Source organism: Mobula birostris, chromosome 8, assembly GCF_030028105.1.
Source record: "Mobula birostris isolate sMobBir1 chromosome 8, sMobBir1.hap1, whole genome shotgun sequence".
NCBI classification, from domain to species: domain Eukaryota; kingdom Metazoa; phylum Chordata; class Chondrichthyes; order Myliobatiformes; family Myliobatidae; genus Mobula; species Mobula birostris.
Window position 1 is genome coordinate 127,070,773 of NC_092377.1, and position 144,179 is coordinate 127,214,951.

The window sequence follows — 144,179 nt, forward strand, 5'->3', positions numbered from 1 at the left end:
ACGTTTTCAATCAGAGAAAACATACACCAATTCTTCTTGCAGTTGCACAAATATTTAGTCATGCTGAAATCGTTTTGTGGGTAGTCTGATATCTTTGAGGCTAATTGTGGAGCAGTAAAGATGCAAGCTGAAAGCAAAATAGCACAGGCCCTAAAAAGATGAAATTAAAAATGAAAACTGAGCAATGTACTTGGTGATCTTAGTTAAAATACTTGCTTCAGCTAAAATTTTAGGTGTGTACAACAGTGCAAAGTTGAAAAATCCTTCCTAGTCTCTTAACAGTTTTAATGCAGAAAACACTTTGCTGTACAGGCTGAAGGTGAGTTTCAATGCAAAATGAGCCTGCGAGCAAACAGAAGCAAAGCGGGCTTCCAGTAAAAATAGCCTGGGATTATTGTATGGCACAGAACCAAGCCAGAACAAAAGCTTGTTTAAAATCTCTGCTGCGGATTATCATCACCATTTTATGTTCACTGTGAAGGATCGTGTGTGCCTCTCGAAGAATGGAGTGGGAAAAAAACAGTTTGAGGCTAAGTAAACAGTGACATCAAAGCTATGAACATGTCGCTGTACCACAACAGCTGGAGAATAAGCTTTGTGGGGAATTAGATGTTTTCTGTAACTGAATATTATTACATATGTTGGAGAAAGGAGGCTGCAGATGTTGGAATCTAGACCAAAAATACATACTGCTAAAGGAAATCAGTGATCGAGCAGCTGTGTCGATTTTGAACTGAAACATCAACAATTTTTTTCCTTTCTCAGATGCTGCTTGATTCTATAAATTTTTCCAGCATTTCAGTTTGTTGTTTTTTCCTGTTTCTCAAGCTGATTAAGGGTAGATCTATGTTGCCTTTTGTATTCAATGAGGTAATAAATCTCCTGGATAAAAATAACACTGCAATGGTTTTTTTAAATATATCTTCACGGCCCTGTCAATTAGCCTGAACAGGACTAGTAGGCTTAATATTTGCATATTTACAGTCAGTATGTCCAACGTTGCCTCTGATATAGTTCACATTCAGTAACTGTTGATGTTGGATTTTGTCCAAAAGGGTGTCACCAACCAGACTCTAGTAGTTTCGATAAGCAGATTAGATATACTAGGATGTAAAATCTGCACCTTTATATGTGCTGAATCAAAGATACCTTTAATATAAAGGCTAAATCCCAAGCCTATTCCCACAGTAACATTAAAGAAAATGGATAACAAGTCAGAAGTAATTAACTGAGTAACTTCAAATTTCAAGAGGGAGTGAGAAAGTTTATGTTGAATCCTAAAGCATGTGGAACACCTGGATATGAATTTTGAATGAAAAAAATATTTGCTTTAAAAAGAGGAAAACTAAAATATGCATTGTTCATGAGGGAAAGGCCGCAAGTAATTGATAAACAGAATATTTTATATTTAAATCACAGAACATGATGTATTATTTTAGTAACAAAATAACTTCAGGATTCTCCTGTTGTTGAAATATCCCATCATGTAAGTGAATCTATATTTCATATTCCTTTCACGAATGGCAGTCAATCCCCTTGTTTAGAAAAGAGCCTCCAAAGAGATGAGAAAGATGACATTTCACTGTTTGATATAGTGTCATTGCTGAATGGTAACTTCATTTAATATTGCCACACATGAACAGACAAGACAGCGGCTACATTTCATGAGAAGTTTGAAGAGATTTGGTAAGTCAACAAATACACTCAAAAGCTTCAAAAGATGTACCGTGGAGAGCATTCTGACAGGCTGCATCACTGTCTGGTATGGAGGGACTACTGCACAGGACCAAAAGAAGCTGCAGAAGGTTGTAAATCTAGTCAGCTCCATCTTGGGCACTAGCCTACAAAGTACCCAGGACATCTTCAGGGAGCAGTGTCCCAGAAAGACAGTGTCCATTATCAAGGACCTCCAGCACCCAGGGCATGCCCTTTTCTCACTGTTACCAATAGGCAGGAGATACAGAAGTCTGAAGGCACAGACTCAGCGATTCAGGAACAGCTTCTTCACTTCTGCCATCAGATTCCTAAATGGACATTGAACCCCTGGACAATACCTCACTTTTTTTAATATATAGTATTTCTGTTTTTAGCATGAGTTTTAATCTATTCAGTATTTGTATATTGTAATTAATTTAGTTATTTATTAGTATTATTATTTTGTTTTTTTCTTCTATATTATGTATTGCATTGTACTGTTGCTGCTGCTAAGTTAACAAGTTTCAGGTCACATGCTGATGATAATAAACCTGATTCTGATTCTGACTTACCATCCGTTCATTATAGCAGATCAGTTCATTGTAACAGTGCATTGAGGTAATACAAGGGAATGTAATAAGAGACCAGAAAAAATGAGTTACAGTTGGAAAGAAGCTGCAGTACAGGTAGACGATAAAACATAAGGTCATAACGAGGTAGGTTGTGAGGTCAAGTGTCCATTTGATTGTACGAGGGAACTCTTCAGTGATGTTGTAACAGTGTGATATAAGACTCTCAAATGTAAAACGAAGCCAACACTGCGGCTGAAAAGAAACATTAAATGAATGCCACTGGTCTTCAGAGTCAGTTGACTCAGCAGTCCAATTTCTCAGGGAAGGATGAATGCAAACAGGCAGCGAAGCATTGCTGTGCTCTATCCAAGTCTCCACAAGCACTACAACGACAAGTATGGGGTTAAATATTATCACGATTAAATAATAATTAGCTGACACTTGCAAATTCACAAGCGCAACTGCTGTATCTACTGCACTGCCGAATCCGTGGTTGTGACAGGGCCCCCCTCTCTAGGCGCAGCCCTTGAGGCTCCACAGACCTGTGTCCGCTGGAAGTCCCTGATCAGTGACTTGTCCAAGATGTCCTTCACCGGGATCCAAGTACGTTCTTCTGGGCCATACCTTTCCAAGTCCACAAGAGACTAGACCTTACCACGTACCCAGCGAGATGCCAGGAGGTGCCGCACAGTATAGACAAGGGAACCATTTACCAGGCGGGGAGGAGGGGGAGTTGGGGTCAGGGGAGAGGTAGTAACTGGCTTGAGCTGGGAAACATGGAATACTGGGTGGATCTTCAGTGATGCTGGTGAACGCAATCTGCCGATGGAGTTGATCAGCCTGCCAGGAATGCTGTTTCTGGGTGCGCAGCAGAGAAGCCCTGGCTCATCTCCAGGCGCGCTTGTAGCGCTGGATTAGCTGTTCAGTAGCAGGAACTCCTATGTTGATCTCCTGATTAAGGAAGAGCGGGGGCTGGAATCTCTTCTGGCATTCAAAGGGAGACATACAGGTGGAGGACGACTGGAGGTTATTGTGGGTGATCTCTGCCCAAACTAATTGGGAACCCCAGGACGTGGGGTTGGAAGAGGCAAGACAGCACAGTGTTTTCTCCAACTCCTGGTTCACTCTCTCAGTCTGGCCATTAGATTGGGGGTGGAAGGCAGACAGGAGGCTGGCCGCGGCTCCTACGGTTCCTACAAGAGAGCAGAAAGCCTTCCAAAAGCGGGAGTGAACTGTGGTCCACGTTTGGACACTATGTCTTGAGGAAAACCATGGAGCCTGAACACATGTTGAACCATGAGTGTGGCAGTCTCACGAGCTTCTTCTTCTTCTCCGTCTTGTTTTACGGTGGTTGGTACCCAGCTTAATGGTGCATTACCACCACTTTCTGGTCTGGAGTGTGCGATAGACTTACATTCTAAATCCCTTCACCCAATCACTCACACACACACATACCCTAACCTACACTTTATCCTCCCATCTTTGGCCATCCTAGTACCCTATTTCTGCTTGTCCATCATATCCGATTAAAAAAAAACCCTGTATCCCTTAAGAAAGCCTGTGCTCTCTCACCCATGCCCAGCAACCCTTTTAATGTGAATTCCTGAACCCCCAGTTCCCTTAGATTGATTCTCATCATCTCTCTCTGTATCTCATACTTCCTGCAACTCAGAACTACACGTTCTACTGACTCCTCTTCCTGAAGTTCCTCACACAATCCTGTCTGGTGTTTCCCTATCATTTTCAATGTTTTGTTTAATGCACAGTGCCCCAGCCTTAACCTAGTCCACACAGTTTCCTCTCTTCTATATCCACTATCTACCCTAATATCTGCAACTCTCTTGTATTTGATGTAAATGCCTCCCTTTCCCCTCCCTGTCCCATCTTTGTTGCCACATTCAGTTGACTTTTTCCCAGATTACACACTTAACCTCTGCTTTACTGATACTAATGTGCATTTCAACATTTTCTTTCTTTAACGCCCTCTTTGCCAACTCATCCACCCTCTCATTCCCCTTCACCCCTATATGTGCTGGAACCCATAGAAATTTTACCTGACCTACCCTGATTTGCTATTCTTGTGACTGACTGAAGGACTTCATAAAGTACATCTTGCCGACTGTTTGAGTGAAAAGACCCTAAACTTGCTAGAACTGAGGATGAATCTGAGCATATCAACACTTTGACTTGTCTAGCTTTCTCCACCCATCGCAACGCAACCAACACCGCCAGCATCTCCACTGCATACACCTCTAACTTATTAGATGTTCTTCTGCTGATTCCAATTTCTTTTGTTGGTATAGCCACCTCAAACCCTGTCACAACTGTTTCAGGTTCCTTAGCACCATCCGTATAAATCTCACGAGCTGATGGGAGCTTGGGGAGGGCAATGAAGTGGGCAGCCTTGGAAAATCAATCCGCAATGACCAAAATGGTGGTGTTTCCATTAGGCGGGCGTAGACCAGTGACGAAATCTACTGAGAGGTGGGACCAAGGGCGGTGGAGCACAGACAGCGGACATAACAGACCCGCAGGACGCTGGCGTGATGTCTTGTTCCGAGTGCAGGTGGGACAGGCAGATGCAAAGTTGTGGACATGCTGGGACATAGATGGCCACCAAAATTGTCTCTTTATAAACTCCTGAGTCCACTGAATTCCTGGATGTTCAGCCGGACAGGAGGAGTGACCCCATTCCAACATTTTGGAATGCACTGCAGCAGGGACAAACAGCCAGTTCGGAGATCCCCCTCCGGGCCTGGATTTGACTGTTGGGCAACCCTCACCTCTGCCTGTATTCCCCAGATCACTGGAGCAGCGATACACGAGCGGGAAAGAATGGGCGCTGGATCGGCATTGTCCTCAGATCCATCAAACTGCTGGGAGAGAGCGTCGGCCTTTGTATTCTTGCTACCCGGACGATAAGTGAGGATAAAATTGAACCATATGAAGAAGAGAGCCAACCGAGCTTGATGAGAGTTGAGTCTCTTAGCATCCTGAATATAGAAGAGGTTTTTGTGATCTGTCCAGACCAAGAATGGATTCTCTGCCACCTCCAGCCAGTGTCACCATTCCTCCAGGGCCTCCTTGATAGCCAGAAGCTCCCGGTACCCAACAGCATAATACCTCTCGGCCGGAGTCAAGCGATGGGAGAGAAAGGCACAAGGGTGCAGCCGGTTATCTGCAGACGAGCACTGAGAGAGGACAGCTCCAATGCCTACACCGGATGCATCCACCTTGACAATGAATGGCTGAGATGGGTCTGGGTGCCGCAACAGCGGGGCAGTGGTGAAACGTTGCCTTACCTCTGAAAATGTTTGGTTAGCATGGTCCATCCAATGGAATCCTGCCGAGGTCTTCTCGGTGAGTGCATTAATTGGAGCCATGATAGAGCCAAAATTCTGGATGAAGCGGCGATAAAAGTTCACAAACCCCATGCTCAATGCCTCCTTAATGTATTCCTCCATGGCCACCGTTTCAGGATGAGAGAGGGAAAAGAGCCAGCCCCGGGGAGGACTACTGCCAGGTAGGATGTCTATGGCACAGTCATATGGCCAGTGTGGGGGCAGAGTGGTGGCCTTTCTTCTACTGAAAACCTCAAGGAGATCCGCATATTCAGCCGGAATCCCAGACAGGTCCACATCCTTAGCTGACACAGGAGGGTTTTCATGGAACAGAGCTTGAGCTGGACCCAGACAGGTAGACAGGCATGCCAGTCGTCACTCTTGGAGTATTGGAGTATTCAGTGGCAGTTCAGGTGAATTAACCAGATAGAAAGATATTTCTTCATGATGGTTGCCTTTGAGCACCAGTTGGAGGGGTTGGGTGGAAAGGTGGATCTGGCCAGTTCCCAGAGGTCGACTGTCCACCACCCTGCCATTGATTTTTTCTCTTAATTCCTAAGTTAGAACTCCCCATGTTTGAGCAAGAGAGGTGTCCATAAGATTCCCGGTGCACCAGAGTCAATAGATGCCTTAAGTTCATGGGTCTGAGACCTCCATGACGAGGAAGCTGTAAGCATTACAGAATGAGGGGAAGCTGACTGAAGAGAGGACCGACCCATCAGGATTACCCTCCCTGCTGACGGGTATTCTCTTTTAATGGACACTTGGAACATGCCACCCGGAAATGTCCTGGATCTCTACAGTGAAGGCAGGAACCTGTTCTCGAGCACCACTCTCATTCCTCCTGAGACAGGCGCATGCTCCCCACTTACATAGGCTCCTCCATGAGTTGGGTGCTGGGTGGTGAGGGAGGGGGAGAGAGCAAGGAAAGAAGGTGATCTGGCAGTGCATAGGAAGTTTGAAACTTACCTGGTCGTCAACTCGAATAGCCAGATTAATCAGGTCATCCAGAATATCCTGCTCATCCCGGACAACGATCTCATGCCGGACCCCTGCGTTCAGTCCACACTGGAAGGCAGTGATGAGAGATCTCTCATTCCAACCCATCTCTACTGCAAGGGTACAGAATTTCTATAGTCTCCTGAGGAAGTAGAGGCACTGCTGAGTTTTCTTGGCCACGGTGTCAATGTAGTTGGACCAGGGTGGGCTGTTGGTGATGTTTTCTCCTAGGAACTTGAAGCTCTCAACTCTCTCAGTCTCAGCATCATTGATATGAAAGGGTACGTACACCACCCCTTTCTGAAGTCAGTGATGACCAGTTTTGGTTTGTTGACATTGAAAGAAAGAGTGTTATGACACCATATCACTGGATTCTCTATCTCCATCCCATACTTTGACTCTTCATTACTTCAGATGCAGCTACTAAAGTGGAATCACCTGCAAACTTGTAGAGAGAGCAGACTCTGGCCACAGTGCATAGTGAATAGATTGGGGGGTGGGTGGTGAGGATACATTGTTGTGGAGCACCAATGCTGAGGATAATTATGACAGATGTATTGCTACCTACCCTTACTGATGGCAATCTGTCAGGGACTCAAGTTGGTCAGGAAGTAAAGAATCCCGTTGCGAAAGGAGGTGTTAGGAGTCTCTGGTCTAGGAGTTTGGAGATGAATCTGCTTGGAACTGTAGACAGAACTGAACTGAATAGGAACTGAAGGCAGAGCTGTTAGTCAGTAATTAACATATAACCAACCTGTCTTTACAGTGCAGAAGCTGCAGAGATGAGTAGTGAACTGTTGTGGATCGAGGTTGGCTAGGAGGCTGGAGTTAATGTGTTTCATGACCAGTCAATTATAGATGTCAGAGCCCCAAGACAGTATTCTTTAAGGCATGTTATGTTGTTTTTCACAGGGACCAGGATGGGGTGATAGCAGTCTTCCTAAAGCAGGTAGGAACCTCAGGCTGAAGTAGGGAGAGGTTAAAAAATGTCAGCCATTGTGTGCATGATCTAAGGACACAGCCAGGGACACCATCCAGGCCAGATGCTTCCCAGGGATTTGCTCTCCAGAAGACTGCTCTTACATCTACAATGGTGACTGTGGGTTCAGGACCATAGGAAGCTCTCAGGGTGGGCAGTGACACTCTAATCCCCCATCTCTACAAAACATCACCCCCTCAGATAAATATTATGTGGAGATTTGTGACAAATATGATCATATGATATCAGTATCTGAAATACACCTTATGGAAATGCTCGTTTGATGATGAAATCCTGTAGAAAATAAATTACAAAAAAAGAAAGACTGCACTAAACAGATCCAGAAGGGGTGTGCTGTTAACAGCGATGCTGCTGGCCTTTGTTTTGGAGTCACAACTGACAGCTGATCTGGGACTCCTCGTGATATTGCCTCTTGGCAATGCTGTGGCTCTACAAGTTTAATTATCATTCAACCCTACATAAGTGCAGCCTAATGAAACAGTGTCCAATTGTTGATGCAGCAGGTAAACACCCATGAGCCCAGTGATGAGTCCTGGGGAACATCACTAGTCACAGGCCATAAGACATAGGAGCAGAATTAGGCTGCTCGGTCCGGTGAGTCTGCTCCGCCATTCCACCACGGCTGATGTATTATCCCTCTCAATCCCATTCTCCTGCCTTTTCCCATAACCTTTGACACCTGGACTAATCAAGAACCTATCAACCTCCGCTTTAAATATACCTGTTCACTTGGTTTTCACAGCCACCCATGGTAGTGAATTCCACCCTCTGGCTAAAGAAATTGCTCCTCATCTCTGCTGTAAAGGGACATCCTTGTATTCTGAGGCTGTGCCCTCTGGTTCTAGATTCCTTCTCTATTGAAAGTATCCTCTCTACATCCATTCTAACTGGGCATTTCAATATTTGATAGGTTTCGGAGAGACCGTGCCCCCGCTATTCTTCTCCAAGAGACAACCATCTGCCATCACCCTCAGCTTTCCAGCATTGGGTCAATTTGGAATCCTGCCACCTGATAGTGGCTGGGACTGCTGGACTATGAGATGGACTCTGGATGATCCTGTTGGGATGCTTCGCAGCTTGGTATGACAACTGTAAAGGAACTGCAGAGAGTTGTGGACACAGCTCAACACATGATGGAGACCAGCCTCCCCTCCACGCACTCTGCCTCGGTAAAGCAGCACGCACAATCAAGGACCCCAGCTGTCCCGGATGTTCTCTCTTCTCCTCATCCCATCGGCTGGGAGATACACAAGCCTGACAGCACATACTGTATCTGCCCTGCTGCTATGAGACTACAGAATGGGCCTCTCATATGCTCAAAGTGAAATCTTGACCTCACAATCTCCCTCGTGTGACCCCTGCACCTTATTGTCTGTACCCTCTCTGTAGCTGTGACACTTCTGCCGTGCTGCAGAAGGGGCGGTGAGGAGGGAGCACTGCACTGCAGGGTGGTGGTGAAGAGGGAGAACCGCGCTGCGGGGTGGGGGCAAGGAGGGAGCACCGTGCTGTGGGGTGGTGGTGAGAGGGAGTGCCGTGCTGTGGGATGAGCCGTGAGGAGGGAGCACCGCACCATGGGATGGGTGGTGAGGATGGTGCGCTGAGCCGTTGGGGGTGGTGGGTTGTGCTGCAATGTAGGAGGGGCGGTGAGGAGGGAGCACTGCGCTGTAAGAGGGGCAGTGAGGAAAACGCGCTGTAGGAGGGGCAGTGAGGAGGGCGGCACCAAGCCTGTGACGCATGTCTTCCTATATCAGGCATCTACGTAGCAGGAAGCTACTGCTCCATCTGTCGAGATTGTTATCCGCTCCCCTTTCTCTGGCGTCGCCCCCACCTCTGTGCTTCTTGATCGGGAGGTCGTTGGAGAGCCTTACACCCCAAGTCTGAGGACCCATCTCACCAAATCTCCTCAGCCAACACCCCCATCCCCACCCCCCACACCCTCTTCCACCACCATAGCCTTTGAGAATCGACCACGCACAAACTCCTCTGAAGTGGAAGGAGATGGCGACAAAGAAGAAACGAAAATTTCTGGAGGGGTCAGAGACCTTCGTGAGGAAGAAGGCTTCCAGATTGCTGAGGTAAGGCCTTATCGGGCTGGTTCCTCAGGGGTAGCAGCAGGGCCCAGCAATGACTTCCGAAGCTGTGTGTCCTTCCTGGCGTACGTGCCCTTGAACGGACGCAGATATAGTGCTGGTAATGGCGGACGTCATCCTCCCAGTGCGGGCCCCAGACGGAGATAGAGGTCGTGGAGCGCTGGGTAGAGAAGCTGCCTCCCGGCTCGGGAGACCCAGATGAGGGGGAGGGGAAGAGAGAGAGAGACAGAGAGAGCGAGAGAGAGAGAGAGAGAGAGAGAGAGAGGGAGATGTTGAATTTGAATTTGAAATTTTATGTTGAATTTGCATGCTCTCCCTGTAATCCCATGAATTCCCACTCAAGCTCCAGCCTCCTTCCTCATCTCCCAATAAATATTCGGGGTTAATCAGGTGTGAATTGCCCCTTCGTGTGTGTGTGTGTGTGTGTGTGTGTGTGTGTGTGTGTGTGTGTGTGTGTGGCTGAAGGGTGACGCGAACGTGGGAAAGAATAAAGTGAGAGGGGTGTAAGTGGATCACCCTGTTTCCATGACAAGAAGGGTCGTGGAAGGATTGGTGAGCGGGATGGCGAGGGGGGTGGTGGGTAGAGGAGGGATACATAATTCCGCTCAGGGAACTGGGCTGATTCAGGACCCAATGAAGGGCAGGCAATGGATGTTCACTACAGGAGCTTCCCAAAGGCGGGGTTGGGGGGGGGGATATAAGAAAGGATGGCTAATATGGAGAATCAGGAGATCGGGAGGGGGTTGGCATCTACTGCATGGGATGAGCCTGCACATCCTCAGGTTTGACAGGTCGTGGGTAAAGGGTGCGGATCCCAGTCTGTGTAAGGGTGAGACCCATCCCCCAGTGTATGTCTGTGTGGTAGAGAGCGCCATACCCCAGCGAGGGTGTGTGACCTTTGCACCTTTGTCCCCTCTTGACTAGCGGAAAATAACCCCGTCACCCTGACTGTTGACTGCGTAGGCCTCTGTCTGTTTCAATATCTTTCCCACCCCCACGCTGCTGGGCTGCATCTCATGTTCACACCTCCCCCCCCCCCCCCCACTGGGGGTGAAGTTTGTTTCTCTGCTGCAGAAAGTTACTGATCTTAATCTCAGCCCCTGAACATCTGCTGTTGTGCACCTGTCACCCTCAACAGCCCCGTGTTAGTGTCTGTGTCCCAGCTTCTGTGTGTTGTGTGTGTGTGTGTCTGTGTGTGTCTGTGTGTGTGTTGTGTGTGTGGTGGGGTGTGTGTGGGTGCGGTGTGTGTGTGTGGGTGCGGGGTGTGTGTGTGTCTGTCTGTCTGTCTCTCAACAGACTTACTGCAAGGCAGTGGGACTATTTGCCCATAGCTGGGACAGTGGTTGACGAGTGCCAGGGCGTGTTCACACAGTGGTGGGCCTGCACGCCACGTCTCTGGGGCCCACTGCTGCTCCGAGGTCCCCTGTAGTTTAGCCTGAGACCGTAAGATACCCAGTTTCCGTGTGTGGCCCCGAGGAGGCACTGCAGGAGTCTTGATAGTGGAGAGGCTCTGTACCGGCAGGAGGAGGCTTACACACTCAGCTCCTCTCTTCACCCTCTATTAAGAAGGCTAGGCAGTGGCAATAGCTGTAAGCAGAGAGCACTCTGCAGCATACAGCATGCAGCATGCACTAACTACAAGCACTACTACACTACTGCACTAGACGCTTCACACACACCCTGTGAGCAAATACTCCCACCCACACACTCTGTAGAGAGCGGGTCCTGGAGCTGCAGTATGCAGGCAACTGTGCTCTTGTGGCCCATACTCCGGAGGATCTTCAGACTGTCCTTGCTGTGGCGGTGAGAGTGTACAGCAGGATGGGGCTGATTGTCAATACCACCAAGACAGAAGTGGTTTGCCAATGGAGTACCAGTGTCCCACCCACTCTACCTGCCTTCACTGTTGGTGATGAAAAGCTGCCAGTAGTGACATCTTTCAAATATCTGGGGAGCATTCTCTCTGAGGATAGCGGCGTTGACAACATCCGGAGCCAAATTAAACAGGCCTTTGGGGGACTACGGCGTAGAGTCTTTCAGAACAGGAGCCTTCGTCCCTCCACAAAGGTCGCCGTATACCAAGCGGTCTGTGTCACCACCCTCCTTTATAGCTGTGAAGCTTGAGTAACCTACAGCTGTCACATCAAGTCCTTGGAGCGCTTCCATAAGCTGCCTCCAGCACATCCTGGGAATTACCTGGCGTGAGCGGGTGCCTTACACTGAAGGAGTATTGAGGCCATGATCACCCAGCGTCAGCTGCAGTGGCTGGGGCACATGATGAGGATGCCCCATGTCGGCTACCCCGCAGAGTGTTATACAACCAGCTACATCATGGTCGACGCTCAGCTGGAGGGCTGAAGAAGCGCTATAAGGATCAGATGAAGAATTAAGGAAATGCAAGATCAGACCCGAGGACCTGGAGGGTGTTGCTGCTGACCGTACCACTTGGCGAGAGCTGTGTAGGGACGGGGTCCGTATTCTGGAGATGAAAAGAACAACCAGAAGACAGCAGAAGAGAGCCAGGAGAAAAGCAGCCCTGGTTGCCACCACTACCACATATACATGTCCCAGCTGTAATAGAGCTTGTGGGTCAGGATAGGACCGTATAGTCATCAAAGATCTCACCGTTAAAAGAGTGGATGTCGTCATCGGATTTTGATGGACAACTGAAGAGGAGGTGTATGTGTCTGGGAAAAATCTGTGAATTTGTACATATCTCTACAAGCGTGTCTGTATATATTTTGTGTGTGCATATCTGTTAAGTCTTTATGATATATATCTTTCTCCATCGTTCCACCCCCTCACCTCCTCACACTCTCCCCCTCCCCTTCTGCTCTCCCTCTTTTTCCATCCCTCCACCCCTTGATTCTCCCTACCCCTTCCCCTCCTCTCTTGCTTCCTCTTCACCCTTCTCCCTCGCCCTTACCCCTTTTCTCAACCCTCCCCTTGTCTCCCACTCACCTGAACTCTCCTTCTTTCCCCCTTATCTGTGTTTACCCCTTCTCTCACCCTTTCTCCTTCCCTCTCTCCACATGCCTCCTTTCGTTCTCACCTTTCGCACCTTCTCTCCCTCTTTTTCTTTCAACCCCTTTCTTCCTGTCTTCTTTCCCCCTCTCTCCTCCTGTCCTCCCTCCTTCTTTTCCTCACTACCACCTCTTTCCCCTTCTCTTCCCTCCTCCTCCAGCATTCCTCCCTCCCTTCTCCACTACTCTGTCTCTCACTCTCCCACCTCCTCCTCTTCCCGCTCTACCTTTCTCTCCCTCCAAACACTGTCCATCATCTCATCCTCTCTGCCCACTTCCTCTACCCCTTCTTCAGCACCCCTCCTCCCACTCTCACCTCTTCCCGCTACTACCCCACCCTCCACCCACTTCTCGCCCTCTCCCCTTCTCTCTCAAGCCTCACTCTCTATCTCCACTCCCTCCCTATCTCCCCCTCCCGCTTTCCCCACCCCTTCCCCCTCCATGCTGATCGGTGAGCATGCGGCTGACTGCAGGGTCAAACCTGCCTTCTCAGGCTTTATCTCCTGATCAGAGTGTGTGTGAGCCAGCAGAGCAGCTCGTCCTATCTGAGCCCCGAGGAACGGAAGGAACCAGCTTCCTCTGCAGGGCCACAGACCCGCTCAGAAATGTGTGTCCCGCCTCGTCCTCCTGCACATCGACACCGCGGCTTCCTGCCCCCGCGGCTCGGCTCAGCTCAGCTTGCAGCACCCTGCTGTGGGAGGGGTGGTGAGAAGCGAGCACTGTGCCGTGGGAGGGGGTGAGGAGGGAGCACTGTGCTGTGGGAAGGGCGGTGAGGAGTGAGCACTTTGGGAGGGGCGGTGAGGAGGGAGGTCTGTGCTGTGGGAGGGGCAGTGAAGAGGGCGCACTGTGCTGTGGGAGGGGCAGTGAGGAGGGTGCACTGTGCTGTGGGAGGGCAGGGGTGGTGAGGAGGGAGCACTGTGCTGTGGGAGGGCAGGGGTGGTGAGGAGGGAGCACTGTGCTGTGGGAGGGGAGGGGTGGTGAGGAGGGAGCACTGTGCTGTGGGGGGTGGTGAGGAGGAAGCTCTGTGCTGTGGGAGGGGCAGTGAGGAGGGAGCACTGTGCTGTGGGAGGGATGGTGAGGAGGGAGCTCTGTGCTGTGGGAGGGAGGTCTGTGCTGTAGGAGGGGGTGAGGAGGGAGCAGTGTTGAAGAGTGAGCACTGTTCTGTGGGAGGGGCAGTGAGGAGGGAGCACTGTGCTGTGGGAGGGGGTGAGGAGGGAGGTCTGCTGTGGGAGGGGTGGTGAGGAGGATGCACTGTGCTGTGGGAGGGGGTGAGGAGGGAGCACTGTGCTGTGGAGGGGTGGTGAGGAGGGAGAACTGTGCTGTGGGAGGGGTGGTGAGGAGGGAGGTCTGTGCTGTGGGGGGGTGGTGAGGAGGGAGCACTGTGCTGTGGGAGGGGTGGTGAGGAGGGAGCACTGTGCTGTGGGAGGGGGTGAGGAGGGAGGTCTGTGCCGTGGGAGGGGTGGTGAGGAGGGAGCACTGTGCTGTGTGAGGGTGTGAGGAGGGAGCACTGTGCTGTGGGAGGGGAGGGGCGGCGAGGCGGGAGGTCTGTGCTGTAGGAGGGGCAGTGAGGAGGGAGCACTGTGCTGTGGGGGGTGGTGAGGAGGGAGCACTGTGCTGTGTGAGGATGTGAGGAGGGAGCACTGTGCTGTGGGGGGGTGTGAGGAGGGAGCACTGTGCTGTGGGAGGGGAGGGGTGGCGAGGAGGGAGCACTGTGCTGTGGGGGGGTGTGAGGAGGGAGCACTGTGCTGTGGGAGGGGAGGGGTGGTGAGGAGGGAGGTCTGTGCTGTGGGAGGGGTGGTGAGGAGGGAGCACTGTGCTGTGGGAGGGGAGGGGCGGTGAGGAGGGAGCACTTCGGGAGGGGCGGTGAGGAGGGAACACCACCAGGTGGATAGGAGTGGAGACAGAGTAGTGGACTCAGCCCAATAATCAAGGGCACATCTCTCCCCGATATCGGTAGCCTCTGCAGGAGGTACTGCCTTAAGAAGGCAACACCCATCATCAAAGATCCCCACCATCCGGGCCGTGACATGTTCTCTCAGCTCCCATCGGGCAGGAGGTACAGAAGCCTGAAGTCCCACATCATTAGGTTCAGGAACAGCTACTTCCCTTCAACCATTCGGCTCCTGAACCAACTATGACAACCACAATCACTGTCTCAGTATAGCAACACTAGAACTAATTTGCTCTACAATGGACTTTCTTGCAAAGAAAAAGGATAATTTGTGTTTCCGTTATTTCCTTGTGGATGTTATCTCTCTGATGCTGCTGAAAGCAAGCTTTTCTTTACACCTGTACACACATGGAATTTTGCGTCTAACAATAAACTGCACTTTAACTTTGACATTAACAAATATTGAGGGGGTTGAGGAGGGAACACTGTGGGGGGGGAATGCTGTGGGTGTGGGGTGAAGGGGGAGCACTGTGGGAGGGGGCCGAGGACGGAATGCCATGGGAGGGGGGTAAGGAGGGAGAGCAGTGGGAGGGTGGGTGTGGAGGGAAAGCTGTGGGAGGGGGTGATGAGTCGGGAGCACTGTGGGAGGGGGTGATGAGAAGGGAGTGCTGTAGTGGGGGCTGAGTAGGGACTGCTGTGGGAGGGGTGGTGAGAAGGGAATGTTGTGGGAGGCGGTGATAGGGGAGTACTGTGGAAGAGGAAAGGTGCAGTGAGGAGGAATGCTTCACGAGCGCATTGGAACACAAGTTGCTTTGAATTAGGGTGTTTCATAATCCTCGCAATCCTTGACCCTGATGTCTGTTTGACCCATAACCCTTGAACCCACTGAACCCTAATCTCCCCTTAATCCTTGAGTTTAGCATTTACCCCTAACCCAGCCCAGCTGACTGTTGCAATGTTCTTGTTCAACAGGCCTCAGCAGTGTTGCGGAATGATCCATCTGCTCTTCTCAGTCGCAATCCTGAGCGCTCTCGGTAGGTTTACAAGCTGGAAGGGATATGAGGTGTGTGGGGCAGCCCAATCCCTCCACAGCTGCCTGACGAGAAGAGCAAGCAAAATGCAGCAGCAACTTCCACCGACAACAGCAGGCTAATTCTTCCAGGGAATGCAGTCAGTGGGGACAAATACACACACACTCACACTGTGTACATACATCTATTGATGCTTCTGGACACATCTTCAGTGATGTTCCTGGAACCATCGGGTGTTTTGGGTCTTTCAACATCATACAACCTCCTCCAGGTGACCCAGCCGGGGCTGATCAGACCCCAGCTTGTGTCCAGATGGCTAGCTACTTATGACTCCATGGCTCCCCTCTTTTGAGCCACAGCCATCCTGAGGCCCTCTCTGCCGCATCGGTGGTACTGCGGATGGCTCTCCTCTTCCTCTCTCCCTCAATGCCCAAAATGCTGAAGGCTCTAACTAAAGAACGGGCTATGAATCCCCTACAACCAACCTCCACTGGGAGACACCTCGCTCTCCATCCAGCCTGCTGACAGTTGCTGACCAGTCCTGCGTACTTGGAGAGCTTCCTTTCAAAGGCCTCCTCCAAGCTATCTTCCCATGGGACGGTCAGCTCCAGCAGCACCACTTGCTTAGTAGACTCAGACACTAGGACAATGTCTGGTCGCAGGGTGGTGGCTGCGATATGGGTGGGGAACTTCAGCTGCCCTTCGAGGTCCACCAACAGCTGCCAGTCCCTTGCAGAGGTCAGAATGCCTGCAGATTTCAAGTATCCCCTTAAAACAATTTGTCCTTGATTGAAGGTAGTAATGTAGTGATTTCTGATAGGACAATTTTGCAGGAAATACCCTGATATAAATTCCTAATGTATTTAGATCTTTATAAAGATAAATACGTACACACAGAATTTATACATTTTGCCAATTCATAAATTTGGTGTGTTTCTTCTTTTATCCATTGATCTCCTGGGCACTTTAACAAAATGGGAAGGGGTGGGGTAAGCCAAGGTTTTCATATTTGCCACCCCGCCCAAGCATTACTGGAGTTGGGGAAGTTGGAGTATTTAGTGTGTTAAACTAACACGTTGAATCTGGCTCTCACTGGGAACACAGTTGCTGTATTAATTTAAAAATGCAAACATGAGGAAATCTGCAGATGCTGGAAATTCAAGCCACATGCATAAAAATTCCTGGTGAACGCAGCAGGCCAGGCGGCATCTATAGGAAGAGGTACAGTCAACATCTCGGGCTGAGACCCTTCGTCAGGACTAACTGAAAGAAGGGATAGTAAGAGATTTGAAAATTCAAAGCTCAGATCTGGGACAATTTACAGAGGAAGTCTCTCATAAAACAACAACCATAAAACAGACAACACATAACAGAGAACATGAAATAATACTCCACGGGAACAGGCCTTTGGCCTATCATGTTTAATTAAACAAATTAAATTAACTAAACTGTTAAATTAAAATGCCTAACTCAGCTAATTTCTTCTGACTGGTTATTTGTCCCGTTCCTTCCACTCCCTGTGCCTGCCTATCTGAGAGCTTCGTATACACCTCTATTGTAGCTGACTCCACCACCATCGCGGCAGCACAGCCCAGTCACCCACTACCCAAGGTGTAATAAAACCTGCCCCACTCATTTTGCACTCTACTATGAGACATTTCAACCTGGGAACAAGATGCCATCTGTCTCATCTTTCCGCTACGCCAGAGAAAACAGCCCAACCTCTCTTTGTAGCTCATACCCTCTAACCTAGAGGGCATCCTGGTGAACCCCTACTGCCCCCTCTCCAAAGCCCCCACACCCTCCCTGTAATGGGCTGAGCAGAACTGAATGCAATGCTCACCAGATTTTTATAAAGCTGCAACATAACTTCCCAACTCTTGAAATCAGTGCCTCGACTAATACAGGCAAGTGAGCTATGTGTTTTCTTTACCGCCCCATCAACTTGTGTGAATTTAAGAAATTATTTGTGCACTTCACAAGTGATTTATAAGCACTGCTCAGACCACACTAAGTATTGTGAGCAGTTTCCAACCCAAAGGATGTTCTGGCATTGGAGAATGTCCAGAGGAGATTAGTGAGAATGAAAGGCTTTACGTATGAAGAGTGTTTGTAGGCTCTGGGCCAGTACTTACCAGAGTTTAGAAGAATGAGGCAGGGGGATCTCATTGAAACCTATTAAATATCGAAAGGCCTAAACAGAGTGGATGTGGAGAGGATATTTCCAATCACAGCCACAAAATAGAAGGATGACCCTTTAGAGCAGCGGTGAGGAATGTAGCCAGATGTGAATGTGTGGAATTCATTAGCTGTGGAGGCCAAGTCATTGGGTGTACTTAAGGAAGGGTTCTTGATCAGTAAGGGGGGTTGGTTTAAGATTACAGGGAAAAGGTGAGAGAGTGGGTTTGTTAAGCGGCAGACAGAATTGAATGGGGAGCAGGTTTGATGGGCTGAATGGCAATACCTTATACCACTCCTATAGCCTGCTCTTCGAGGACTTAAAGGACACTGCCTGTTAACCCACAGGGCATCCTGCATGTTAACTGTCCAGGGATTCCCCCTTCCAGAAATGGAGGGTGGGGGGAAGGTGAGGCATTGGGATGGAGTTAAATGGGGAAGGAGGGGAGGGGAGGAATTACACGAGGGTTGGGAGTTGAGGAGAAAGGAGGGTGTCACAAAATGGCAATAGGGAGGGAGGGGGTTACATGGCGAAGGAGAGGGGAGTTAGAGGAGGACGATGGGCAAGGAGGTGTTAATGTGGGAAAGAAGTGGGGTTGAGACAGTGGGAGGGAGTTGTGTGGGGAAGGAAAAGGTAGGAAGTGAACGGAGGGCAATGGGAAGGGAGGTAGGTTACGTGGGGGCTGTTGGGGAGGTTTTTTGTCATTTGCTCCCTCTCACGAGTGACTGTGTTGCCTCCCCACTCATCTCACTGCAGGCACGCCTGGCATTCTGACTGATGGTAAGATCACCCTGAGTGTGACTACACAGCAAAATGCCAGCGAAGGTAAGGATCTGGGGTGGGTGGGTGGGTGGTGCAAGTGGAAGTGAAAACAGGGAGGGATTGTCTCTCACTATGCTAGTGTAGGTAATGGGGAAGGGTATGTAAAGGGTTAATAGTATAGGAAGGGCATTATGGGCTAGGAGGAAAGGGTTAACGTGGGGTTAATGTGGGAGGGTGGGATGCAGGGATGATGATGTGCAGGGATGATGATGGACAGGCTATGAAGGGTTAATGGGAGGGGCTTTCATGGAGTTAATGGGGATGCAGTAGTCACACAGGGGTTGATGATAGGTTAAATGGGATTAACAGGGATGAATAACATGGGATTTATGCAGGAGGGAGGGGTGGGAGTAGATGGAGGGGTTCCATGGAGTTAACAATGAGGGGCCATGGGGGTTAATTGATGGTATTACGAGGGATTAACAGAGATGGGTTATGTGAGTTTAGCAGAGAGGGATCACAAATGGTTAACAGAGAAGGGTTAAATGGGATTAATGGAAAGGGTTAACAGAGAGGAGTTGTGTGGGGTTAACAGGAACAGGTTATGTAGGGTTAACAGGAAAGGTTTACAAGGGGTTAATGAGGGAAGAGTTTGTGGCATTTTTCAGAGAACTACAGGGTTTAAGATTATGAGGTCACAAGGGGTTAATAGAGAAAGGTTATGTGGTGTTAACTGGGAGAGGTCAACAGAGAGGGACTACGTGGGGTTAATGAGGATGAGGTGTTGCACTCGGTGAAGATCGATGATGATAGGGCTTTCACCAGGCCCTTGGACAGAGGGACATTGAGTACAACTGCATGGTTCACTGAAAATGGCAAGCAGGTAGACAGAGTGGTGAAAGAGTTTGGCCTGCTGCCTGCTCATCATTGGACAGGGCACCGGGTCTCGAAGCTGCGATCATTATGTAAACTGGTTGCTGACTGTCAGATACACCGAGGCAGATGTGCAGAACTGCACGGTACTTTTACGGGTAGTACGACACCTCACAGCACCAGCGGCGGATGTTCAGTTCCCACCAGAGTTGGTGCATTCTCCCCGTAGCTGTATGGATTTCCCCCAAGTGCTCTCGTTTTCTCCCAAGTACCTTTCAAAGACGTACAGTTACTAAACTGTGGGCCTGCTTTGTTGGTATAGGAAGCTTCGCAACACTTGTGGGCTGCCCCAGTGTATTTTGGACTGCGTTGGTCCCCGGCGCAAAACGAGATATTGCACTTCATGTTTCATTGCGCGTGTGAAAAAAAAACTCATTTTTACCTCTGTAAAACAAAGATAGTGTGAAAAGCAACACACATCAAAGTTGCTGGTGAACGCAGCAGGCCAGGCAGCATCTGTAGGAAGAGGTGCAGTCGACGTTTCAGGCCGAGACCCTTCGTCAGGGTGAAAAGGCTGTCTTGCATACTGTTCATAGACTGCTTCATTACACAACAGCAGAACAAGGTGAAACAACGATGACGCAGCATAAAGTGTAACAGCAACAGAGAAAGTGCAGTGCAGGTAGACAGTAAGGTGAAAAGGCCACAACAAGGCAGATTGTGCAGAAGGAGTCCAAATGATTATACTAGACAACCACTGATGACAGCGGAGGAAAATTCTCCTTGAGCCTGATGGTATGTGGTTTTAGGCTTTCGTACCTTCTGCCCAGTGGGGGGGGGGGGGGGTGGAGAACAGAGAATGTCCAGGGTGGGTCGGGTCTTTGATTATACTGGCTGCTTTACCAAGTTAGAGGGAAGTATAGCCAGAGTCCATGGAGGGGAGGCTGGTTTCCCTGATGTGCCGAGATATGTCCACAGCTCTGTAGTTTCTTGTGGTCGCAGGTAGAGCAGTTGTCCTCGTTGTAATTGTACAACATTGTGCCCAGTTTTGCCTACCCTGAAATAGGGAAGATGCCATTATGCTGGACAGAACACAAAGACAGTATACGTGAGTGGATGGTGCTGGGACTCGAGTGACTGAGTTATGGAGAGAGGTTGAGCAGACTGGGACTTTATACAGTGGGATGTAGGACTCCGATGTATGACCTTACAGAGGTATTTAAAATCATGAGGGGCAGAGATAGGGTGAATGCACATAGTCATTTACCCCAGGATTCGGAAACCAAGTACTAGAGAGCAGAGATTGAAGATGAGAAGAGATATATCTAATATCTGAGGGGTACTTCACCCAGAGGGTGGTCAGGATGTGGAATAAGTTGACAGAAAAAAGCCATGGAGTCATAGAGCATCACAGCTTAGAAACAGGCCCTTCAGCCCATCTAGTCTGTGCCAGCCCAGTCTTCTGCCTAGTTCCATCTACCAGCACTTGGACCGTATCCCTCCATACCTCCCCCATCCATGTACCTGTCCAAACAGCTCTCAAATGTTACAACTGGACTCTCATCCACCACATCTGCACTCGTTGCAAGCTCCTGCCATCCTCTGAATGAAGAAATTCCCCCTCAGGTTCTCGTTAAATATTTAATCTTTCATCTTAAACCTGTGACGAGACCTAGTTTCACACAATCTGACTGGATACAGCCTGCATTTTCCCTGCCTATAGCCTCTCATAATTTTGTACACCTCTGCTAAATCTCCCCTCATTTCCCTCTGCAGCTTTCCCTATAACTCAGCTCCTCAAATGCTGGCAACATCCTTGTAAATATTCTCTGTTCCCTTTTGACCTTATTGATCTCTTTCCTGTAGGCAGCTGACCAAAAATGCACACAAAACTCCATATTCCTCCCCTCCAACATCTTGCACAATCTCAACAGCGGCGGGTACGTTAGCAACATTTTAATGATTGGCTTTATTTGTCTTAAGTGCAGCGAAACATGCAGTGAAAGGCCCCGACCAACACAGTCCACGGGGATTGTACTGGGGTGGGCGGGCAGCCCACAAGTGTTGCCACGCTTCTGGCACCAACAGAGCAGGCTCACGGCTCACTAACCCCGAGCTGTGTGCCTTTGGAATGTGGGAGGAAACCGGAGCACCCGGAGGAAACCCTCACAGTATGGGAAGAACTCCTTACAGGCAGTGGCGGGAAATGCATCCAGGTCACCGGGCTGCAGAGCATCGTGCTAACCGCACATGCTAACAGGTTCATGGATAGGGAAGTTTGGAGCGCTTGGGACGAAAATGCAGCTGAGAGGGTCGGCATAGATTGGTTGGGCTGAGGAGCCTAATACCCCGCTGTGTGACTCTAACGCAACATTCTGTTTCCCCCCTTTCCTGACAGGATCCCTGAGGCTGTTATCGCCGGAGAAAAACTGGACGTGTGCGGGAGCAGTGCAGATCTACCGCAACGGGATGTGGGGAAACGTCTGTGACGATCTGTGGGACCTGAAGGATGCCCAAGTAGTGTGCCAGCAGTTGGACTGTGGCTCGGCGAAGGAGGCGGTGAACTCTTCTGCGTTTGGCATCGGCAAGAGCACCGACAAAATCTGGCTGACAAATCTGCAATGCAATGGAGACGAGAAGAATCTGACACAGTGTCCCTATGACACAGGGGACTACGGGAACTGTACTCACAAAGAGGATGCTGGGGTTGTCTGTGCTGGTACGTAGTCATAAGGGGCAGTGAGGAGCGAGGGTTGGTTGGGGTGGGGTTGATATGAGGGGTTGGTTCTGAGGCTGGAGGAAGGAGGGATGGTGAAGGGGGAGGGATGGTGAAGGGGGAGGGCTGGTGAAGCGGGGGAGTGGCTGTGAGGTGAGTGAAGGGCTGGGATGTCTGAGGGGCAGGGAGGAGGAAGGGGCAGGGAAGGAGGGATTGACATTAGGGAAGGGTGGAGAGGAGGGAGGGGCAATGAGATGTCGGGGGGTGATGAGGTGAATGGACAGGGAAGGAAGGAGGGGCAGGGTAGGAGGGAGCTGAGAGTGATGAGGAGCGAGGGGTGATGAGGTAAGTGAGTGGCTGGGATGAGGGAAGGCAATGACATGAGTGAGGGGCTGGGAGGAGGAAGCAGGGGAGAGAGGCACAGAGAAGGATGGGAGGTATAGTGAGGTAGGGGCTAACAAGAGGGAGGGATGGCGAAGGAGGAGAGGTGATAAGCGAGTGCCGAGCTGATGGAGAGGTGGTGATGATGGGCAGTGAGGGAGGGGCAGTGTAGTAGGGAACGTTGTGGGATGGGAGCGAGGAGGGAATGCTGTGGGAGGGGCAGTGAGGAGGGAACCCCGTGAGAGGGATGGTGAGAAGGGAGTGTTGTGAGGAGGTAACACTGTGGGAGGGGGTGAGGAGGGAACGCTCTGGGAGGGTGAGGAGGGAACGCTATGGGAGGGTCAGTGAGGAGGAAACACTGTGGGAGGGTTAGTGAGGAGGGAACTGTGATGGGAGGGGACCGAAAAGGGAACACTGTGGAGGGGTGGTGAGGAGGGAACGCTGTGAGAAGGGGTGAGGAGGGAACGCTGTGGGGGGGTTGAGGAGGGAACGCTGTGAGAAGGGGTCATTGTAGGGAGGGACAATGAGGAATGAACACTGTGGGGGGATGAGGAGGGAATGCTGTGGGATGGGGTGAGGAGGGAACGCTGTGGGAGGGGGTGAGGAGGGAACGCTGTGGGAGGGTCAGTGAGGAGGGAACGCTGTGGAAGGGTTAGTGAGGAGGGAACTGTGTGAGGGATGATGTGGAGTGAAACACTGTGGGGGGGGTAGTGAGGAGGGAATGCGGTGGGAGGGGACCGAAAAGGGAACACTGTGGGGGGGTTGAGGAGGGAACGCTGTGAGAAGGGGTGAGGAGGGAACGCTGTGGGGGGGTTGAGGAGGGAACGCTGTGAGAAGGGGTCCTTGTGGGGAGGGACAATGAGGAATGAACACTGTGGGGGGATGAGGAGGGAACGCTGTGTGAGGGATGCTGAGGAGTGAAACACTGTGGGAGGATAAGGAGGGAATGTGGTGGGAGGGACAGTGAGGAGGGAATGATGTGAAAGGAGGCTGAGGAGGGAATGGGACGGGGTGAGGAAGGCAGACATGAAGAGTGGCCTTATACCAAACAACACCATGGATGACCAATGCTGAATAATTTCTTTACAGAGGCACCTGTGTCTCAGGTAGAAAAAGCGTTCAACAAGTGTACCTGGAAATACTACTGGGAGAAAGGAGATGACTATTGTATACGTACGTCTGACCCCGGGAATGCCTTGGGATGGTGTGGGGGGAGTTTCGCTCTGTGTCTGATTCTGGGAGTGTGTGATGGGACAGTGTGGTGGCAGCTTCACTCTGTGTCTGACCCCGGGAGTGTGTGATGGGACAGTGTGGAGGGAGCTTCGCTCTGTGTCTGACCCTGGGAGCGTGTGATGGGTGAGTATGGAAGGAGCTTCACTCTGTATCTGACCCCAGGTGTGTGAGATGGGACAGTGTGGAGGGAGCTTCACTCTGTGTCTGACCCTGGGAACGTGTGATGGGACAGTGTGGAGGGAGCTTCACTGTGTGTCTGACCCTGGGAGCGTGTGATGGGACGGTGTGGAGGGAACTTCACTCTGTGTCTCACTCCGGGAGCGTGTGATGGGACAGTGTGGAGGGAGCTTCATTCTGTGTCTGAGCCCGGGAGTGTGTGATGGGACAGTGTGGAGGGAGCTTCACTCTGTGTCTGACCCTGGGAGTGTGTGATGGGACAGTGTGGAGGAAGTTTCCCCCTGCGTCTGACCCTGGGAGTGTGTGATGGGACAGTGTGGAGGGAGCTTCACTCTGTGTCTGACCCTGGGAGCATGTGATGGGACAGCGTGGAGGAAGTTTCCCTCTGCGTCTGACCCTGGGAGTGTGTGATGGGACAGTGTGGAGGGAGCTTCACTCTGTGTCTGACCCTGGGAGCGTGTGATGGGACAATGTGGAGGGAGCTTCACTGTGTGTCTGACCCTGGGAGTGTGTGATGGGGCGGTGCGGAGGGAACTTCACTCTGTGTCTCACTCCGGGAGCGTGTGATGGGACAGTGTGGAGGGAGCTTCACTCTGTGTCTGATGCTGGGAGTGTGTGATGGGACAGTATGGAAGGAGCTTCACTCTCTGTCTGACCCCGGGAGTGTGTGATGGGACAGTGTGGAGGGAGCTTCACTCTGTGTCTGACCCTGGGAGCGTGTGATGGGACAGTATGGAAGGAGCTTCACTCTGTGTCTGATCCTGGCCGTGATTAATTGGACCACTCGGACACTGACTGACCTTATTTTTCTCCTCCCGCCCTCCACCAGAGCCTAAAGGTTTCCGTTTGGCAGATGGGGAGACCAAATGTGAGGGCCGTGTGGAGATCCTGTACAACGGCTCCTGGGGCACAGTGTGTGACGATGATTGGGACATCGAGGATGCCAGGGTTGTGTGCAACCAGATGAATTGTAGGGCCCCTATTGAGACCAGCGGCGAGGAGGGAAACCACACAAAAGGAAGTAATACCTCCGCCATCCTCCTCAGTAACGTCCAGTGTCGGGGTGACGAGACTGTGCTGTGGGGTTGTCGGTCACCCGATTGGTTGGAGCAAGACTGCCACCACAAGGAGGATGTCTGGGTCAAATGTGGGCGTACGTATCCAGGGGAAGGGTTGTGCTGCTGTGTCTGGGGGCCAGGGGGCTCCTTGTAGCTCCTGAAGGAGGGATCTAACAGTGTCCCACTCCCCGTGGGGAGATCACACGTGTGTCTCTGACTCTGGGAGTGTGTGATGGGACATTCACTCTGTCTCTGACCCTAGGAATGTGTGATGAGACTGTGCAGGGGGAGATTCACTCTGTGTCTGACCTTGGGAGTGTGTAATGGTTCAGAGAAGAGGGAGATTCACACTGTGTCTGACCCTGGGAGCATATGATGAGACAGTTTAGAAGGAGATTCACACTGTGTCAGACCCTGGGAGTGTGTAATGGTTCAGAGAAGAGGGAGATTCACACTGTGTCTGACCTTGGGAGTGTGTGATGGTTCAGAGAAGAGGGAGATTCACACTGTGTCTGACCCTGGGAGTGTGTGATGGGATGAAGTAGAGGGAGATTCACTCTGTGTCAGACCCTGGGAGTGTGGAATGGTTCAGAGAAGAGGGAAATTCACTCTGACTCCCAGAGTGTGTGATGGGATGGAGTAAAGGGAGATTCACTCTGTCTGGCCGTGGGAGTGTGTGATGGGACACTGTAGACCCTGTGTCCAACCTCAGGAGTGAATCTGCCCCTACACACACTCCCAAGGTCCGACACAATGGAGCTTCACTCCATCCCGAAACCTCTTAACCAGCTGATCTATCTTGCTCCTGTACACCTCCTTTTCACATTCCATGGTTCTACCAATGACAGTGGCGTTTCTCCGCATATAGACTGCACAAAACAGGAACAGGCCCTTCTGCACACAATGTTGTGCCAAACTAATTAAATGTTGAATTACATGCCTAATTAAACCATTCCCTTCTGCCTACACAACTTCCATGTCCTACAATTCTCTGCACACTGATGTGTCTAAGAGCCATAAGCACCTCTTCTGTGCCTTGCTCCACCAGAGCCCTTGGCAGGACACTCCAGGCAGTCACCACTCTGTATAAAGAAATTTGCTGGGCACATCTTTAAACTTTACCCCCTAACCTTAAATGCGTGCCCGCTTGCATAGACATTTCAACAATGGGAAAAGGTACCGGCTGTCTACTCTATTGAAGCTATAATTTTTTAAACAGTCAAGCTTTCGGGCTGAGACCCTGCATTAGGACTGGAAAGGCAAAGGGCCGAATGCAAAACTGGCTCCTCTCCTCAGCATCAGCCACTCCAGAGAAAACAAGCTTGTCTGATCCCTCCTTACAGCCCATGCCCTCCAATCCAAAGTTCAAAGCAAACTTACCATCAAAGTACATATATGTCACCAATATATACCCGGAGATTCATTTTCTAGCAGGCATTCACAGGAAAACAAAGAAATAAACAAACAAAAGAATCAATGAGAAACTAAACAGAAACAAAGACTGACAAACAACCGATGTTCAAAAGACGGACTTTGCATAAATAAATAAACAAGTAGATAAATAACTTGGTAAATTAATAAATAATACTGGGAACATGAGTGAGTCCATAGGTTGTAGCATCAGTTCAGAGTTGAGGTGACTGAAGTTATCCACACTGGTTCAGGAGGTCCACACAACATCCTGGGCTGAATGGCCTGGACTGACGCATTGGTAATCTTTTTCCAATGTTCTACAGATTCAGGATCAGTTCCTGTGGACTGGAGGGTGGCTAATGTTGTCCCTCTCTTCAAGAAGGGAGGAAGAGAGAAAACAGGGAATTATAGACCGGTTAGCCTGACGTCGGTGGTGGGAAAGATGCTGGAGTCAATTATAAAAGATGAAATTACGACACATCTGGATAGTAGTAACAGGATCGATCCGAGTCAGCATGGATTTACGAAGGGGAAATCGTGCTTGACTAATCTTCTGGAATTTTTTGAGGATGTAACTATGAAAATGGACAAGGGAAAGCCAGTGGATGTAGTGTACCTGGACTTTCAGAAAGCCTTTAATAAAGTCCCACGTAGGAGATTAGTGGGCAAAATTAGGGCTCATGGTATTGGGGGCAGAGTACTGACATGGATTGAAAATTGGCTGGCTGACAGGAAACAAAGAGTAGTGATTAACAGGTCCCTTTCGGAATGGCAGGCAGTGACCAGTGGGGTACCGCAGGGTTCAGTGCTGGGACCGCAGCTGTTTACAATATATATTAATGATTTAGATGAGGGAATTAAAAGTAACATTAGCAAATTTGCCGATGAAACAAAGCTGGGTGGCAGTGTGAAATGTGAGGAGGTTGTTATGAGAATGCAGGGTGACTTGGACAGGCTGGGTGAGTGGGCAGATGCATGGTAGATGCAGTTTAATGTGGATAAATGTGAGGTTATCCACTTTGGTGGTAAGAACAGGAAGGCAGATTATTATCTAAATGGAGTCAAGTTAGGAAAAGGGGAAGTACAAGATCTAGGTATTCTTGTACATCAGTCACTGAAAGCAAGCATGCAAGTACAGCAGGCAGTGAAGAAAGCTAATGGCATGCTGGCCTTCATAACAAGGGGAAATGAGTATAAGAGCAAAGAGGTCCTTCTGCAGCTGTACAGGGCCCTGGTGAGACCACACCTGGAGTACTGTGTGCAGTTTTGGTCTCCAAATTTGAGGAAGGACATTCTTGCTATTTAGGGAGTGCAGCGTAGGTTCACAAGGTTAATTCCCAGGATGGCGGGACTGTTATATGTAGAAAGATTGGAGCGACTGGGCTTGTATACTGTGGAATTTAGAAGGCTGAGAGGGAATCTTATTGAAACATATAAGATTATTAAGGGATTGGACACACTGGAGGCAGGAAGCATGTTCCCGCTGATGGGTGAGTCCAGAACCAAAGGCCACAGTTTAAGAATAAGGGGTAGGCCATTTAGAACGGAGTTGAGGAAAAACTTTTTCACCCAGAGAGTGGTGGATATATGGAATGTTCTGTCCCAGAAGGCTGTGGAGGCCCAGTCTCTGGATGCTTTCAAGAAAGAGATAGATAGAGCTCTTAAAGATAGCAGAATCCAAGGTTATGGGGATAAGGCAGGAACTGGATACTGATTGTGGATGATCAGCCATGAACATAGTGAATGGAAGTGCTGGCTCGAAGGGCCGAATGGCCTACTCCTGCACCTATTGTCTATTGGCTTTTCTATGTTCTACGTTCAGTATAGCTCTAACTCAACACAACACACTGTAACTGGTCAGAAAGTTTCAAGGTGGATTCCATACAGATTTGATGTCACTGTTACAAAATTTTACTGTTTCGCGGTCATTTTTTTAACTCCTTCTGGTTACACCTAAGTTCGTTTGTATGGGGTGTCTGACACTGTTATTTTGTTTTACAGCCCCTATTGCTTTGCCAGGTGAGTTCAATTACTAACCTAAGGGGCTTCACTCTGCACCATGGGACGGGGTGAGGAGGGAGCACTGTGGGAGGGGGCAGTGAGGAGGAAGCAGCCGCTGTAGGAGGAGATGAGGAGGGAATGCCGTGAGAGGGGGTGAGGTAGGAATGCTATGGGAGGGACAGTGAGGAGGGAATGCTGTGGGAGGGGGTGAGGTGGGAACGCTATGGGAGGGTCAGTGAGGAGGGAATGCTGTGGGAGGGGGTGAGGTGGGAGCACTGTGGGAGGGGCAGTGAGGACGGAGCACATTGAGAAAGGCAGTGAAGGAATATAGCTTTTCCCAGGTATCCTGGGACCGACATTGACCCTCAATGGCTGTGGAACATGGGGAGGGAATGGGGTTCTGTCTGCTGTCTCTCCCTGCCCCTATCTCTCTCCCTCTATTTCTTCCCCATCTCTCCCTTTTTCTTTCCACCACCTTCTCTCTCTCCATGTCCTCTCTCAACCCACTTTCCATCTCCCTGTGTCTCGCCCATCTCCTTTCTTCCTCCACCTAACTTACCGCCTCTCTCTAGCTCCCTTTCTTCCTCTCGAACATCTCTCCCTCCTCTACCTCTTTCCCCTCCCCATCTCTCTTCTTTACTCCCTCCATTACCCCTCTCTCCATCACTCCCATGCTCCCCCTTACTTCCCCACCCATCCCAGCTCTTTCTTTCTCCTCCAATCTCTCTTCCTCCCTCTCCCTTCTCCCCTCCTTCTCTTTCTCAACTTCCCCTCTCCAACTCTTCCCCCTCATTTCTCTCCCTCTCTCTCTCCCCTTCCCCTCACTCTCTCTCGCCCCTCCCCACTCTCTACTTCTGTCTTCACCCCCTCATTCTCTCCCCTCCCCTTTCACTCTTTCTCCTTTCTTCTCCCTTCTCACTCTGTCTTCTCCTTTCTCTCTCTCTTCTCCCCCTTGCACTTTCTCATCCTTCTCTCATCACCCACTTTCTTCTCCTCAATCCCTCTCTTCTCCCCCTCACTCACTCTCTCTTCTCTCCTTCACTCTTCTCCCCCTCTCCTTCCCTCCCTCCCTTCATTTCTCCCCTTCTGCCCCCTCCCCATCTCTCTTACTGCCCTGAATCTGCTGCCTCTCCACTGCAGGATACAACCCACTGCGTGATGATTTCGTGGCAGTGATGATCAGCATCGCACTGACTGTCCTCCTGATCATCGTCACCAGTCTCCTTGTCTACCAGATCCGCAGGAAAGACGAGATCCCACTGGGTAAGGTGGCAGCGGATTTCGGATCAGCCATCTCCCCTTGAGCCCCTCCGTACGTGCTGGGAGGGGGAATTCTCTTCCGGGGCTCTGATTTATGCACCCTGCCTCCTCAATCCCCCCCCCCCCCACACTGATGGTGTAACCTCTGTCACTGTCAGTGGGATCTTGCTGTGTACACATCTCTGCACACACGTAGTTCCCATGATTGGTTGCGTTGCTCTGATTTTGTGTGTAGGGGGGTGGACGGGGAACAGTTGTTGTGTTTCCAGGGGAACAGTGAAGTGGGTAAGCTGGGATGGAGGGGTTGAGGTTCAGGGGGCAATGTCGGGGTGTCTCAATCCCACTCCTTTTCCTCTGCTACATACTCACCACTCTCGCCTCCTCCTCTTCTTCCCCACCTCTCCCCACTCTGTCATTCTCCTCCCTCTACCCTTCTCACTATTCTCGCTCCCCTCCCTCTTCACATCCATACCCACCCCTCTCTGTATATCTCCCTCAACTCCCTTCACCCCATTCCTCTACCTCTCTCCCTCTCCACACATCCTCCCCTTCTTCCTCCTCTCTGCATATCCTCCCCTCTCTCCCTGTCTATCCTTACCCATCGCCTCTCTCCCTGACCCTTCCCCCTCCCCCTTTCACTCTCTCCCCCTCCTTGTTTACCCTTTCTCTTTCCTCTCTCCATCTCCCTTCCTTTCTCCCTCAACTCATCTCACTCCTCTCACTCTTTGCTCGCACTCTATCCTCTCCTCCACCCTCACTCTTCCCTTCCTCCACGCTCTCACCCTCGACTCCCCCTCCCTCCCCCCTCCATCTCCCACTCCATCACCTCTCCTCCTCTCTCGTCTCACTTCTGACCTGGTGCCTTTCCCATCCACAATTTTCTCCCCTCTCTTTCTCCCCCTCCCTCTCCTTCCCTGTCCCTCCCTCACCCTCTCCCTCTCTCATAACCACACTCTCCCTCCTCTTTCCCTTTTCTCTCCCCTTAACTATCCCCCTCTAATCCACTTCACTCTCTCTCCACCCTCCACACCTCCTCCCCCACCCTCCAGTCATCCTCCCAATCCTCTCCTCGCCCTCCCCCACTCCCCATCCTCCAACCCCCTTTGCCCCTCGCCCCCACCCTCCCAACAGAGCACAGGAGGCACCCTATTCCCCACAATACCGATTCTGCCACACCACCCAGTGACCAACACCCATGCAACGCCCCACTCCTCCTCCCACCTCCTCTTATCCGGGATTTGGGGTGCAGTGGGTGGTGTTTGTCAGGGGAAGAGGCAGCCTTGATGGTGGTGGTGGGGGGGAAGAGGATAGAGAGGGTGGAGGGTGCCTGGGGAAAAGGGTGGAAAGTGGAGGGGGGAGACAGGAGGAAGGGGGAGGAGAGGGTCTGGTCCCACCCATGGTCTCCTGTCTCTGCAGAGTATTATGGCCACATGCTGGGCCCCGGTGACTATGGCATTTACGAGGACATTGACTACGCTGGAGTGAAACGTCTCTCGCAAATTTCCCACGTATCAGGTATGGGGTCTTCCACCTCCCCGGGAGGGGGTGAGGAGGGAACGCTCTGGGAGAGGGTGAGGAGGGAGTGCTGTGGGGGGGGGGAGGAGGGAGTGCTGTGGGAGGGAGTGAGGAGGAAGTGCTCTGGGAGGGGGTGAGGTGGGAGCAATGTGGGATGGTGAGGAGAGAGTGCTGTGGGAGGAGGTGAGGGAGTGCTGTGGGGGGAGGAGGAGGGAGTGCTGTGGCGGGGAGGAGGGAGTGAGGAGGGAGCGCTGTGGCGGGGAGGAGGGAGGGAGGAGGGAGCGCTCTGGGAGGGGGTGAGGTGGGAGCAATGTGGGATGGTGAGGAGGGAGTGCTGTGGGAGGAGGTGAGGGAGTGCTGTGGGGGGAGGAGGAGGGAGTGCTGTGGCGGGGAGGAGGGAGTGAGGAGGGAGCGCTGTGGCGGGGAGGAGGGAGGGAGGAGGGAGCGCTCTGGGAGGGGGTGAGGTGGGAGCAATGTGGGATGGTGAGGAGGGAGTGCTGTGGGAGGAGGTGAGGGAGTGCTGTGGGGGGAGGAGGAGGGAGTGCTGTGGCGGGGAGGAGGGAGTGAGGAGGGAGCGCTCTGGGAGGGGGTGAGGCGGGAGCAATGTGGGATGGGGAGGAGCGAGTGGTGTGGGAGGGGATGAGGAAGGAGTGCCGTGGGAGGGGTGGTGAGGAGGGAGCTCTGTGGGAGGGGGTGAGGCGGGCGCTATGGGAGGGGGTGAAAAGAGAACGCTCTGGGAGGGGGTGAGGAGGGAGCACTGTTGGAGGGCCTGAGGGGGAGCGCTCTGGGAAGGGGTGAGGAGGGAGCGCTCTGGGAACAGACGAAGAGGGAGCATTGTGGGAAGTGGTGAGGAGGGAACGCTGTGGGGGGGCGGTGAGGAGGGAGCGCTGTGGGGACAGTGAGGATGTTCTCTTCAGGATCAAGAAGTACCCCTCACCTCATCCAGAGCGAGCATCCATTACTCCCCGCTCGCTGGGATGAGCTGGTGTTTGTAAATCTCCAGTTGAGATTCCTCCTGAAGGCACCCTGCAATGCCCCCTTGTGATGCCCCCACCCCCATCCCTGTGTCTAACACATCTCCTCTTGTCTCCTGTCTAGAGGCCGAAAGTTCGCTCGGGGAGGGAGAATACTATGCAGATATAGATGGAGAGAAAGGAAGCCTCAAGGGTAGGTGGCATGGCAGTCAGTGGCTGCAGTCTACACTACGCACGATAGTCCACTCACCTGGGCTACTCCAACAGTACCCCCCTTACTACCCTCTCAACTGTCCCTACACCCCCAACCTGTCTCTGTGACGCCTTCTTGTCCCTACATCCCCTCCCTGTCTCTGTGACACCTTATGGTCAGTACAACCCTCCCCATCTCTGTAACCCTCCCCATCTCCTTAACACCTTCTGGCCCATACATCCCTCTCCGTCTCTGTAACACCTTCTGGCCTGTACACCCCTCCCCATATCTGTAACACCTACTAGCCTGTACATCCCTCTCTGTCTCTGTAACACCTTCTGGCCTGTACACCCCTCCCCATATCTGTAATACCTACTAGCCTGTACATCCCTCTCTGTCTCTGTAACACCTTCTGGCCTGTACACCCCTCCCCATATCTGTAATACCTACTAGCCTGTACATCCCTCTCTGTCTCTGTACCCTCTTCAGCCCCTACACCCCTCCCCATCTCTGTGACCCCCTACGGCCCTATATCCCACCCCATCAATGAAACCCCCTCTGGTCCGTACACCCCTCCCCATCTCTGTGACTCCCTCCCGCACCTCTGTGTGATACCTCTCTCCATTTCTGTTCTCCTGGGCAATGAGTGGCTACTGACCAATCTGTCTCTCGTTCTGCAGATGGGTACAATGATGTGGATACCGGTGACTGTGTACCTCTGAGGACCACAGGCTCACGTGGGGATGGGGAGAGTGGTACCCGAGGGTCAACGGCAAGGGAGGGAGATTATCAGAGAGGGGAACTAGTCCCACAGGATTGCTCCAACAGCAGAAAGAAATGTTGAGGGTGGAAGCTTATGGTAGCAAGTGACACATGGATTACTGGAATGGTGGACGATGTAGAGTACTGTCAAAGGATACAGCTACCCGCAGCATGGCACCTTTTCCTCGCTACTGCCCCCCCTGCAGTGCCCTTGCCACCCCTCCCACAGTGCAGACGCCCTCTCGCAGTGCTCCCTCCTCACCGCCACCCCTTGCGAGTGCTCCCTCCTTGCAACGCCATCCCACCTGCAGCATTTCCCCCACCCCCCCATTTTGAAGTTCTCTCTCCTCACTGCCCCTCCCACAGCGCCCCCTCCTCACCACCTCGCCCTCAGCATTCCCTCCTTTCTGGCCCCTCCTCAGCGCCCCTCCCACAGCTCCCCCTGTCCTGCCACCCCTCCCGCAGTGCTCCTTCCCCGCTCCCTGTTGTTTGCCAGTCTTTTACTCTTTATGTATAGTTTTTCATAAGACTCTATTTATTTCCTTTTTTTCCTGTAAATGTCTATAAGAAAGTGTATGATAAGATACAGTACAGAGTACTTAATTTGAATTTTGATCCAGGTGGGACTTCAGGCTTCTGTACATCCTTTCTGATGGTAGCTGTAGGAAGATGGCACAGCCCGGATCTTGGGGATCTTAGATGTTGCTTTCTTGTGGCAGCATGACCTGTAGTTGCTATTGATGGTGAAGCGGAATGTTCTGTGATGTATTGATGGGGAAGAGGGATGTTCTTCGAAGTATTGATGGGGGGAGAGGGATGTTCTGTGATGTACTGGGCTGAGCCCATCACTCTCTGCAGCTTCTTACGTTGTTGTACACCTCAACTGCTGTACCAGACCATAGAAACATAGAAAACCTGCAGCACAATACAGGCCCTTCGGCCCACAAAGTTGTGCCGAACATGTCCCTACCTTAGAAATTACTAGGCTTACACATAGCCCTCCATTTTTCTAAGGTCCATGTACCTATCCAAAAGTCTCTTAAAAGACCCTATTGTATCCCCCTCCACCACTGTTGCCGGCAGCCCATTCCACGCACTCACCACTGTCTGAGTAAAAAACTTACCCCTGCCATCTCCTCTGTTCCTACTCCCCGGCACCTTAAACCTGTGTCCTCTTATAGCAACTATTTCAGCCCTGGGAAAAAGCCTCTGTCTATCCACACGATCAATGCCTCTCATCATCTTATACACCTCTATCAGGTCACCTCTCATCCTCCGTCGCTCCAAGGAGAAAAGGCCAAGTTCACTCAACCTATTCTCATAAGGCATGCTCCCTAATCCAGGCAACATCTTTGTAAATCTCCTCTGCACCCTTTCTATGGCTTCCACATCCTTCCTGTAGTGAGACGACTAGAACTGAGCACAGTATTCCAAGTGGGGTCTGACCGGGGTCCTATATAGCTGCAACATTACCTCTCGGCTCCTAAATTCAATTCCACGATTGATAAAGGCCATTACACCATATGCCTTCTTAACCACAAAGTCAACCTGCGCAGCTGCTTTGAGCGTCCTATGGACTCAAACACCATGATGCAACCAGTCAGAAGTTTGGGTTTCGGCCTGAAATGTCGACTGTACTCTTCTCCATAGATGCTGCCTGGCCTGCTGAGTTCCTCCAGCATCTTGTGCGTGTTGCTCTGAAGTTTGTAAAAGTTTGTTAGAGCGTTTGGTGACAGGTTGAACCTCCTTAACCTCCCGAGAAAGTAAAGACGCAGGGGTGCCTTCCCTGTGTGTGCTGGGTCAGGTCACAGGTCACAGGTCACAGGTGTGACAGGTCACCCGGGATGTGAACGCCCAGGTACTTAAGGGATATAGATCAGTTGCAGATATCGATGGAGAAGTAGCAGACGAAGTTGAATCTGGGCAAGAGTGAGATGTTGCACTTCAGAAGGTCAAATATAAGGAGAAAGCAAGAGCTAATGACAGGACCATGCCAGCAGTGATGTGCAGAGGGATCTTGGGGCCCAAGTTCACAGTTCCCTGAATGTGGACATGCAAGTATGTAAAGTGGTAAGAATGGTATTCGGCTTGCTTGTCTTCATCTGTTGGGGTGTTAAGTACCAGAATCAAGAAGTCACATTACAGCTGTACAAAACTTCAGTCATGTCACACTTAAAGCATTGTAGGCAGTTCTGGTCAGCCTATTACAGGGTAGGGGATGGTGTTCTATGGAGGGGAACAGATGGGGAAGCAGTTATATGGAGGGGAATGGATAAAGGGGGGAGATACGAGGAGGAGACTGGGTAGAGGAGAGAAGGAACAAATGAGTTGGGAGTGACATGGATGGAAATTTCCTGGAGAGAGAGTTACATGGAGGGAATGGATGGGAAGGAGGGAATGGTTTGGGAAGGAAGTTATATGGATGGGTTGCATAGCAGAAGGGAGGGAATTGATTGAGGAAGTTGCTAGGTGGAGGGGATGGATGAGGAGGGTGTTACATAGATGGGAATGGATTGGGAAAAGATTTACATGATGGGTATGGGATGGAGGAGTTACATGGGTGGGAATGGGATGGGGAAAGAGTTACGTAGATGGAATGGGATGGGGAAGGAGTTACGTGGGTGGGAATAGGATGGGGATGGAGTTACATGGATGAAAATGGGATGGGGAAAGAGTTAAGTAGTTGGGAATAGGAATGGGAAGGGAGTTACATAGATGGGAATAGGATCAAGAGAGGAAACACGGAGGACACACAGCTGGAAGGGGGGGATTAACTCCAGGCTGGTGATGGATGAGTGATGGAGTTGGCTGCAGATCCAATACTCTGATATCCTTGCATTCCCGACAGGAAGCCTGGGCCTTCGGAAGGAGTACTACGATGACGTGGAGGGCAATGACATGGAAATGCAAAAAGTAAACGGTGAGCATTGACCACCCATGGGAGGGGAAGGGGGGGTGGTATGGGTGGTTGTGTGCAGTGGGAGTCACTGGGACAAAGGTGAGGAAGGGTTCGACTCAGGAATTGGACTAACCCCTCACCATCTCATCTACCTGCAGGAGGCGGTAAGGAGGGCTATGATGATATTGGATCTCCCACTGAACCCAAACGGAAATCAGGTGATGTTCTAATAGTGTGTGATGGGACAGTGTGGAGGGAGATTTACCCTGTGTCTGACCCCAGGAATGTGTGCTGGGATGGTGTGGAGGGAGCTTCACTCTGTGCCTGATCCTGGGGATGTGTGATGGGATGGTGGAGGGAGCTTCACTCTGCGTCTGTCCCTGGGAGTGTGTGATGGGGATGGTGTGGAAGCAGCTTCACTCTGCGTCTGTCCCTGGAAGTGTGTGAGGGGATGGGGTGGAAGCAGCTTCACTCTGTGTCTGACCCCAGGAATATGTGATAGGACGGTGTGGAAGGAGCTTCACTCTGTGTCTGACCCTGGGAGTGTGGAGGGAATATGTGATAGGATGGTGTGGAGGGAGATACGTCCTGTGTTGTCTATCAGAAGTGGGTTATTTGTTGCTGATATCTGTCCTGAAATGTATTATTTTGCTTCAGCAGTACAGTGGAAGGCATAAGAAGTACAATAAATTACAAAAAGTAAATAGAGTCCAGGAGGAATAGCAAGGTAGTGTTCATTTCCCTCAGGTGGCAGAAAGGAAGAAGCCTTTCCTGAATCGAGTCCATCAGTGTGTTTGGATATGGTCCAAGTGCAGAGCGACAGACACTGAAGCAGGTCAATAGTTCACAGACTTTAATGTGAACAGAGTTAGAGGGAAAAGAAAACAATAAATGCTGGGCCAAACAGGGCCGTTAACCAAAACTCTCAAATGGAAAATGAAGCCAACACTGCAGCCGAATGGAATAACTATACAATGAACACCGCTAGTCTTCAGAGTCAGTTGACTCGGCAGTCCAATTTCTCAGGCAAGGCCGAATGCAAGCAGGCAGCGAAACGTTGCTGTGCTGGGTTCAAGTCTCGACAAGCACTACAACGAAAAGGATGGAGTTAATTACCATCACAATGAAATAATAATTAGCTGATACATGCATATTCACGCTGCCGAATCCGTGGTTGTGACAGAGTGTGAGTCTTCAGGCTCCATTACTAACTCCCTGATGGTAGGAACAAGAGGAGGGGATGTGCCAGATGGTGAGGGTCCTTAATGATGGATGCTGTCTCCTTGAGGCTCTGCCTGTTGAAGATGGTTCTCAATGGTAGGGAGTTTTGTGCCCATGATTTAGCTGGCTGAGTTCACAACCCTCTGTAACCTCTTCTGATCCTGTGCATTGGAGCCTCCGTAGCAGACAATGAGGGGACCTGTCAGTGCTCTCCACCATACATCTGTGGAAATTTGCTAAGGCATGTGAGATGGCAACACCACCATCCAATGCACACATACTGCGGAGTACTGGTGAGACACAGGATGTCATAAGCCTGTCATGTGATTTATCGTTCCAGGAACTGCCTGCAAACCAGCTCAGAAGCCCGGGACTGAATATTACGATGACGTTGATGACCCTGAATCACTGAAGGAAGGTTAGTGAGAGTGACCAATTGTTCCATGGACCCCTGCATGGGAATCTGTAACCAGATCCTAGACACTCCCCCACTCCATATTTCCAGGTCAGACCCACACCGGGAACACCGTGCACAGTTCCTGTCTCTGTATCCCTAGGTCAGGCACATACTGGGAACACAGTGCACAGTTCCAGTCTCTGCATCGCTGGGCCAGACAACACTAGGAGCACCATGCATAGTTCCAGTGTCCATATCCTTGGGTTAGTCCACAGAACTTTAACGATTCAATGATTACGATTCAAAGTACATTTATTATCAAAAGAATGCACAAATTCTACAAGCGTACATCCTTGATATTTGTTTGTTCACATGTAGCCACAAAGCAAGAAACCTGAAACAATTGAAGAGAAAAAAAATACAAGACCCACACACGCACATGTGAACCTGGGAGTGTGTGATGGGATGGTGTGTAGAGGGAGATTCACCTCGTGTCTGACCCCTGGAAACTGTGATGGGATGTTGTGTAGAGGAAGATTCACCTTGTGTCTGTCTCCATGATTGTGCGAAGGGCTAGTGTGTGGATGATGATTCAAATTGTGTGTGACACCCGGATTGCGTGATAAGATGGTATGAAGAGTGAGAGTGACTTTGTGCCTGACCAAGGATTGTGTGATGGGATGTGTGCAGAGGGAGTTTCACCTTGTGTCTGACCCCAAGTTTGTGAGATGGGATGGAGTGTAGAATGAGGTCTCCTTGTGTCTGAACCCTGGATTCTGTGATCAGATGGTGTGCAGAGGGAGATTCAACTGATGTCTGACCCCAGGATTGTTTAAGGGGATTTTATGCAGAGGGAGATTCATCTTCTGTCAGATCCTCAGGACTGTATAGATTGGATGTTGTGTAGAGGGAGATACAAGTTTTGTCTGACTCTAAGCTTGTGTGCTGGTGTGGTTTGCAGAGGGTGATCACCTTGTATTTGACCCCAAGATGGTGAGATGGATGGCGTGCAGTGAAAGATTCAACTTGTGTCTGTCTGCATGTTTGTGTGAGTGTAGAGTTAGGTCTCCTTGTGTCTGACCCCAGTATTGTGTGATGTGATGGTGTGCAGAGGGAGATCTACCTGGTATCTGGTCCAAGGATTGTGTGGTGTGATAGTGTGCAGAGGGAGATTCTCATTGTGTCTGACCCCAGGATTGTGTGATGTGATGGCGTACAGAGGGAGGTTTACCTTGTGTCTAATTTTATGATCCCGTGCTGGAATGCAGCGCAGAGTGAGTTCCATCTTGTGTCTGACCCAAGGTATGGTTGCTGCGATGGTGCACTGAGGGAGATTGTGTCTGACCAATGGATTGTGTGTGGAGGGAGATTCACCTCTTGTCTGAACCCAGGATTATGTGATGGGATGGCATACTGAGGTAGACTGACCTTGTGTCTGACTGCAGGACTGTGTGTAGAGGGAACTTGTCTTGTGTCTCACCCCTACGTTGTGTGATCTGATGGTACGCAGAGGATGATTCACTTTGTGTCTGACCACAGGACTGTGGAATGGGATGGAGATTCACTTTGTTTCTCACCCCAGGATTCTGTCAGGTGTGGTGCTTAGATGGAGTTTCATTCACCTTGTCTCGGCCCTATGATTGCGCAATGGGAAGGTGTCAAGAGGGATATTCACCTTGTGTCTGACACCAGGACTGTGTGATTGAATTGTGTTTAGAGGAAGATTCACCTTGTGTCTGTCTCCATGATTGTGTGATGGGATGGTGTATGGAGAGAGTTTCACCTTGCGTTTGACCCTCAGATTGTGTGGTTAGTGGTTTGCAGAGGGAGACTTACCTTGATTCTGACCCCAGGATTGTGGGATGGGATGGTGTGCAGAGAGAGTTTCACCTTGTGTCTGACCCCAAGATTGTATGATAGGATGGTATGTAGAGGGAGACTCAACTTCTGTCTGACTACAGGAGTTTGTGATGTGATGGTGTGTAGAGGGAAACTCTCCTTCTCAGGATTGTGTGCGGAGAGAGTTTCACCTTGTGTCTGACCCCGGGATTGTGTGATGAATACTGTGTGGAGGGAATAATCACCTTGTGTCTGACCCTCATGATTGTGTGATGGAATGTCTGCTGATGGAGATTCACCTTGTGTCCTACCCTAGGACTGTGTGATGGGTAATGTATTATGGAATGGATGGAGTAAATGTGAAGAGTGTTTTTCCTAGCTTTGGATAATGAAGAACCAGAGGGCACTGGTGTAAATTGAGAGGTGAGGGATTTAATAGGAACTTTCTCACTCAGAAGGTGCTGAGTCTACTAAAAAAGCTGCCAGAAGAAGTGCTCGAGTCAGGAATATGTGTACACAGACATTGTATTTCACCTATCCTGTGAATTTGACTGACCTTAAACAACAGGGAAACCTCACTATTGAAGGCAAGGTTCTTCCTATAAATCGAGTTTTAAGTTCAAAGTAAATTTATTATTGAAGTCCATATATGTGAGTATATACAACCCTGAGATTCATTTTCTTCTGGGCATACTCAATAAATCAATGAAGAACTGTAACAGCAGGGCGGACAACCAGAGTGCAAAAGGCAACAAACTGTGCAAATAGAAAAAGATATAATAATAATAAATAACCAATAAATACTGAGAACATGAGATGAAGAGGCCTTGAAAATGAGCCCAAAGGCTATGGGAACAGTTCAATAATGGGGAAAGTAAAGTTGAGTGAAGCCATCCACTCTAGTTCAAGAGTCTGATGGTTGAGGGTTAATAACTGTTCCTGTGCCTGGTGGTGTGAGTCCTGAGGCTCCTGTGCCTCCTTCATTATGACGACAGCAAGAGGAGAGCATGGCCTGGGTGGTGGGGTCCCTGATGATGGATGCTGATTTCCTCGGACAACACTCCATGTACAAAGTTAGATGTGCTCAGTGATGGGAAGGACTGGGCCAAATCCACTACATTTTGTAGGATTTTCTATTCGAGCACATTCGTGTTTCCAGACCAGACTGTGATGCAGCCAGTCAATATATTCTCCACCATACGAGCGGTGATTGATAAGTTCATGGCCTCGGGTAGAAGGAGTCAATTTTAGAAAACCTAGCACATTTATTTTTCAACATAGTCCCCTCCTACATTTACACACTTAGTCCAGCGGTTCTGGAGCATATGGATCCCTTCTTTGTATAAGTCAATGTCTTGGACCTCCAGAAAGAGGTCCACAGCAGGAATGATTGATAAGTTTGTGGCCTAAAGTAGAAGGAGATGAGTTATTAACTTCAAACTTTCTGCATAATCACTCAAAGAGTTGAACTGCACATGCATGTAACGAGAGCTGTATAACTCATCTCCTTAGGCCACAAACTTATCAATCACCCCTGCTGCGGACCACTTTCTGGAGGTCCAAGACGCCGACTTCCACGAAGAAGGGATCCGTATGCTCCACGACCGCTGGACTAAGTGTGTAAATGTAGGAGGGGACTATATTGAAAAATAAATGTGCTGGGTTTTCTAAAATTGATTCCTTCTACCTTAGGCAACAAACTTATCACTCACCTCTCGTACATCTCTAGAAGTTTGTCAAAGTTTTAGATGCCAGGTCAAATCTTTGCAAGTTTATAAGGAAGCAGAGGTGCTGCCCTGCTTTCTTCTTAGTTGCACCTGTGTGCTGGGCCAAGGACCAGTCCTCAGAAATGAGAACACCAAGGAATTGCTGACACTCTTTACCTCTGATCCCTCAGTGAAGACTGGCTCATGGATCTTTGGCTTCTTCCTCCTGAAGACAATAATCAGCTCCTGGGTCTTGCTGATGTTGAGTAAGAGGTTGTTGTTATGGCACCATTCAGCTAGATTTCCCTGATTCATCACCACCTTTGATTCAGCTGACAACAAACTTAAATATGGCACTGGAGCTGTGCTTAGCCTCACAGTCATAAGAGTAAAGAGAATAGAGCAGGGGGCAAAGCACGCCACATGGAGGTGCACCTGTGCTGATCAGATCTCACACACACAGATCAGAGAGATTCTTAAGGGTAAAACGTGACATTCTCCAGGACGTAATTGGCAGATCCCAGTGATTTAAAAGCTTCAGAGGAAAAGGTCCCAGTCATGGAAAATTTTTAAAATTCACAAATTTCTGGGAGATTCTCAGAAGTTGAGAATCTGACTGTGTGAATTCTTGGTTCATAAAAGGAAGGAGAGAGTGTGGGGAACCATTGTGCAGTTAGTTTAAGATCAATCGTTGGCAGCTGTCAATAATGAAAAGCAGAATAATTATCTTGGAAAGATTAAAAGAATCAAATCTCATCAAATTAGGTTTAATGATAGGTAAATTCTACCTGACAAAGTTGTTTAAATTCTTTCATGATATCTTTTTCAGGCAGGGCAGTAAGCAGAGAAATCGGGACTTTATGTGGCACTTATATGAGATGTTGGTGAGGCTACATTTGGAATATTGTGCCCAGTTTCAATCTCCCTGCTATAGGAAAGATGATATTAAGTTGGAAAGCGTGTAAATGAAATATATGAGGACATTGCCAGGACTCGAGGGACTGAGTTATGGAGAGAGATTGGGCAGGTTGGGACTTTATTCACTGGAGTATAGGAGAATGTGGGGTGACTTTACAGAGGTGTATTAAATCGTAAGGGGAATACTTAGGGTGAATGTGTACAGTTTTATTTGTCAGGTTTGGGGAATCAGTACTAGAGGGCATAGATTTAAGGTGAGAGGGGAGAGATCTAATAGTGGTCTGAGGAGCAATTACTTCACTTAGAAGGTGGTCTATATATGGAACGAGCTACCAGAAGAAGTGATTGAGGTAGGTCCATGGGATAGACTTAGTGGGATAGAAGATAAATTGGGTAAATGGCACTGGCATGTGGCTCAATGACTCTATATGTCTGGTGGTGGGAGGTGGGGGTTGGTGTTGTTTATAGAATCTGTCATTATGGTCTATTTAGATTTCCATGAGACCTGTCACAACATAAATTAAAAGCCAAATATATGAGTTGAAGTTTGTTGAAAGCTTTGCTGTTATGCACAAAATCAAAGAATTAGAACATTCTTCAGACTGACAGTATTGAACTAGTGATACAGTTCTCGAATGTGCACAGACTCTTGGAGGACCTCAGCAGGTCAGGCAGCATCTGTGGAGGGAAAGCACAGTTGGCATTTCAGGCTGAGACCCTTCAGCAGGAGTTTGTGGCTCCAGGTGGCTTGTTCAAGAGCAGTTACTACCTCTCAACCATTAGGCTCTTGATCAAAAGGGGACAATTACACTCATTTACAGACTTTTTTACTCGTTATTTCATGCTTGTTATTTATTGCTATCAATTTATTACCTGCATTTGCACGATAAGTTTGCTTACAATTTCCAGTTCCTGATGCTTAGTTTACAGATCCTGGTTACAGTTACTATTCTCAGACATCCCACCTCTCCCGGAACTTCCGGGAGTCTCCCGCATATTAATAGTGGCTCCCTGATGCCCGCAAATTATATACAATGTCCCGAAAATTGATTTTTTTTGAGAGCGAGCGCAAGAGCAAGAAAGCAAGCGCGAGTGAGAGCCACCGCAAGAGAGAGCGGGCGCAAGTGAGAGCGAGAGCGAGAGAGCGGGCGCAAGTGAGAGCGACCGCGAGAGCGAGAGAGTGACCGCAAGAGCGAGAGAGCGAGCGCGAGAGAGAGCGATCGCAAGAGCAAGAGTGAGAAAGCGAGAGCGAGAGAGCGAGCGCGAATGAGAGCGAGAGCGAGAGAGCGAGAGCGAGAGAGCGAGCGCGAATGAGAGCGACCGCGAGAGAGCGAGAGCGAGTGAGAGCGAACACAAACACAAACACAGAGTTCCAAAAAAAGTCAGAGTAGCAGAGTGTTCCAAAAAAAGAAAATATAAAACGTATATCACCCCAGACTACCCTAAAGTGTACCCCTGCCTAATAGGGCTCAAAATAATGACAGTGTTGCTCGCCGCACTGTTTGCAACAGTGACGTTTCTATTGCCCATGGTGGGTTAAGACTGTAAAAGTCATGTTGAGGTGAGTTTAACAGGTGTCATTGGTTCATTAGCATAGCTAACGTTATTTAAACGAGCTGGCCAGCTGCTAAGGAGCTACTCTATTGCAGACATCACACCTCTCCCGGAAGTCTCCCGCAAATTGATGGTGCTACCTCTCTGAAATGAGTTTTTGCAGGGTGGGATTTCTGTATTCTATAGATTTGCGAAGTATGCCCGCAGAAGAAGAATCTCAGGGTTGTATGTGGCGACGTGTATGCACTCTGATAATAAATTTTATTTGAACTTTGAACATCTTTCTTTACATTAATGACCAGAAGGAAATAAAATGTTCTGTCTACAGGGTAGGTGGAGGGGCAGCAGTGTTGAAGAGGTAGAGAAGGAGGCAAAAAGTCAGAAAAGTATAGGCCAGTTAGCTTGACTTCAGTGGTTGGAAAGGTGTTGGAGTCCATTATTAAGGATAAGGTTTCAATGTACTTGGAGGCACATAATAAAATAGGCCAAAGTCAGCATAGTTTCCTTAAGGGAAAATCTTGCCTGCAAATCCATTGGAATTCTTTGAGGAAATAACAGACAGGACAGACAGAGTGTGGATGTTGTTTACTTGGATTTTCAGAAAGCCGTTGATAAAGTACAATTCAAGAGGTTGCTTAGCAAGATAAGAGCCCAAAGTATTAAAGGAAAGTTACTAGCATGGATAGAAGATTGGCTGTCAAGTAGGAGGCAAGGAGTGGGAATAAAGCAAGCCTTTTTTGGTTGGTTGCTGGTGAATAGTGGTGCTCTTTCTGTAGGGGTTGGTGTTGGAACCATTTCTTTTCATGTTGTCGGTCAATGATCTAGATGACGGAATTGATGTCTCTGTGGCCAAGTTTGCCGATGGTGCCAAAGACACCTGGAGGGGCAGGTAATGTTTAGGAAGCTGGGTGTCTGCAGAAGGTCTTGGACAGATTAGGAGAATGGGCAAAGAATTGGTAGATGTAATACAGAGTAGGGAAGTGGACGATACTGCACTTTTGTAGAAGGAATAAAGGAGTCAACTATTTTCTAAACAGGGAGAAAATTCAGCAATCAGAGGTACAAAGGGACTTGGGAATCCTCATGCAGAATTCCCTAAAGGATAACTTGCAGGTTGAGTCAGTGGGAAGGAAGATAAATGTAATGTTAGCATTCATTTCGAGAGGATTAGAATATAAAAGAAGGGTTGTAATGCTAAGGATTTATAAGGCATTGGTCAGGACACTTTTACAGTATTGTGAACAGTTTTGGGCACCATATCTACGGAAGAATGTGAATGGATTGGAGAAGGTCCCTCACAATAAAAAAATGCCCCGATAGAACAGAACTAAGGAGGAGCACAAACACAAAGTGCTGGAGGAACTCATTTGGTCAGGCAGCATCTGTGGAAAGGAAAAAAGGGCCAACATTTCAGGACAAGATTCTTCATAAGCTCTTTGTTCCTTTCCATAAATGCTGCTGCGTCCCTCCAGCATTTTGTATCTGTTACACGGGTTTTTTCAGCATCTGCTGAATCTCTTCTGTTTATGAGCTGAGGAGGAATCTCTTCAGCGGTGAATCTGTGCAACTGTGGAGGCCAAGTCATTGGTTATATTTAAGGACAGGTTCTTGATCGGTGAGGGAGTTAAGGGTTACAAAAAGAAGGCAGGAGAATGGGGTTCAGATACATCAGCCTCGATTGAGTGGCAAGATGCTGGATGGGCTACATGATCGTAGCTGTATCTGCTATGTGTTACAGTATGTGATATCTGCTGTGCGTTGTTCCTAATGTGTTTTGCACCTCAGCCCCAGAGGAACACTGTTTTGTTTGACTATATTGATATATAGTTGAATGATAATTAGACCTGAAGTTGAAGTTGAACTATGCAGTATGTTATGGTGTTATGGATGTGAAACCTTGTAGATGGGTATGATACAATGAGGCAAAGAGACAGATACTGTTTAGTGTGGTGCAGGGTGAAGTCATGCACTTTGCAAAAAAGGTGTGTTACTCTCAGGACCCAGATTCATTTATCACACGAACATCAAAACATATTGTGAAACGCAACGTTTGAGTTTACAACCAACGCACCCAAGGATGTGCTAGTGGCAACCCACAAGTGTCGCCACACATTCTGGCAGCTGCATAACATGCCCATCAAGCTCGGCAGAACCACACAAAACACAAGGAAGTAGAACACAGCAAGCGACAAAACAAGCCCCATTCCTCCCTACCAGCCACCCATGTACATACACAGTCCTCTAACCCCAGGGCAGAACCTCTTCGGCCCCCAGCCTCCTGCAGACTCATGGATTCACAGACACTGGGCACAAAGAGACTCGCTGGCTTGGGGTCCTGACCATTAGACCTTGATGTCTGCATTTATAGTCAATTTCTAAGGTAGGAACATATTCCACACAACTTTGTGGGCCGAAGGGCCTGTATTGTGCTGTAGGTTTTCTATGTTTCAATGTTTCTATGTTTCTTCAGCCTTCGATCTTCGGTATTGATCCCAGAACTCACCAATGACAGTGAGGGAGGACCCAAACAGTAGGCCTCAAGCTCCAGTCTTGCTGACTTAAGCACCTAGTCTGTTGGCCCAACACTCAATTCCTGACCTGTCCTCTAATTTTCCCCACATCCCTGTCCATAAACCCTATTCTGACCCTCATCTCCCCTCTCTGTCCCTAAAACCATACATATAAATCCCCACCCCCAAAAAAGGCTGACCTGTGACCTCGACAGAGACAGCCATCTTGAAAAAGTGGAGATGCAATGCAAATGATATCTTTCAGCCATCTTGAAAAAAGTGGTGATGTCTTTAGATAGGCACATGATTGTGTGGAAATGGAGAAGAGCATTGAGGTATCTGATATCAGGGAGCACAAAAGTTCACAACAGACCTAGGAAGGAAAATGGCACCTTGGTCTTTTGTTGTGCAGGGGCAAGACTTCAAGAATCGAGAGATTATTCCACTTGTACAGGATGCACCTGGAATACTATAAATCCCGCTCTTTACCTGCACTTAAATCCAGTGGAAGTGCAAAGTGTTGTACTCTGGGAGATCAAATGTAAAGGGACAGTACACAATTAATGTCCAGGCCATTCACAGTGTTATGTACAAAGTGATATTGGGTTCCAAGTCCATCACACCCTGAAAATGGCTGTACAGGGTGATACGATGATAAAGTAGGCTTCCGGCATGCTTGCCTTCTTTAGCTGAGACCGGGAGTCAGGAATCAATGTTGCAGCTTTATAAAGCGCTGGTTAGATGACATCGGGAGCATTGTATTCAGTTGTAGTTATCCCATTATAGCAAGGGTGTGGCAGAAGAGGTTTACCAGGATTCTGCCTGGACTGAAAGGCATGAGCTATAAGGAGAGGCTGGACAAACCTGTGTTGCTTTTCTGGGAAGCCTGATAGAAGTTTACAAATTTATGAGAGGCACAGACAGAGTAGACAGCTAGTATCTTTTTCCCTAGGGTTGAAATGTCTAAAACCAGAGGGCATGTATTTAAGGTGAGAGGGCTATTTCAAAGGAGATGTGAAGGGTAAGATTTTTTTTACACAGTGAGTGATGGGTGCTTGGAATGTGCGGCCAGGGTGGTGGTTCAGGTAGGTACGGCAGAGGTAATGAATAGTATTTCAGATGGGCGTATGAATGTGCAGAGAATGAATGGATATAGACATTGTGTAGGCAGATGGTATTAGTATAATTAGGCATAATTTACTTAATTGGCTCAGTAGTACATTATGAGTCAATGGATACATTCATATGCTGTCTGTGTTCCGTGTTCTGTGTCTCGTTTTCCATATTTTGAACACGGTTAGGGTAACAATGAGGGAATCCAGTGCAGATTCATCAGGCTAATTCCTGCAATAAGGAAGAGGACTGATCCACAAAGGGAGGCCAGATGTTTCAAATTTCAAAATAAATGTATCAAAGTGTTTATCACCCAATACCACCCTGAGATTTGTAATCTTACAGTAGAACAAAGTAATATAATAGAACCAATAACAAAACTGCATACCAAGACTGACAAACAGCTAATGTGCAAACGAAGACAGACTGCACAAATGCTAAACAGCAAATGATAGACAAGTAATACTGAAAATGTGACTTGTAGAGTGCAGGGTGTCCAGTGATCATTTCAGTGCTGAGGTGAGTGAAATTATCCACGCTGGTTCAGGAGCCTGATGATTGAAGGGTAATAACTGTTCCTGAACCTGCTGGTGTGGTACCTCCATCCCAATGGTAGCTGTACCTCATGAGGGCTTCAAAGGAGAAGGAATGACCTTACTAAGAAACCTCGCACCCTGAGGGGCCAGGACAGAGGAGATGTGGAGATCTTTGCCCCATGGGAGAGTCTTGACCAAGGGGACAAAGATACAGAATCAGGGTGGGGGGTGGGGGAGTCATTTAGCACTGTGACGGGGGTTTGGGGTGCAGGGGAACCTCTGGCAGAGGGTGAGGAATCCCAGGAGTTTTCTGCCTCAGAAGGAGGGCGAGGGCATATCATTGCAAAAAAAATTAAAAAGGGAGTGGGAGAAATGACTGAAGGCTCGGGCTGGAGAAGACTGAGAACAATGGGACACTGGCCAGGAGAGAAGATGAGGGCTGGGGCAGATCAGCCATAGTGGGATAGGACAGAGGAGCCAAATGGTCTCCTGCTACTTCCATCCTCTTCCTTTCCTGTGATAAACTGTATACAGTAGATGAAACATAGGATGTCACATCCCTGATGTGTCATTTATCGTTCCAGGAATCACCAGAAAATCGGCTCAGAGTCCAAGGAATGAATATTATGATGACGTTGATGATCCTGACTCAATGAAGGGAGGTTAGTGAGAGGAACCAATCATTCCATGAACCCCCCTGCCCCACACGACAATTGTACACGGATCTTATACACTTTCCCAGTCTGTATCCCAGAGAACACCGTGCACAGTCGCACTCTCTCTATCCCTGGGTCAGACCCACACCGGGAACACCGTGCCCAATACCACTCTCCGTATCCCTGGGTCAGACCCACATCGGGAGCACCGTGGCAAGTTCCATTCTCCGTATCCCTGGATCAGACCCACATGGGGAGCGCTGTTCACAGCTCAAGTCTCTGTATCCCTGGTTCAGACCACGGCCGGTGCATCATGCACAGTTCCAGTCTCCATATCCCCGGGTCTGACCCACACCGGGCGCGCGTGCACAGTTCCAGTCTCCATATCCCCGGGTCAGACCCACACCGGGAGCACCGTGCACAGTTCCAGTCTCCATATCCCCGGGTCAGACCCACACCGGGAGCACCGTGCACAGTTCCAGTCTCCATATCCCCGGGTCTGACCCACACCAGGAGCACCGTGCACAGTTCCAGTCTCCATATCCCCGGGTCTGACCCACACCAGGAGCACCGTGCACAGTTCCAGTCTCCGTATCCCCGGGTCAGACCCACACCGGGAGCACCATGCACAATTCTAGTTTCCATATCCCTCGGTCAGACCCACACTGGGATCTGAATTGTATCACCTGTGATTCTTTACTCTAGGCATTCTGTGGTACACCATACAGGGTCTTTTGTGACTGACTCCGGGAGGGTGGAATGGAATGGCTTGGAGGGAGCTTTACTGTGTCTGACCATTATTTATTCTTTCATAAAAATATCTTTATTACAATTTCAGTGCTACAATATATACAAACCAGTGACTAACACAATTACTACACTACAAATGGACGATACACATTAAACTAAAATGTTTCCATCTCTGTCAATGATGGCAATTACACACCACCGCGCCCCCCCCCCCGCCACCCTGCGGAGCCCAATGGTCCCGGAACGCCTCTATGGTCGCCGTGAACTGCGTGTGCTCCTTCTCAATATTTACCTGGGCACGAACATACTCCCTAAACATTGCTAGGCAGTCTACCCCGGCAGATCCTCCCGCCACCCGTTTCCAAGATCCACAGATGGCTGTTTTCGCCAACTCTAGGAGCAGTTTGACAAGGACATCCTCAACCCTCCATGCCCCCCTCCTTACTGGATGACCGTATATAGATAGAGTGGGGCTAAAATGCAACCAGAAGGCGAGAAGCAGCCCATGCAGATAAGCAAAAAGGGGCTGCAGCCTCGTACACTCCATGTACGTGTGGTACAGTCTCCTCCAGCCCGCAGAAGTGACATGAGGGTGGGAGATCCCTGTACGAACTGAAGATCTTATGCAGCAGCTTCCACCCCATATCCTCCAGGTGCATGGGAAGAACTTCCCCGTAAAGGGACTTCCATTGGGGTCCTCCCTCAGCTCCAGGTGGAACGAAAGCCCGCCATGGAGTGTTGGGGCGGTGGACAAGGGCTAGGAAGTGCAGTGTGTGGAGCAGCGTCCCATACAGGTACCTCCTACTTGCATATCTGAGTCTACCTGCCACTGACCCAGTAAGAGTCTGGAACATTTCGCCCAGCTGATCCTAGAGGAGGATGCTGCCGAGAAACTTCCTGGCACTCGCGCATCCTCCGCAGGTCACCGGGATCTATCACTATCGTCGTACGTCGTCAGCGTAGGCCGAGAGGACGACCTATGTGTCCAGTACGCGCAGAACTAGACCCGACAGCCTTCACCGAAGGTGGCTCAGGAATGGTTCGATACAGATCGCATACAACTGGCCGGACAGGGAGCAACCCTGACGTACCCCTCTTCTGAATGGAAAGGGCGCTGTCAATGATCCGTTGATCTTAACAAGGCACTCTGCGGCAGAGAAAAGGAGCCGAACTCGGGTTATAAAGTGTTGTCCGAGCCCAAATGCCTGCAGAGTGCCCAGCAGGAAACTGTGGTCTACCCGGTCAAACGCCTTCTCCTGGTCAAGAGAGAAAAACGCTGCCGGGGACCCAGTCTCCTGGAACAGGTGGATCAGGTCCCGTACTAGGTGGACATTATCCTGGATGGAGCGGCCCGGGATTGTGTAAGATTGGTCAGGATGGATCACCTGGCAGAAAAACTCCGAACGAAGCCCCCACACTAAAACAGCCACTCACTAAAATGTCCAAGAGTGATTTCGAATCCCCTCCGAAGTATCTCACGAACTTTATGCAGCAGTTTTTCCTTGATTTCTCCCAGATCATTCAGAACAGCACCACGCTGTGTCTGACCGCAGGAGTGTGTGATGGGACGGTGTAGAGGGAGCTTCACTCTGTGTCTGACCCTGGGAGTGTCTGATGGGATTGTGTGGACAGAGCTTCACCTTGTATCTGAACCTCCAAGTGTGAAATGGAATGGAGGAAGGAGCTTCACTCTGTGTCTGACCCTGGGAATGTGTGATGGAACAGTGTGGAGGGAGCTTCATTCTGTGTCTGACCCCGTAAGTGTGTGATGGGACGGTGTGGAGGAAGCTTCACTCAGTGTCTGACTCCGGGAGTGTTTGATGGGACAGTGTGGAGGGAGCTTCACTCTGTGTCTGACCCCGGGTGTGTGTGATGGGACAGTGTGGAGGGAGCTTCACTATGTGTCTGACCCCGGGAGTGTGTGATGGGACAGTGTGGAGGGAGTTTCACTCTGTGTCTGACCCCGGGAATGTGTGATGGAACAGTGTGGAGGGAGCTTCATTCTGTATCTGAGCCCTGGATTGTGTGATGGGATGGAGGAAGGAGCTTCACTCTGTGTCTGACACTGGGAGTGTGTGATAGGACGGTGTGGAAGGAGCTTCACTCTGATTCCGATTCTGGAAGAGTGAGATGGGACGGTGTGGAGGGAGCTTCACTCAGTGTCTGACTCCGGGAGTGTTTGATGGGACAGTGTGGAGGGAGCTTCACTCTGTGTCTGACCCCGGGTGTGTGTGATGGGACAGTGTGGAGGGAGCTTCACTATGTGTCTGACCCCTGGAGTGTGTGATGGGACAGTGTGGAGGGAGTTTCACTCTGTGTCTGACCCCGGGAATGTGTGATGGAACAGTGTGGAGGGAGCTTCATTCTGTATCTGAGCCCTGGATTGTGTGATGGGATGGAGGAAGGAGCTTCACTCTGTGTCTGACACTGGGAGTGTGTGATAGGACGGTGTGGAAGGAGCTTCACTCTGATTCCGACTCTGGAAGAGTGAGATGGGACGGTGTGGAGGGAGCTTCACTCTGTGCCTGACCCTGGGAGTGTGTGATAGGATGGTGCTGAGGGAGGTTTACTCTTGTGCCTGTCCCTGGGAGTGTGGAGGATGCAAACTCCAGCCAGCTCCATGATGGACACTCGCCTCCCAAATATCAAGGACATCTTCAAAATTTGATGCCTCCAAAAGTCAGCATCCATCATTAAGACCTCCCAACACCCAGGACCTGTCCTCTTCTCAATCATTCCATCAAGGAGCAGGTAGAGGAGCCCGAAGATACAATCAAAATATTGTAATAGTCTGTTATTATGTATTGCGATGTACTGCTGTTGGAAACAACAAATTTCATGCCAGTGATATTAATTCTGATTCTGGAATACGTGCTGCTATTTTCCTATATCTGCATCTTTTATTCCATAACCACACTTTAATTGCTCGCTAACTTTATTTTTACATATAATTATTTTGTAGAAGGAATTGTTGAAAGTTGTTTTTTGTCGCACACTAAACCTCCTAATTTATGTAAATATATACTGGGAGTAATGTTGAACCTTCACCCTTGATGTCACATACCTGATGAGTGACTTATCATTTCAGAAATCACCGGTGAACAGGCTCAGAAACCTGGGAAAGAATATTACGATGATGTTGATGACCTTGACTCAGTGAAGGAAGGTTAGTGAGAGGTGAACGATCACTCTGTGGGACATGGCACCACAGAACAACAGTCCATGATTCCTATAGACTTTGCACACTTGGTATCCCTGGGTCAGACCACACTGGGAGTACTGTACACAGTTCCAGTCTCCGTATCCCTGGGTCAGACCCACACCGGGAACACCGTGCACAATTCCAGTCTCCACATCCGTGGGTCAGACTCACATCGGGAGTACCGTGCACAGATCGAGTCTCCATATCCCTGGTTCAGACCACACCGGGAGCAATGTGCACAGTTCCAGTCTCCGTTCCCTGGTTCAGACCCACACCAGAAGGACCGTGCACAGTTGCAAAGTCGGATACAAGAATGGGGAGAAATGTTTCTCAGAGTTGCTCGAAATGAGTTTGTGGTTGTGGAACTGTTGAAATGGGATGGAGCTGTTTACATATTCTAAATGTTTCTGAAGGGATGCTCCAGGCTGGAGAGGTCAAGAAGGCAAGTGGAGGAGATTATGAAAACGTTCCGGAAAATTCCTCAGCTCTGGGTGGGAGAAGAGGACATTCCACTGGTGAGGACCAGGATTGAACTGTTGATGCAATGTAATGTACAGCTCATTGGAACATTCCTCCCTATCTCTGTAGAAGGAGCTTCATTCGGTGTCTGACTCTGGGAGAATGTGACAGGACAGTGTGCAGGGAGCTCTAGTCAGTGGCTGGATCACTGTGTCAGACCACACTGGAAGCACTGTGCAGACTTCCAGTCTACATATCCCTGGGTCAGATCATATCAGGAGCACCGTGCCTAATGGCAAAGTCAGATACAGGAATAGGGAGAAATGTTTCCCAGAGTTGGTCCAAGTGAGTTTGTGGTTGTGGAGGTGTTGAATTGGAATGGAGCTGTTTACATATTCTGAATATTTCTGAAGGGATGCTCCAGGCTGGAGTGGTTAAGGAGGCAAGTGGAAGAGATTATGAGAACGTTCCGGAACATTCCTCAGCTCTGGCTGGGAGAAGAGGACATCCCACTGGTGAGGACCAGGATTGAACTGTTGATGCAATGTAGGGTATCCAGGAGAGTCTAATGGGACAGTGTCACTCTGTGCATGACCCTGGAAGTGTCTGATGGTGGTGGTGGGGGTGGGGGGCATTGACCAGGGAGCTTCACTCTGTGAGCTACCTCGGGAGAGTGTGATGGGATGATGCGGAGTGAGTTCCTTTCTGTGTCTGAACCCGGCAGTGTGTTACGGGACAGTGTGGAGGGAGCTTTCATCAGTGTCTGACCCAAGGATTGTGTGATGGGATGGTGTACTGTGTTGTGCACAGCAAGTAAAACGGCCGCGTCACCATTCAGTATACTGAGGAGTAATGGTGAAATGGAGCACCACTTCAGTCTCTGCACAGTAAACACTTTAAACCACTGTGTGTAATGCTGTTTACATTCATTCCTGGGTGCCAACATCTCTGAACATAAATCCTGGGTCCTACATATCAATGAATGCAATTCCAATGAAGGCAAAACACCGGCTAAACTTCATTAGCAGCTTGAAGAAATCATGTACATCACCAAAGACTCAAAAGTTTCGATAGATGTCCATTCTCTACTCCGTATCCTTGGGTCAGATCCACACTAGGAGCCACATGCATTGTTCCAGTATCATTATCTTTGGGTCAACCCACACAGGGAGCACCGTAGACAATTCCAGTCTCCGTATCCCTGGGTCAGACCCACACTGGGAAGACTATGCACAATTCCAGTCTCCGAATCCCTGGGTCAGACCCACACCAGGAGCACCGTGCACAGTTCCAGTCTCCGTATCCCTGGGTCAGACCCACACCAGGAGCACCATGCACAGTTCCAGTCTCCGTATCCCTGGGTCAGACCCACACCAGAAGCACTGTGCACAATTCCAGTCTCTGAATCCCTGGGTCAGACCCACACCAGGAGCACCGTGCACAGTTCCAGTCTCCATATCCCTGGGTCAGACCACACCGGGAGCACCGAGAACAGTTCCAGTCTCCGTATTATTAGATTGGACCCACACTGGGAGCACCATGCACAGTTGCAAAGTCGGATACAAGAATAAGGAGAAATGTTTCCCAGAGTTGCTCAAAGTGAGTTTCTGGTTGTGGAGGTGTTGAATTGGAATGGAGCTGTTTACATATTCTGAATGTTTCTGAAGGGATGCTCCAGGCTGGAGAGGTCAAGAAGGCAAGTGGAGGAGATTATGAAAACGTTCCGGAAAATTCCTCAGCTCTGGGTGGGAGAAGAGGACATTCCACTGGTGAGGACCAGGATTGAACTGTTGATGCAATGTAATGTACAGCTCATTGGAACATTCCTCCCTATCTCTGTAGAAGGAGCTTCATTCGGTGTCTGACTCTGGGAGAATGTGACAGGACAGTGTGCAGGGAGCTTTAGTCAGTGGCTGGATCACTGTGTCAGACCACACCGGAAGCACTGTGCAGACTTCCAGTCTACGTATCCCTGGGTCAGTTCGCACCAGGAGCACCGTGCGCAGTTGCAAACTCGGATACAGGAATAGGGAGAAATGTTTCCCAGAGTTGGTCCAAGTGAGTTTGTGGTTGTGGAGGTGTTGAAATGGAATATAGATACTTACATCTTGTGAATGTTTCTGAAGGGATGCTCCAGGCTGGAGAGTTCAAGGAAGCAAGTGGAAGAGATTATGAGAACGTTCCAGAACATTCCTCAGCACTGGTTGGGAGAAGAGGACATCCCACTGGTGAGGACCATCATTGAATTGTTGATGCAATGTAGGGTGCAGTTCATTGAAATGTTTCTCCCCATCTCTGTGGAGGGAAATTCACTCTGTGTCTGACCCCAGGAGATTCTGATGGGACGGAGTGCAGGGAGCTTCATTCGGTGTCTGACCCCAGGATTGTGTGGTGAGGTGGTGTGTGGGGAGATTCACGGTGTCCTGTTTTGTATGCAGTAAGTAAGATGGACACATCACCATCCAATACATATGGGTATATTGAGAAGTAATGGTGAAATGGAGCATCACTTCAGTCTCTGCACTGTAAACACTTTAAACCACTGTGTATAATGCTGTTTACATTCATTCCTGGGTGCTAACATCTCTGAACATAAATCCTGGGTCTTACATATTAATGAATGCAAGCTTGAATAAATTTTGTATGTCACCAAAGACCCAGAAGTTCTTCCAGGTGAGCATTCCCCACCCATATCCCTGGCCAGATCTACACAGGGAGCACATTGTTCAGACCTGGTGTCTATATCCCGGGGTCAGACTTACACCAGGAGCACCATGCACAGTTCCACTCTCCATATGCCTGGGTCAGACACATCGGGAGCAACATGCACAGTTCCAAAGTCAGATACAGGAATGGGGAGAAATGTTTCACAGAACTGGTTCAAGTGAGTTTGTGGTTGTGGAAGTGTTGAAGTGGGATGGAGCTGTTTACATATTCTAAATGTTTCTGAAGGCATGCTCCAGGCTGGAGAGGTTGAGGAGGCAAGTGGAAGAGATTATGAGAACGTTCCGGAACATTCCTCAGCTCTGGCTGGGAGACGAGGACATCCCACTGGTGAGGACCATCATTGAACTGCTGAAGAAATGTAGGGTACAGCTCACTGAAATGTTTCCCCATCTCTATTGAGGCATCTTCACTGTGTCCGGCCCTGAATGTGTTTGGTGAGACGGTGTGGAGGGAGTTCTGCTCTATGTATCACCATGGGGTTGTGTATGGGACGGTGTGGAGGGTGCTTCACTCTTAATCTGAACTGGGAGTGTGGTGGGATAGTGCAGCGATAGCTGCACTTCGTGTCTGACCCTGGGAAGCATGTGACTGGACACTGCAGAGGGAGTTTCACTCTCTTTCTGACTCCTGGGAGTGTGTGATAGGACTGTATGGAGGGAGCTTCACTCTATGTCTGATCCTGGGAGTTTGGGAGTAATGCTGATCCTTCACCGTTGATCTCTGATGTCACATACCTGAAGAGTGATTTATCATTTCGGGAGTCACCGGTGAATCGGCTCAGAAATCCGGGAAAGAATATTACGATGATGTTGATGACCTTGACTCAGTGAAGGAAGGTCAGTGAGAGTGAACGATCATTCTGTGGGCCAAGGCACTACAGACTTTGTACACTTCGTATCCCTGAGTCAGACCCACACCGGGAGCACCGTGCACAGTTCCAGTCTCCATATCCCTGGGTCAGACCCACACCAGGAGCACTGCGAACAGTTCCAGTCTCTGTACCCCTGGAGCAGACCCACACCAGGAGCACCATGCACAGTTCCAGTCTCCGTATCCCTGGTCAGACCACACCGGGAACACCTTGTACAGTTCAGTCTCTGTATCTCTGGGTCAGACCCATACTGGGAATATTGTGTAAAATTCCAAAGTTAGATGCAGGAATGGAGAGAAATTATTTCCAAGCATTGGTCCAAGTGAGTTTGAGGTGGTGAGGGATTTGAAATGGGATGCAGTTGTTTATATCTTCTGAATGTTTCTGAAGGGGGGCTTCAAGCTGGTGAGGTGCAGGAGGCAAGGGGAAGAGATTATGAGAACATTCCGGAACATTCCTCAGCTCTGGTTGGGAGAAAAGGACATCCCATTGGTGAGGACCAGGATTGATCTGTTGATGCAAGATAGGTTATAGGTTACAGGTCATTGACAGTTTTCTCCCCAACTCTGTTGAGTCTTCCAGTGTTGTATCCCTCCCTGTCTCTGTAATACACCAGAATCCGCACACCTCTCAATGGCTTTAAAACATGTTCTGTATCTCTGTAATCTGAAGTTTCAACTTGTCTGCTCTGGAACCTGGTCAGAACCACTGCAAGCACACCGTGCACAGTTCCAGTCCCATATTCCTGGATTAGACCACACCAGGAGCTTAATAGTACCCTGTGTGCTTCCCTACTGCAGGCATTCCACTACTCAGCACATTGGGAGCTTAGCCTTTGTGTCTGACCCCTGAATTTTGTGATGGGACAGTGTGGAGGGAGCTTCACTCTGTGTCTGACCCTGGGAGTGTGTGATGGGACGGTGTGGAGGGAGCTTCACTCTGTGTCTGACCCCGGGAGTGTGTGATGGGACAGTGTGGAGGGAGCTTCACTCTGTGTCTGACCCCAGGAGAGTGTGATGGGACGGTGTGGAGGGAGCTTCACTCTGTGTCTGACCCCGGGAGTGTGTGATGGGACAGTGTGGAGGGAGCTTCACTCTGTGTCTGACCCCGGGAGTGTGTGATGGGACAGTATGGAGGAAGCTTCACTCTGTGTCTGACCCTGGGAGTGTGTGATGGGTCAGTGTGGAGGGAGCTTCACTCTGTGTCTGATCCCAGGAGTGTGTGATGGGACAGTATGGAGGAAGCTTCACTCTGTGTCTGACCCTGGGATGTGTGATGGGACGGTGTGGAGGGAGCTTCACTCTGTGTCTGATCCCAGGAGTGTGTGATGGGACAGTATGGAGGAAGCTTCACTCTGTGTCTGACTCCAGGAATGTGTGATGGGACAGTATGGAGGGAGCTTCACTCTAGGTCTGACTCCGGGAGTGTGTGATGGGACAGTATGGAGGAAGCTTCACTCTATGTCTGACCCCTTTTTTTTAACAAAATTCTTTATTACAAATGTCGGTGCTATACAATATGTACAAAAACAGTGACTAACGCATTTACTTAACTACAAACAGACAATACATATTAAACCAATATATTACCATCTTCATCAATGATGGCATTTACACCCCGCGGAGCCCAACGGTCCCGGAACACCTCTACGGTCGCTGTGGACTGTGCGTATTCCTTTTCAATGTTCACCCGGGCACGAACATATCCCCTAAACATAGCCAGGCAGTCCGCCTGGGGAGAACCTCCTGCCACCCTTTTCCAGGAGCCACGGATGGCAATTTTCACCAGCCCTTGGAGCAAGTTGACAAGGACATCCTCATCCCTCTGTGACCCCCTCCTTACTGGATGACCATATATGAATAGGGTGGGACTGAAATGCAACCAGAAGGCGAGAAGCAGCCACGCAAATACACAAAAAGGGGCTGCAGCCTCACACACTCCATGTACACGTGGTACACGGTCTCCTCCAGCCCGCAGAAATGGCATGCGGCTGAGTGACCCGTGTACAAACTAAAGAATTTATTACAGGGCACCGCTCGATGCAGCACCTTCCAGCCGAGATCCCCAAGGTGCATGGGAAGAACCCCCTCGTAAAGGGTCTTCCACTGGGGACCCTCCTCACCTCCAGGTGGAAAGACCGACCGCCATGGCGTGTCGGGACGGTGGACAAGGGCAAGGAAGTGGAGGGTGTGGAGCAGCAGCCCATAAAGGTACCTCCTGCTTGCATCCCTGAATGGGATTGTGAGTGCCGAGGAGAGACGGCTCAAGTTGTGTGGATTCAGCTCCCGGGTAAGGCTGTGGGGCCTGGGCCCGATGAGCAGCTCAGCTTGAGTCGATCCACACACCTGAGCCGCACCGACATCCGTTGAGGCAGGCAAGGGTCGGCCAGGACTCTGCCCTCTGCCAGAGGAGGGGATTCCCGGCCTGAGGGAACTATGTTCCAGACTCTCAGTAGGTCCTGATAGAAGCCAGGCAGACTCTGCAAAGCAGCACAGCTGACGCCCACCGGTGGTAGCTGCATATCTTCGTGAAGACAGCAGCCCCTCCAGAGGAAGAAAGTCGCCAACACGTGCCACCTGGGAGGGTGCTTGGCGTACAGGAATCTTTGCGGAGTCCTAAGGCGGAGAGCCGCCAGTCGTGTGCGTACACACACCAGCGACTGTCTGCCCTCTCCTACTGGGAGACTCAGAACCGCTGCAGAGACACAGTATTTCCTGTTACCCCAGAAGAAGTCCACTAGCTTCTTCTGCATTCTCGCGACAAAAGGGGCAGAGGGGGGCCAAGGTGACCATCCGGTACCACAACATGGAGGCCACCAGCTGGTTTATGACCACCACCCTGCCTCGACAGGAAAGCACCCTGAGAAGGCCTGACCAGCGCCCCAGCCGGGACACGACCTTTGTCTCCAGGTCCTGCCAGTTCGCCAGCCAGGTCTCCCCAGAAGGACTCAGGTAGACTCCCAGATAGAGAAGGCGTCTGGTGCTCCACTCAAAAGCTCTCATCTCCTCCGGCAGGGAGTCCACCTGCCACTGGCCTACTAAGAGTCCGGAACATTTCGCCCAGTTGATCCTTGCGGAGGATGCCGCCGAGAAAACATCTTGGCACTCGCGCATCCTCCACAGGTCACAGGGGTCTGTCATCATGAGGAGTACATCATCGGCGTAGGCCGAGAGGACGACCTCCATGTCCGGTTCGTGCAGAGCCAGACCTGTCAGCCTTCGCCGAAGAAGGCTGAGGAATGGCTCGACACATCGCATACAGTTGACCAGACATAGGGCACCCCTGATGCACTCCTCTTCGGAAGGGAATAGGTGCTGTCAGTGATCCATTAATCTTAACTAGGCACTCTGTGGCAGAGTACAGGAGCTGAACTCGGGCCACAAAGTGCGGTCCGAGCCCAAAAGCCTGCAGGGTGCACGGTCAAACGCCTTCTCCTGGTCAACAGAAAGAAACACTGGAGCATTTCCTGGAGTAAGTGGATCAAGTCCCGTACTAGGTGGACATTGTCCTGGATGGAGCGGCCCGGGACTGTATAAGATTGGTCAGGATGGACCACCTGTCCAATTACTGAACCCAGACGGTTGGCCATTGCCCGCACGAAGATCTTGTAGTCCGTGCACAAGAGGGAGACCGGCCGCTAGTTCTTTAGCAGGCGGAGGTCTCCCTTCTTGGGCAGTAGGACCACAACAGCTCTTCGCCATGAGAGAGGCATTTCTCCGGTGGCTAGGCTCTCCCCTAGGACAAGGCTGTAATCATCCCCCAGGACATCCCAAAAAGCTTGATAAAACTCAACACTCAGTCCATCCAAGCCAGGGGACCTACCCCTCCGGAGTTGCCGAAGGGCAGTGGACAGCTCCTCCCGAGTCAGGGGGGCATCCAGACACACTGCGTCCTCTGGGCTGACCTTAGGCAAATCCTTCCAGACCTCATTACACGCCTCCGCATTTGACGGACCAGGCGAGAATACGGACCGATAGAATGAACGGACTTCGTTGTTAATTCCATCAGGGTCCGTGATGGAGGAGCCATCGGCAGTCAGCAACTCCACTAGCTGCTTTTGAACTCCCCGCCACTTCTCCAACGAGTAGAAGAAGGGTGAGCCACGGTCCAAATCCTGCAGCATTTGGATCTGTGACCTCACGTACGCACTTCGGGACTGCTGGAGCTGCAGGTTCCTTAGTGCGTCCTTCTTCTCCTGGTATTCCTGCCACAGCTGTTGGTCTCCAGTGGTCGGACCGAGGCGGGACTCCAGGTCAAGCAACGCTCTCTCAAGCCGCTCAACCTCAGAGCTCCGCCTCTTTGTCGACCCCCTAGTATACTCCCGACATAAAAACCAGATGTGGGCTTTGCCCACATCCCACCATAGCCGTAGGGAGCAGAAATCTCTCCGCCTCTCCTTCCAGGAGACCCAGAAAGCTCGGAACGAATCCCGGAATCGGCTGTCCTCCAGCAGCCGGTTGTTAAAATGCCAGTACCCAGATCCCACCCAAGGGTGTAGTGGAATAAATTCCATCCGAACAAGGTGATGATCCGAGCACAACACTGGCCGCATGGAGGACGCTGACACGCGGGAGACGTAGGCCCGAGAGATATATATGCGGTCTATCCTGGAACCCCCCTCTCGAGAAGGCACTAGAGTCGGGGTGAAGATTCTGCCAGCTGTCCACCAAGTCAAAGGAGCCGACTAGCTCCTTTAACTTTTTTGCCGATGCTGGGTCGCGTTGGAGGCCCGAGCGGTCCTCCGCCTCGAGGGTGCAATTGAAGTCTCCCCCAAGGATGATGCAGTCCCCAGGATCGATGGACCTCAGCAGGGTGGACAGCTGGCAGAATAGGCGCGTCTGCATCACCCCGCGCCTGGGAGCATACACATTGATAAAATGCAATGGTACACCATCCAGGCGCACAGCCAGGTGGAGCAGACGGCCGGGCACAACGTCTTGGACTTTTTCGATTTCTGGCTGGAAGGTCGGGGCCAACAGGATCGCCACCCCACTAGAGTTGGAGCTAAGGTGGCTCATGTAGACCCCGCCCTGCCACTCCAGGAGCCAAGCAGACTCGTCCCCAGGGATGGTATGAGTTTCCTGCAGGAAACTCACCGCATACCGCCCATCCCTGAGGACTGATTGTTGTGCCTGTGAAGAGGACCCCTGCTGCCGTTTACATTGAGACTAGCTATGGTAAGCTTCATGTCGGGAGTACACTAGGCCTCAGCAGCTGGCCCATTCCGGTGAGAGCGGAGGTGCCCTCTACCACACTGTCCTGAAAGAAAGCAAGGATACTATTTGCTTTCCGGGCTCGAGCGGTACCAACGCCACCCTGTGACCCACCATCCCCCGTAGGAGTGAGGCTGCTTCTCCCTCTGATGTCCCTTACCAGGTCATCTGGGAAAGGTTTTAGTTGCCGTCTGTCGTTCCCCGACACCGCATTCCTCTTCCCCTTTCCCTTCTGTCTGAGGATGACTCTCAGGGACTTCACCAGCCTCGGCATGCTGGGCCAGCGTAGCGAGGCTAGTTGAGGCCGGTGCTTGGCACCCTCAGAGGTGAAAATGAAATGCTTAATTTCCTCTACAGGTATCAGTGGGGACTTCTCAGGAGGGGTGAGGATGTCCATCGTCTCACTATCGAAGGAGTTCCCCCTCCAATCCTTCACTGCAGATAGATTCCCCATCGTCCTCCCCACATGCTCCAATAGATGGCTGCGCTTGTGACCCACACTGCGCAGCTGGTACCTCACTCATACCTGCCCGCTCCACCGTCGCATCAGTCTCATCCACATTTGCGACAGTGGAGGGACAATCCCCAGGGACTCCCTGCAAGCCATTAATTACTGGGGTTGACGTGCATAGAATATCGTCCTCCCCAGGGGGCAGGTATGAAGGGGAACCTGGCACCTTTGGTCCAAGGGATTCACAAGCAGCCTGGTGCTGAGAGTGAGAGAGCTTTGTCTCGTCTCCTCTTACACTATTCGATACACTTGCCTCCAGGGAGGCGCTGACTAGTAAGTCCTGGGCTAGGTGGAGGCCTCCAGGGCTGTCTCATTTGTGCAAGCAGGGCTACCACAAGCTTTCTGCACAACCACACCAGCTACCCCAGGACTGGTGGCTACATCTGGGGACTCAGGTTTGGAACTAACATCCGCCCGGATTCCCACCCCTTCCTGGGACTCCCCCGCATCTACATCCCCTGCCCTCTTGTGGGAACATTCCCTTCTCCTCTTCACGCCTGAGGAGCACACAGGTGCAGGATTCACCGATGGGGCGGTGCTCTCTGTTTCCATCACCCCGTCTGCTTGCGCACCTCCCTGAGCCCCATGCTCCACTTCAAGGGAAATGGGCGTGAGCTCTGCGGCCTCAGAGGCCGGCTTCTTAAGGTGTTTGGATTTCTTCTTTGCCTTCTTACTCCGCACAGATTCCACCCCGTCCCCCACCTGAACCACAGGGGGAGGAGCAGGGGCCGACCCAACTGTAGGAGTAGGGACAGAGGTAGGTGCAGGGTGAGGGGCCGGGGCAGGGTCAGTTGCAGGCGCAGGTGCACGCGCAGGAGTAGGATCAGGGCCAGAGGTAGCTGGGGCACTGGTGCCCGAAGTGGGCTCCCTAGCGTTTTGGGTGGTAGGACAGTTCCTCCGAAGGTGCCCCACCTCCCTGCACGTATGGCACCGTGGGCGCTCGGAGCTCCAATACACCTGATAGTCCACACCCCCATGCCGGGCAGTAAACCGGCCCTCAATGTCATCCTCCCTTTCCAGCTGCATGAATACCTGACGCCGGAAAGAGATTACGGTGCGGAGGGTGCGTCTCTTAAATTTGTGTCAGATGGCAGTTATCTCCGACCTTACTTGCCCTAAACGGGCCAGTGGGGGAAGCAGGTCCTCATTCGGAATGAAAGGCTTGACATGACCAAGCACGATACGCTGCATGGGGGCCGTCACCAGCTCCATCGGTAAAAAGATGTTGTCTACCGTGACTCCCCTGCTTAGAGCCCGGTGCACTAACTCTTCATTCGCCAGATAGAACACTGCCTTTCCAAACTCGTTTTCGGTGGCCAAAATACCACCTTTCCCCACAAGGTCCTCCATTGCCTCCGTACACTTTTCTAGTGTCATTCCAGGGCGCAAAATACATTGCACCCCAGGTTCCACCTTCACCGACCGAAACAGGGCGTTGTCCGAGGCCGGGGAGGCAGCCGCCCTTGCGTAACTCCCCGAAGGCCCGCGACTCTCTGGAGACCGGTCCGGCATGCTGGCGCTCTTTCCAGTCCGCGAATTTTACGGCGGCACCGGTTAGAAGTCCTGGAGCAAGTCGAATAACTGGCCGGGAAAGTTTGCAGTCGACAGTACCTCGCTGGCTCGGCACCAGAAATTCCAGCGCCAGGAAAGGCTCCATCGGACTTGCAGAAACCCAGGCCGGGAGAGGTCGAAACGTCCTTTCAGATGCTCCGGCTCCTGCACCGGACGAAAATCAGGAAGATAATGAGGAGGAACGTTGCCCCGATGTTAGTGGGGGAACGACGGCGTTCGTCTCCGGTTTCGGAGCGAACCAGCTTCCTGGCGAGTTGCCAGCGGCCGCAGCTGGGAGCTACGTAGTTAGCAGCCGCCAACAAACTCAGTCCAAACTGGCAGTAAAACTCCACACCGAGCTTCCGCACCAGCGCCGTCACTCACTCAGTTGTCCAAGAGACTTTTAAAGCCACCTCCAAAGTATTCCACGCACTTTATCCAGTAGTTTTCCTTTGATTTCTCCCAGCTCAGTCAGCACAGCTCCTCTCCGTGTCTGACCCTGGGAGTGTGTGATGGGACAGTGTGGATGGAGCTTCACTCTGTGTCTGATCCCGGGAGTGTGTGATGGGATGGTGTCGAGGGAGCTTCACTCTGTGTCTGACCCTCGGAGTGTGTGATGGGACGGTGTGGAGGGAGCTTCACTCTGTGTCTGACCTTGGGAATGTGTGATGGGATGATGTGGAGGGAGATTGATGGAGATTGTGTGAGATGAGGACACATCGCCATGCCATACACACGTTCTCTGGAGAATTGATGAGGTTGTCACATCTCTGATGTCTGATTTATCATTCTAGGAATCACCTGTGATCCGGCTCTGAAGCTCGGGAATGAATACTATGATGACATTGATGACCCTGACTCACTGAAGGAAGGTTAGTGAGAGTCACACATTATTGTGTGGGCCCCTGCCCCACAGATCCGACACATCTGTATCCCTGTGTAAGGCCATACCGGGAGTACCGTGCACACCCTCCCGTTTTTGCATGATATTGAGGTTGATATTGATGGGTGTATAGGCGGTTACAGATGGAGGGGGGAGGGTGGTGTAGGGGCCAGACAGAGATACGGGAATTGGCAGAATTGTCTCCCAGAGTTGGTCCAAGTGAGTGTGGGATGTTTGTTGTTGAAATGGGACGGAGCTGTTGATACGTTCTGAATGTTTCGGAAGGGATGCTCCAGGCTGGTGAGCCTGAAGAGGCAAGCGGATTGGATTACGCGAACGTCCCAGAACATTCTTCGGTTCCGGTTGGGAAAAAAGGACATCCAACTGCTGAGGATCGGGATTAAACTGTTGAAGCAAGATAAGGGAATACTGCATTCCTCCATGTTCCAGCCCTACACCCCTCCCTGTGTCTGAAACCCACCAGAATGCTCACACCTCTCAGCAGCTTAAAAACATCCCCTGTACCTCTGTAATCTGTAGTTCTGACCAATCTGCTCTGGAATTCAAACCCCTGCGACAGAGCACATCAGCAGAACCATGCACAGTTCCAGTCCCATTTGCTGGGGTTAGACCTCACCGGGAGCTTAATTGTACCCTTAATTGTACAGGAACCCTATAGTGGTTCCTGACTATAGGCGTTCTGCTGTGTGTCTCACCTCGAGTGCGTGATGGGACAGAGTGGAAGGAGTTTCACTCTACATTTGACCCGGGGGTGTGTGATGGGACGGTGTGGAGGGAGCCTCACTCTGTGTTTGACCCAGCAGGTTTGGATGGGATGGTGTAGAGAGAGTTTCACTTTACATTTGACCCAGGAGGTGTGTGATGGGACAGTGTGGAGAGAGTTTCATTTTGTGTTTGACCCAGGGGCATGTTGTGGGACAGTGTGCAGGGAGCTTCACTCTGTTTGATCCAGGGGTGTGTGATGGGATGGTGTAGAAGGAGATGATGGACGCCTGTGTTGTGTATAGCCAGTAAGATGGACACATCACTACCCAATGTACTGTAGAGTATTGATGAAACAGAGGTTGTCACATCCCTGACCTGTGATTTATCATTTCTGGAATCACCAGCAAAACAGCTCAGAAGCCAAGGGATGAACATTATGCTGATGATGATAAGACTGAGTCAGTTAGTGTCCCGTGGCCTCCTACCCCATGGTGCAACCATACATGGATCCTACACACTTCCCCAAACGGTATCCATGTGTTCAACCACACCGGGAGCACTATGCTCAATACTCATCTCCATATCCCTGGGTCAGACCCACACCGGGAGCACCGTGCACAGTTCCAGTCTCCGTACCCCTGAGTCAGACCCACACCAGGAACACCGCGCACAGTTCCAGTCTCCGTACCCCTGAGTCAGACCCACACCAGGAACACCGCGCACAGTTCCAGTTTCCGTATCCCTGAGTCAGACCCACACCAGGAACACCGCGCACAGTTCCAGTCTCCGTACCCCTGAGTCAGACCCACACCAGGAACACCGCGCACAGTTCCAGTTTCCGTATCCCTGAGTCAGACCCACACCAGGAACACCGTGCACAGTTTCAGTCTCCGTATCCCTGAGTCAGACCCACACCACGAACACCGTGCACAGTTCCAGTCTCCGTATCCCTGAGTCAGACCCACACCAGGAACACCGCGCACAGTTCCAGTCTCCGTACCCCTGAGTCAGACCCACACCAGGAACACCGCGCACAGTTCCAGTCTCCGTATCCCTGGGTCAGACCCACACCAGGAACACCGCGCACAGTTCCAGTTTCCGTACCCCTGAGTCAGACCCACACCAGGAACACCGCGCACAGTTCCAGTCTCCGTACCCCTGAGTCAGACCCACACCAGGAACACCGCGCACAGTTCCAGTTTCCGTACCCCTGAGTCAGACCCACACCACGAACACCGTGCACAGTTCCAGTCTCCGTATCCCTGAGTCAGACCCACACCGGGAGCACCGTGCACAGTTCCAGTCTCCGTATCCCTGGGTCAGATCCACACCGGGAGCACCGTGCACAGTTCCAGTCTCCATGCAATACTTAAGTGAATTTTGCCTGATGTGGAGAGGGTTATAGAGAGGGAGTGGTTTTGGAGCCAGAGGGAGATACAGGGATGCGGGGAAGTGTTTCCCAGCTTGGCTCCAAGTGAGTTTGAGATGCTGGATGTGTTGAACTGGGACGAAGCTGTTTACATATTTTGTATGTTTCAGAACGGGCGCTCCAGGCTGGAGAGGTGGAGGAAGAAAGTAGAAGAGATTACGAGAATGTTCCGGAACCTTCTGCAGCTCTGTTGGGGAAAAGAGGATGCCCCAGTGGTGAGGACCATGATTGAACTGTTGTTGCAAGTCTTGCGACAACTGAATGAAGCATTTCTCCCCATCTCTGTAAACCCCTACACCCATAAGACGTTAAGACATAGGAGTGGAATTTGGCTATTTTGCCCATTGAATATGCTCTGCCATATAATCATGGCTGATTCAGTATCCATCCTGACCCCATCCTTCTGACTTCTTGCCATAACTTTTGAAGCCCTTACTAATCAAGAAACTATTTACCTCCGCTTTAAATTTAGCCAATGACTTGTCCTCCACAGCTGACTGTGACAATGAATTCCACAGATTCACCCACCACACTCTGGCTAAAGAAATTCCTCCTCAGCTCTGTTCTAAAGGGTCATCCTGTAATATCGAGTCTGTGCCCTCTGGTCCTAGACTCTCCCATTATTTGAAATGTCCTCTCCATGTCTACTCTATCTAGGCTTGTTAATATTCAATACCCTCTCTGTCTCTCTCTGTCTCCTTTACTCATCTGGTCCCTACACCCCAACTCGTCTCTATGAAACGTCCTGCACCCCTCCCTATCTCTGGGTCCCCTTCCCAATCTCTGTGATCCCTTCCAGCCCCTGCATCACTCCCTGTTTCTGTGACCCTTTCCGGACCCTGCACACCTTCCTGCCTCTATGACCCACCTCTGGCCCCCGCACCCCTCCCTGACTCCATGACCCCTTCCAGCCCCTGCACCCCTCCCTGACTCCGTGACCCCTTCCAGCTCTTGTACTCCTCCCTGTCTCTGTAAGCCCAGATGACTTGAAAGGGATTTCATTTCAGAGATGACACTGGTCTCTCTGTGTGATCTGGATGGTTCACCTCAGTGTTTAGGAGAGTTTGAATCAAGCCATTTGTAATGTGGTAAATAAGCTGGGAGTTATTGGGCATACGTCTCCCAAAAGAGGGAGAGATATGGGTTGGTCAATGAGGGGATGAATGTAGGGCCAGTAGAAGTCTGGATGGGCTAAATGCCCACCAACCTTTCAATGAGAATGCAGTAGAATAAAACACTGGGCCCCTTATCTGTTCTGAGTACATGCTTCAGTGAAAGTGGAGACACAGGTAGACAGCGTGGTGAAGAAGGCATTTGGCAAGCTAATCAGTATCAGATAGGGCACTGAGTACTGTAGTTGGGACATTATGTTGCAGTTGTACAAGACACTGCTGTTTTGTGCACTTGGACTATCGTGTTCAGTGTTGATTACTTTGCTGTAGGATAGCAACGGAGCAAAGGAGATTTCGGAGGATGTTGCCTGGCCTCGTAGGACTGAGTTATGGAGAGGGGTTGAGCAGATTGGGACTTCATTTGCTGGAAAGTTGGAGAATGAGGTGTATAAAATCATGAGGAGAGGGTGAATATACAGCCTTTTTCCCCAGCGCTGGGGAATCAAGTAGAGGTGAGAGGAGAGATTTCACTGGAACCTGAGGGGAAACTTCTTCACACCCAGAGGGTGGTAGCTATATGGAATGAAATGCTGGGAAGTTGTTGTGACGGGTACTCTACACTGACGATGTTTAAAAGACAGTTGGACAGGAAAGTTTAGAAGGATATGGGCCAAACACAGGCAAATGGGATCTTGGTTGGATGTGGATCAGTTGGGCTGATGGGCCTGTTTCCGTGATGAGCAATTCAAGGATTCTAAGGTAAGATCATTCGGGTCTATGGTGCTGGCCCTCACTTCCAGTGAGCTGTTGAACACTGCTGGTGTGGCAGTGACGAACTCTGCTGTCTTTTGCCTGTGTGTGAAGGTGTATCTGATCAGAGTGAAACCAACACCATGAGAATGTTTCCAGCTGGAATTGAGGAGGTGTGGGCTCAGGATGTCCCCAGTTAGGTGAGAACCATCTTGTTATAGGCTCCTACTGCATCATCCCATCACACACTCCTGGGGTCAGAAACAACATGAAGCTCCTCCACACCATCCCATCACAAACCCCCGGGGTCAGACACAGAGTGAACCTTCCTCCACACCGTCCCATCACACACTCCCAGGGTCAGACACAAAGTGAAGCTCCCTCCACACCATCCCATCACACAATCCCGGGGTCAGACACAGAGTGAACCTCCCTCCATACCATCCCATCACACACTCCCAGGGTCAGACACAGAGTGAAGCTCCCTCCACACTGTCCCATCACACACTCCCAGGGTCAGACACAAAGTGAGGTTCCCTCCATACTGTGTCTGACCCTGGGAGCGTATGATCGGAGGGAATGCAGAAGCAGGCCATTCGACCCAACATGACCATGATAGCCTTTCTCCCCATCTACACAATTCCTTTTCTTCATTAGCAACTCATTGCTCTATGCCATGCTGTGCAAGTGCCTGTCTAAATGTGCTTGTCTAGATGGTGTGATTCTAATGTGGCAGAGGAGCAAACATAAATGGCAAATGTGTCAAGTTAATCAAAACTGGCTGGATGTGGTTTGGAAAGATCCCAAGCTTTATAAATACTGTAAAAGAGAATAAGATAGGCAGAGACACAGCACTGAACATTACATCACAGTACAGGCCATCAGCCCCCAATGTTGTGCCAACTTTTTAAACTTACTTTAAGATCAGTCTAAACCTTCCCTCTTACATAGCCTTCCATTTTTCTATCATCCATATGCCTATCTAAAAGTCTATTAAATGTCCCTAATGAACCTGCCTCTACAACTACCTCTGGTAATGCATTCCACACATCAACTACTCTCTGTGTAAAAAAAACCTCTTCTTCCAAGAATCCTTCTACTTTCCTCCCATCAGCTTAAATTATTCCCCCTCATACAGCTATTTCTGCCCTGGGGAAGAAGTCTCCAGCTCAACACTCGATCTATCACTGTAATCATTTTGTACACCTCTATCAAGTGATCTTTCTTCCTGCTTTGCTTCCGTGAGAAGAGCCTGAGGTTCACTTAACCTTTCTTCATAAAGTATGCTGTCTAATCCAGTCAACATCTTGATAAATCCCCTAAGCACTCTTTCTAAAGCTTCCTCATTCTTATAATGAGCAGCCAGAACTGAGCATGTGGGCATACTCCATGTGTGATCTAACCAGGGTTTTACAGAGGTGTGACATTACTTTTCAGCTCTGGATCTCAATATCCCCATTTATAAAGGTGAATGCACCACATGCTGCCTTAACCCGGTCAACCTGCTTGGCAACTTTGAGGGATCTACAGCCAGGGACCATAGAGATCGCCCTGTCTGTCCACACTGCTAAGAATCCTACCATTAATCCTGTGTTCTGCCTTCAGATTCAACCTTCCAAAGTGAATCACTTCACACTTTCTGTGTTGAATTCCATCTGCAACTTCTCAGCCCAGCCCTGCATCTTCTCATTGTGCCACTGTAACCTACGACAACCACAGCTCCGCCAACCTTCATGTCATCTGCGATTTTAATTACCCAGCCTTCCACTTCCTCATCCAAATTATTTATAGAAATCACAAAGAGCAGGGGTCCCAGATCAGATCCCTGTGGAACTCCACCGGCCTCCAGGCAGAATATGCTCCTTCTACAACCATCCTCTGCCTTCAATCAACACAGAACCCCAAGCCTCTTGAATGAGCCTACTACGAGGAACCTTATCAAACACCTTACCAGAATCTATATACACCACTTCTGCAGCTCTACCTTCATCAATATCCATTATCACATCCTCAAAATATCAATCAGGCTCGTGAGGCATGACCTGCTCCTCACAATCCATATTCAGACTATGGTTCTGCAAAAGCTCATAAATCCTGTCTCTAATAACCCTCTTGCCTACCACTGAAGAAAGACTCATTGGTTTACAATTCCCAGGGAGTCAAGGCATTGGATACAGTGCAGAGAGGATTTACTAGAAATAATCCAAGGATAAATCATGAGCTTCCCAGTACAGAAAGAGGCCCTCTGGCCTGCTTATGTCTCCTGGCCTACCTCAGTTTGACAAATTTGCATGCATTTGCCCCATCACCTAAATCTTTCCTATCCACATATGTCCAAGTGTCTTTTTAATGTGATAATTGTACCCACCTCTACACTTGCTCTGGCAACTCGTTCCATACATCCACCACTCTCCGTGTGGAAAAACCTCCCCTCAGGTCCCATTTAAATCTCATTTTAAACCTGCACCCTCTTACACTTCCCTATCCTGGGGAAAAGGCAGTAACCATCCACCTTATCAACATCCCTCATGGCTTTATAAACCTCTATAAGGGCACCCCTCGGCCTCCTTCACTCCAGGGAACTTCCAGTAATGCCCCCACCACCCCCCTTCATCTTTCCCCATCCCCTTTTCCCTCTCTCACCTCATCTCCTTGCCTGTCCAACGCCTCCTTCTGGTGCTCCTCCCCCTTTTCTTTCTTCCACGGCCTTCTGTCTCTTTCAGCAATCAACTTCCCAGCTCTTTGCTTCATCCCTCCCCCTTCAGGTTTCACCTGTCACCTGGTGTTTCTCTCTCCACTCTCCCACCTTTTAAATCCACTCCTCAGTTTTTATTCCCCAGTCCTGCTGAAAGGTCTCAGCCTGAAACATGAACTGTACTCTTTTCCATAGATGCTGCCTGGCCTGCTGAGTTCCTCCAGCATTTTGTGTGTGTATTGCGCGGATTGCCAGCATCTGGAGATTTTATCTTGTCTGTAATTACTCTAATTCAGTGGCCCCCAACCACTGGGCCGCGGACCGGTACCGGGCTGCAAAGCACATGCTACCGGGCTGCAAGGAAAAGATATGAGTCAGCTGCACCTTTCCTCATTCCCTGTCACGCCCGCTGTTGAACTTGAACACCTCCCCCCCCACCCCCCTGTTGGCCGGTCCGCAAGAATATTCTCAATATTAAACCAGTCCGCGGTGCAAAAAAGGTTGGGGACCCCTGATCAAATTGGCTGGAGTTGTGTGTGGTTACTCTGATTGCTTAGAGTTAGGTTGAGAATGAGTATGTTTGCTCTGACTGATTGGAGTTGCTTTGAGAGTCAGTACAGTTGCTCTGATTGGCTAGAGTTGCATTGAAAGTGAATATGATTTGCTGGAGTAATATTGAGTATGAGTACAAAGCTCAAAAGTTCATGGTATCTTTGATATCACAGTGCATATATGTCAGCATATACTACCCTGAGATACAGTAGCTCTGATTGGGTGGAGTTATATTGAGAGCCAGTGTAGTTGCTCTGATTGGCTGGAGGAGTATTGACAATGAGTATCTTTGCTCTGATTGGTTGAAGTTGGCACTAAAAGTGAGTACTCTCACTCTGATTGGCAGGCCCTCAATTTGAGGAGGAGTGTAGCCCTTCAGATTGCCTGCATTTGATCTTGAGGGCTCATCTTGCCCATGACAGATTGGAGTTAAACAACACTCACAAAATACTGGAGGAACTCAGCAGGTCAGGCAGCATCTATGAGGGGAATAAACAGCTGACATTTGGGCTGAGACCCTTTATTAGGGAAAGTTTGAATTATTGCCTGGAGTGCAGGAGTTAGTAAAGGGAGATTTGATAGGGGTATACAGAATTATGAGGGGTATACACAGGGTAAATGCATGCAGACTTTTGCCTCTGAAGTTGGGTGAGACTAGGACTAGAGGCCATAGGTTAAAGGAGAAAGGTAAAATATTTAAGAGTAACCTAAAGGAGAACTTCTTCACTCAGAGGGTGATGAGAGAGCTGGAGTTTTTTTGCCGGAGCAAGTGGGAAAGGGTTGATCATTTGCTGTGGAAAGGGGAGAGGGTGCTTTGGGGTTCTAACGTTTCCTGTCCATTCATTCTTTGGGTTGTTTCTTTTTTCTCTTTCGTGGATGTCTGTGAAGAGTAAGGATTTCAGGTTGTATACACTCTGATATTAAATTGAACCATTGACGTTTGGACAGATACATGGATGGGAGGGATATTGAGGGTTATGGTCCGGGTGCAGGTAGTTGGGAATAGGCAGAGTAACATTTCAGCATGGACAAGATGGGCCAAAAGGCTTGTTTCTGTTCTATGACTATCAGGACTGGAAAGCAAGCGGGAAGAAGGTTGGGGGGAGAGGTACAAACTGACAGGCGACAGCGAGACCGGTTGACGAGGAAGATGGGTGCGTGTGGGAGGGGGTATGATGTAAGAAGCGAAGAGCTGAACAGGAAGCAATCTGATAGAAGAGTATCGTGGACCATGGAAGGAAGGGAAGGATGGGGGACACCAGAGGGCGGTGATGTGCAGTTCCTGAGGGCAGGGGAAGGGAAGAGAAGCAGTGGGAGGGGTAAACAGAATCTGGAAATCAAAGGGGGGTGTTGTCATCAGGCTGGAGGTTACCCAGGTGGAACATGATGTCTTGCTCCTCCAACCCGTATCTGGCTTCGTCATGGTTGCAGAGGAGGTCAGTGTAGAAATTGGAAGTGGGAGTGAAATGGGTAGCCACTCAAGATCCTATCTGTTACGATGTCTGGAGTGAATGTGCTCAATGAAATGTTCGCCCCACCACACCCAGTCTGCACTGGGTCTCAGTGGATTGAATTGACTTCGGGACAGCAGTTTTTCCTGAGCCAGGCCATGATCTTCAAACAGCTGCCACCTGTTGATCCTCTAACTCTCTCTCCCTCTGCAGCTCCTGGACCAAAGGAGTAGCCCTGCGGGATCCATTGCCAGGAAGGGCCTCCCGAATCCACCTTCACCACCACCACATCTGTGGGGGAAGGGGTGACAGGGTCTGTCTCTTCTATTTATGTTATTGCTCCTGCTTCCTGATCAAAGGGTGGACCACAGAGAGCCTACGTCAGATTTCGGCATCTGCTTACCCCCACCGCCAACTTGGGTGGGAATGGGTCAACAGGCCGTTCCTCAAGAATCTGCGGAATTACTGCTCAATGGCGACAAGCTTGTGAATTCTCGTTTCTCTTGCATTTTGTAGATTATCTGATGCTTGGAAATTATTGCAACATAAAGGTTGTAGTTCCATTTAATGGGGCGTTGACAAAAAGAATGCATTAAAATGCCAACAATGCTGTTAAAGTTGAAAGTTGTGTGTTGATTGTCAAGTGTGCTCAGGTGCAAGGAAAAACTTGCATCACAGGCATAAAACATCAGGGAGTCAATGTTCACAAGGAAAACATAAATTAAGTGTACAGCTGCAGCTCAGTAATATCTCAGTTAATGTAATGTTATTTTAGAGCCGGCGACCCGGGTTTAAGTCCACCTCTGTAAGGAGTTGGTGCATTCTCCCAGTGACTGTGTGGCTTTCCCCTGGCTGCTCTGGTTTCCTCCCTGTTTCAAATGGGTTACTTGTTTAATTGGTCACGTGTTGGCATGGGCTTGTTACCACACTGCATCCCTAAGTTTTAAATAAATGATAAGATGCACAATTCTTTACAAGAAAGATCACATCCAGGAGGTGGTACAGGAGCCTGAAGACAAACATTCAACATCTCAGTAATAGCTTCTTCCTTTCCACCATCAGATTACTGAATGGAGTATGAACCTACGAACACTACCTCAGTGACACACAAAATGCAGGAGGAACTCAGCAAGCTCGGCAGCATTGATGGAAAGGAGTAAACAGTTGATGTTTCAGGCCTGGTGAGAGTCTCAGTCTGAAAAGTTGACTGTTTACTCTTTTCCATAGATGATGCCCAGTCTGCTGATTTTCACCAGCATTTTGTGTGTGGTTTGGATTTCCAGCATTTGCAGATTTTCTCATCTTTGAACACTACCTCAGTATTCTTTTTGCTCTCTTTCTGCACCATTTAATTAATTTAATTTTTTGTATCTACTTACTGTAACTTATAGTTATTATTATCTATTGCAATCTGTTATCTATTATTATTTATTATTATCTACTGCTGCCACGGAACATCAGATTTCATGACGTATGCCAGTGATATGAAACTGATTCTGATAACTAGAACTAAGCAAATACCATTGTAGTGAGTGAAAAGTCATCTTGAAGTTGCTATACTGAGGTAGTGATTAGGGTTGTGCCAGTTGGTTCGAGGGTAATAGCTGTTCCTGAACCTGGTGGTGTGGGACTTCAGGCTTCTGTACCTCCTGACTGATGGGACCTGCAGTATCTACATCTACTTCCTTAATAAAGACCTGCCCCCCACACCCACACCGCCGAGACATTTGATTTCTCAAATCCTGGGGTTTGAGAGATGGCTCAGATGCTTTGAGAGATTTAGGGTTGCAAGCAATCTCAACCAGGCTTCATAAAAGCATCAAGTAAGCACACTGATATACTGCATGGGTAACAAGGCAGATGACATCATGCATGGATTAGGACCCAGATGCTCAGAAAAGGAGTACGAAATAGTGTAGGATAAATTCAAAGAATATTTCACAGGAAACAGAAATGTGAAATATGAGAGGGCAGAGGGCAAAGTTCAACTCCAGAAGACAGGATTCGGATGAAAGTGTAAATGATTTCAACACAGCATTGTTTGCTGTCAGACAGCTGTGCAAAGGGAAAGCTGAGAGTTGAGCACCTTACAGACAGGATTGTTGTCAGGCTAGACACCAAATTGCCAGAGGAACTTCAGTAGCAGGCAAATCTCACATTAGAGAAAGCAATTACTATGGTCAGTCAGAGTGAGAATGCTTGTCAGCAGTAGGCAGAACTCAAGCATGAAAATGATACTGAGGTAAAGCTAGAAGCTATACAAAAAGCAAAGTACAAACAAGGTACAGTCAGAAAGATTACAGAAAGAGGAGACAGTACAACTCAGTTCAAACAACAGACAGGCAAAATAAAGAGCAGGTAAAATGTCCAACTGCAGAAGATGCAGCAATTTTCCATTTCACATCAAAGAGCTCTGTCCAGGAAAAGAAGTGAAATGCCACCAATGCAATAGAGTTGGCCATCATAAAAGCCAATGTCACTCAAAAACATTCAGGAGGCCAAAGAAGACCATGATTCAGACAAAGAGAGAGCTTTCCTTGGGGATCCAGATTCAAGTAGACAAGGCTGCTGTTCATTTGCAAAATGGACACTGGGCCGGATGTCACAGCCATCCCCAAATGTCTGTTCACAAAACGTGTAAATAAAAACAGACTTTACACTAACCCCAACGAAGCGAGTGCTGATGGAGCTAGGGAAACATAAGCTCACTGTTAAAGGAATGTTTACTACCCCCATCTGTAAAAATGAGAAACAGTTAAAGGAGGATGTCGATGCTGGTCAGAGCCTCTTCTTACCACTACTGGGACAACATGCCATCAAGAAGCTAAATCTCAATAAAAAGTTGGATTAGCGAAACAATGTTCAGTGGCAGCAGAAGTACCCGGAGTTGTTCATGGGCCCGGGTGTACTGAAAGAAGAGACCTTATCCAAATGAGGCCAACAGTGATCTCCTACTCTCTGACACCAGTGAGGCGTATACTAGTCCCAGTGATAAACAAAGTCAAATCTGAACTTGAGAGAATGGAGGCATTTCACATCATAGCTAGAGTGAATGGACCTACTGACTGGTATGTGGGCATTGTTCCTGTTCCCAAGCCAAATGGCACAGTGAGGAACTATGGTAATCTAACAAAATTGAATAATGCAGTGAGGTGTGAGAGGGTTATTCTGCCCTCTGTTGAGCACACATTGGGTATGCTGGGTGGAGCAAAGTTCTTCACTGAACTAGATGCAAACTCAGGGTTCTGGCAGATCCATTTAGCTCAGAAGCTCAGAAACTTTATCATACCATATGGACACTATGCCTTCGAGAGCAAACAAGAGAAAATCTGCAGATGCTGGAAATCCAAGCAACACATTCAAAATGCTGGAGAAACTCGTCAGACCAGGCAGCACCTATGGAAAAGGGTAGATTGATTTTTCAGTCCGAAGCTCTTTGAGAGACTCCCTTTTGGCATCACATCTGCCCCTGAACTCTTTCAAATTTTGGAGGGACTGGAAAGAGAAGTCTGCCACATGGACAATATACTCATCTTCAGAGGCTCAAGTGAAGAACGTGACAAAAGAGTGGAAGCTGCCTTGGAGGAACTGAAACAGGCTGGAATCACTCTGAACAAAAACCAATGTGAATTTCTTGGAGGTGAAGTTTTTAGGCCCCCAACTTTCCTCAGACAAAGTGCAAGCAGATTCAAACAAACTTGCAGGCGTTCAGAATATGGAACAACCTACAAGTCCATTCCAGATCTGGCAGAGAAATCAAAGCCACTCCGTAATCTCCTCTCTCAGAGAAATGTTTGGACCTGAGATGCACCGCAGAAGACGTTCTCATCACTTAAAGCAGATCTTATCTCTCCATTAACACTGGTGTTCTTTGATCCAAACAAAGCAATGAATGTCTCAGCAAGTGCCTTTTCCTTTGGTTTAGGGGGAGTGCTCATTCAAGACTGCAGTGGTGTATGGAAACTGGTGGCATATGCATCATCAGCACTGCCTCCTCCTGAACAACATTACGCCCAAATCAAACAGGAGATGCTGGCTCTCTTGTGGGCTTGCCAATGCTTCAGCTGCTCCATAATAGGCACTAAATTCAAAACAGATGACTTGCCTCCATGTCTCCAAAGCTCCAGAATGAGGCTGATGTGATACTGTTATGACAATGAGCATGTCCCCGGAAAATCGTTCACAGCACCAGACACTCTGTTGAGCATGCCAGGCAAAAGTGAATGGATGGAAGCTGACTCCATCCTCATGGAAGAGAGCAACATCTACTTATCTCAGGTATGTGAAAGCTTCCCTGCATCACAGAAGAACGTGAACTCATTTGGAAGGACAGATATTGGAAAATCATCATGCAGACAATGGTCTCGTGGAGAAAGTACTTGTAATCACACAAGGAAGTTTCAGACACTTTGTACTTGAACACTCCTTTGATATTTATTTATGGTTTGCTTGGACTGTGTTTTCAGGCACTGTGAGTAAACCGGATAGATTACGCAACAATGAGCTCCAGCGATTATGTGCACACTTTTTCTGTGTAATGGGCCCTTTTTTATTTTGTTTGTTGTACCTTAAAATACTTTGTCAATACAATTTCAATTGAAGTTTATACTGGTGTGAATTAAATTATTGCTTTCAGGTGATCAGTAAAGTTGCACGGGTGTCTCAGTGTTCATACAAGGAGCAATCCTATGTCCCCTTCAATGGACATTCAAACTTTTATGTTTGTATTTTGCCGAATTATATTTACCCTAGACGTGTTTATTTATTGGAAATGGCCTCGAGTTCCCCATGCTGTTAGGTTACATTCACAGTCATAACTAACTCTTCACAAGCCTACAGTGAGAATGTCACACTTGTGTATGCATCTGTGTGCTGGACACAGGGGAAGACACCCAATACGTTAACACCCAGGAATTTAAAGCTGCTGTTTCTTTCCAACTCCAATCACCCATTGTAGACTGTTCTATGGTCACCATCCTTAAAGACTATTACATGTACACCCTCTTTCCCTTTAGCAATCAGCTCCTTAGTTTCACTGACATTTCTCAAAAAAACATTTCACTCTGGTAACAAGCAAGACTCAAAAGTGAAGTGTCGCCTAGCCCGGAAAGACTGTTTGGAGCCCTGAATGGTAGTGAGGGAGGAGGTGTAGGTGCAGGTGTAGCACTTGTTCTGCTTGCAAGGGAGGGAGAAGGTTAAATGGACAAGGGGGGTCGCATAGACAACGATCCCTGCGGAAGACAGAAAGTGGGGCGGGGGGGTGGGGGAGAGGTGCGGGAGGGAAAGATGGCATTGTTGGTGAGATCCCGCTGGAGATGGCGGAAGTTCCAGAAAATTATGTGCTGGACGCAGAGGCTGGTGGGATGGTAGGTGACAACAAGAAGAACCCTATCCCTGATAGGCTGGCAAGAGGATGGGGTAAGAACAGACATGCATGAAATGGAAGAGATGCAGTTGAGGGCAGAGTTGGTGGAAAGGAAGCCCCTTTCTTTGAAAAAGGAAGACCACCCCTTCGTTCTAGAATGAAAAACCTCATCCTGAGAACAGGTGCAGCAGAGACGGAGCAATTGAGAGAAGGGGATGGCGCTTTAACAAGTAACAAGGTGGGAAGAGGTATAGTCCATTTAGGTGTAAGAGTCTATGGGTTTATAATAGATGTAGCGGTGATGGTGAGGAACTTTGCATAAGCCACGCGATCCAGCATCGGTGCCTTTACTCGTGAAAATCTAAAGCATCCACATGCAAAACATGTCAAATTACCGATATTCTCGATCCGCCAACAAACATAAACGAATTCACATGGATATCGTCAATTAACACTCACCCTTCCTCCCCATGCCCAGTCTCGGGGAGGAACCCAACGGCCCACCAGCGCCTTCAGAGGAAACAAAATGATCTCCGCACTGTCCCGCGCGTGCGTGATGACATCACCATCTCCCTTAAAGGCACAGACAACTAGTCTGCATTACCCGGATGGATGTCCAAGTACACTATGAACGATGCTGAATCAGATCCCCCGGTTACATAGACATCAGTAGATAAGCTGTCTCCAGAGATAAAGACAGTGAGATCAAGAAAGGGAAGGGAGGTGCTTTCAGGCTTTTTTTTATCTTGTGCCTGATGGGAGGGAATGGAGAAGAGAGAATATCGGGGATGGGTAGGGTCTAGACATCCCACCTCTCCTTCCGGGAGTCTCCTGCATATTAATAGTGGCTCCCTGATGCCTGCAAATTATATACAATATCTCGGAAATCAGTTTTTTTACAGCGAGGGAGAGAGCACGAGAGCGATAGAGCGAGACAGAGAGATAGAGAAAGTGCGCGAGAGAGAGAGCGATTAAGAGCGAGAGAGAGAGCGATAGAGCGAGCGCGAGAGACAGAGAGCGAGAGAGAGCCATGGCAGAGTGTTCCAAAATAGAAAATATAAAACGTACCTCACGCCAGACTACACTAAAGTGTACCCCTGCCTAATAGGGGTCAAAAATAATGACAGTGTTGCTCGCCGCACTGTTTGCAACAGTGACTTTTCAATTGGGTTAAGACTGTAAAAGACATGTTGAGGTGAGTTTAACAGATGTTATTCGTTCATTAGCGTAGCTAACGTTATTTAAACTAGCTGGCTAGTTGCTAAGGAGCTACTCTATTGCAGACATCCCACCTCTCCCGGAAGTTCCGGGAGTCTCCGTAAGTTGATGGTGCTACCTCCCTGTAATGAGTTTTTGCAGGGTGGGATGTCTGAGGGTGTGAGATTGTGCTGGCAGCATTACCGAGGAAACAATAAGTCTAAGCAGAAGACTCAGGTGATTCTGTGCCTGAGGTTGCAAAGGGGGTGAGCATGTGACACTGTTGATTAGGGAGAATGATATGGCAGCATTCAGAGAAGGAGATACTAGAGGGGTCAACCAACCAGGAACTTGTGGGACTGAGGAATGAGAAAGGTGGTGACTTTACTGGGTACATTCACCATCTTTCTCATTCCTCAGTCCCGCAAGTCTCATTCCTCAGTCTATCTGGCTCCCAATAGTCACTGGGAACTAGAGCAACATATATGTAGGCTCAGTGCAGAGGAGTGTAACTTTAAACTGGTAAATTGCTTTGTTATTGTCAAATCTATCAAGGTACAATGAAAATATTTGTTGTGCATACCATCCATCCCGATCTTATCATCGCAACTGTACAGTACATCAAGTTAGTATCAGGGGAAAACAATACAATGCAGAGAACCCACAAAGGCTACTTCATTGGGTACCTCTTGTACAAACTGAAGTGACCACTCAGTGTATGTTCGTGGTCTTCTGCTGCTGTAGCCCATCCAATTGAAACTCCAACGTATTGTGCATTCAGAGATGCTCTTCTGAACACCATTGTTGTAACATGTAGTTTTTTGTCACCTTCCTGTCAACTTGAACCAGACTGGCCATTCTCCTCTGACCTCTCTCATTAACGAGACATTTTCACCCACAGAAATGCTGCTCACTGGATTTTTTTTTAATTTTCACATCATTCTCTGTAAACTTTAGAGACTGTTGTGCATGAAAATCCCAGGAGAATCAGCAGTTTCAGAGATACTCAAACCACCCCATCTGGCACTAACAATCATTGGTCAAAGTCACTGAGATCACATTTCTTTCCCATTCTGAATATTGCTCTGAACAACAACTGAACCTCTTGACCATGTCTGCATGCTTTTATGCATTGAGTTGCTGCCACATGATTGACTGATTAGTTATTTGCATTAATAAACAGGTGTACCTAATAAAGTGGACCCTGATTGCAAAATGTTACAGTTACAGAGAAAGGTCAGTGCAGGAAGACAATAAGGTGAAAGTGCCACAATGAGGTAGATTATGAAGTCAAGAGTCTAAGAGTCAAGAATCAAGGTAGCATCTGGCCTTGAGCCTTGTAGTATGAGCTTTTGGATCTTCTGCCCAATGGAAGTGGGGGAGAAGAGAGAATATCCAGGTGGATAGGGTCTTGATTATGCTGGCTGCCTTACTGAGCAGTGAGAGTGAAGACGGAGTCCATGGAGAGGAAGCTGGAGGTGTATCCTACCAAGAATATATCTGTGTCTAGGCCACAGGAGGGACTCAGCAGATGACCAACACACACAAAATGCTGGAGGGACTCAGCAGGTCAGGAGGCATTTATGGAGGGGAATAAAATGTAGACATTTTGTGCTGAGACCCTCCATCAGGACTGGAAAGGAAGGAGGCAGAAAGGGAGCATTAAAAAGCCTTATTCTGGCTTCTGCCCCATTCCTTTCTGGTCCTGATCAAGGTCTTGGCCTGAAGTATCAACTATTCATCTCACTCCATATTTGCCTCCTGACCTGCTGAGTTCCTCCATCACTGTGATCCTTGCCTGGGCATCTCTGCAGAAGGAATGCATGGTGTCCACAGAGTCCCTCCAGCATTTTGTGTGTGTTGCTCTGGTTTTCCAGCATCTGCAGAATCTCACATAAAAGTTGCTGGTGAACTCAGCAGGCCAGGCAGCATCTCGTGATAGAGGTTCAGTCGACGTTCGAAACGTCGACTGTACCTCTTCCTAGAGATGCTGCCTGGCCTGCTGCGTTCACCAGCAACTTGTGTGTCTTGCTTGAAATTCCGGCATCTGCAGATTTCCTCGTGTCTGCAGAATCTCGTTTGTTTGTATTAGAGGATGTCTGGACTTGTCAGCACCGAGGGAGCCGAGGGTCATCCTGGGAAGCATTTCAGCCCAAAATACTCTGTCTAAATCATTATTGATGAGCAGTTCTGGTCACCCAATTACAGAAAGGGTCTGGAGGCTTCGGAGAGAGTGTAGAAGAGGTTCACCAGCACACTGCAGTGAGGTTGAACAAGGGGAAACAACAGCAGAATATGGAATACAGTTACAGAGAGTGTGTAGTGCAAGTAAACAAAATGGTGCAAAAGCACAAACGAGGTAGAGTTGTGAGCTCAAGAGTCCATCCACTATTCTCCACCCCTCCACCCCAACCCCTTCCACCCTTCCACCCTTCCACCCCTCCACCATTCTCCACCCCTCCACCCCTCCACCTCCCAACCTTTCAACCCCTCCACCATTCTCCACCCCTCCACCCCAACCCCTTCCACCCTTCCACCCTTCCACCCCTCCACCATTCTCCACCCCCTCCACCCCCAACCCCTTCCACCCCTCCACCATTCTCCACCCCTCCACCTCCCAACCTTTCAACCCCTCCACCATTCTCCACCCCCTCCAACCCCTCTACCCTTCCACCTCCCAACACTTTCCACCCCTCCACCCCTCCACCCTTCCACTCCCTTCAACATCCTGACCCCTTCCATCCCCTCCAACACCCCCAACCCCTTCCACCCCTCAACCCCTTCCACCCCCTCCAACCCCCAACCCCTCCACCCGTTCCATTCCTCCACCCCTCCACCATTCTCCACCCCCTCAACCCCCCAACCCCTCCACCCCTCCACCATTCTCCACCCCCAACCCCTCCACCCCTCCACCTCTTCCACCCCTCCACCCCTTTCACCCCCTCCACCCCTCAATCCCTGCACCCCTTCCACCCCCTCTACCCCCTTCTACCCCTTCACCCCTTCCACCCCTCCAACACCCCAACCCTTCAACCCTTTCCACCCCCCCAACCCCTCCACCCCTTCCACCCCTCAATCCCTGCACCCCTCAACCCCTTCCACCCCCCTCCAATCCCCAACCCCTCCACCCTTCCACCCCTCCAAACCCCCAACCCTTCAACCCCTTCCACCCCTCAACCCCTGCACCCCCTACACGCCTCCACTCCCTCCAGCCCCTCCACTCCCTCACACCCTCCACCCCTCCATCCTTCCACCCCCTCCAACCCCCAAACCCCTCCACTCCCTCATCCCCTCCACCCTTCCACCCCTCCAACCCTTCAACCCCTTTCACCCCCTCCAACCCCCCAACCCCTCCACCCCCTCCACTCCCTCATCCCCTCCACCCTTCTCCACCCCTTCCACCCCTCCAATCCCTCCACCCCTCAACCCTTGCACCCCTTCCAACCCCTCCACCCATGCACCCCCTCCACCCTTCCATCGGGGTTGTGGGGTTGCTGGGTTGGAGGTTCTCAAAGGGTCGGTGCTGCATCTCTAAATAAATAACTACATTTGCAGGTGACACCAGAATTGGTGGTGTAGTGGACAGAGAACACCATTGTCTAAGACACAGATCAACGGGGAAAGTGAACCAAGCAATGGCAGGTGAAATTTAACTCGGCCGAGTGCAAGGTATTCTACTTTGGTCAGTCAAACCAGGGGAGGACTTACAGAGTAAATGGCTGGGATTGGGGAAGTGTTGGAGAACAGAGGTACAGGTACATAATTACCTGAAAGCAGCATTGCAGGTGGACAGGAAGGTAATGAAAGTGTTTGGCACACAAGCCTTCACCAGCCAGAGCACTGAGTACAGGAATTGTAATTGTAATCGCTTTTGGAACAGTTCATTTTTGACCGACTGTAGACCATGGTCTCTGTTTGGGGGCTTTGCTTTTGCTTGCATGGTGGGTGGTGGGAATGCTAGACCAATTTGGGGGAGAGGGAGGGGAAGTGGGGTTGATGCTGCTTGTGCATGAGGTGGAGCAGGGAGCTTTGGATTTTTATGTTTTTTTTCTGTTATTCATTCTTTGGGGGTTTTCTTCTGTTTCAAGGCTGTCTGCGGGGAGTAAGAATGTCAGGTTGTATACTGTATGCATTCTTTGATATTAACTGGAATCATTGAACTATTGATTATTATTGTCATATATGGCAAGGAAAAGTGAAAATCTTGTCTTTGCAGGCTGTTCATACAGATCGTATCGTTACACAGTGGTTTGAAGTAGAACAAGGTAAATGAAGGCAGAATGCAGAATAAAGTGTAGCAGTTACTGAGAAAGTGCACTGCAGGTAAACACGGTCATAGCGAAGTCAATTGTGAGGTCAGGTGTCTAATTTATCATACTAGGGGAACATTTAATAGTCTTATTACAGTGGGGTAGAAGCTATCCTTGACCCAGGTGGTTAATGCTTCTAGACTTTTGTACCTTTCCCAATGGAAGGGGGAGAAGAGAGAATTTTCAGGGTGGCTGGGGTCTTTCATTATGCTGGTGGATTTACTGAGATAGTGAGAAATGTAGACAGTGTCCATGGAGGGGAAGCTGGTTTCTAGGATCTTCATTCTCATATCCCCGTAGATGTTGCAATCAGTGCTGAGCTTGGAATGCTGGCTTTCTTCAGTCAGGGCATTGAGTATGTCACTTTATAGCTGTATGAGACACTCATGAGATCTCACGTGGAGTATTTTCATTGTCTTGGGTTAAACCCAGCCCAGGGACTGTTGCGTTAACAGCCCAACCCAATCTGGAGAAGCAAGAGGGTGTGTAAATGATACCAGAGTAGGTTGCAAGGAGGGATGTCACTGCACAGATGGGGCGTAGGCTGATGTTCCAGTATAAAGGCACGTGTTCTGGGTAAAACACAGTCACAAGATTGAATTGGAGGGAGAACTGTGCTGTGAGAGAGACGGTAAGGAGGGAGCTCCGCACTATGGGAGGGGTAGTAAAGAGGGAGCACTGTGGTAGGGGCAGTGAGGAAGGAGCACCCCACTGTGGAGGGGCGGTGAGGAGGGAGTGCTGCACTGCATGAGGGGCGGCGAGGTGGGACCGCAGCGCCACGGGAGGAGCGGTGATGAGGGAGGGGAGGTGCGGAGGGAGAACAGTCCTGTGGAAGGGGTCGTGAGGAGGGAGTCTCACAATGTGGAAAGGGGTGAAAGGAGGGAGCATCGCAATTTGGGAGAGTTGGTGAGGAGTGGAGAAGGGGCAACATTAGCCCAAGTCTCACTCTACTCGACATGAAAGACCTCAGGGCCTCGATTGGGCAGGGCGAAGAGTGGGATTTCTCCTCAAAGTATTTACCCCTCACTCAATGTGAAATTAAAGTCTGTGTCATATCGCTATGTGGCACCTTGCTTTAAGAGCATTGACACAGGTGTTGCAAATAAACTCTACTCGGCTGGGGTGACAAGTTGGTGGGGGGACGGTTTGCGTGGTGATCTATTTCTGTAAATAATGGACGATCCTTCAATGGTTAATTCTGTAGTGATTATAGTAAAGATTCTTGGGACTTCAGCTGCAGAGAGAATTTGAACAGTGCCTTTCTCTGGAAGTGTGTAAGTGTTAATGTCAAAGCAGGTTTCTAGTTGTGTTTACTGTTGACTCAGGGAATTTAAGACAAGTCTCTGCAGGTTCAACAAACTGAGGCAATGCCGTGGAGTGTGGAATTTAAGGATCTCAGATGTGGGATCAGGAAGAGGAAACAACAGTAGGTCATCAGATCAGTGAATATGATTCTGGCACTGAAGGGGTTCACAGAGACAGGGAGGGGTGTAGGGGCTTGAGGGGGGTCACAGAGACAGGGAGGGGTGTAGGGGCCTGAGGGGGTCACAGAGATAGGGAGGGGTGTAGGGGCCTGAGGGGGGTCACAGAGACAGGTAGGGGCCTGAGGGGGTCACAGAGACAGGGAAGGGTGTAGCGGCCTGAGGGGGTCACAGAGACAGGAAGGGGTGTAAAAGCCTGAGGGGGTCACAGAGACAAGGAGGGGTGTAGTGGCCTGAGGAGGTGACAGAGACAGGGAGGGGTGTAGAGGCCTGAGGGGGTCACAGAGACAGGGAGGGGTGTAGGAGCCTGAGGGGGTCCCAGAGACAGGGAGGGGTGTAGGTGCCTGAGGGGTCACAGAGAAAGGGAGGGGTGTAGTGGCCCATGTGCGTACAGGTGCAATGAAACCCTTGCAGCAGCATCACAGGCATAGAGTGTCAAAGACAACATCCACAAAAGAATATTTTCACAATTTTTTACTAGGCAGAACACAATGAGTGCAAAACACAGTCCAGTGTAGTGCAACGTGGTCCTAGTATTCTATACAGGGATTGTGATTAGAATTGTGCTGGTTGGTTGAAGAACCGAGTGATTGAAGGGGAGGAAGTAGAAACGATAAAGAAACACAGTGGAATATGTGAAATTCTGAACAAAAGCAGGCAAAGGCGGACAAACAACTAATGCACAAATAAAAATAATACTGAGATCGTGAGTTATCGAGTCCTTGAAAGCGAGACTGTGGGTTGTGGAACCAGTTCAGCGTGGAGGTGAGTGAAGTTATCCACACTGATTCAGGAGCCTAAGGTTTGAAGGGAAGTAGCTGTTCCTGAACCTGGTGGCGTGGGACCTCAGGCTCCTGCACCTCCTTCTTGATGGTAGTTGTGAGAAGAGAGCCTGGCCTGAATGGTGGGGGTCTTTGACGAAGGTTGCTGTTTTCTTGAGACAGCAGACGATGTAAATGTGCTCAATGGTGGGAATGGCTTTGCCTGTGGAAGACTGGGCTGTCTTCTCCACTTTCTGCAGTTCTGATTCCTCTCCGAGGGCCAGACTCCCACCCACTCTTCCCAACTCTCTCTGCTCAAACCAGATATCCCCGAGACCACAGAGCAGGAGGAGGCTTTGCATTTGGAAGCTGGCCTCGGTGAGGGGCAGGTTCTGGAAGATATGGCCTTACCCACGTCTTGTAGAAACGCAGCACAGCCAGCCTGTGGAGGCTCATTCACAGGGTAGAAGTGTTGCCATTGTTCAAAACTGGGTGAGGGCCGTGTCTGATGTATCGTGCACCTGTTTGGTCACATTGGTGTAGGAAAGACGTCACTTCACTGAAAGGTGTGCAGGTGATCTGCAAGAATGTTGGGGGATTAAGTTGATAGGGTGAGGCCAGGCAGCTCTCACTTGGAGTACTGTGTTCTGTTTTGGTCACTCAGCTATGGGAATGATGCTATTAAACTGGAAAGATTCGTGATGAATTTGCCAGACACAAGGGATTGGTTGGACAGACTAGGCCTCAGATGGAGTATTGTGCTTAGCTTTGGTCGCCCTTTTACAGGAATCATGTCATTAAACAGGAAAGATTCACAAGGACTCAAGTTACTGAGTAAATAGGAGAGCTGGGATAGACTAGGATACTCTTCCTCGGGGTGTAAGAGACTGAGGGATGCAGGAAATAATGAGGGGCAGAGATGGGGTGAATGCACACAGACTTTTTCCCCAGGGTTAGGGTATCAAGAACAGCAAGCACTGGTCTCAAGAGAGAGGAGGAAGTATTAGAAGGGACCTAAGGGGGAATGTTTTCACGCAGAGGGTGGTTCATAAATGGAAGAACGGACAGAAAGAAGTCATGGAGTCATACAGCACTACAGCCCTTCAGCCCATCCAGTCCTTGCAGACCTGGTCTTCTGCCTAGTTCCATCAACCTGCACCTGGACCATATCTCTCCAACCAGCATCCATCCATGTACTGATCCAAACTTCTCTTAAGTTTTACAATTGAACTCACATTTACCACTTCTGCTGGCAGCTTATTCCATATTCGCACTACCCTCTGAGTGAAGAAGACCCCTCTCAAGTATTTCACCTTTCACCCTTAACCCATGACCTCTGGTTACCAGGGCTGGAGAGTTTGGGCTGGACAGATTGGGACTGCTTTCCCTGAGTGAAGGAGGCTGAGGAGTGACCTTATAGAGGTTTATAAAACCATGAGGATTGTAGATAAGGAGGGTGATCACAGTCTTTGTCCCCAGGGTTGGGGGAATATATAACTAGAGTACACGGGTTAAAGTTGAGAGGAGGGAAGATTCTAGGTGAAAAGGCTGCAGATACAGAGAAGGCGGGTAAATTAACAATGTTTAAGGGACTACATAGACAGGAGCTACTTGGTCAGCATGGATGGGTCGGGCAGAAGGACCTGTTTCCGTGCTCTGTGACACAGTTTCAGGAGAAGAGATCGAACTGTGTCATGGAGGAATCTTGTAACACAGGGCAACGTTCGGGATGCTCTGGTAAAACGAAATGTGCACTGAGGTCCATTGGAGATTTACAGCAATGATTCCTGGAATGAGTGTGCATCATAGCCTGGTATGGAAACACCAAAGTCCAGGATGGAAAAGACTACAGAGAGTGGGCCTAGCCTGCCCAATCTCTCCCTATAACTCAGACTCTCAAGACATGGCAACATCCTCATAAATCTTTCCAGTTTAACAACATTGTTCCATTATCAGGGCAACCAAATCAGAACTCAATACTCCTATTGAGGACTAACCTGCCCCACCAGTCCTACGAGTCCTGGCAACATTCTTAAATCTTTAAGCTGATGATTGTGAATTTAATACCCAAGAATGTACATTATATTGAAAGGACATGCAGACAGGTAGAAGGGCTCTGTTGATTAAAAAAATAGGAATCCTTAGAAAGAGGTAACATAGGATTGGAAGATGGAGAAGCCTTGTGGGTAGAGGGAATAAACTACAAGGGTGAAAAGACCCCGGTGGGCCTCGGAACAGTAGCCAGGTTGTGGTACAAGTTACAAGAGGAGTTAGAAAAGGCACGTAAAAAGGGAAATGTTACAATAGTCATTGGGGATTTCATTATGCAGAGAAATTGGGAAAGTCAGGTTGGTTTTGGATCCCAAGAGAAAATGTATAGGATGCCTACGAGAGTACTTTTTAGTGCAGCTCGTGGTTGAGCTCACTAGGGAAAAGGCAATTCAGGACTGTAATGAGCCAGATTTGATTAGCAGTTTAAGGTAAAGCAGGAGTTTCCAGTCTTTTTTTATGCCACGGACCAAAACCATTAAGATGGTCCATAGAGAAGTAGTATTCTACCTGGAGGTTACCTTATACTTTATTGTCGCCAAACAATTGATACTAGAACGTACAAGAATCACAGCGATATTTGATTCTGCGCTTCCCGCTCCCTGGATTACAAATATTAAATATTAAAAATATTAAAAATTTAAATTATAAATCATAAATAGAAAATAGAAGAATGGAAAGTAAGGTAGTGCGAAAAAACCGAGAGGCAGGTCCGGATATTTGGAGGGTACGGCCCAGATCCGGGTCAGGATCCGTTCAGTAGTCTTATCACAATTGGAAAGAAGCTGTTCCCAAATCTGGCCGTATGAGTCTTCAAGCTCCTGAGCCTTCTCCCGGATGGAAGAGAGACGAAAAGTGTGCTGGCTGGGTGGGTCGTGTCCTTGATTCTCCTGGCAGCACTGCTCCAACAGTGTGCGGTGTAAAGTGAGTCCATGGACGGAAGATTGGTTTGTGTGGTGTGCTGAGCTGTGTTCACAATCTTCTGCAGTTTCTTTCGGTCTTGGACAGGACAACTTCCATACCAGGTTGTGATGCATCCTAGAAGAATGCTTTCTACGGTGCATCTATAAAAATTAGTGAGGGTTTTAGGGGACAGGCCAAATTTCTTTAGTTTTCTCAGAAAGTAAAGGCGCTGATGGGCCTTCTTGGCAGTGAACTCTGCTTGGTTGGACCAAGTCAGGTCATTTGTGATATTGACCCCAAGGAACTTAAAACTTTTGACCTGTTCCACTTGCGCACCACCGATGTAAATTGGGTCATGCGGTCCGCTACTCCTTCTGAAGTCAACAACCAATTCCTTCGTCTTGCTGACATTGAGGGATAGGTTATTGTCTTCGCACCATGCCACCAGGTTCTTAATTTCCTCTCTGTACTCAAACTCATCATTACCCAAGATATGGCCTACAATTGTGGTGTGATCAGCAAACTTATATATTGAGTTCGATGGAAACTTGGCTACACAATCATGGGTGTACAGTGAGTACAGCAGGGGGCTGAGTACACAGCCTTGTGGGGCACCGGTGCTCAGAGTGATTGTAGAGGAGAGCTCGTCCCCTATTTTTACAGCCTGGGTCCTGTCCGCGAGGAAGTTGAAGATCCAGCTGCAGATCTGAGTGCTAAGGCAACTGTGGCTGATGAGAAGTCAAAGACAGCATAAAAGCAAAAGAGAGGGCTCAAAGTTCAAAGTACATTTATTATCAGAGTATGTATACCATATACAGCCCTGAGATTCTTCTTGCAGGCAGCCACAAAACAAAGAATGACAATAGAACCCGTTTAAAAAACCCACACAACAAAGATCGTTAAACACCGATGTGTGAAAAAAAGACCAAATAATACCAATAATAAAAAAGTAAATAAGTAACACACAGAGCATTAACCGCAGAGCTCCTGAAAGTGAGTCCACCGCCAGAGAGTCAGTTCAACCCTGTGCCGATGGTTACAGGCCACAGTCAGAGAGTCAGTTCAGCACTGTGTCGATGGTTACAACCACAGCTACAGTCAGCTCAGCTCTGTTCTAGTGGTTACAGGCCACAGCTACAGTCAGCTCAGCTCTGTGCCGATGGTTACAGCCACAGCTACGGTCAGTTCAGCCCTATGCCAATGGTTACAGACCACGGTTACTGAGTCAGTTGAGCACTGTGCCAATCGTTACAGGCCACAGCTACAGTCAGTTGAGCACTGTGCCAATCGTTACAGGCACAGTTACAGTCAGTTCAGCTCTGTGCCGATGGTTACAGCCACAGCCACGAAGTCAGTTCAGTGCTGAAGCAACTTGATCAAATTGCATAAATAGTGAAAACAAAGTAAACAAAAATACTTTGAAGACGAACTGCAGAGTCCCTGAATGCGAGCCCTGCGTGGAGCACTGAGGTGAGTGAACCTTGCCCAGGAGCTCGGTAGCTGCAGGGAAACACCTGCTCCCAAAACCCAAGACTCCTGAATGTCCCAGCAGACAGCAGCAGCGAGAAGACAGAGAGACCGGTCAAACGTAGGCAGGCAGCGCTGAATGTCTGTTCATTTTCTGCTCTCAACATCGACAGTTTAATTGAAGTGTCATAATTGAGCCGATGACGAGTTCATGCTCCACTATCGGGAAACAGAGTCCCTCCCGCATTTTGTGTGTTGCTCTGGATTTCCAGCATCTGCAGAATCTCGTTTGTTTGTATTAGAGGACGTCTGGACTTGTCAGCACCGAGGGAGCCGAGGGTCATCCTGGGAAGCATTTCAGCCCAAAATACTCTGTCTAAATCATTATTGATGAGCAGTGCCGGTCACTCAATTACTGGAAGGGTGTGGAGGCTTCGGAGAGGGTGGAGAAGAGGTGCATCAGGATTAGAGAGTTTGAGCTGTAAGACAAGGTTGGACAAATTGGGCTGTTTTCTCCGGAGTCTGAGGATAGACTTGGCGGTTTATATTAGAATGACTATAGCATTCCAAATCTAGAGAACAGGTACATGGAGGGGCAGGGCTGGAGGAAAATGGACTTAACGTACGAAATTGGGACTAGTTGGGTGGGCATGGACAGGTTTGGCTGAGGGGTCTGTACCTGTGCTTCATTGCCCTATGACACAGTAGGGGTTCACGTCCCAATTCGGGATTTCTCAGGAACTCAGACTCCCTCCTCACCCTCTTCCCACAGTGCTTCCTCCTTCCTCCTCACCTTCCCTCCCGCAGTGCTTCCTCCTCGCCACCCCTCCCGCAGTTATAAAACTCTGGTTCGGCCACATCTGGAGAATTGCCTTCAGTTGTGATCACCCCGTTACTGAGAGGAAAATGAAGCACTTCACACTTATCTGGGTTCAACTCCTTCTGTCATTTGTACCAAGATACAGTGAAAAGTTTATTTTGCATATAGGACAAGGTAAAACAATAACAGAATGCAGAATAATGTCAACACAACACTCACAACACGCTGGAGGATCTCAGCAGGTCTGGCAGCATCAGTGGAAACGATCAGTCAACGTTTCAGGCTGGAACCCTTCGTCAGGACTGAAGAGGGAGGGGGCAGAGGCCCTATAAAGAAGGTGGGGGGAGGGTGGGAAGGAGAAGGCTGGTAGGTGCCAAGTGAAAAACCAGTAAGGGGAAAGATAAAGGGGTGGGGGAAGGGAAGCAGGGAGGTGATAGGCAGGAAAGGTGAAGAAGAAATAGAGTCTCCAGCCCCTTGGCATGAACATTGAATTCTGCAATTTCTGGTAATTCCCTCCCTCTCCCTTCCCCCATCCCAGTTTCACTCTACCCCCTTCCCCAGCTGCCTCTCACGGTTCCACCTCCTACTACCCATTGTGCTTTCCCCTATTCCTTCTTCACCATTCCTGCCTATCCCCTCCCCCACCCCTTTATCTTTCCCCTTACTGGTTTTCACCTGGAACCTACCAGCCTTCTCCTTTCCACCCTCCCCCACCTTCTTTATAGGGTTCTCTTCCCCCTCCTTCTTCAGTCTTGACAAAGGGATCCAGCCTGAAACGTTGACTGATCGTTTCCACAGATGCTGCCCGACCTGCTGAGTTCCTCCAGTGTGTTGTGAGTGTTGCTTTGACCCCAGCATCTGCAGAGTATTTTGTGTTGCAGAATCATGTCGCGGGGTGGGGGGGGGCATTGGGAGTGGACTCAAATGCATGACACAGACATTGAAGCACTAGGAACCAGACTACGACAGTAAGAATGCTGGGAAGTCGGGAAGCAAGGATTGATCAGAGGGAAATCGGGAGAGAGCAAAGCATAGCAGGAAGAAACGCAGCTGGACACAGACACAGGCCCTGGACGAGACTAGGACTCAGGGCCTGGGCTAGGACTTGGACTAGGAACGCAGGACCTGGACGAGGAACTTGGATCTAGAAGCCTGGACTAGGAACTCGGAACTCTGAAACCAGAGTCTTCACAAGGACCCAGAACCTGGGTCTTGGTGGGATTCGGAACCTGGGTCTTGGTGGGATTCGGAACCTGGGTCTTGACTCGGAACCAGAACCCAGATCTAGGCTAGGACTTGGGACAAGGATCTTGGCAAGGACGGGATGTGTCTACAGGACAGAACAAGGAATCTTCAGCACAGGAAAGGGCAAGGAACTCCTGGGCTGGGCGAGGTACCAGAACTGGATGAGGACACAAAGCTCAGACTTGGACCGGGCTGGAACACGGCACCTGGACTTGGATTTGAGCACAGAGCCTCGGACTTGAGCACAGGAACACAGAGTCAAGATGTCTCCTTGGGAACAGGACGGAGAGTCGGGACTCGTACACGGAACACAGAGCCAGGACCCCTCCTTGGGTACATTACAAAGGGCCGGGACTCTTCTTTGACACGGACACTAAACACGGGGACACAAAGAGACAGTTCCAATCTCAACGATAGATAGTTCCTTATCTTGGCGTGGCAAGGCTCTGGTCTCACTCCAACAGTTGAACTTGACAGTGATACAGGCGAGGACGCAGGTGAGGTTGCAAGCAAGGTAGCAGGCGAAGGTAACAGACGAAGGTTAGTGCCGAAGTAACTGCCAGGGATTCGGAAGGGAGGAGAGAGGGGGCGAGAGAGAGAGAACAGTCCAGCAACGAATCCCTGGTTTGCAGAGGTATTTATGTGCCAGCCCGAAATGAGAATCAGGTGCCACAATTACGGAGCCCAGCCGAACGGGGAAAAGAGGAAAACCCGAATACAGTTCAACGGACCGGACCGTGAACTGGAACGCGGACTTCACGGACCGGACCATGACAAATAAAGCATATCAGCTGCAGAAAAAGTGCAGTGCAGGCAAACGGAACAGTTTTTTCATTCATTCATTATGTGCTGTGTCATATGATGTAGGCAATCATGGTCTTTCCATGACTGTGGTAGAAAAATGGTTAAAACAAGTGTATGATGGGATACTTGACCATTCTGGAACAGCTGGGTTTAAGACTGCTGATGTGTGTTGAGAATAACCTTGGATGATAAGTGCAGTAACAGGGACTCCAATAAATAATATACTAGGCCCCTGGAACCAGGAGGGAGGGTGTGTCTGGGGGTAAACTATGAGTCCCGATAACGGGAAGTAGGAAGAACGGTTAGACTCGTGCACAGAGATATTTGACACGTCTTTGATTGATCATGTACTGACCGTAGGATGGCAAACAAGGTTATGTGAAGTTGTTTGTCTTGCTGTATAAATATGAGCAGTTTTGGTGGTGGTGGAGACTGCTGCAGACTCTCCATGATATCATGTTAAAAATGAAACAAAGTCACTCTGGGTGTTCTTAGTTAGTGTTTCCATGACAATGACTATGGTTGCTCTTGGCAAACTTTTCTACAGGAAGTAGTTTGCCGTTGTCTTCTTCTGGGCAGTGTCTTTACAAGACTGGAGAGCTCAGCCATTTTCAATACTCGTCAGAGGATGTGCCCAGCGTCAGTGGTCACAGAACCAGAATTGTGATATGCCTCAGCTGCTCTTATGGCCATCCACCGTCTCCTCCCGTGGTTTCAGCTGACCCTGATCAGGGAAACCTGAGTCTGAAGGGGAGATTAGACAAGTGTGTTGGTTTGGAATTTTCTGAACGGGCAATAGACCCATGTACATAACCTTACTATCATTTTCCTCTCAGGGTAGCATATGGTGACATTAATGTTCTTTGATAATAAATGTCCTTTGAACTTTGAATGTCAACTACTCGAGGGCAGATTGAGCTGAGAGGAACGAAAGTTTATAGGAGCAGTACAGGGCATTATTTTATACACAAAGAGTGCTGGGTGCCTGCAATATGCTGCCAAAGATGGTGATGGAGTCAGACACAATAGACATGATTAAGAGGCTCTGAAATAGGCACTTGAATGTGCAGATATTGTCCATGTGCAGGTAGAAGAGATTTAGTTTAATTCAGCATGGTGTACAGCACAGACATTATGGCTGAATGTCATTTTCCTATGATGTTTTAAATAGGATTATCTGTTTTAAAGTGAGCAGGAAACTGTACAGCAGAACAAGTGCTACACATGCCCTTACACTTCCTCCCTTACCACTATTCAGGGCCCCAGACAGTCCTTCCAGGTGAGGCGACACTTCACCTGTGAGTCGGCTGGGGTGATATACTGCGTCCAGTGCTCCCAATGTGGCCTTTTATATATTGGCGAGACCCGACGCAGACTGGGAGATCGTTTCGCTGAACACTTACACTCTGTCCGCCAGAGAAAGCAGGATCTCCCAGTGGCCACACATTTTAATTCCACATTCCATTCCCATTCTGACATGTCTATCCACGGCCTCCTCTACTGTAAAGATGAAACCACACTCAGGTTGGAGGAACAACACCTTATATTCTGTCTGGGTAGCCTCCAACCTGATGGCATGAACATTGACTTCTCAAACTTCTGCTAATGCCCCCCCTCCCCCTCATACCCCATCTGTTATTTATTTATATACACACATTCTTTTTCTCTCTCTCCTTTTTCTCCCTCTCTCCCTCTCACTATACCCCTTGCCCATCCTCTGGGTTTTTTCCCCCCTCCCCCTTTTCTTTCTCCCTGGGCCTCCTGTCCTATGATCCTCTCATATCCCTTTTGCCAATCACCTGTCCAGATCTTGGCTCCATCCCTCCCCGTCCTGTCTTCTCCTATCATTTTTGATCTCCCCTCCCCCTCCCACTTTCAGATCTCTTACTAGCTCTTCTTTCAGTTAGTCCTGACGAAGGGTCTCGGCCTAAAACGTCGACTGTACCTCTTCCTAGAGATGCTGCCTGGCCTGCTGCGTTCACCAGCAACTTTGATGCGTGTTGCTTGAATTTCCAGCATCTGCAGAATTCCTTGTGTTTGTTGTCATTTTCCTATGATGTTTTAAATAGGATTATCTGTTTTAAAGTGAGCAGGAAACTGGGTGGAAGATGGAGATTGTAAGTCAAGAGTTGTGATGAAGAAGTGAGGTAGCACCAATTGGCTGAGTAGCCTTGTCAACATTCCCATTTGTTCTGTGTCACAGGGGAGAGCTCAAGATGGTGAGATTCCTTCCGCAGGTCTTCCTGCTTCTAGTGGCTGCCGGGCTCATCCGCTGTTTCATGCCAATCTTCGGAGGAGATAGCCGAACGCATTACAATATTACCAAGACAGCAGCCCTCCAAGCCATCCTCACGGTCTTCCAGCAAGTTCCCAGTCCGCAAGGCAACGTTGTGCCCAAGGGTACCTTCCAGGCTGACGTAAGTGAGGGTGCATTAATATGTGGTCAGCTTTTTGCTTGGAAGGTGGGTGGGGAGACAAGTGTAGGAGTGAGAGTGGAGTTACACAAAGGATTCTGTATTTGCAGTCTGTTTCCCAGAATACATGAGATGGGGACATTATTGGGAATGTCATCAATGATGGTTCCATCCAAAGTGGGGTAATGAGAATATTAAATCAGATGTGGTCTGACCCAGGGATACGGAGACTGGAACTGTGCATGGTGCTCCCAGTGTGGGTCTGACCCAGAGATACGGAGACTGGAACTGTGCACGGTGCTCTCAGTGTGGGTCTGACCCAGAGATACAGAGACTGGAACTATGCATGGAGCTCCCGGTGTGGGTCTGACCCAGGGTTACAGAGACTGGAACTGTGCATGGTGCTCCTGGTGTGAGTCAGACCCAGTGATATGGGGACTGGAACTGTGCACTGTGCTTGCAGTGGTCTGGCGCAAGGGAAGAACATTAATACAAGTCTTTTCCTCCACAGGGCCGTGACCTGACAGCAGAGAAACTCTTTGCCATATACTATGGAGAGCCGGTATCTGTCCAACGGTTCAGCCAGTGCACGAAGGTGATGGGGGCGGCCAACACCTTGGTGGACGTGCTGTATATGCTGTCCAGCAAGAGGCATTTTGATTCAGAGACAATCCTGGAGGGCAGAAAGCTGCTACTGGTGGGCAAGGCCAGTGTGGTGAAGGGTATACTGGAGGACAAATGGTTCTCTGCACTTCGGTCCATGGGCACCACTCTCCACACGCTACAAGTAGGTCAGCCCTCAGAGCGGTGAGGAGGGAGCACCGTGGGAGGGGTGGTGCAGAGGGAATTCCATGGGAGGGGGTAAGGCGGGAGCACTGTGGGAGGGGCAGTGCGGAGGGTGCACTGTGGGATAGAAACATAGAAAACCTACAGCACAATACAGGCCCTTCGGCCCACAAAGCTGTGCCAAGCATATCCCTACCTTAGAACTACCTAGGCTTTACCCATAGCCCTCTATTTCTCTAAGCTCCATGTATCCATCCAGGAGTCTTTTAAAAGACCCTATCGTTTCCGACTCCACCACCGCCGCTGGCAGCCCATTCCATGCACTCACCACTCTCTGCATTAAAAATTTACCCCTGACATCTCCTCTGTACCTACTTCCAAGCACCTTAAACCTGTACCCCCTTATGGCAGCCATTTCAGCCCTGGGGAAAAGCCTCTGACTATCCACATGATCAATGCCTCTCATCATCTTATCAGGTCACCTCTCATCCTCCGTCGCTCCAAGGAGAAAAGGCCGAGTTCACTCAACCTATTCTCATAAGGCATGCTCCCCAATCCAGGCAACATCCTGGACAGTGAGGGGGAAATGCTGTGGGGAGGGAGTGAGGTGGGAACATTGTGAGATGGCTGGTGAGGAAGGAGCACCGTGGGAGGGGCGGTGAGGAGTGAATCCTTGGGAGGGGCTGAGAAGGGAGTTCAGTGGAAAGACTGGTCACGTGGGAGCGCTGAGGGAGCGTGGGTGGTGAGGAAGAAGCAGCATGGGAGGAGTGGTGTGGATGGTGTGCTGTGGGATGGGCAGTGAGGGGGAATGCTGTGGGAGGTGCAGTGAGTGGGGAATGCCTGACATGGGCAGTGACGAGGGAGTGTAGTGGAAGGGTTGTCAATGAGAGAGTGCTGCCGCAGGAATAGAGAGGAGGGAGAATGTCGTGCGGAGGAGGTTGGCAAGGTTGTCATCACAATATTGTGTTGTGATATCTAAATGGTATTCAAACTACCCATGTTGACAGGGATAAAATAATCAAATTTTAACTTAATTTGATAAATTTTAATTTAATTCAACATGGACCCCTCCCTGATGGGTCACTGACCTGGTTCCCACCAGCACTATTTCACCTCTGTCCTTAGGATAATAAGAGTCACAGTGCAATACAGAATAGATACAGGCTCTTCAGCCCAACCAGAACATGCTGACCCAGCTAGTCCCAGTTCCCAGCATTCGGTCCATATCCTCCAGACCCATAACAGTCTTAGGCACATATCTATAGATCTTTCCAAAGCACTGTATTTGTCAACGTGGAATGGAATGCGAGTTTGTAAACCTGGCGGGAGCAAAGGATGTTGGGAATGGCCGGGGTGGAGTGCCGCAGGAGGGAGTGTAGGACATGTGGCAGAGAAGGAGTGCCAAGGGCAGGGGGTGCGTGGGTGCAGACACACCCAGCCCTGAGACATCAGGCAAGGTGATTTGATTCTATACAATTGGTTTATTGATCCCTCTGGTGCTTTCTGCTCCTTCCATTCTCTCTTCCCCTTCATGATTCCCTGCTCCCTGCCCCCTTCCCACTCTCAGTCCACAACAGAGACCCATATCAGAATCAGCTTTATCATCACACACATATGTCATGAAATGTGTTTTTTCATGGTAGCAGTACAGTGCAATACATAAACTTATTGCAGGGCTGTGCAAAAGTCTTCAACGGCCTGGCTATATATATGTGCCTAAGACTGTTGCGCAGTCCTGGACCTACCTGTCCTAGTGCTTCTTCGATGATACTGTTCTACCTGGCTCAACCACTTCCTCTGGCAGCTCGTTCCAAATACTCGGATGAAAAATTTGCCCTTTGGTCCCTTTTCGACCTTTCCCCTCTCACATTCCACGCAGTGTTAGACTGCCCAACTTGACCCTTCATCAGGACGGCAAGAATAGTCAACGTTTGGACCAAGACCCTTCATCAGGACTTGGCCCGAAACATTGACTGCTTCCTCCTTTCCATAGATGCTGCGTGACCTGCTGGTTTCCTCCAGCATTTTGTGTGTGTTGCTCTGCATTTCCAGCATCTGCACAATCTGTCATCTTTACCTTTAGTTCTTGTCTCACCCAACCTCAGTGCAAAAAGCCTGCTTGCATTTACCCTACCTAAATCCCTCGTAATTTTGCATACCTCTATCAAATCTCCTTTCAATATCCTGTGCATCAGGAGGTGAAGTCCTAATCTATTCAACCTCCTCCTGGAACTCAGGCTTTCGAGTCCCGGCAATGTCCTTGTAACTCATGCTCTTTCTAGTTTAAGCACGTCCTTCTTACGACGCGGCAAACAAAACTGACCACCTCACTCCAAGTGCTATTTTCCTTCAGGATTTCTACAGCCACAGCAACTGGGTGGAGTTGGGCTTTAAAAGTCCGAACAGGGACCTCATCGATCCCAGTGGGACGGTCGAGAATCTAGCAGGTGAGGGGGCCGCGGCCTTTCGGACTAACGCTTGCCGACGACGCTAATTGGTTTCTCACAACTAGCGCAGCAGTTTGGGACATCACAGTTTTGAGTTCAATTCCAGGGCCGGCTGTACGTTCTCCCCGTGACCATGTAGGATTTCTCCGGGTACTCCAGGTTCTCTCCACAGTCCAATGACATACGGCTTAGTAGGTTAACTAGTCATTGTAAATTGTCCTGTGATTCGGCTCGGGTTCAATCGGCGAGTAACGAGTTAGTGTGTCTCGGTGGACTGTTCCGTGCTGCATCTCTAAATGAAGTAAATAATAAAGTTAGAACGAGCAAGAGCAAATCTGTGAATGAATCAATGTGTTGTTTTGCAGGAGCAGTACGGTGCAATAAATGAAGAATTATGATAGATTACAATAAGAAATGCATAAATAAATAAATAGGATAATAAAGGGAGCAAAATAGAAACCGTTGTTTATGGGTTCATGAACCGTTCGGAAATCTGATAGCAGAGGTGAAGAAGCTGTTCAGGACCGCACCACTAAGCACATCTTTCCCTCTCCACACCTCTCCGCTTTCCACAGGGATCGGTCCTTCCGCGACTCCCTGATTCACATGTCCCTCCCCACGGATCTCCCGCCCGGCACTTATCCCTGTAAGCGTAAGTGCTACACCTGTCCCTACACCTCCTCTCTTGCCACCATTCAGGGCCCCAAACAGTCCTTCCAGGTGAGGCAACACTTCACTTCTGAGTCCGTTGGGGTCATCTATTGCATCCGGTGCTCCCGGTGCGGCCTCCTCTACATCGGTGAAACCCGACGCAGATTGGGGGACCGCTTCGTCGAGCACCTCCGCTCCATCCGCCACAACAGACAGGATCTCCCAGTTGCCACCCACTTCAACTCTGCTTCACATTCCCATTCGGATATGTCCATACATGGCCTCCTCTACCGCCATGATGAGGCTAAACTCAGGTTGGAGGAGCAACACCTCATATACCATCTAGGTAGTCTCCAGCCCCTTGGTATGAAGATAGAATTCTCCAACTTCCGGTAATTCCCTCCCCCTCCCTTCCCCTACCCCTATTTCACTCTGCCCCCTCCCCAGCTGCCTATCACCTCCCTCATGATTCCACCTCCTTCTACTACCCATTGTGTTTTCCCCAATTCTTTCTTCACCTTTCCTGCCTATCACCTCCCTGCCTCCCTTCCCCCAGCCCTTTATCTTTCCCCTTACTGGTTTTTCACCTGGAACCTACCAGCCTTCTCCTTCTCAGCCTTCCACCACCTTCTTTATAGGGCCTCTGCCCTTTCCCCCTACAGTCCTGACAAAGGGTTCCGGCCCGAAACGTCGACCGATCTTTTCCACGGATGCTGCCCGACCTGCTGGGTTCCTCCAGCGTGTTGTGAGTGTTGCTGTGACCCTAGCATCTGCAGAGTATTTTGTGTTTACCTTCTTGAGGCATTGGCTTTTGGAGTTGTTTTTCCCCACTGGTGAGGAGGATTGTTCCCGTGATGGAGATCGCTGAGACTGTAGCCCTCTGCAGTTTTCTCCGACCCTCTGCACTGACCGTGTTCATTTTGCCACCTTAGTATAGGAAGCACAGGGAAGCCTTAGAGGATGCAGAGGAGGTTTACAAGGACAATACTCGGATCAGAGAGTGTGTCTTATGTGAAAGAGTTGAGCGAACTCGGGCTTTTCTCTCTGGAGTGAAGAAGGATGAGAGGTTAAAAATACAAACACGAGGAAATCTGCAGATGCTGGAAATTCAAGGAACACACACAAAAAATGCTGGTGAACGCAGCAGGCCAGGCAGCATCTATAGGAAGAGGTACAGTCGACGTTTCAGGTCGAGACCCTTCATTAGGAAACGTTGACTGTACCTCTTCCTATAGATGCTGCCTGGCCTGCTGCGTTTACCAGCATTTTTTAAGGATGAGACGTGACTTGATAGAGGTGTACAAGATGATAAGAGGCAGAGATAGAGTGGATAGTCAGAGACTTTTCCCCAGGGTGGAAATGGCCAATATGAGGGGGCATACATCTAAGGTGACTGGAGGAATGTACGGGGGGGGGGTGCGCAGGAATGAATGAGTTTTGCACAGAGAGTGGTGAGTGTGCGAAATGAGCTGCCAGGGAGGGTGGCAGAGTCCGATATATATTTGAACAATTTTGTTTAGAGATATAGCATGGATCAGACCAACCTAGCCAATGAACTGCGCCACTCCAGCAAACTCGTTTGAAGTATTGTGTTCAGTTCTGGTCTCATTATAGGGAAGATGTGGAAGCTTTAGAGAGGGTGCAGAGGAGATTTTGCCAGCACAATGCCTGGATAAGAGAAAATGGAACAGTTGAACGAGCTAGGCCTTTGTTTTTGGAGCAAAGGAGGACAACAGGTGACAAGATAACAGGTAACACCAGAGGACATCCCTTCCAAGTGACCCAAGGAAAGTATAGGAGAGATGTCAGAAGTACACAGAGAGTGGTGGGTGCCAGGGTGGTGGTAGAGGCAGAAACATTAGGGGTGTTAAGAAACACATGGATAAAAGTAAAATGGAGGGTTATATGGGACTGAAGGGTTAGATTGAACAAAGTAGGTTACAGGGTCAGCACAAGTTTCTGTAGTGTTCTTTGTTCTGTAGGACGCTGGTGAGGCCACACTTGGAACATTATAGTCACTTAGGGTCTGAGCATGGGGATGAGGGGGACTTGAGGAGGATGGTGAGAAGGGGGGATAGGCACAGCGTGGCACATTGACCCAGTTTTCCTGTTCCTGCTGCAGGGAGAGGTGATGAGACCTGCCAGAAATGCTCCAGCCCAGGAAGCTGCCGGGAAAATATCCTGCCCAACATCATCAGTCACAAACTCATCACCACCGGCTACTTCAGTGTCAACCCCTTCAGCGTCAAGCCCAAAGGTAACAGGGGAGGCACACAGAAAAATCCCAGAGGTGGAAAAATGTGGCAGGGGACAGCCGATCATAGAAACGGGGAGAGGAGTAGGACCTGTACAGGGTTACAGAGACAGGGAGGGGAGTAGGAACTGAGGGGGGAGGGGTCGCAGAGACAGAGAGGGGTGTAGGAATGGGGGTGTGTGCACAGAAACGGAGAAGGGAGTAGGAACCGGGGTGGGGGGGTCACAGAGACAGAGAGGGCTGTAGGAACCGGGGTGGGGGGTCAGAGAGACAGAGAGGGGTGTAGTAACCGGGGGGGGGGGGAGTGTAGGAACCGGTGGGGGGGGGAGTTACAGAGATGGAGAGGGGTGGAGGAACCGGGGAGGGGGGTCATAGAGACGGAGAGTAGTGTAGGAACTGGGGGGGGGGGGTCACAGAGAGGGAGAGGTGTGTAGGAATGGGGGGGGGGTCACACAGATGGCAAGGGGTGTAGGAACCGGGTGGGGGGTCATAGAGACGAAGAGGGGTATAGGAAACGGGGGGGAGGGTCATAGAGATAGAGAGGGGTGTAGGAACCGGGAGGGGGGGGATGGAGAGGTGTGTAAGATCCGGGGGGTGGGTCACAGATTCGGAGATGGGTGTAGGAACCGGGGCGGGGGGTCGCAGAGACGGAGATGGGTGTAGGAAATGGGGGGGGGTCACAGAGACGGAGAGGGGTGTAGGAACGGGGGGGGGGAATCACAGAGACGGAGAGGGGTGTAGGAACCAGAGGGGGGGGTTCACAGAGACGGAGAGGGGTGTAGGAACCGGGGGGGGGTCACAGAGACAGGGAGGGGTGTAGGAACCTGGGGGGGTGGTCACAGAGATGGAGAGGGGTGTAGGAATGGGGGTGTGTGCACAGAAACGGAGAGGGGTGTAGGAACGGGGGGTGTGCACAGAAACGGAGAGGGGTGTAGGAACTGGGGGGGGGGGTCACAGAGACAGAGAGGGCTGTAGGAACCAGGGTGGGGGGTCACAGAGACGGAGGAGAGTGTAGTAACCGGGGGGGGGTGTAGGAACCGGTGGGGGGTGGAGTTACAGAGATGGAGAGGGGTGTAGGAACCGGGGGGGGAGGGGTCATAGAGACAGAGAGCGGTGTAGGAACTGGGGGGGAGGTCACAGAGAGGGAGAGATGTGTAGGAACGGGGGGGTCACGGAGACGGGGAGGGGTGTAGGAACCCGAGGGGGGGGGTCACAGAGACAGAGAGGGGTGTAGGAACCGGGGGAGGGGGGTAACAGAGACGGAGAGGGGTGTAGGAACGGGGGGGGGGAATCACAGAGACGGAGAGGGGTGTAGGAACCGGGGGGGGGGGGTCACAGAGACAGGGAGGGGTGTAGGAACCTGGGGGGGTGGTCACAGAGATGGAGAGGGGTGTAGGAATGGGGGTGTGTGCACAGAAACGGAGAGGGGTGTAGGAACTGGGGGGGGTCACAGAGATGGAGAGGGGTGTAGGAACCGGGGGGGGGGGTCACAGAGACAGGGAGGGGTGTAGGAACCTGGGGGGGTGGTCACAGAGATGGAGAGGGGTGTAGGAATGGGGGTGTGTGCACAGAAACGGAGAGGGGTGTAGGAACTGGGGGGGGGTCACAGAGATGGAGAGGGGTGTAGGAACGGGGGGGTGTGCACAGAAACGGAGAGGGGTGTAGGAACTGGGGGGGGGTCACAGAGACAGAGAAGGCTGTAGGAACCAGGGTGGGGGGTCACAGAGACGGAGGAGAGTGTAGTAACCGGGAGGGGGGGGGTGTAGGAACCGGTGGGGGGTGGAGTTACAGAGATGGAGAGGGGTGTAGGAACCGGGGGGGGGAGGGGTCATAGAGACAGAGAGCGGTGTAGGAACTGGGGGGGGGGGGTCACAGAGAGAGAGAGATGTGTAGGAACGGGGGGGTCACGGAGACGGGGAGGGGTGTAGGAACCCGAGGGGGGGGCGTCACAGAGACGGAGAGGGGGGTGTAGGAACCGGGGGTGTGCGGGGGGATCACAGAGACGGAGAGGGGTGTCGGCACCGGGAGGGGGGGTTGTCACAGAGACGGAGAGGGGTGTAGGAACTGGGGGGGTCACAGAGATGGAGTGGGGTGTAGGAACCGGAGGGGGGGGGTCACAAAAATGGAGAGGGGTGCAGGAACCGGGGGAGGGGGGTCACAGAGACGGAGAGGGGTGTAGGAACCGGGGGGGGGGGTGAGTATGGGTTACAGAGACGGAGAGGCATATAGGAACCGTGGGGGGGGGTCACAGAGACGTAGAGGGGTGTAGGAACCGGAGGGGGGGGGTCACAGAGACGGAGAGGGGTGTATTAAACGTGGGAGGGGGGGTCACAGAGACGGGGAGGGGTGTAGGAACCCAGGGGGGGCGTCACAGAGACGGAGAGGTGTGTAGACACTGGGGTGGGGGGTCACAGAGACAGGGAGGTGTGTAGGAACCGTTGGGGGTGGTTACAGAGATGGAGAGGGGTGTAGGAACCGGGGGGGGGGGGGTGGTGGTTATGGGTTACAGAGACGGAGAGGGGTGTAGGAGCTGGGGGGGGTCACAGAGACGGGGAGGGGTGTAGGAACCCAAGGGGGGGCGTCACAGAGACGGAGAGGTGTGTAGGCAGTGGGGTGGGGGGGCCACAGAGACGGAGAGGTGTTTAGGAACGGGGGGGCGGTTCACAGAGACGGAGAGGTGTGTAGGACTCGGGGAGGGGTTACAGAGACAGAGAGGGGTGTCGGCACCGGGGGGGGGGGGAGTTGTCACAGAGACGGAGAGGGGTGTAGGAACTGAGGGGGGTTACAGAGACAGAGAGGGGTGTACTAACTGGGGGGGGGTTCACAGAGACGGAGAGGGGGGTCACAGAGACAGAGAGGGGTGTAGGAGCTGGGGGGGGGCATCACAGAGACGGGGAGGGGTGTAGGAACCCAAGGGGGAGTGTCACAGAGACGGAGAGGTGTGTAGGCACTGGAGTGGGGGGGTCACAGAGACAGGGAGGGGTGTAGGAACCGGGGGGGGGGGTTACAGAGACGGAGAGAGGTGTAGGAACCGGGGGGGGTGTGGTTATGGGTTACAGAGACGGAGAGGGGTGTAGGAGCTGGGGGGGGGGTGGTCACAGAGACAGAGAGGGGTGTAGTAACGGGGGGGGTGTATCATAGAGATGGAGAGGGGTGTAGGAACCGTGGGGGGTGTCACAGAGACGGAGAAGGTTGTAGGAACCGGGGGGGGCGGGCTTGTCACAGAGACGGAAGGGGGTGTAGGAACCGGGGCGGGGGTCACAGTGATGGAGAGGGGTGTCGGAGCTGGAGGGGGTTACATAATTGGGGAGGTGTGTAGGGACTGGAGAGGGTCACAGAGATGAAGAGGGTTGTAGGAGCCAGAGGAAGTCACAGAGATGGAAAGTGATGTTGCAGCCGGAGGGGGTCACAGAGACAGGGAGAGCTGTGGGTGTCAGAGAGGAGTCTCTCAGCAGGCAATAATGTGGTGAATCCCCAGGATTTTCCTCTTTCCAGGCAAGTGCAGTCATGGTGGGAAATCGGATCTGACTGCGAGTGGGACCGGTGGGATTAACAAGGACACACTCTCGTCTCCTCACGGACACAAACACCTTCGGGCAGCGGAAATTGCCACACAGGCCTCCCTTGAACTCTTCCTGGACATTCGAGATGCAGTCGGTGACCGGAAATTCCTGCAGTACAGATCCGGCTCCTGGGAATATCAGAGCGAATCGGAATGTAGAGGCCAGAGTGGTCACAGAGACGAGAAGGGGTGTAGGGGCTGGTGGGGGTCACAGAGACAGGTTGGGGTACAGGGGCCAGAGGGAGTCCCAGGGAGGGCTGTAGGGATCAGAAAGATGGGGAGGGTGTAAGGCTGAAGGGGCTACAGAGATATCAGGAGCAGTGTAGGGGCTGGGTGGGTCACTGGGAGGGGTGAAGGGGCGAGGGCTCAGAGAGATGGTTAGTGTAGCGGGGGGGGGGGTTGGGAGGTCGCGGAGACAGGAACGGGTGCAGGGGACAGAGAGTGGTCCCAAAGATGGAGATGGGTGTAGGGGCTGGAGGGAGGATTGTCACAGAGACAGGAATGCGTGCAGGGGGCAGAGAGGTCACAGAGATGGCGATGGGTGTAGGGGCTGGAAGGAGGGTGGTCACAGAGTCAGGAACGGGTGCAGGGGGCAGAGAGGTGTCACAGAGAATGGGAGGAGTGTTGGGGCTGGCTATGGACCTGGGTGAATCTCCCCTGTTCCCTGCAGGTTCCTCTGCGTGGACCCTCCCTCCAGCATCTCTTTCGTCATTGACACCACAGGCAGCATGAGGGACAGCATCGAGGCAGCTAAGCAGAGGACAATCGAAATCGTGCAGAAGACCCGGAATTCCCGATTCCAGCCCTCCTCCTACATCCTGGTACCATTCAACGATCCGGGTGAGTCCAGTGCAGTTCCACCTCCCACTGCTCACTGAGTGTGTTAATAGTCATAGTCATAGTCATACTTTATTGATCCTGGGGGAAATTGGTTTTCGTTACAGTTGCACCGTAAATAATAAATAGTAATAAAACCATAAATAGTTAAATAGTAATATGTAAATTATGCCAGTAAATTATGAAATAAGTCCCGGACCAGCCTATTGGCTCAGGGTTTCTGACCCTCCAAGGGAGGAGTTGTAAAGTTTGATGGCCACAGGCAGGAATGACTCCCTATGACGCTCAGTGCTGCATCTCGGTGGAATGAATCTCTGGCTGAATGTACTCCTGTGCCCACCCAGTACATTATATAGTGGATGGGAAACATTGTCCAAGATGGCATGCAACTTGGACAGCATCCTCTTTTCAGACACCACCGTGAGAGAGTCCATTTCCATCCCCACAACATCACTGGCCTTACGAATGAGTTTGTTGATTCTATTGGTGTCTGCTACCCTCAGCCTGCTACCCCAGCACACAACAGCAAACATGATAGCGCTGGCCACCACAGACTCGTAGAACATCCTCAGCATCATCCGGCAGATGTTAAAGAGCCTCAGTCTCCTCAGAAAATAGAGACGGCTCTGACCCTTCTTGTAGACAGCCTCAATGTTCTTTGACCAGTCCAGTTTATTGTCAATTTGTATCCCTAGGTATTTGTAATCCTCCACCATGTCCACACTGACCCCCTGGATGGAAACAGGGGTCACCGGTACTTTAGCTCTCCTTGACCCCTAATGCCATAAGAATGGTAGAATCAGGCCATTTGGCCCATTTAGTCTCCTCCGTCATTCCATCATGGCTGATTTATTTTCCCTCTTCTCCCCACAACTCTTGACTAATCAAGAACCTACCAACAACCTCTGCTTTAAATCTACTCAATGATCTGATTTAAGAGAGGGATGAGGAACGTGCATGAAGAAGAGAGGAGAGGCAAGAGTGGTAGTGAGGGTGAGGAGGTCAGACGATATGGTGAGGGTCAGTGAGGGGAGGGACAGGGAAGCTTCAGTGAGGGAAGGTGATGGGGAGGAGGGAATAGTAGCGAGGGGAGGAGGTAGTGAGGGTGGGTCCTTTGGGAAGGCGGGAGGAGAGGTGAAAGGTGGAGGGTTGATAGGAAGGTGCTGAGGGAAAAGGGGGGAAGAAGAACAAATGTGGAGGGTGTGAGGAGGAGGGTGTGAGTAGGAGGGGTTGAATAGGAGGGGGTGAGGAAGGAGTGAGGAGGGGGTCAGTAAGAAGGAATGAGGTGGGAATGAGGAGGAGGGGGTGGGGGGACTGGATGAAGAGGGAATGGGGACAACCCCCACACTCCTATCTGCATCCCACCCCCACCCACTACCCCATCCTGTCACTGTCACTGATGCTCTCTGTTCCCCAGAGTTCGGGCCAGTATTTGAGACACGCGACCCCGATCAGTTCATTGCCCGTCTGCAGCAGTTAACGGCTGTGGGAGGGGGAGACATACTGGAAATGTCCCTGTCCGCTCTGCAGGTGTGTCCATGTGTGTGTCTGTGAGTGACTGTGATTGTCTATAGTGACTGTGAGTGTCTGTGTGTGACTGTGAGTGCCTATAGTGACTGTGAATGTCTGCGTCTGTGAGTGAAAGTGAGTGTCTGTGAGTGTCTGCGAGTATCTGTAGTGACTGTGAGTGTCTGTGAGTGTCTATAGTGACTGTGAGTGTCTGTGAGTGTCTGTAGTGTCTGTGAGTGTCTATAATGACTGTGAGTGACTGCGAGTGTCTATAGTGTCTGTGAGTGCCTATAATGACTGTGAGTGACTGCGAGTGTCTGTAGTGACTGTGAGTGTCTGTAGTGTCTGTGAGTGTCTGAGTGACTGCGAGTGACTGTGAGTGACTGCGAGTGTCTGTGAGTGTCTATAATGACTGTGAGTGACTGCGAGTGTCGATAGTGACTGTGAGTGTCTGTAGTGTCTGTAGTGTTTGTGAGTGTCTGCGAGTATCTGTAGTGACTGTGAGTGTCTATAGTGACTGTGAGTGTCTGTAGTGTCTGTGAGTGTCTATAATGACTGTGAGTGACTGCGAGTGTCTATAGTGTCTGTGAGTGTCTGTAGTGTCTGTGAGTGTCTGAGTGACTGCGAGTGACTGTGAGTGACTGCGAGTGTCTGTGAGTGTCTGTAGTGTCTGTGAGTGTCTATAATGACTGTGAGTGACTGCGAGTGTCTATAGTGTCTATGAGTGCCTATAATGACTGTGAGTGACTGCGAGTGTCTGTAGTGACTGCGAGTGTCTGTAGTGTCTGTGAGTGTCTGAGTGACTGCGAGTGACTGTGAGTGACTGCGAGTGTCTGTGAGTGTCTATAATGACTGTGAGTGACTGTGAGTGTCGATAGTGACTGTGAGTGTCTGTAGTGTCTGTAGTGTTTGTGAGTGTCTGCGAGTATCTGTAGTGACTGTGAGTGTCTGTGAGTGTCTATAGTGACTGTGAGTGTCTGTAGTGTCTGTGAGTGTCTATAATGACTGTGAGTGACTGCGAGTGTCTATAGTGTCTGTAGTGTCTGTGAGTGTCTGAGTGACTGCGAGTGACCGTGAGTGACTGCGAGTGTCTGTGAGTGTCTGAGTGACTGCGAGTGACTGTGAGTGACTGCGAGTGTCTGTGAGTGTCTATAATGACTGTGAGTGACTGCGAGTGTTGATAGTGACTGTGAGTGTCTGTGAGTGTCTGTAGTGTCTGTAGTGCTTGTGAGTGTCTGCGAGTATCTGTAGTGACTGTGAGTGTCTGTGAGTGTCTATAGTGACTGTGAGTGTCTGTAGTGTCTGTGAGTGTCTATAATGACTGTGAGTGACTGCGAGTGTCTATAGTGTCTGTGAGTGTCTGTAGTGTCTGTGAGTGTCTGAGTGACTGCGAGTGACTGTGAGTGACTGCGAGTGTCTGTGAGTGTCTGTAGTGTCTGTGAGTGTCTATAATGACTGTGAGTGACTGCGAGTGTCTATAGTGTCTATGAGTGCCTATAATGACTGTGAGTGACTGCGAGTGTCTGTAGTGACTGCGAGTGTCTGTAGTGTCTGTGAGTGTCTGAGTGACTGCGAGTGACTGTGAGTGACTGCGAGTGTCTGTGAGTGTCTATAATGACTGTGAGTGACTGTGAGTGTCGATAGTGACTGTGAGTGTCTGTAGTGTCTGTAGTGTTTGTGAGTGTCTGCGAGTATCTGTAGTGACTGTGAGTGTCTGTGAGTGTCTATAGTGACTGTGAGTGTCTGTAGTGTCTGTGAGTGTCTATAATGACTGTGAGTGACTGCGAGTGTCTATAGTGTCTGTAGTGTCTGTGAGTGTCTGAGTGACTGCGAGTGACTGTGAGTGACTGCGAGTGTCTGTGAGTGTCTGAGTGACTGCGAGTGACTGTGAGTGACTGCGAGTGTCTGTGAGTGTCTATAATGACTGTGAGTGACTGCGAGTGTTGATAGTGACTGTGAGTGTCTGTGAGTGTCTGTAGTGTCTGTAGTGCTTGTGAGTGTCTGCGAGTATCTGTAGTGACTGTGAGTGTCTGTGAGTGTCTATAGTGACTGTGAGTGTCTGTAGTGTCTGTGAGTGTCTATAATGACTGTGAGTGACTGCGAGTGTCTGTAGTGTCTGTGAGTGTCTGAGTGACTGTGAGTGACTGTGAGTGACTGCGAGTGTCTGTGAGTGTCTGAGTGACTGCGAGTGACTGTGAGTGACTGCGAGTGTCTGTGAGTGTCTATAATGACTGTGAGTGACTGCGAGTGTTGATAGTGACTGTGAGTGTCTGTGAGTGTCTGTAGTGTCTGTAGTGCTTGTGAGTGTCTGCGAGTATCTGTAGTGACTGTGAGTGTCTGTGAGTGTCTATAGTGACTGTGAGTGTCTGTAGTGTCTGTGAGTGTCTATAATGACTGTGAGTGACTGCGAGTGTCTGTAGTGTCTGTGAGTGTCTGAGTGACTGTGAGTGACTGTGAGTGACTGCGAGTGTCTGTGAGTGTCTATAATGACTGTGAGTGACTGCGAGTGTTGATAGTGACTGTGAGTGTCTGTGAGTGACTGCGAGTGTCTGTGAGTGTCCGTAGTGACTGTGAGTGTCTGTGAGTGACTGTGAGTGTCTGTAGTATCTCTGAATGTCTGTGAGTGTCTATAATGACTGTAAGTGACTGCGAGTGTCTATAGTGACTGTGAGTGTCTGTAGTGTCTGTGAGTGTCTGTGAGTGTCTGTAGTGACTGCGAGTGTCTGTGAGTGTCTGTAGTGTCTGTGAATGTCTGTGAGTGTCTATAATGACTGTAAGTGACTGCGAGTGTCTATAGTGTCTGTGAGTGTCTATAATGACTGTGAGTGACTGCGAGTATCTGTAGTGACTGTGAGTGTCTGTAGTGTCTGTGAGTGTCTGAGTGACTGCGAGTGACTGTGAGTGACTGCGAGTGTCTGTGAGTGTCTATAATGACTGTGAGTGACTGCGAGTGTCGATAGTGACTGTGAGTGTCTGTGAGTGTCTGTGAGTGTCTGTAGTGTCTGTAGTGTCTGTGAATGTCTGTGAGTGACTGTGAGTGTCTGTGAGTGTCTGTAGTGACTGTGAGTGTCTGTGAGTGTCTGTAGTGTCTGTAGTGTCTGTGAATGTCTGTGAGTGACTGCGAGTGTCTGTGAGTGTCTGTAGTGACTGTGAGTGTCTATAATGACTGTGAGTGACTGCAAGTGTCTATAGTGACTGTGAGTGTCTGTGAGTGTCTATAGTGACTGTAAGTGACTGCGAGTGTCTATAGTGTCTGTGAGTGTCTATAATGACTGTGAGTGACTGCGAGTGTCTGTAGTGACTGCGAGTGTCTGTGAGTGTCTGTAGTGACTGTGAATGTCTGTGAGTGTCTCTGAGTGACTGCGAGTGTCTGTGGGTGTCTGTAGTGACTGTGAGTGTCCATAGTGACTGTGAGTGATGGAGTGACTGTGAGTGTCTGTGGGTGTCTCTGAGTGTCTACGAGTGTCTATAATGACTGTAAGTAACTGTGAGTGTCTGTGAGTGTCTATAGTGACTGTGAGTGTCTATAGTGTTTGTGAGTGTCTAAAGTGACTGTGAGTGTCTCTAGCGACTGTGAGTGCCTGTGAGTGCCTGTGGGTGTCAGTGAGTGTCTGTGAGTGTCTGTAAGTGTCTGTGAGTGTCTATAGTGACTGTGAGTGTCTGTGAGCGTCTATAGTGACTGTGAGTGTCTGTAGTGTCTGTGAGTGTCTATAATGACTGTGAGTGACTGCGAGTGTCTGTAGTGACTGTGAGTGTCTGTAGTGTCTGTGAGTGTCTGAGTGACTGTGAGTGACTGTGAGTGACTGCGAGTGTCTGTGAGTGTCTATAATGACTGTGAGTGACTGCGAGTGTTGATAGTGACTGTGAGTGTCTGTGAGTGACTGCAAGTGTCTGTGAGTGTCCATAGTGACTGTGAGTGTCTGTGAGTGTCTATAATGACTGTGAGTGACTGCGAGTGTCTATAGTGACTGTGAGTGTCTGTGAGTGTCTATAGTGACTGTGAGTGTCTGTGAGTGTCTGTAGTGACTGTGAGTGTCTGTAGTGTCTCTGAATGTCTGTGAGTGTCTATAATGACTGTAAGTGACTGCGAGTGTCTATAGTGACTGAGTGTCTGTAGTGTCTGTGAGTGTCTGTGAGTGTCTGTAGTGACTGCGAGTGTCTGTGAGTGTCTGTAGTGTCTGTGAATGTCTGTGAGTGTCTATAATGACTGTAAGTGACTGCGAGTGTCTATAGTGTCTGTGAGTGTCTATAATGACTGTGAGTGACTGCGAGTATCTGTAGTGACTGTGAGTGTCTGTAGTTTCTGTGAGTGTCTGAGTGACTGTGAGTGACTGTGAGTGACTGCGAGTGTCTGTGAGTGTCTATAATGACTGTGAGTGACTGCGAGTGTTGATAGTGACTGTGAGTGTCTGTAGTGCCTGTGAATGTCTGTGAGTGACTGCAAGTGTCTGTGAGTGTCCATAGTGACTGTGAGTGTCTGTGAGTGTCTATAATGACTGTGAGTGACTGCGAGTGTCTATAGTGACTGTGAGTGTCTGTGAGTGTCTATAGTGACTGTGAGTGTCTGTGAGTGTCTGTAGTGACTGTGAGTGTCTGTAGTGTCTCTGAATGTCTGTGAGTGTCTATAATGACTGTAAGTGACTGCGAGTGTCTATAGTGACTGAGTGTCTGTAGTGTCTGTGAGTGTCTGTGAGTGTCTGTAGTGACTGCGAGTGTCTGTGAGTGTCTGTAGTGTCTGTGAATGTCTGTGAGTGTCTATAATGACTGTAAGTGACTGCGAGTGTCTATAGTGTCTGTGAGTGTCTATAATGACTGTGAGTGACTGCGAGTATCTGTAGTGACTGTGAGTGTCTGTAGTTTCTGTGAGTGTCTGAGTGACTGTGAGTGACTGTGAGTGACTGCGAGTGTCTGTGAGTGTCTATAATGACTGTGAGTGACTGCGAGTGTTGATAGTGACTGTGAGTGTCTGTAGTGCCTGTGAATGTCTGTGAGTGACTGCGAGTGTCTGTGAGTGTCTGTAGTGTCTGTGAATGTCTGTGAGTGACTGCGAATGTCTGTGAGTGTCTGTAGTGACTGTGAGTGTCTGTAGTGACTGTGAGTGTCTGTGAGTGTCTGTAGTGTCTGTAGTGTCTGTGAATGTCTGTGAGTGACTGCGAGTGTCTTTGAGTGTCTGTAGTGACTGTGAGTGTCTATAATGACTGTGAGTGACTGCGAGTGTCTATAGTGACTGTGAGTGTCTGTGAGTGTCTATAGTGACTGTAAGTGACTGCGAGTGTCTATAGTGTCTGTGAGTGTCTATAATGACTGTGAGTGACTGCGAGTGTCTGTAGTGACTGCGAGTGTCTGTGAGTGTCTCTGAGTGACTGCGAGTGTCTGTGGGTGTCTGTAGTGACTGTGAGTGTCCGTGAGTGTCCATAGTGACTGTGAGTGACTGTGGGTGTCTCTGAGTGTCTACGAGTGTCTATAATGACTGTAAGTAACTGTGAGTGTCTGTGAGTGTCTATAGTGACTGTGAGTGTCTATAGTGTTTGTGAGTGTCTATAGTGACTGTGAGTGTCTCTAGTGACTGTGAGTGCCTGTGGGTGTCAGTGAGTGTCTGTGAGTGTCTGTAAGTGTCTGTGAGTGTCTATAGTGACTGTGAGTGTCTGTGGGTGTCAGTGAGTGTCTGTGAGTGTCTGTAAGTGTCTGTGAGTGTCTATAGTGTCTGTGAGTGTCTGTAGTGACTGTAAGTGACTGTGAGTGTCTGTGAGTGTCTGTGGGTGTCAGTGAGTGTCTGTGAGTGTCTGTGGGTGTCAGTGAGTGACTGTGAGTGTCTGTAAGTGTCTGTGAGTGTCTATAGTGTCTGTAAGTGTCTGTGAGTGTCTGTGGGTGTCAGTGAGTGTCTGTGAGTGTCTGTGGGTGTCAGTGAGTGACTGTGAGTGTCTGTAAGTGTCTGTGAGTGTCTATAGTGTCTGTAAGTGTCTGTGAGTGTCTGTGGGTGTCAGTGAGTGTCTGTGAGTGTCTATAGTGACTGTGAGTGTCTATAGTGTTTGTGAGTGTCTGATCCGGGGATCCGTACGTTTGGGATGTGGGGTTCAGTGTGTGTGATCATGGGGTCTATCTATGTGTGGGACCCCTTCCTGTTGTCCATGCCCTCTAATCCTTGACTTCTGCCCTCTCTTGCAGCTGGCCCTCACTCACTCGCTGCCTCTCTCCCACATCTACGTCTTCACCGATGCTCCAGCCAAAGATTCCCATCTGGCTCCCACCGTCCAGGCGCTGATCGAGCGCACCCAGTGTAAGGTAACCTTCTCTCTGCCAGAGAGCGCCGTCCTGCCCTCCCAACCAATTGCATATCGGCACTGGCCATGTGGGCTGGGGTGAAGCTTCGCCCACCGTGCTCAACATGAGGAGATGGGGCCAGGGTGGGACGGGTGTGTTACTGGTGTGGGTTGATGAGTTACCAAGTGCCTTTGATATGTAATATCCTGTCAATTCTACGATAGGACACTGCAGGTCATTCCCATGATGTCATACCGTGTTTCAACTGTATGACATGGTACCGTGTGCTGTGATCCTTTTGTATGTCCATGTATTGTATCAGGATTGAAGTTTATGTGTCAGCTGTACATAGACTGAAATGTATTCTCCGTGACATCGTGTGCAGGATACACGATATGGAAGCATGACCAATGTTCCCACGATGATGTCACGTGCGTGTTGTGTGTTCTGACCCTCCAGGACTCACCCCTCACTTCTACCCCTAGGTTTACTTCCTCCTGACCAACGTCCTGTCCCGCAGACGGCGCAGAACTGAGTCCAATCCCGGGATCGCACTGTACCAAAGTCTGGCCCGGGACTCGGGGGGGGTTGGCGGTGCAGGTGAGCAGGAACCAGATTATGGACCTGACCGCCATCGTCGAGGGATCCATCACGGGAGAGCTGGTAACCTGGTCCATTGAGTCCCTCTCAGTGACTCCCTACCTCAACCTCTCCTCATTCCTACATCCCTCCTCCCTCCTCCTCAACCCCTCCTCACCCCCTTCTTCACTCTCTTCCCTCCTCACCTATTCTTCCTCACCCACTCCTCACACCCTTCTCCTCAACCCCTCCTCATTCCTACATCCCTCCTCCCTCCACCTCAACCCCTCCTCACCCCCTTCTTCACTCTCCTCCCTCATCTTCAGCCCTCCTCCTCACCTATTCCTACTCGCTCACTCCTCACCCCATGCTCCTCAAACCCTCCTCTTCACTCCCTCCATATTTGTTCCTCTTCCACTCTTCCCTCACTGCCTTTCTATTCAACCCTCCACCACCTTTCACCCTCTCCTCCAATGGACCCTCCTTCACCTCCTCCACTCCTTCCTATTCCCCCCTCCCCATCATTCATCCTTACTAAACCCTCACTGTCCCTTCATTCACTTATCCTCAAAACTGTCCTCCTCACCCACACCACCTCCCTTACCTCTCTCTCCCTCTTCCTCTCCTCATTGTTATCCTCTTCCCTCCTTTAATCACAATCCCCTCTAGTGCCTGTCAGCCCACCTCTATCTCCCCAACCCTTCAGCCCCGTTCTTTCTTCACTTCCCTCTCCTCCCACTCTCTTTCACTCCCTGTCCCATTCCCTCTCCCCCTCCTCCCTATCCCACTCTGCCACCTTCACAGAGTGGAGGAGAGTGAAGCTGTTGCTGGGAATCACGGGGCAACAGGGAGAGATTGTCCCAGGGCACTATGAGCAGATCTGGAGATGAGACACAGAGGTCCCATCAAGATTCTCGGGATCAGGGGCTGACCCCGATCGACACTGATTTCCCAGGAATTGGGAAAATGGGAGACACCCCTGTCAGGAAATCGAGCGGAATTGGCGGGTGGGTGGGAATATGTGGCTGGAGGACACAGAGAGCCCGGAACCAAAATTGACAAAGTCCTGGTATAAGGAGTTGGAAATCCCTGATTGGGATTTTGTTACATAGCCGTGAGATTGAGAAGGGAGGCAGGGTAGCTTTGGAATTCCCTCTTGGGACATTCATTCCAAGGTGAATGGGTGGCAGTGTTGGTTATTAATGGGTATAGCGACTTGAGGGATTTCTAGCATAAACTGAAGGGCAGAGTGGCCTGGTTGTGATGGCATTGTTTCCCAGAAATGGAGTCACAGCAAAACTCTTCTTTCCGTTGCTCCCTACCTGAACAGGTTGGATTGGTCAGTTTGAGGTGGAGTGGAGGAGAGAGGGGTGGTTGAGAGGGACTGGGTCACAGTGCAAAGGTCGGGGGATCATGGTATCCTGTTTCAGGTCACCATCCTTCAGCGAGACGGAAACATGGATCACTTCACAAACGTCTTCCCCTTCCACGTGAATGGAGCATTGAGGAACGTCACCATCTTCCTGTCTGGCAGTCCGGACAACTTCCACATCTCCAGTCCCAGAGGTAAGGAGAGACTATAGCCCCTGCATTCCTCCACTCCCCATCTTTGTGACCACCTTTGGCATCGACACCCCTCTCCATTTCTGTGTTCACCTTTTGCCTTTACACCCATTTCTCTTGGGGTCTCCCGTCTTCAGCTCCTACAACTTCCCACCTCTGTGACCCCCTCCAACCCCTACACCCCTACCATTCGCGATGACCCCCCCCCCCACCGGCCTCCCTACCCCCCTACATCCCTCCACATCTCTGTGACCCCCTCTAGCCCTTACACCCCTCTCCATCTCTGTGACCCTCCCTGAATGATCCTGTTCCAGTTATGAGTGACCCGTCATGCTGATGACTGACTGGCCTCCCTCTCCGCAGATGTCCAGCAGCCTCACTCTAACTCCTCGGGGACACTGGCAATGATTGAGCGCCTGGGAGACCTTTTCATCATAACGCTGAACGCAGCGCCCGAGCTCGGCGAATGGAGCCTCACTGTACAGTCGGGGACCCCGTACATGGTGAAAGTGACAGGTGTCTGCACTCCACCCTGTCTGATCCGGTCGTCTCTCTTCTTCACTTCAGTGTCCTGATTTAACTCCATTTCCAGCCTCTCTCCCTCTCCATCCTCTCACTCTCTCTGACCCTCTCTCTTTCACTTTTCTCCTTTCCGTCTCTCCTTCTCTCTTGTTTCTCTGCTTTTTCCAGATTCGCTCTGTCTGTTGAACCATTCCTTGTGTGTCCTCTCTCTCAGCCTCTCTCTCTCTCACCCCTCCTTTCACCCCTTTCCCACTCAACCCCTCTGTCCCCACACCCTGTCTCCCTCACTCCCTCTCTCCCCCATCTCCCCCTCACCCTCGCCCTCCCCCTTTCTCACTTTCATTTCTCCCTTTCTGTTGCTCTACTGCTCTTTATCCTGATCCTCTTTCTCTCCCTCCAACGGGGAGGGTCGGAGGGATGATAGTGTGCAAAGGAGACTGTAATGGGAATATAATGGACTGCCATGTGACTGTAATGGGTGTAATGAGGAATGGTGAGTGTAATGAGGAATGTAATGTGGGTGTATAGAGGGACTCTAATGGGGAAATAACAAGTCACGTAACGGGGATATAATGGGGACAGTATGGGAGTGTATAAAGGGGTTATAATGTATCTGTTACAGGACCCATAATGGGGAGTTACTGGGAAAATAATGAGCGTTTAATATGTCCTGTAATTGGGATGTAAATAGGACAATAATAGGAGTGAAACAGGGACTGTTATGAGATTACAATACCCGTTCTGACCGCCTGCTCCGAAAAAAAACAATATTTTAAATATTATAATAAACTATACCCCCAGGACAGAGTGTCGTGGATTTCCTGTATGAGTTCGTGGAGGCTTTCGAGGGTCCCCACCCCGGGATGGTCAGGGTGACTGGCCGACCATTGGCAGGTAACCAATAGCTCCATGCCGAGATCCCCCCTCCCACTCCACCCCACCCACACTCGTACTCCTCCCCTCCCTCACACATCCTATCGCCACACGTGGGTTCACTCTGACATTCCGAGATGAGACCCGTCGTCAGCTGTTCTCCACCCTGGCCGTCTTCATCATCTCCTGACAGGGGGAGAGAGGGAGAGAGAGAAGAAAGGGAAAGAAAGAGGAGGAGAGGCGGGAGAGGGAGTGGTGAGTAAGACAGGGAAAGATGGGGACAGGGAGGGTGAAAGAGAAGAGAGAGAAAGAGATTGGATGGGTGGAGAGAGAGATGGGATGACAGGGAGAGAGAGATAGAAGAAAAGGTGTGGGGAGAGGGGGAGAGACAAGAAAGAGTGATGATAGAGACTCCCTGTCCTTTTAAACCAGGGGTTCTTAACCTTTTTTATGCCGTGGAACCCTTTGCCAATCCGCTGAAGACCATGGACCCCTTCTCAGAATTATGTATTTCAATATATAAAATAAATACACAGAATTACGAAAGAAACCAATTTTATTGAAATACAGCCATCAAAATATATAAAACTCTAATCTGTGATATAGTAATATACTGTATGTGTCTCTATTAACACATTGGTGCGCGAGGTTATAGCAGCGTCATCGGCAAACAGCAACTAGAAACTCTCATGGACCGCTTCTCAAAGGCATGCAAGGACTTCGGGCTTACCATCAGCCTAAAGAAAACGAACGTCCTTGCCCAGAACGTAGTGGAGACACCAGTCATTACCATCGACAACTACGATCTAGAAGTGGTCCACAAGGTCACGTACTTAGGGTCGACCATTAGCGACACTCTCTCCCTTGATGCTGAAATCAATAGGCGCATCGGCAAAGCAGCATCGATCCTTGCTCGACTCTCCTCGCGGGTGTGGGAGAATCCGAAACTCGCTACAAATACCAAGACTGCTGTGTACAATGCAAGCGTTATCAGCACCCTCCTGTATGGTAGTGAGACTTAGACCATCTACTCCAAGCAGGAGAGGAAACTCGGTAGTTTTCACCTGCGCAGCCTTCGCCGCGTCCTCGGCATCACCTGGAGAGACAACTTCCCAAACTCTGAGGTCCTGTCCTGCGCTGGGCTTCCCACAATGTTCACACTTGTAAGACAACACAGACTGCACTGGCTGGGCCACTTCTATCGTATGACAGATGGTAGACTGCCAAAGGACGTACTCTATGGAGAACTAGCAACAGTCAAGACGAACGTTGGTAGACTCCAGCTTCGCTTCAAGGACCTCTGCAAGCGCGACGCGAAAGCCTTAAAAATCAACACAGAGTGCTGGGAGGATACAGCAGATGACCGCAAGAAATGGCAAGATACTCTTCAGCAACACCTAGAGCAAGGCGAAAGAGTGATCCTGAGTCAGTTTGTGGAGCAGAGAGCACAGCGGACAGCAGATAACAATTCCACAACGCCCTACACATGCAGCAACTGTGGCAGAGCCTGCTATTCCAGGATCGGCCTCAATAGCTACAGTCGACGCTGCTCGACAAACCAGTGACTACCAGAGGAGCAGTACCTATGGTCGACCACGACCGACGGAGGCCACACACACACACATTAACACTTTAAATACAGGAGTATACATTTTTACATACAGGAGTATACACTTAAAATGACATTATTTTAAATATTATACTCTACAGACAGGAAGACTATGATCGTGTTTGATCTACTGTAATTTCAGTGAGAGGTTAGTGAATATAACAACGTAAATTTTTCCCATCTGAGTTGACAGACCCCCTGGAATCTGTTCAGGGACCCCAGAGTGTCCATGAACCCCACATTAAGAACCCCTGTTTTAAACTCACCAGGACTCCAAATGCCATTCATGGGAAAGTTCATGATGCCCGTGTGTAACTCTTCAAACAGGACGTGAATGAAAAAGAATTTCAGAAGTTCACCAGACATCCGATAAGCCAGGGTCTGTGCTGGTCAGGAGTCACCCTGGTTTTGGAGATGAGGCTGGAACTCAGTGTCAGACACAGTTCCAGGGACTGAGCACTGGCTTGGACTGAGACAGAGTGTCACAGCGGGTAGAGACACTGTCTGCTCAGCTCCAGAGGCCCAGGCTCTCTGGTACTGTGTGTATGTGTGAGACCCATCCCTCGGTGATGGTCTGTGTGTGTGTATGGGGCAGAGTTAATTAGTGACTGTGAATTCCACCCCCCCCCCCCGGAGTGTGAGGGTGAGGGGTACAACCGAGGGGGGAGGAGTTGACAGGTCACTGGGGGTTACAAAACACGATGAAGCATAAATGAGCAGTTAATGGTCAGCAGGGATCGGTTGTGCCAAAGGGTTTGCTGTTGTGCGGGGCGTCTAAGGCGAGGGGAACTGGTGTCAATGGGTGTTTAATTATCCTCTCTGGCCCTTGGTCCAGGTGAACCAGCCACACTCAAGGTCACAATGACCGGATTAGAGAACTACCCATCCCACCAGCCCAAGAACATCTCCCTGCTGGACTTCCAGGGGAGGACGCTCAGTAAGGAGGCCCTGACTCCAACCTCAGAGACCGGCATTTTCCTGGTAGAGTTCATGAGCTTTCCATCTCAAGAGTTCTTGGTGCTGCTCCAAGGGACAGAGGAGAGCGGGAGGATCTTCCAAAGACAGAGTCCATCTGTTACCTCCATCAGCAGTACCAAACTCACGGTGAGATCAACCACAGGGTGAGGATCCCTTCACACCGAGCTATCACACACTTCCAGGGTCAGGCACTGAGTGAACCTCCCATCACACACTCCTGGGCTCAGACACAGATTGAAGCTCCTCCACACTGTCCCATCACACTCTCCCGGGGTCAGACACAGAGTGAATCTCCCTCCACACTGTCCCATCACACACTCCCAGGGTCAGACACAGACTGATGCTCCCTCCACACCATCCCATCTCACACTCCCGGGGTCAGACACAGAATGAAGCTCCCTCCACACCGTCCCATCACACACTCCCAGGGTCAGACACAGAGTAAAGCTCCCTCCACACCATCCCATCACACACTCCCCAGGGTCAGACACAGAGTGAAGCTCCCTCCACACCATCCCATCACACACTCCCCAGGGTCAAACACAGAGTGAAGCTCCCTCCACACCATCCCATCACACACACCCGGGGTCAGACACAGAGTGAAGCTCCATCCACACCATCCCATCACACACTCCCGGGGTCAGACACAGACTGATGCTCCCTCCATACCTTCCCATCACACACTCCCAGGGTGAGAAACAGAGTGAACTCCCTCCACACAGTTCCATCACACACTCCCGTGGTCAGACACAGAGTGAAGCTCCCTCCACACAGTCCCATCACACACTCCCAGGGTGAGAAACAGAGTGAATCTCCCTCCACACAGTCCCATCGCACACTCCCAGGCTCAGACACAGAGTGAAATTCCTCTACTGTTTCCCATCACACACTCTCGGGGTCAGACACGGACTGATGCTCTCTCCGCACCGTCCCATCACACACTCCCAGGGTGAGAAACTGAGTGAAGCTTCCTTCACACCGTCCAATCACACACTCAGACACAGGGTTAAGATCTCTCTACAATGAGCTTGCTCTGATGGGTGATTGATTATTGATTTTTGATCAATGTTGGTGATTGGTTATTGATTTATGATGTTTCTTCCTCTGGTGTCTCAGGTCATGTTTGATCCCAGCTTTATCGCAGGTGAAAACATTACCATCCGCTTCAACATTACCAATGCTGGGCCGGGATCTGTGTACAATATCTTGCTGACTGACGATCAAAATGTCACAAGTGGAAACCCTCTGAGGTGGGAATGCAAATCACCCCCATTACCTCCCCCCCCCATTGTCATGTCTGTGAGCGAGCGCCACACTGAAGGAGGGTGGAGATGAGTGAGTGCCTTGGTTAAGAGGGAGTACCACTCTATGGGAGGGGCACTGAGAAGGGCAGACGGTGCTGTGGGGTGGGGTGGTGCGAGAAGGAGAGATCACTCTGGGTGGTGAGGATGGGGTTCTGTGTGAGTAACAGAGGAAAAGTTAGTGGGAAGGTAAAGGATTGGAAAGCATTTATATACCAACAGAAGGCAATTGAAAAGCAATTTGGGAAAAAAGATGTAATATGAAGGAAAGCTAGTCAATATTATAAAAGATGATACCAAAAGTTTTTCCAGACATATAAAGAGTGAAAGAGACAAGAGTGGGTATCAGACTATTGGAGAATGGCACTGGAGAGGTAGTAAATGGGGACAAAGAAATGGCAGATGAACTGATTTAAGTATTTTGTATCAGTTTTCACTGCGGAAGACACTAGCAGTATGATAGAAGTTCCAGGGGTTCAGGGGGAGAAGTGAACGTTGTTGTTATTACTGAGTAGAAGGTGCTTGGGAAACTGAAAGGTCTGAAGGCAGATAAGTCACTTGGACCAGATGGTGTACACCCCATGATTCTGAAAGAGGTATCTGAAGTGATTGAGGAGTCATTGTAATGATCTTTTAAGAAACACTTGATTTTGGAATGGTTCCGGAGGACTAGAAAATTGAAAATGTCACTCCACTTTTTAACAGTGATGGAGGCAAAAGACAGAAAACTATAGGCCAGTTAGTCTGACCTCAGTTGTTGGGAAGATGTTGGAGTCGATTGCTAAGAATGTGGTTTAGGGATACTGAGAGTTAGGCCAAAGTCAGCAGGGTTCCCTGAAGGGAAAATCTTGCCTGACAAATCTGTTGGAATTCTTTGGGGACAATATGAAACTAGGTGGAGGGGCAGGGAGTGTTGAGGAAGCCGGGATTCTGTAGAAGTAGTTAGACAGATTAGGAGAATAGACAAAGAAGTGGCAAATGGAATAGATTGTTGGGAAGTGTATGGTCATGCGCTTTGGTAGAAGGAATAAAGGCACAGACTATTTTCTAAACAGGGAGCAAATTCATAAATCAGAGGTGCAAAGGGACTTGGTAATCCCTGTGCAGGATTCCCTAAAGGTTAAGTCAGTGGTGAGAAAGGCAAATGCAATGTTGGCATTCATTTTGAGAGGTGCAAATATAAAAACAAGGATGTAATGCTGAGGCTTTATAAAGCATTGATCAGACTACACTTGGGGTATTGTGAGCTGTTTTGAGCGCCTTTTCTAAGGAAAGATGTGCTGGCATCGGAGAGAGTCCAGATGAAGTTCACAAGAATGATCCAGGGGATGAAAGGGTTAATGTATGCAGAGTGTTTGATGAACCAACTAGAGTTTATAAGAATGAGGAGGGATCTCACTGAACCCTATTGAATATTGAAAGTGCTAGACAGAGTGCATGTGGAGAGGATGTTTCGTGTAGTGGGGGAGTCCGGGACCTGAGGGCACAGTCTCAGAATACAGAGATGAGGAAGGATTTCTTTAGCCAGAAGGTGGTGAACATTTGGAATTCATTTCCACAGGTGACTGTGGAGGCAAAGTCTTTGAGTATGTTTAATACGGGGGTTAATAGGTTCTTGATTAGTAAGAGTATCAAAGGGTATGTGGAGAAGGCAGGAGAATGCGGTTGAGAAGGAAAATAAATCAGCCACTTTGGAATGGTGGAGCAGTCTCAATAGTCTGAATGGCAGAATTCTGCTCCTATGTCTTGTGGCCTTATAGGGGGGTGGGGTGGTGAGTAGGGAGTGCTGCGGGAGGGGGCAGTGAGGCGGGAGCACTGTGGGAGGGGTATTGTGGGGGGAGAGCTTTGGGAATGGTGCTGAGGAGGGAGCGCTGTGGGAATAGCAGTGAGGAGGGACGCTGTGGGATTAGCGGTGAGGAGTGATGCTGTGGGAATCGTGGTGAGGAGGGACGCTGTGGGAGGACCGGTGAAGTGGGAGCGCTGTGCTGTGAGAGGGGCAGTGAGGTGGGGAAACATGCTGTGCGTGGAGTGCATGTGACTGTCCCATGAAATCGCATCTCCATTGGCTTGGGAACTGTTGTGTCCGCGGTTGGTTGGATCTGGAATTATAGAGGACATTGAAGATGTCGGAAAGAACCAGTCTGCAGAGGGTAACCTGACCACTCCCACCCCCACCGACGTGGAAGCAGGAACCCTGGTCACAGTGACGTTCGAGGCCCAGTCCAACATCGACTTCACCTATGCTGTCCTCCAGCTGATGGTCACCGAGCGGGTATGTCCCAGGGTGAAGGGATTTCTACCGCACCAGCACCCTTGTCACACCAGTGAGGGGATTTGAGGGATGTAAATGAAGGTGCTGACACCAAATACGCCAAAGTGGGAGGGAGAGCGCGGGAGGGAGGGATGAAGAGGAGTACAAAGGGAGTAGGAGAGGGACCGTCTGAGCACAGGTGAAATGTCCTCCTGACGCAGGGGCATCCTCCAGACAAAGGGTGGTCCTCCAGACACAGGGAGGTTCCCCAGACATGGGGAGGTCCTCCAGATGCAGGGTGGTCCTCCAGACATGGGGAGGTCCTCCAAACACAGGGTGGTCCTCCAGACATGGGGAGATCCCCCAGATGCGGGGAGATTCTTCAGCTGGGGGGACGGCCCCGAGACAACACCCAAAGCATCTGAGGGATTGGGAAAGATTTGAATCAATGAATTCTCCCCCACCCCCACCCCCATCTCTGTCTCCCATTCATTCTCCCCCTCATAGACACACACCTATTCTCCATCTATTCTTCCTGTGACTCCTCTTCCCATCTATCTCTCTCCCTCTCTCTCTCTCGTATCTGTCCCACCTTTTTTGTACCCTTCTTCCTCTCACCCTCACTCTTCTCTCCCTCTGTTCTCCCCCTCTTGTTCTCTCCATGTCCCTCTCCCACTCCCTTTGTACCTCTCTTTGCTTCACCCTCCTTCCTTTCTCACTGTCACTCTCGCACTCTCTGTATCCTTCTTTATCACCCTCCCTCTCTCTATCACTCTCGCACTCTCTTTGTACCCCTCTTCATCTCTCCCCCTCTCTCTCTCCCTCTCTCCATCTCTCTCTGTTGTCCTCCCGTGCTCTTTGTACTCCTCTCTCCATCATTCTCTCCCTTTTTCTCTCTGTCCCTCACACTCTATTTGTATCCCTCTTTATCACTCCCTCCCTCTCTGTCACACCCACTCACTGTACCACTCTTTATCACTCCCTCCTTCTCTCTCTCTCACCCACTCGCTGTACCCCTCTTTATCACTCTCTCCCTCTCTCTCTCACCCACTCACTGTACCCCTCTTTATCACTCCCTCCCTCTCTCTCTCACCCACTCACTGTACCCCTCTTTATCACTCCCTCCCTCTCTCTCTCTCACCCACTCACTGTACCCCACTTTATCACTCCCTCCCTCTCTCTCTCACCGACTCACTGCACCCCTCTTTATCATTCCCTCCCTCTCTCTCTCACCCACTCACTGTACCCCTCTTTATCATTCCCTCCCCTCTCTCTCTCTCTCTCTCTCACTCACTCACTGTACCTCTCTTTATCACTCCCTCCCCCTCTCTCTCTCACCCACTCACTGTACCCCTCTTTATCATTCCCTCCCTCTCTCTCTCTCACTCACCCACTCGCTGTACCCCTCCTTATCATTCCCTCCATCCCTCTGATGCTCTCCCACTCTTTGTATCACTCTTTTTCACCCCCTTCCTCTCTCTCCCTCCCCCTCTCTCTGTCCCTCTCACACTGTTTTTATTCCTCTTCATCCCTCCCTTTCATTGTCTCCGATTCTTGATCTCCTTTTTTTTTTATTTTACCCATCCTCTCTGCTTTCCCCTCCCTATTTGTGCCTCACCCTCTTTCTCTTCCTCTCCCCCTTCCTCACCTCTCCCATTTTCTCCTTAATTATCTCCCTTATCCTCTCTCCCTCTGCACCCTTCCTCTCTCCCAATCTTTCCTCTCTCTCTCCCTCTCTGTCGTCCTGTCGCATTTGCTCCATCCCCTGCTCTCATTATCATTCTATCTCTCTATCTACGTCAACCTTTCACCAGGGATGGTCAGCGAGGAGGGAGCTCTGCTCTGCGGGAGTGGCGTTGAGTGGAACATTTTGGGAGTGACGGTGAGGAGGAACATTTTGGGAGTGGCGTTGGGGAGGAACATATTGGGAGTGGCACTGGGGAGGAACATTTTGGGCGTGGCGGTGGGGAAGAACATTTTGGGAGTGGCGTTGAGGAGGAACATTTTGGGAGTGGAGGCGGGGAGGAACATATTGGAAGTGGCACTGGGGAGGAACATTTTGGGAATGGTGTTGCGGAGGAACATTTTGGGAGTGGCGGTGGGGAAGAACATTTTGGGAGTGGCGGCGGGGAGGAACATTATGGGAGTGGCATTGGAGAGGAACATTATGGGAGTGGCATTGGAGAAGAACATTTTGGGTGTGGCGGCGGGGAGGAACATTTTGGGAGTGGCGCTGGGGAGGAACATTTTGGGAGTGGCGTTGGGTAGGAATGTTATGGGAGTGGTATCAGGGAGGAACACTTTGGGAGTGGCGTCAGGGAGGAAAATTTTGGGAGTGGCGTCAGGGAGGAACATTTTGGGAGTGGCGTCGGGGAGGAACATTTTGGGAGTGGTGTCGGGGAGGAACATTTTGGGAGTGGCGTCGGGGAGGAACATTTTGGGTGTGACGGCGGGGAGGAACATTTTGGGAGTGGTGTCAGGGAGGAACATTTTGGGAGTGGCACTGGGGAGGAACATTTTGGGAGTGGCGTTGGGGAGGAATGTTATGGGAGTGGTGTCAGGGAGGAACACTTTGGGAGTGGTGTCAGGGAGGAACATATTGGGAGTGGCGTTGGGGAGGAATATTTTGGGAGTGGCATTGGGGAGGAATGTTATGGGAGTGGTGTCAGGGAGGAACACTTTGGGAGTGGTGTCAGGGAGGAACATTTTGGGAGTGGCGGTGGGGAGGAACATTTTTGGGGTGGTGTTGGGAAGGAACGTTATGGGAGTGATGTCAGGGAAGAATACTTTGGGAGTGGCTTCGGGGAGGAACATTTTGGGAGTGATGTCAGGGAGGAACATTTTGGGAGTGGCTTTGGGGAGGAACATTTTGGGAGTGGTGGCGGGGAGGAACATTTTGGGAGTGATGTCGGGGAGGAACATTTTGGAGTGGAGCCAGGGAGGAACATTTTGGGAGTGGTGGCGGGGAGGAACATTTTGGGAGTGGCGGTGGGGAGGAACATTTTGGGAGTGGTGGCGGGGAGGAACATTTTGGAGTGGAGCCAGGGAGGAACATTTTGGGAGTGGTGGCGGGGAGGAACATTTTGGGAGTGGCGGTGGGGAAGATTATTTTGGGAGTGGCGGCGGGGAGGAACAGTTTGGGAGGGGTGATATTCAGAGCGCACTACGGGAAGGGTGGTGACACGTGCCATGTGCTCACTGAACGTACCCCACATTCCCTTACTAATCCTGACTCTGAACCCACAGAATGTGGACGTGGACCCTCCTACCTGCCGAACCACCGCACTGACTGGCCACTGTCCTGCAAAGAAGGAGCAGGAGGAGGACTGCACCGAGCAGACCTGGGGCCTCCAGGCTGAGTTCTCTGAGCGAGGCCCTGCCTGGGCCAGGGTCCGGGCTCGCCATGATAATGGGAACCTGACCATTGAGCAGAAGCAAGAAGGGGAGTTCCGCCTGACACTGGTGGAGTACAACTCCACCTGCTGTCACCCCTCCATCACCCTGCTCGGGGTGGACGCCTCTGGCAATGTGGGCAGCTGCTTCATCGAGGCCCGGAGTCGGGCCGGGCCCTCCACCATCTCCGGAGAGGCCGCTGCTCTCTTCAGCCTCTCTATCCTTGCCACTTCTCTGCTGCTCTGAATGTAGGATCTGCCCAACCTGCTCCCTGGGCACTCCATGTGGACACCCCCTCCCCCACCAGATGCATCCCTCACTCAAAAAACCAGGGAGAAATTCCCTCTTCCACACCTTCCAGAGGTCACAGTTGTTCAGCTGGGTAAGTCAGAGCAGACTCAATGGGCTGAATGGCCTAATACTGCTCCTGTTTCTTATGCTGCACATTTAGTCCCGTATCCCAGTACACTTCCGATCTGTGCATTTGTCCAATTTCATAGAGCCCTACACAACAGAAACAGGCTCTTTGGCCCATCTGGTCCATGCTGACCGAGATTCTCATCCATCTAGTCCCATTTGCCCATGTTTGGCCCTTACCCTTCTGAAATTCTCCTATCCGTGTACCAGTCCAAGTGTCACAGAGTCACAAAGCCTAGAAACAGACCTTTTGGCCCATCTGGTCCATGCTGACTGAAATTTGCATTTAAGCCAGTCCCATACCTCCAGACCTTTCCTTTCCATGTATCTGTCCAAGTGTCTTCCACATATTGTTAATGTTCCTGTCTCAACCCCAACGTCTGGCAGCTTATTCAATGCACCCACATTCTCTGCATGGAAATATTTGCACATCTGGTCCCCTTTAAATTGTTCCCCTCTCACCTTAAAACTCTGCCCTCTAGTTTTAGACTTTCTTACACGAGGAAAAAGACTGTGACCATCCACTTTGTTTCTGCCCCTTATAGTCTCATAAAACCCTGTAAGGTCACCTCTCAGCCTCCTTCGCTCCAGGGAAAACAGTCCCAGCCTGTTCAGCCTCTCCTTATAACTCAAGTCTCCAGTCCCAGTAACACCCTCAGGAATCTTTCCTGCACCCTCCCCAGCTTAATGACATCCTTCCTATAGTTGGGTGGCCAGAACTGCACACAGTACTCCAAGCGTGGTCTCACCAATGTCCTGTACAGCTGATAAACATAAGAAATTCTGCAGTTGCTGGAAAACCAAAGCAAACACACAAAATGCTGGACCCTTCTCCAGGACCAGAGGAAAGGAGGAAGATGTCAGAGTAAAAAGGAGGGGGAAGGGGAAGGAGGATAACTAGAAGGTGATAAGTGAAGAGCTGGAGAGGATAGAATCTGACAGGGGAAGAGAGTGAGGAAAAGGGGTCCAAGGGGAAAGTGACAGGCAGGTGAGAAGAGGTAACGTGCCAGAGTGCGGAATAGGTTGGAGACTACCCAGATGGAATCCAAGGTGCTACTCCTCCACCCCGAGGGTGGCTTCACTGTGGCACAAGAGGCGGTCGTGGACCGACATGGCTGGAATGGAAGTGGGAATTGGAATTAAAATGCTTGGCTACCGGGAAGCTCTGCATTTGGCAGATGGTCTAGAGGTGCTCGATGAAACAGCCCCCCAATTTACAGCAGGTCTCACCAACAAAGAGGAGCCTGCATCATGAGCACCGGATATGATAGATGACCCCAGCAGATATGCAGGTGAAGTGTTGTGGCATGCCAACTCCTGTACTCAGAGCCCTGACTGGTGAAGGCTTGTGTGCCAAATGTCTCCTTCACCACCCTGTCTACCCTTCTAGGCAACCATATATCTATACCCCTAGGTCCTGCTGCTCTACACCATTCTCTGATATATTATTGTTAACCGTGTACGTTCAGTGCTAATTTAACTTCGCAAAATGCGGCACCTCGCACTTATCCATGTTAAGTGGTTGAATCACCCCCTTACTCCCCTCAAGTCCCTGCATTTGTGTATGAATGAACCTTAACTCCATTCATTAACTGCCACCAAAGGTCGAACACCCTTTCTAGCTCTGAAAATAGAGCATGGATTTAAACTCCTGGCTGTGGTCAAAAATGCTTGACAACTTTATTTCTGTGCATTAATTTTATTTTTGTGTTCTGAATTCTCAGTACATAGTTTGTTATTGAATTCAGAAGTCCAAAATAAAACTCCTATTTTCCAAAATTCCCTGAAGGTGCTGTGTTTAGCCTTAAGCAGGAGCTCTCCAAGTGCATTGGCAGTCAATTGGACAACATTTGCCACGTTTTGCCTGTAACCCTCTAACCTTTTCTCATCTATGTACCTGGCAAAGAATCTGCTAGTTTCATTAATAAAAAAACTCTTTGTTCAATTTTTTCAATATGTTTCTTCTAACCTCACTAATCCTCAGTGGATGGTTTCACCTTATCTGTCAAGAATTCTGTCTAACCACCTCTCTGGCCCTGAAAATATAATATCACGTCTCTGATAATTATTGATCTTGGGAGATGAGATGAAACATTTATATATTTTCATCATCTAGGTCAAGTCACAGAGATACAAAGCAAAAAATAGGCCCTTTGACCCATCTGGTCAATGCTGAACAAATCACCCCCATAGTCCCATTTGCCCGTGTTTGGCTCAAAAACCTAACCTAAACATGTACCTATCTGCTGGCTTTATTAATAAAAAAACAACAAACTTTTTTAATGTGGTTCTTCTTACCTCCCTCGTTCCATTAGTGAGACAGTATCCTTCTTGAAAGAACAATTGGACTTTATCATCAGATTCATAAGTCCATTTGTGCAAAGGTGCAATGAAAAACTTACTTGTTGCAGCATCACAGCAACACAGAATCAGAGACACAACATTCACAAGAAAAAAATTAAAATTTATTGTAAATTATCTAAAATTATACAAGGAGGAACACAGTTAGGACAATAACGCAAATTTGACTGATGGAAGCTGAGAGAAAATGGCATGGCCCGGATGGTGGTGTCTTTGATTCTGGACATTGCCGTCCTCAGGCAGTACTTGCTGGAGGCACTACCGGTGGTGGGAGCGATGTGACCATGATGAAAATACTGGGCTGAGTCCACTGCTCCCTGCAGCTTCCTACTTACCCGAGCATTCGAATTGCCGTACCAGACCATGATATAACCAGTCAGAATACTTTCAAGGGTACATCAGTAAAAGTTTGTTAGTGTTTGGTGACTAGTTAAACTTCTTTAACCTCATAGGGGATGTCGTGGCCCAGATGGCGGGGATCTTTGATTTTCTTTTGAGCTATGTATTGTATGCTGTACCCTGTCTGATATTGAATTCCAAACTCCAAATTAAAATTCCTGTTTTCCAACTCAAATCCTTGAATTTGCTGTTTGATTTTTCTACGCGATTATTCCAGTCTGGGAGATCTTCTATTATTTTTGTTCTTTTTTTTGTCATGCACACCTGTTACTTTGATATTGTTAAGCTAGTTAAAGGCACATGATGTGGACAAAGTTAACAATGCAATGATACAGCAATACATATATCTTCTGATCATTCACAAAATGCTGGAGGAACTCAGCAGGTCAGGCAGTATCTATGGAAGAAAGTACAGTCGATGTTTTGGGCTGAGTCCCTTTGATAGGATTGGAGAAAAAAGATGAGGCGTAGATTTTAAAGGTGTGGGGAGGGGAGAGAGAAACACCAGACGATAGATGAAATCTGGAGGGGGGGGCTGTGAAGTAAAGAGCTGAGAAGTTGATTGGTGAAACAGATATCGTGCTGGAGAAAGGGGAGTCTGATAGGAGAGGACAGAAAGCCATGGAAGAAAAAAAGATGAGGAAGGAGCACCAGAGGGAGGCGATGGGCAGGTATGGAGATAAGGTGAGAGAGGGAAGAGAGAAAGGGGAATGGTGAAGGGATAGGATCATTACCAGAAGTTCGAGAAATCAGTGTTCATGCCATCAGGTTGGAGGCTACCCAGATGGAATATAAGATGTTGTTCCTCCAAAGTGAGTGTGGCCTCATCGCAACAGTAGAGGAGGCCATGGATTGACGGAATGGGAATGGGAAGTGGAATTAAAATTCGTGGCCATTGGGAAATCTCGCTTCTTCTGGCGGACGGAGCATAGATGCTCGGTGGAGTGGTCTTTCAATCTATGTTCCGTCTCACCGATTTACAGGAGGCCACACTGGAAGCACCGGACACAGTATATGATCCCAACAGACTCACAGGTGAAGTATCGCCTCACCCAGAAGGACTGTTTGAGGCCCTGAATGGTAGGGAGGAGGTGTAGTGACAGGTGTAGCACTTGTTCTGCTTGCAAGGATAAGTGCCAGGAGGGAGGGATGGATGGACAAGGGAGTTGTGTATGGTGCCATCCCTGCAGAAAACATAAATTTGGGGGAGGGGAGTGGGGAAAAATCTGCTTGGTGGTAAGATCCCATTGGAGACAGCAGAAGTTCCAGAGAATTAGGGTGCTTGACGCTGAGGCTGGTGGGGTGGTAGGTGAGGACAAGAGGAACCCTATCCCTGGTAGGGTGGCGGGACGATGGGGTAAGAGAAGATGTGCATGAAACAGAACAGATGTGGTTGAGCACAGTGATGATTTTGGAAGAAGGGAAGCTCCTTTCTTCGAATAAAGAAAGGTGCTCCCACTGTAACCTCCTGCAAATCGGCAAGACCTGACGTAGATTGCGAGACCGTTTCGCCGAGCATCTACACTTCGTCCATCAAAATAACGGGATTTCCCAGTGGCCACCCATATTAATTCCACTTCCCATTCCCATTATGATATGTCAGTCCATGGCCTTCTCTAGTATCACAATAAGGCCACACTCAGATTGGAGGAAAAATACGTCAACCTGATGGTATGAACTTCAATTTCTCAAACTTACAATAATGCCTCCCCTTCACTACTCCTCATCTCCTTTTACCTCTCTCACCTTATCTCCTTGCTTGCCCATTGTCTCCCTCTGGTGTTCCTTTCCCCTTTTCTTTTATCCATGGCCTTCTGTATTGGACTCCCCTTCTCCTGCCCTGTATCTCTTTCACCAATCAACTTGTCAGCTCTTTACTTCATCCCCACCCCTCTCGGTTTCACTTGTCATCCTGTCTTTCTCTTTCTCCTCCCGCAACTTTTAAATCTGCTCCTTATTTTTTCCCGAGTCCTGCCAAAGGGTCTCGGCCTGAAACATCATCTGTACTTTTTTCCATAGATGCTGCCTGGCCTGCTGAGTTCCTTCAGCATTTTGTGTGTGTTCCTCGGATTTCCAACATCTGCAGATTTTCTCTTGTTTCTAATCATTCATCTTACCTTGATTCCCACAAATTCATATTATATATACCACACTAATGCTGTAGCATCTGCCTGTAATTTACAGTATGTTTAATATGTTTCAGAATCAAAGTCCGGTTTGCTATCACCGACTAATGCAAAATTTGTTTTGCAGCAGCAGTACCGTGCAAAGACAAAAATTAGTATAAATTACAAATTAGTGCAAAATGGGAGTAATGAGATAATGTTCATGTGCAGTTCAGAAATCTGATGGTGGAGAGGAAGCTGTTCCTGAACTGTTGAACATGGATCCTCAGGCTCCTGTACCTCCTCCCTGATGGTAATAATGAGAAGATGGGGTTGGTTGCCCGTCCTATCTCATGAAGTCAGGAAAGCCTGTGCAGGAGATTTTTTTCAAGAGGAAAAGCAATTGCACTGGGGCAGTTCCACCTTAACATTGGAAACCAGGGTCCAGTGATACGAGTGTGATCACAGACTGGGGGTCTTCCTAGTTGCAATGGATGACCATGACTTCTTCTGCACCTTGTCATGCCCTTTGCTCTCTCTGAGGCGCTGCAGAACTGCCATCCTGGCTGTTAGATCTCACCGTATATCTCATCGTCCCAGTCCTCCAGAGCTGACTTCACATGCAAGGTCAGGTATACACCAGGGTGTATGAGGTGCACAGGGAAGGGCTTGTTGAGTCCATTCTGGGGCAGCTCACTCACCTTTGGCCCCCATCAGACACTCAGCTCTCAGCTGTGGTTCTGAGTAGCTGTTTGCATGTGATAGCAGCCACACCCTGGTGCACCACTGCGACAGACAGGCTAAACCAGGTGGGGGTAGCTGGCAGGCTTCATAACCTGGTGAGATCACTCACACTTCATGTGTAAATACACACTTACACATTCACACTTGCAGACTCACATTTACAGTATCCCTCACACACAAACATGTGCAGGACTCCAGGGCTACTCACAAACCAAAGCAAACACACAACTATAAGTTAGCATGACAATATTACAGGTTGGGGCACCAGGATTTTCCGTCTTTATTAACCTCAGTATATCAGCCGTCGGACCCTGTCAGCTCTCGACCAGTCTGTTTTTTTATATCATCTGAGCACTGAAATTCATTCAGTAACTGAGGTGTCTACCCAGCCCAAGCCTCATACTTCTTCCACATCAGGTGTGAGCCCTCCTCCAGAGAACACTCACAAGCCTACGATACCTTCCACAGTTATCCACAGTTATATTTCTACATTTATCAACCAATGTTGTAATAGCCAAAATCAGCTCAGAATTTAAATCAACTGCTGAAGTACTCTTTAAACCTTTCACATCAACTTTTCCCTCGCTTTTCAGAAACGAGAACGAATTGCTAAAAAGAAATACCTACGGCATAGCAGTAGAAATCATAAACAGGGCATTACAGTTGGCTCTCTGTAGAAGCTCAAATGTAGACGACATCAGTGGGAGAAGATAACGATTCTTAACAATAATGTTATTGAGAACTCAATAGTCAATACAGGGATGAAGGCCAATGTCTATCTTGGAAATAAGGAAGAAACCAGCACTGACTGGTGAAGTGGAAGGGCGAATAAAGCTGATCTTCAGAGCCATCGTTTATGGGGTAGAGAGAGAATACAACTGACCTCTAGAGGGAACAGTATCAGGGAGAAGTTCAATGGCACAGTCTGAGTGTAAACTCAGTAGTTCACTCTTCACCAAATACCTCTCTCAGATCAGGATATTCAAGGGTCACATGCGCAAGGTCCAATGAGCAGTCAACATTGATTGAGGGACTTACTGCTGCAGCAGGTTCTTGGTGCACCATAGCCACTGGGGACGCAGGAGAGGTGCAGGACTCCAACGAGGAAGAGATCCAGTGACTCAAGAGAACTGTGGGTCACGAAGCCACAGCCACAGATAGCTAATTATCAGAGGGTCTTGGGAGGACTCGAGAAGATACAGAGAAATTGTTTCATGTGTCACATACCCCGTGACAGGGTAAAGAAGCAGCAGAAATGGAAAACAGTCACAACACGCCGGAGGAACTCAGCAGGTCGTGCAGCATCCGTGGAAACGATGAGTCGATGTTTCCAGCCGGGGAAGGGGCAGAGACACTATAAAGAAGTTAGGGGTGGGTTGGAAGTAGAAGGCTGGTAGGTTCAATTGAAAAAACAGTAAATTGAAAGACAAAAGAGTGGGGGAGGGGAAGCGGGGAGATGATAGGCAGGAAAACAATGAGTAGTAGAAGGAGGCAGAACCATGAGGGAGGTGACAGGCAGCTGGAGGAGGGGGCAGAGTGAAATAGGGGTAGAGTAAGGGAGGGGGAAGGAATTACCGGAGGTTTGAGAATTCTATGTTCATACCAAGGGGCTGGAGACTACCTAGACGGTGTATGAGGTGTTGCTCCTCCAACGTGAGTTTAGCCTCATCATGGCAGTAGAGGAGGCCATGTATGGACATTTCTGAATGGGAATGGGAAGCAGAGTTGAAGTGGGTGGCTACTGGGAGATCCTGTCTGTTGTGGCGGACGGAGCAGAGGTGCTCGACGAAGCGGTCCCCAATCTGCGTCGGGTTTCACCGATGTAGAGGAGGCCGCACCGGGAGCACTGGATGCAATAGATGACCCCAACAGGCTCACAAGTGAAGTGTTGCCTCACCTGGAAGGACTGTTTGGGGCCCTGAATGGTGGCAACAGAGGAGGTGGAGGGACAGGTGTAGCACTTACGCTTACAGGGATAAATGCCGGGTGGGAGATCTGTGGGGAGGGACGTGTGGATAAGGGAGTCACGGAGGGACCGATCCCTGTGGAAAGCGGAGAGGGGTGGAGAGGGAAAGATGTGCTTAGTGGTGGGGTCCTGTTGAAGTTGATCCCAGCATCTGCAGATTATTTTGTGTTTAGAAATGGAAAACACTTTGAAGTCCAGTATTGCTGTTAACTAATTTTATTTGTTAGTAACTACGCAGCACAGTAACATAAATGCAGATATATCAAACAGGTTAGCAATGATTATATATAAGTAAGTGTGGAATATATATGAAAACTAAGCTTCTTCAAGTCTAGGGGTAAATAGATAGTCTTACGATTGTGAGTAAAGTTCAGTTCAGTTCGTGGTATTGAGTTGAGTAGTTATGGGGAGAGAGAGAGAGATTTGAGTCTTCAGGTGAGCTGACGCCATCGATCTTCCCGTTGTCCTCCGAAACCCTTTAGAAGTCACTGACTGTGACCACAACAAAGGAGATCATTCTTCTGTTGTGGAATTATCAACCCAGGCGAGGATTAGACACAAGAATAACTCCCCATGGTCACACCCTTTTCACACTGCAAGAGCTACTGATCGATCCTCCAAAACCCACTTTTTCTGTGGGCACAACAAAGCTCATTCAGTGTCCAATACCTTGTGCCTGTAGGTCTATCATCTGACCTTTTATTTATCTCACCATGCTGAATACCAACAGTCTCACAAACAGCTCCTCCCTTCTCTCTCTGTAATAAAGTGGAAGCTACTACTGTCCTTGCAAAAGTGTAAACACCACTCAAAGCAGACTTTGCCTCCCTCTCTCTTTCTTTCTCTCTCTTTTTAACAAGGTGTCTGTGTTGAACAACTCCTTCTCTCTTTTCGAAAGCACAGTTCATTGGGATAATGCCGGACCCCGTCACACCCCCGCCTTCAAAAGAAAAATGTTGACGCAGGCAAAAATTTTAGTTTGAATGTAAATTACAGAGTTTGAAACAATACATGTATAATCATCAGTTAACAAAGCAGAATGTGTACAATTCCTAACTTAACATCTGGATAAACAATTAGCTATAATGTTGTCAGTACCTTTCATTTGTTTGATTTTCAGGTCATATTCTTGCAATATCAGACTCCAATTTAATAACCTTCTATTCTTATCATTCACCTTAGTTTGAAACACCAACGGATTGTGATCCGTGTAAACCACAAGTGGTCCCTGGGCAGGTCAAACATAGACATCAAAATGTTGTGAAGCCAGAATAAGTGCTAGTAATTCCTTTTTAACAGTGGAATAATTTTTCTGGTGCCCATTAAATTTCTTTGAGAAATTAGCTACTGGGTGTTCAATGTGATCCACACCCTTCTGCAACAGTACTGCCCCAGCAGCTTCATCAATAGCGTCTGTTGCTATCGAGAATGGTTTTGAAAAATCAGGTGCTTTGAACACAGGGTGATAACATAGGATGGTTTTCAGACGATCAAATGCCTCCTGGCAAAAATCACTCCACACAAATATTTCACTCTTCCCTGGGTGTTTTGTTAGGGGAAGAATGATGTCAGCAAAGTTCTTACAAAACTTACGATAATACTATTCCTAAAAATCTTCTCAAAGCTTTCTTGCCAGTCGGAACAGGAACCTCAGCAATAGCTTGAATCTTGCCCTGTACAGGAGCCAATTGGTCCTGGCCTACAACATAGCTCAGATATGTAACTGTGGCATGGCTAAACTCACTGTTAGCGAGGTTCACAGTAAGATTGGCCTTAGAAAGTCTGTGGAAAAGGTCAAACAATCCATTTTTCTCATTCCTACGACCTTTATTCTGACTTGTTGCCATTACATCATCGTGAATAACATCATAACCTTGAAAGTGCTTACCTCCAAACATCAAAACAAAATTCAACAGAGTGCCCCATACTTCCTCAGCAGGCCTTTGTCCTGCAAGCAGGGTCAAAGGTCGCACAACCAATCAAACCTTCACAAGTACTTTATTCAAAGGTTCAGAAACAACATTTTTTTCTAATACTTTCAACAAAATATACCTCACCAATTTTTATCTCATCACTAACTTTTAGAACATTGTCTAATATAAGTGACTGAGAATCCTCAATTTCCACTGGTACCAAGGTTAACCCCTTACTCACTGAACCAAGACCATCTGACACAGAAGAACTGCATTCCTTTCCAACCAAGTTAGTCACCTCAGACCTTAACTGAGCTTTAACACAAGGTTCAGTACCCTGTGAATCCACAGGTACTTCAAAAACCTGAACATGGGCAATCGGGACAGCTGTCTCTTCTGGGCTTTCATCACTTGTCCCAGTTTCAAATTCAAGGTCGCCCCGAACTTCCCAGCTACTCCCTGGCAAACTCTCATCTGGAGTAAACTCAACCTCATGGGTTGAAACAACTTTGTCTGCTTTCTTAGCAGACCCCCGCAGGGTGGCGGCATCCTCTTCCTCTAGGTTTGCCCTTACATCATAGGGGACACAACTTTTAAATTCATCAAACAAAACAAGCTCTTCTGAGCTGTAAAAATCATCAGGATCTGACACTAAACCTCTCTGCTGCCACATTTCCCTTTTGAACTCTCTCTGTTTGTCTGCCTCTCTAGCCTCATGGTTCCTCTGGCTTTCTGCTTCATCAGCCTCGAGCTGTTTTATTTGCAATTTATGCTCCATTTTTAATTTTTCCCACTGAAGCTGAAGCTCAGCCTCAGTAAGTACCTAACCTTCAGCAAACATTTTCAACACATCCTCAGTAAATTGCTTTATCAAAACATAATATTCAACTATTTTTCTTTGAATTTCTACATTAGTCATACTCTCCGTTACCGTCTTAAGGTCCAGTTCCTCAACAATTTTCTGCAACTCATCCTTTTTAGCTCTCTTCAAAACCACAGGGTTTGGGGATGCCAGAAATTTCCTAACGTCCATTTCTGCTGTTTTTCCACACAACCAAATCAAAAGATATTTTCCCCAATCAATTAAAACAAGCCCCCCCAACCAATTTGTTCATATCTCGCAAGCAGGCCCCAATTTTGTCATGTACCCTGTGACGGGTTAAAGAACCAGCAGAAATGGAAGACACTTTGGAGTCCAGTATTGCTAATAACTAATATCATTTAGTAGTAACTATGCAATACAGTAATATAAGTGCAGATATATCAAACAGGTTAGCAATGATTATATATAAGTAAGTGTTCAATATATATGAAAATCAAGCTTCTTCAAGTCTAGAGCTAAATAGATAGTCTTACGATGATGAGTAAACTTCAGTTCAGTTCGTGGTATTGAGTTGAGTAGTGATGGAGAGAGAGAAAGAGAGACTTGAGTCTTCAGGTGAGCTGACGCCATCGATCTTCCCGTTGTCCTCCGAAATCCTTTAGAAGTCACCGACTGTGACCACAACAAAGGGGGTCATTCTTCTTTGGTGGAATTATCAACCCAGGCGAGGATTAGACACAAGAATAACTCCCCAGGTCACACCCTTTTCACACTGCAAGAGCCACTAATCGATCCGCCTGATCAATCCTCCAAAACCTACTTTTTCTGTGGGCACAACAAAGCTTATTCGGGGTCCAAAACCATGTGCCTGTAGATCTATCATCTGACCTTCTATTTATCTCACCATGCTGAATACCAACTGTCTCATAAACAGCTTCTCCCTTCTCTCTCTGTAATAACGTGGAAGCTGCTAATGTCCTTGCAAAAGTGTAAGCAAGCTGCCGAAAAACCATAACACCATCTCAAAACCGTCTTTGCCTCTCTCTTTCTTTTTACAAGGTGGCTGTGTTGAACAACTCCTTCTCTCTTTTCGAAAGCACAGTTCATAGGGGTAATTCAGGACCCCGTAACAGATGGTGGTTGGCCCCATGGTCAAACGAAGTGGCTTTGTTCGGTATTTGATTACTCCAGAGCCGATGGGCTTGCCATTTAAAGATAGAACCTTTCAGGGCAAGGGACAGGCCTCAAACCCCAGAGCCCAGAATTCTATTGCAAAGTCTACAATAGATCGGACCCTCCCTTGGCTTCCCAGTCACTGACTGGGTCATAAAAAATCTGTTCATGGGTGACCACGAACATCTTTAGATCACAGCAAGTTGGAGATTGCTGGAACCATAGGGCCGTTGCCCACTCTAGTGCACAATGTGTCGACAGAGATATAATGTAGACAGTCTTGGATTTATCAGACTGAAAGACTGAGGGCTGGAGCTCAAAGACAAGGGCACACAGAATAAGAGCAGCTGCCAGAATTGCCATTATAACATTGGGAAGCAGGGATTTTAGGTTCTTTGGCTGGCACATTTGCAGCTGGCAGAACCAGTCAGGCATTGGCATTGCACCAGGACAAGGATCTTGAGGAAGGCATGCATGCAATTGCTAAAGAGACTCAGCTCACTGCTTCGCAGCACCCATAATCTTCTGTGGCTGCTTTTGGTGTGTACCAAGCAAGGCTCCCAGCTTAGCAACGGCAGCACAGAACAGTTCCTTCTCCACTGGGTCCATCTTGATGGACCAGTCCTGCAGTCACAACTGACCTGGTGACTTTAGTTTTAACTTCCCTCAAACTGCTTTCTACCTTGCTCCTTAAAATCTCTGTTGAGGCCCTCCTTGCTTTTCCTACCTATGTCATTGGTACCAATACGCACCAAGACTTCTGGCTGTTCTCCCTCCCCCTTTGGAGTGCTACGGAACTGATCCAAGACATTCCTGAACCTGGCACCTGGGAGGCAACATACCATCCGGTTGTCTTTATAGTGCCCACAGAATCTCATCTCTATTCCTCTGACTATGGAATCTCCTATCACCACTGCAGTCCTCTTCACCTCTCTGCTCTCCTGAACCACAGTGTCAGACTCAGTCACTGTGGCTCCTCCCAGTATCTAAAGTCGTAAATTTATTATCGAAGGGAAAAGCCACTGGGGTTCTCTGCACTGTCTGCCCATTTCCCTGCCTTCTCCTGATATTCATTCTGTTACCTGCCTCTTGTAACCTGGGCGTGACCACCTCGCTGTATTTTTATTTATTTACTTATTGAGATACAACGCAGAGTAGGACCTTCCAGTCCTTCGAGCCACAGTGCCCAGCAACCCCCTATTTAACCATAGCCTAATCACGGGACAATTTACAATGACTAATTAACCTACATCTTCGGACTGTGGGAGGAACCCAGAGCACCCAGAGGAAACCCACATGGAGAAGGTAAAGACTCCTTACAGACCCGGGTCACTGGTACTGTAAAGCCTTGTGCTAACCACTATGCTACCATCTTGCCCTGCGGCTCCTATCCATCACTCCTTCACCCTCCTGTATAAACCAAAGGTTGTTGAGCTGCAGCTCCAGTTCCTTAACTCATTCTCCAAGGAGTTGCCTCTGGGTGCACCTGATGCAGTTGTGGTGATCCAGGAGGCTAGAATCCCCTAGAATGCCCACATCCCACACACAGAACAACGCACTTCCCCTGGAGCCATTCTCACTACACTAGCTGTGCCTGACCAGACGGGGAGTGATGAATGAATGAAAGAAAGAAACTTGTCAGATATTTACCTCACCCGAGTGAGAAGCCGAGGCCACTCCAATACTGGCCCACTCTCTCTGATTGCTCCTGCCTTATCTTTATTCGCCCTTTCTAATGAATCCCGTTGACTGATTGGCCACAGTCTAATTCCCAAGACTGCCGTGAAACACTGTCTTTTTAAACTCCTTAATGGTACAATGAGAAGAGGGCGTGTCCTGGGTGATGGGGGTCCGAATGATGCATCGCCTTTTGAAGATGTGCTTGATGCTGGGGAGGCTCGAGCTGTGGTGGAACTGGCTGAGTTTGCAGCCCTCTGCAGCTTTTGCGCGCAGCGCCCCTTTCATACTCAGTGGTAATACAACCAGTCGGAATGCCAATTATCCTACTAGCAGGTACAACTTTGGAACGTGGGAAGGAACCGGAGCACCCTGAGGAAACCCACGTGGTTATGGGATGAACATACAAACTCCTTACAGAAGTGGCCCATTCTGACACCCCAACTGGGATTAGCATGAAGCTAACCATTATGCCACTGTGGTATCCCAAATTACGACATCTGCAGACGTTTGTTAGAGTCTTTGGTGACAGAGCAAGTCTCCTCACAATCCGAAAGAAAGTTGTTTACACTTTCTTTACTATTTGCACGATTTGATTGAGGTGTTTCAGCGGTCAACTGACTCAGCAGCTGTGGCCTGCAACCAACGGGTTCCCAGACCGGTGTCACTCACCTCAGTGGCTCTGTGGTAGCGGACTCACATTCGGGGACTCTGCGGTTTGATATTTAATGTTCTGTGTGTTATTTGTTTACTTTCTAATTGTGCAGTTTGTTTTTTCCACACCATTTTCACACCATTGGGTGTGCGATGGCATTTGTTGTGTGGGTTTTTTTCTTTAAACTGGTTCTATTGTGTTTCTCTGTTTAGCGGCTGCCTGCAAGTAGACAAATCTCAAGGTTATATACTGTATACACACTTTGATAATAGATGTACTCTGAACTTTGAACTTTGATTAGACCCAGAGTAGATCATCTGAGATGTTGACACTCAGTAACCAGAAGCTGTTTACCCTTCCCACCCTCAGTGCGGTCTGGTGTGTGTGTTTGCCAGAGTTTAAGGAAAGCACTTGTTCACTGCAGATCAAATTAGCCTGGAAAGTGTGTAGGTTTGAATGAAGCAATGAGGTAAGAAAAAGCAGAAAGCTTTGTACAGAAGTCTCAGCTTGCTGACATCAAGTTAAAAATATATTTGTAACTTCCTTCTAAGAGAGAAACTCAGAAAGACAACAAGGCTCATGTGGACACAATCTCACTTCCCCCAGCAGGAGATGAAGTCGATGTGGATGGGGAAAAGGGCAGAACCCCATCCTCCCCTCCAGTTTATGGATCATCATTGCAAGTTTCAGGCCTGCTGGATAGGGGAATGAGGGAAGAGGGAGGTTCCTGGGAGGCATGACAGGATCGGGGGGGGGGGGGTATTGTTGAGCAGGGCAGTGATTTAAGGTAATGAGAATGTGTGTAGACTTGTTTATCACCACAGGAGCTAGAAAACATGAGGCAGATTAATCACCACCCACTGGCAAACCACGTTGGTTCATTTATATCTGTCCAGTTGAGGGTGTAACAGGAGCAGCCCTTCTGTCATCTTGCTGCCAAACTCCCTTCCAGCCCAGCCACACGGCTTTATGTCTCTAACCACCAGGAGGGGGATATCCAAGATTCTTCCCACATGGAGGAAGCCCATCCCCTCCACTCAATGTACCCCCTTCTGTTCCCACAGCAGAATCAAAGCCAATATCTCTTGCCTCCATTTGCCAGAATTAGATCAGGAAAAGAAGAAATCCGATCTCAGGCTGCCGATGGGAGACGTGACAGTTGGGATTGAGGGGAGGCACGATTGGGTGTGGGGTGGGAGAAGAGGTGGCGAGATTCTGATACTATTTTAACTCTGGTTTCTGTTGGTATTTGCAAAGTTACCTCATCATCAACTCAGATTTAGGAAAGAGAGGCCAAGTTCGGCAAAGTTGCTTGGTTTTCTGTTTGGCATCACAGACAGAATCGTGGAAGGGCAAACAGTAGTGGCTGAAGTGCACAAAGCTTAAAATTGAATGATCGTTAAGCAGAAGTAGAATATGCGGGAGGTGTATGTGTGGGGATTAATGGACAGAGAACATCGTTGTGCTTGTATTAGATGCAGGATCGATTAGAACCACTTCACGAGCTAGACGTGGGGAGGATCAACTGTCTTATTCCCAAGCCTGCGTCTGATGTGATGCTGGGAGGGTGAAGAGAATGGCTTGTAGGGACCAGGAAAGGAGGACGACGGAAAATCCGGTGGGAGTTAGCGAGGTCATCTCCAGGGAGAGAGGAACAAAAAGTAATGCTGACATTTAATGGTGAGGGACTGTGAGTCATAGGAATCCTGAGGTTTGCCTGTGACAGCCAACATAAAACATAAAATACAGATCGTCGAACATCAAATACAGAATGTCGAACATAGAACAGAGAGCATCAAAAATGATAACACACTACTGTGCTGCATCCCACGATGTGCCATTCTTTAAACCTACTCCAATATTATTTTAACCCATCTCTCCAACATAACTAACCCTCCTTCATTCCTATGCTTATCTAAGCATCTCTTAAATGATTCTAATATATCTGCCTCTACTTCCACCCCGATGGTACATACCATCCACCCCTAACTCTTGTGTAACAAACACTTACTTCTGACATCATCCAATCACAGTCTCTGAATTGTTTCCATCCTCCAATCACCTTAAAGCTATGCCCTCTCATAATAGCCATTGTTGCTCGGGGAAGAAGTTATTGGCTATTCTCTGTTACTATGCATCTCATCATTTTATACAGCTCTCTCAAGTCGCCTCTCATCCTCCTTCGCTCCAAAAAGAAAAGCTCTCACTCACTCAACCTTTCCTCATAAGACATGCTCTCTAAATCAGGCAGCATCCTGGTAAATCTCCTCTGCAATCTCTCTAAAGCTTCCACACCCTTCCCATAATGAGATGACCAGAACTGAACACAATACTCCAACCAGAGCTGAGCAAAATACTCTGACCGGAACTGAACACAATAATCC

The 144,179-nt window shown here is 49.5% G+C and overlaps 1 protein-coding gene across 5 annotated transcripts; it reads left to right on the forward strand.

Annotated features, from left to right (window-relative positions):
* The first annotated feature begins 9,371 nt into the window (after positions 1-9,371).
* Positions 9,372-73,978, forward strand: LOC140201675 (uncharacterized). Of its 5 annotated transcripts, XM_072266161.1 has the most exons (23): positions 9,372-9,682; positions 15,584-15,645; positions 18,578-18,646; positions 21,855-22,175; positions 23,643-23,726; positions 24,793-25,116; positions 28,436-28,453; positions 29,576-29,698; positions 31,112-31,210; positions 32,309-32,377; positions 35,988-36,059; positions 36,197-36,256; positions 37,600-37,677; positions 48,417-48,494; positions 52,327-52,404; positions 52,854-52,955; positions 53,313-53,414; positions 54,567-54,668; positions 55,026-55,127; positions 55,852-55,953; positions 64,567-64,644; positions 66,921-67,025; positions 73,584-73,978. In XM_072266161.1, the coding sequence occupies exons 1-23, from the start codon at positions 9,606-9,608 to the stop codon at positions 73,601-73,603; spliced, it is 2,325 nt and encodes a 774-aa protein (XP_072122262.1). In that variant the 5' UTR covers positions 9,372-9,605; the 3' UTR covers positions 73,604-73,978. The 5 variants fall into 5 exon arrangements, with proteins under 5 accessions (XP_072122262.1, XP_072122264.1, XP_072122263.1 ...); XM_072266163.1 differs by lacking the exon at positions 55,852-55,953; XM_072266162.1 differs by lacking the exon at positions 53,313-53,414.
* The last annotated feature ends 70,201 nt before the right edge of the window (positions 73,979-144,179 follow it).

Bases quoted from the DNA above. Each gene is read 5' to 3' on its own strand.
- LOC140201675 (XM_072266161.1), top strand. From the start codon at position 9,606: ATGGCGACAAAGAAGAAACGAAAATTTCTGGAGGGGTCAGAGACCTTC. The intron at 48,495-52,326 runs GTTAGTGAGAGG...TTATCATTTCAG, and splicing joins TCCTGACTCAATGAAGGGAG to AAATCACCGGTGAACAGGCT. The intron at 67,026-73,583 runs GTGAGGACCATG...CTCCCTCTGCAG, and splicing joins GAAAAGAGGATGCCCCAGTG to CTCCTGGACCAAAGGAGTAG.